Raw genomic sequence first — 144179 nt, 5'->3', positions numbered from 1 at the left:
ATCTTTAGCTAGTGCATTAGAAACATTTTCCTAACATCATCAACCCCCTTTTCAGTCCTCTGCTAGTTTCTCTCCTACGGAGCCTGAAATTTAGCTACTACAGAGCAACACAGAGACTGTCCCGCAAAGCTGCAAACTTTTTTTATTTATACTTAGGCTCTATTGTCAGTAGTCATACAGACAAATAGGTACATTTTCTTTTTCCAGGCCAAGGGAACACTGCTGGGTGTGACACAGGCCAGGTGCGGTCTTTTCAGAGAGACACAGATTCAAATTGAATCAAATGGGGTGAGGGAAAATCACATAAGACACTCCACACCACTCAGGACTTGGTCACTTTTCTTGGATAGAGCAAAGAGGACACCAAGGGGAAGAGAAGTATGTACCTTACCCTTGTTGGCTCAGTTTGGCCTGACTAGTGCCATTTAAAGCAATTGTTCTGTATTAGCCCAGGGAAAGTCCATTAAGGTCATCAGGAACTGGTGATTTCATGGTGTTGTGGATCGGATTTACATTCATTAAGCTTCAGTGGTCACCGCTTACCCTGTCCTCTCCAAGCAGTGTTTGCTCTCACCTTTCCCTTACTTGTTACAAACAAAAGTCAGTAGAAAGGCCCCTGTGGTTACCCATCTTTAAGATGATGTTACATTTCTCTCAGTTCTGCTAACAGAATAAAACATCTGGCATTTTTTTGAACTAATATCACTGTGAATAATGTGAATACATTTTGTCAGCATAATAGGAACAAACTCTGACAATAATTTGGCTTTGATTTGGGGGGGGATGATGATTGTGTCAGTAAAAGTAGATATTTTAATTTTCACATATAGTAAGATTTATCCTGAATAGTTAAAATGTACTCCAACATATACAGACACACCTGCACACAAAACTTGGCCTGCTTAATTTAAACCATATTAAAGCATTTTGCCCTTGAGTCTACGAACAGTTCATCCCTGAGGATAATGGTAAGCATTAAATAGTACAGAAAATTAAATGTAAAAATACCTGTACTGGCATTACACAAGAACAGGCATAACACTGTAAACACCTGAGCTAGAAATTAACTCCCCTTGTGGGAGTAGACAAGGGTGCAATTTTCTCTCAGTGCCATATCTGCCTCTTTTTTAGGATCCTACACATTTAATTTACTTGGAGCTGTTTCATTCCAGCAGTGGGTGTCACACAACTTGCCACACAGCTGTTGTCAATTAATAATAACGGGATATTATGATAAAACAAATAGCCTATTAGTTCACATCCTGGTTTATTTTCATGCCTCACTCTTGAGAAAACCAACAGGCATCTGCTCTGTGACTTTAAACTGGTCCCTATTAATTTCCTATGGGGTATGCAAGGACACTGAAATGTATTATGCATGCACACCAACACAAAGGAGCCTCGTTCTTCCTTCGAGCATGTGAAAATACTACTTTGGATCTGATGGTTGTATAAATAGTAGAAATTATGCAGAAAACAGCCCATGTTCCTTTGATAATGGCACCTCATTAATTTTGCTGAAACCTCCCTACATCACAGCAATGAATTCTGGTTTTGGTTTGGGTTTTTTCTTTGTTTGTTTTTCCTTTTCATGAGAAAACTGCACCATAGAAGAGCAAGAAGGGAAACTTTCTGCTGGGCTACAGTGGACAAATTGCCCATCAGATAGAACAGCAGTGAGAGAGAAGAGCAGCTGTGATGGATAGTATATACCAAAATTGTGCTTATTAACAGTTGTAGAGAAATAATTACTTTGACCAAAAAAAAATCCAAGAAGTAGTTCCAGAAGTGGTGGAACTCAGTTTCCAATGGATTTGTGTCTTGTGGGTAGCTGAAGAGCATGGGGGCTGCAGCATGAACTCACCAAATCAGTAGATATGAAAGAACTCTCTGAGGAAAAAGAAAGAATGCAAATTTTGAGAAAAACTGCAATTAGACATGAGTGGGTTTTTATTAGTAGCAGATTCCATATCATCTCATTAGGAAACAGCCATTGATAGAGGAGAGGACTCTTCACTCATTGCTGACCATGTGCATTGTGTAGCTGAAAGTCAGCCATGAAGCGCAAATCACCGGAGGCCTTGAAGACAGCCAGAGCATCGCTTTGGTCTCCACATGAATCTTCTGGCAACTAGTCTGATTTGAGCGGGAATGTGTTTCCTTCAGTAGGGAAATTATTGGAAATGCAGTGTATTTGAGGCCTTCAGCACTCTGTCAAATCTGGTAGAAACTGAACTGCAAGTTTGAAAGCTATTGAGAAGGGATCTGATGGTGAACATATCTGTGCAGCAATAGAGAATGAGCTTAGTTTTTTTTGGAAGCCGGGCTAATAAAGAGATACACTTTCATTATTGTCACCTTTCTGGTTCCCAGGGCTAGCTGATAATAGTGTCAGCAAGTTGATGGCCTCTGCCTAAAAGTCTACATGTATTCCCCTCTAATTCTCTGTCTTTGGAGGTCCAGGCCTTTAATACATGTATTTCTTTTCAGTGAACAAACACTACAGAAGTAGCCTTGTACTCTCTAAAATGAAGTACCATGTAACTTTTCACATGGAAAACTGCTCAGACTCTATGAGTATAAGGTTTGACCAACATCAGGACAAGACACTGTTGGCAGGTACATTGTTAGAGACTGCTGTTCTTGTGTGTTGACAAAGACAATGAAAATGTAGCTTCATATATGTGGCCAGTGTTAATGTTGCAGCCTGGGAGCAGGAGGTCACAGAAGACTCCTTTCTCCTCATGCACGGAGATGGAGCAAGCAGCTACCGCTCCAGTGATGCTGAACTCAAACAGCCTCAGCACTCTCCAAAAACATAATTATTTCAAAACGTAACTATTTCAATCTTTATTCCCACTTTCAAAAGACTATGAAGAGGATTCTTCAAAGACTGAGAAGAGACTCTGAGCTATTTTGTTTCTATTTACAAAATATTAGATAGATAACTAACTGCTAATAAATACTCCAGAAATCCCAAAGATGTGTGAAATTTTGCCCCTTATTGCTCTTTGTGAAGTTCTAAAAAGGGTTTCCTTCTGTTTGCATTTGGAAGGAGGGGAATGATTATTGTAGAGCCTCCTATATAAACCAGCATTGATTAGTAACTAGAGTGTTTCTAATACATTTCATTGTGTTCTCTGTACTACTGGATGTAGTAATAGAAGAGCTAATCAGGTTAACTCACCATCATTGCCCTGCTGCACCTACTGAAGCTTACAGATTTTACTGCCACTTCTCAAGTTTGCAACTTTAGTTAGTTATTGGTGTGTTTCTGATTATTTTTCACAATCCTTTGTTAATTTTACCTCATCTAACCTTGTAAATCCTGGTGAGGAAACTTCCCAAAGAATTCAAAGAATCAGTTATTTCACAAGTTCCCCTCACTCCTAACTATGTCCCAGATTTTACCCTATCCGGCTCTCACAACTGAAATTATTGATGTATGCTTTAGTATTCATGTATGCCATTCTTTTCTCTCTTTTGTGGTCTGCAAGCTGCAGCTACACAATATCACCATTTTCTTTCATTCTAGCTTATTCATTTTTTTCATAAAATGTATGTGTGTGATATGTTTTCCCAAACACTTCTCAACAAATACAACTGTGCTAAAGAATCTTGATATAGGAAATATTTAGTAAAAGTGTAAAAACAGGTATTAAAACATAATCTGAAAAAAAAAAAAATGAAAACAAAATTTGTGTAGATGATGCAATTGGAATGAGTATGTATGTGGCGTTTCTAAAAATGCCAGTGAGAAGGCTGGAGAACACTAGGCAAATCCCTGCTAGAAGTGTAGTGTTTATTATAGCCAACACACCTGCACAGCCAAGTCATCACTTTCAAACTCAGTTAGTCTGACATTTAGAAATACTGAGTATATACAGACAGTTGACTAGAGGGAGGAGTTCTAAGTGACTGTAAAAAATAGTGTTCTCTAAATCAAATCCCCAAGTGGGAAAAACATCAGTCAATGCCTTTCTTACTAGCTGTTTTAAACTATTCTCCTGTTCATTGTATTGGGTTTACATAGCAAGGTTTTGGTACCAGGCAAGCTGCAGAGGTAGCTCTTTTGAAAAGACACCAAAAGCTGCCCCCATGATGGACAGAGCCAGTTCCATATGGCTCCAAAACTGACCCACCACAAGCCAAAGCTGAGACAATCAGTGATGCTGGTGATGACTTTGTGATAACATATTTAAGAAAAGATAAAAAAATTATGTGCAGCAACCTGGAGAGAGGGGTGAGAATATGTGAGAGAAACAGCTATGCAGACACAGAGGTCAGTGCAGAAGGAGGGCAGGAGGTGCTCCAGGTGATGGAGCAGAGATTGCCCTGCAGCCCATGGTGCAGACCATGGTGAGGCCAGCTGTTCCCCTGCAGCCCATGGAGGTCCATAGTGGAGCAGATCTCCACCTGCAGCCCATGGAGGACCCCACACGGAAAGAGGTGGACGTGCCCTAAAGGAAGCTGCAGCCTGTGGAGAGCTTGCACTAGAGAAGGCTCCCGGCATGAGCTCCAGCCTGTGGAGAGGGGCCCATGCAGGAGCAGGTTTTATGACAGGACCTTAGAGCCTATGGTGGTCACAGGTGACCCACACTGGAGCAGTCCATTCCTAAAGGACTGCACCACATGGAAAGGGCTCATGGTGGAGAAGCTGGTGAAGGCCTTTATCCCATGGGAAGGACCCCACACTGAAGCCAAGGAAGAGCATCAGTTCATCACAGGTTGCCTCTGCTGCAAACCTCATTCCCAGTCTCCCTGCACTGTGCAGGAGGCAGAAGAATGAGGAGTAAAGTTGAGTCGAAGAAGAAGGTGGTGGGAGGGGAAAAGGTGGGTTTAGTTTTATTTTATTTCTCACTATCCTAGTCTGTTACTATTACTTGGCAATAAATTAGATTTCTTTCCCCAAGCTGAATCTGGTTTTGCTCATGACATCAACTGGTAAGTGATCACACACATTCACTTACACAACATTTACTCCTTTTCAAAAGTCCTTCTGTGTTTATTTACTCTGTTAGTCTCCCTATCTGATACACCTTATTTTCTATCTTCTCTTGCAGATTCCTATGCAAGTACATAATCACTCATGTTTTAACTGAGCTCTAGTTACTAAAATAGCTTCATTTTTATTCGCAAGTTGTGCTACTTTATAATTTTATTTCATTTTGCTTGACCTTTCAGTGTCCATATTCAGTCTCTACCAGTGCAACACGTTATTCGTTCAATTCCATAGCACTTTTGACAAATGTAACAATAGTCTGTCCTCTAACAAGCTTACACCTGAAATAATAGATGGAAGAAGAAGCCTGAGCTGGGGGTAATCAGGGAATGATACGATTTACACATTATACACTTGAGAATGAATTGACCACAGGATATATATAGATCATCACATACTTGATGGCATGTAACCATGTAATCAGGGTCTGATAAAGGCCTGAAGACATCAAAGCAATGAGACTTTAGAACAATCTTCTTGTTAGAAATGTGGGGACAAAAAAATAAGTCGTCCTTAAGCTGGAGCCTGGTGTGTTTCTGAAAAGGACTGCATGATGTTGTTGCCTGCAGCAGGAAAGTGGATTTTTTTATATTTTTTTTTACTTCTTTCACAATGTTTTTGTATTTCCTTGTTGTGAACAAGGGAGGGAAAGCGTATTGTTAGAGTGTAGGTGTGCAGAAGGTGAATGTGAAAGCTGTATGCATGAAGGACATCAGTCAAAGGAACAGCACCTTATGAATGGATGAAGAAGTGTAAACATAAGATCTACTGAGAAAGCAGTCTTTTACGAAATGGCTTTCACAGAATCACACAGAATCACAGAATGTCAGGGATTGGAAGGGACCTCAAAAGATCATCTAGTCCAATCCCCCTGCCGGAGCAGGAACACCTAGATGAGGCTACACAGGAATGTGTCCAGGCAGGTTTTGAATGTCTCCAGAGAGGGAGACTCCACAACCTCCCTGGGCAGCCTGTTCCAGTGCTCTGGCACCCTCACTGTGAAGGAGTTTCTTTACAAATTTAAGTGGAAACTCTTGTGTTCCAGTTTGAACCCATTACCTCTTGTCTTACCATTGCTTGTCACCAAGAAGAACCTGGCTCCATCCTCATGACACTCACCCTTTATATATTTACAAACATTAATGAGGTCACCCCTCAGTCTCCTCCAAACTAAGGAGACCCAGCTCCCTCAGCCTTTCCTCATATGGGAGATGCTCCACTCCCTTAACCATCTTTGTTGCCCTACGCTGGACTCTCTCTAGCAGTTCCCTGTCCTTCTTGAGCTGAGGGGCCCGGAACTGGACACAATATTCCAGATGTGGTCTCCAGTGGCTTCCAGTGGTTTCCAGTGGCTTTCCCGTCTACTTATCTGATAGCTCCTGACCATGCTCAAGAGGTGAAAGTATTTGGTTTATCATAGAATCATAGAATAGTCTGGGTTGGAAGGGACCTTCAAAGGTCATCTAGTCCAACCCCCTGCAATAAGCAGGGACATCTTCAACTAGATCAGGTTGCTCAGAGCCCCATCCAGCCTGGCCTTGGATGTCTCCAGGGGTGGGGCATCTACCACCTCTCTGGGCAACCTGGGCCAGTGTTTCACCATCCTCATTGTAAAAAACTTCTTCCTCATGTCTGCCCTGAATCTCCCCTCCTTTAGTTTAAAACCATTGCCCCTTGTCCTACTGAAACAGGTCCTGCTAAAAAGCCTGGCCCCATTTTTCCTATAGGCCACTTTTAAGTACTGAAAGGCCACAATAAGATCTTCCTGGACCGTTCTCTTCTCCAGGCTGAACAACCCCAACTCTCTCAGCCTGTCCTCGTAAGAGAGGTGTTCCATCCTCTCTCTCTTATTTCACAAGAGATAGTCATTGTGCATTAGGTAGTTTTGCTGCTCACCAGCTGATTGCAGACTGCTGCCAATGTGCCCTGCAGAGATGTCAGCATGTGGCATCAACACTGCTAACTTGCCAAACTGCATTAAAGTAAACCATAAACTACTTTCCAAAGAAGTAGTTGTTCCAGCTTTGAGTGAGCTAATAAAGACGGGACAGAAAAGAAAGGTGGTCTGCTGGGTGAGGAAGAGAAGGCGAGGCATGGCCAGAAAACAATCTCACAGTTGCCTGTGATCTGTTTTTCAGAAATAGTTGCTACTCCACCTGTGGAATATTGCATAATAAATGGCACAGCTGGTAGAGTGGCCAGACGTTTTAAGAAAAAATTAAAATATTTATTTGATTATGTGGGGATAAAGCATTTGCACAGGCAAAGCACCATTATATACCAAGTTCTCTACAGCCCTCAGAACATTGTTGAAATCTTAAGGTACTGTCTTTTTCCCTTATGTACAGATTGTTTTTTGCCTACACACACACACACACACACACACACACACACACACACTTATCAACCCAAATCAGTCGGCTTTCTGAACTTGCCATTTTTTTCCTGATTTAACATGGCATTTTTCCTACTGGAGAAAACAGTTTTACACCACTCCTGGTAGTTTCCCAAATACTGGTGTCATTCAGGAAGCAATGACAGGGAATGTTTTGTTCACCCTATGTGTTTCTGTCAGCAATCATATCTAGAAACTGAATTCTGTTTAAAATGCAGATTTATCTGCTAATGTACTGTTTGCCTAGAAAAACAGATGTCTGAATAAGAAAGAGTACCTTAGGGGGAAGCTGGGGTGTGATTGCAGCCTTTAATTTTTTTATTGGATTTCAAGCAGGAAGAATTTTTTTATGATGCTACATGACAGGGAAATCCAAGAGTTCCTGCACAGCACCTGCTTGGTGGCTTCAGAGCCCGAGGTCCAGCAGCCACAGTGGCATGCAGTCAGGCTTCTTTCTCCCCGGTTTCTGACATGCCTTGGCTATCTCCACTGAACGTTTCATCTTCTGTCACTCTGCAGATGCCAAGCAACATTGTTTTCTTAGAATTTTTTCAAGCACCTCTAGGCACTGTGGCACATCATTATTTCTACAAAAACCCTCTTCAGCTCCTTCATTCATTGCCTATTTCACCCTTCACCCCAAGCCCCCTTTTGCTGCATGGCTGCTGAAAACTTGACACGGCAAAGGCACCTGCTGTTTCTGCAATTGCTGTCTACCGCCCTACCCATGGAAGCTCATCAGCTAATTCTATTGTCCAGTGGAGAGCAAGGACGGTCTTTGGCCAGCATCCAGCATGGGGGAATCCTGCCCTGTGCAAGCACTCCTGAGCACAACAGTAACACAAACATATTGACAAAATAGCACTTGAAATAGAAATGGGAGTCTGCCACAAATGCTCTTAAGAGCTCCTTTCCCCTCTCTGTTGTTGTGAGAAGTTTGATGTCTCTCCATGTACCACCTTCACCAGATATCTTTTGCAATACATCCAGAGGGTCAGAGGGCCTGTGTTATTTCAAAGCAAAGCAGCTGCCTTTAAGAGTGTTCCTCTCTGAATGTGTATCATGAATGCAGACACAAAAGTAACATCTTCCCCTTGATTTTCTGGAAGAGTTTTGTTATTGCAGTTCACAATGTTTTGACTTGCTCTCTGCTATTTGTTCTTAAGTCTCCTTCTGGGAATAAAGAACGTATTTTCCCCCATAAAAGAGTAGAGTATTTATTCCTCAGCTCTATAGATCTGCTTCACCTTACTCTGTCTCTTTCGGGATAAGCCACCACTAGCAGGGCTGGGGAAACATAGTACATCGAATTTTCTGAAGTTAGGCAGGAGCAAAAAAATCTTGGGTGCAATGGTTCAAGCATGGGGTGTCACATCATTTGTGCCATGGTCTTGCTGAGGGAAAGGAGAAGAATTCAGCAGTCCTCACTGCTGAGGCCTACAGAGACACTTCTCCCTCAAATCTGGGGGTGGCATCCATAACCTGTTCTCCAGAAGATCACCGATGGTTGCAGACCTGGTGAGCTATGGCATATGGCTCTTGATTCTTGAGGAAAAATACCCAAAAGCCCTTGCATAGAGATGTAACACGCTGAAGTCCCTGAAAGGAGGGAGAATGGGGGTAAAATGCAGGATGGTAGATGATTGAATGTGACTGCCATTCTGCCAGCAAGAGGCATGGTCAGTGAAAGATTCTCCAGAACAAGAAGCTACACCACTGCCCTGGCCATCAAACATCACTTTGGTGTAGACCAGATTTTCTGGCAGTCAATTCTGTGGGGAGGTTTTGTCCTGTAAACAGTTTCCTCATTGCCCCATTCTGAAATAAAAGCTGGGAGAAGTTTCAGGTAATAAAGTGATAACTTCAGAGGACTTCCCAGAAACCACTATCATAGGCATCATCAAAGTTCTTCTTGCCCAATCTTTTCTGGAGATCCAGCTTCCCTCCCAGCACTCCAGTGGATTTCATTTCTGTCACCTAAAACAAGCAATGCATTATGCCTTCATGTTCACATACAAACAATGGCCCAGAAGGTGCAGGTACTGTAATAGCTTAGATTTGTTTCCAGCACAGCTGTGTTTCAAAAATAATTGCAGTTTCAAATTAAGCCAAACTTTGTTTTTGTCCTGAGTTGAGACTTCAGACCAACTGAAGTTACGTGTAAGCTGTTCACAAGGTTGCCTTTGAACTTTCCCATAAGAAAAACCTCTGTTTGTATATAGACATGTGTCACTGTATCTACCTTGATATTAACTGAAATGAAACATGTTTTATGCTTTTTGAATTTAAAAACAATGGAACAAAGAAAGGGTTTACTGACAGCTGCTGTTGGGCAAGAAAAGACCAAAACACATGCTAAAACTAAGGTTTTCTAGTGCTCTCCCGGAGTGTTCAAATCTCTTTTCTCCTAGCAAAAAATTGGAATATTAGGAAAACCTGATTCACCTCATTACTCAAGGCAATTAAAGAAGTACTATCAGGTTTTCACACTTGTAAAATTCCTGGCTTTCAGTTACTGAAGCATCTTAAACCACATGTCATTCCCTGTAGTTCTAACAATATCTGTAGTTTCCTTGGGAATACTTCACTTGTAAGAAATTAAAATTCATTATCACTAATGAGATATTCTGATTTCAGATTGTCATTTCCGATTCTAAATATAACAGTAATTACCAGCACATGCGACCCCCCTAAGGGAACAATTTTATCATCATTCCTGGAAGTAACATCAATACTTTTGTTGTTTCTTGTAAATGAAAAGCTTTTACCATAATGAACCTCCAATAGTCAGGTAGAAGCCATCACATAGATACAAAGGAAAGAAATAATTGCATCAGCAATTTAGCAACATTTTCTACTTACAGGAGCAATAAATAAACACAAAAGAGCAGTTGTTTAAGTATTACATACAGTTATAGAATGCAGCTTTTGGGTTTGTTCCCAAACTCATGGGAAAAAAATACCTAAAATACACAGTTGAGTCTCTGAATACTGCAACAAAACCAGGCAGCAAAGAGAAGTTGGTGCTACTCGTAAATCCCAATAAATAAAATGTCCTTTCCTTTTATTTCATCATGACAATATTTCTCTTTGTAAACTATACAGCTATTCACAGAAGGCCTTGTAAAATATTAGCAGATTCCTTGTAAAATAATAGCAGATTCATAACTGTGCTGGATTTCAGGAATAATTTTGTCAAGTGCAAACCTGACTTCTGTGTCCTGCAACATCTCTCCATTTTCAACATACCTTTTGCAGTAGGCAAATATTTAAGTTAGCATCACCATCCCTCTTACCATTCAGTCCTGTCATCCCTGTGTGCTCCACATGGCATTTCCCATGTTTGATATAGGTATCTAAAATGGGAGTCACAGAAGTAAAAAGACATTTATAGGCTCTTCCTTTACCTATCACTCTTTGTTGAGATTATCTAAATGTGGGAATGGCAGGATGTGCAGTTCCAGTTAAAGGGCCTTGGACAGATTATACAGAAGTATGTTTTTCTGAGTGTAAGAGGTGATAGTCCAGGCCAGTGAGAATGATATCTTGGGTCGGAAAACTGCCCCCATATGTATGATGTGTGAATGTCCTTGGGCCTGAGTGTGTGAATGAGTGGGTCGGAATGCCGCCCACAAACTATACATGGGAACGTGACTGAAAACAGTCACAACATGAGTGTGGTGTGTTTAGAATAACATTTTTTGAAAAAACTGTCAAACTTCTTGGTCCAGCCCTGTATCTGCAAACATATAAATTGAAACCTGTTGATGAAAGAGAGCTCAGCTCTGCCTGGCTCTGCTCTCACTGCTAACAAGAACTCTGTGCCTGTGCATCTCTGTCTGCATCTGTATGAATCTTTCGCGTCGCCACATCTAAATAATTGCTATATTCTTATACAACCTTTTTCTACTCTGTAATTCTGTTGAATATCCCTGTGCATGTTTGTATACTATAACACACCTCTGTATAGCCTCATTTATGGTTTATGAGTTAGATATTTAGACTAGCAATATTGAATATATTAAGAACAGTGAATGATTACATAAGGATATAAAGAACATTTCTTCACTACTTACTATTTGTTACTGAGACACTGTATTCTGTACACACAGTTCTGACAATTTTAATTGGAAAGTTTTTCAGAATAAAGCACCATATTGGATATCCGATTAGATCAATACTTAGACAGAGATTAATTATGTCCCTTTTTCCATTCCCATTTCACACTCGTATGAAAGACATGAGGACTTGGTGTATTATTACCCAAATTCTTCTGCTTCTCCTGAGGAAAAGACCGTGAGACAAGACTGATGAAGAAAATAAGGCTGGAAAGATCTTCTTGGATTGTCAGATCTAGTCTTCTGTCATGTCTATCAGCCATGTCATACATATTTTTTCATAAAGAGACAAGCTCATAGCTTTTTTTTTTTTATTTATTTTTACTCCTACTGAAAAACTACTAGTTAGGAGCATTGGCTTCATTTCCACTTTGAAATTCTTTTTGCCTGTGTTTATTTCCAGTCTTATATCAGTATTTAGGTCAGGTAAATGCAGCAAGCTCCTTTCATTACCTTCCAGAAAATGGGTTTTCCTTTCTTCTGATTCTTTTCTCCCTCTTGCCCCCAGTCTTACTCCCCTTCAGAAAGGATGTATCATTTACAGCTGTGTACAGTGTTTTGGGTGGGAAGATACCAGTGGTTCTCAGCGGGTAAGACGTCTCCAGCCTCTACTGGAAGTACTGGGCCTGACCCAGCCTAAGGCTCCTTCTTGGCCTTCCTGCAGTTGCATCTCAACCTGTTCACCCTGCGGCTGCTCAGCATAACAAGGTCTTTTTCCTTGCTCTTTTGTTTTCAGCTGATGAATTCCAGCTTACAGCAGGAGTTTTTGCTACTTAGCAACCTTGTAATTTTCACTTCTGTAATTTCATTATTCCTCTCTTATGTCAAGATTTAAGGTCACCCTGTTGTTCCTGTACTGTTCCTAACTCCCAGCTGTTATTATTAAGAGTTCATCAGCATGTTCCTATTTTTTCTGCAAAGCTCTAAGACATTTCTGAGTCCTATATCCAAACCTCAAGGAATTCAGGTCTTCTCTTTCTTCCTATTGATAGTTCCCCTCCACTGCAAGCCTCTTGCCATCTGCTTACTGGTCATTTTCTTAGCTATCCTATACTACCTGACACACAAAAGTCCAGACCAATGAATCATTTCCAGTGAGGAAAAGTGTTTTACTGAAGTCCAGGTAGATTGGAGCTATTTCACTTCCCTTGTGTCAAAAATTAATTGACTCATGAGACATATGTATTATGTTAGGCAGGAACAATCTGCTGTCAGGAGATCACAAATCTATGTCATGTTTTATCCCGTTCCCCATCTAGTTCCTTGCTTTAAATTATTCTTTCAGACTTCTGGGATGAATATTACCTAACTTCCTTGTTTCACTGCATTCAGCATCTTGAATTCGAATTTGATAATGGGAATCAGCATGTTTTACCTTCAAGCTCAGAATTATAGGGTTCAGGTGAAGATAAGCTAACAATTATTTGTAAGCTATCTTTTGATTATATACTATGTCAATTTGAGCATCTATACTGCTGAAGAAAGTTTTCTTATTTGTTTTAAACCGCATTAGAAAGTTTAAATGAGTGTCATTTTTCTGCGGTTCTAAGTTCATTCATAAACTTCCTGATTTCCAAATCATCTTTCTTTTTTTTGTTATTCTACTTCTTCTATTGCTCATCAGTCTGACAAGTGCCTGTCTCTCTACACAGATTGTAAAGAGACTCTCAGTCGCTCAAACGCAACAAGACTATGTTGGCATTGCAGATGTCTGAAGTGAGGAAAAACAAAAACCAGCTTGGGAGTCTTTCCATATACATTGTAACTAATTGAAGATTTATGGACTTGACACATAATATAAGCCTCTGAGGCCCATGTCATGAAAATCAAATATAGGATGCTAGTGGTCCCATTGAATTTTTTTTTTTTGGGGGGGTAGGTAATTAATGAGGAAGATTGTTACTAATCACATCCAGGAAAATTGTGAGCCACTGTTATTACCATGGTTCTTCATTCTACACCTGACAAGATAGTTTCCTGATTCATATTGCAATTGGTAACATGTTTTTAACTTGAAGAAATACTCAAATACTAATGCACTGAAATGCATTCACACAATCAAGCGCAGAGATAAACACTGAAAAAAATAAGTCAAAGAGGTGTGTGAAATAATTGTGCAGCAGACACTACAGTAAAACATTTGCTTTAGTAAAACTAGTAGGAAAAGTCCTTCTCATTGCTATCCTTACTAGCATCTCTATAATGCTTCGCACATATTTCTGGTGTAGAATTAGAGAATTTGACCTAGACACTAGGTTGAAGAGAACCAAGACAGACAAAGGAAGAAGCTGGAGGTTTTCAAGCAGGATGTTGCCAGGGTTACAGAAATTTGCTTATGCAATGCTCTCCACCACACTTGAACTATCCCAGGTTGTTTCCTGGACCCACACACTGGAATAAGTGCATATGCACAGGTTTTGAGAGTGTCATGTGTAGATGACAGGAAACACAAAGTGCTGTGGTTAACATTGGTTTCAGCTCATTTTGTTCCTTATTCCATACTAAATCAAATATCCTATGTAAAAAAAAAATAAAAATAAAAATAAAAAAATAAAATTAAAAATTAAATAAAATGAGATTACCTTGGTTTGAGGAAATTAATTGGGTTGTCAAGATGTTTTGGTACTGTTCCCAGAATGGCACAATTTGAGCAGTCTCTTAGTATTCCGTAATAGACTTCATGGTAGTGCTGAAGAGTTTCAGAAGAGCAAACCCACATTTTGAGTCTGTATTGATGCGTATTTCACCTTATTAGCATCTAACAAAAACATTTGTTATAAACCAGTATGTTGTAAAACCTCCTCAGAGAAAGCCAAATATTAAGACTTGAAATGTGTAAACCAGGATCTTCCCTGGCCCCTGGCCCTGCCTGGGCAATGCCACGGGTCCCTGTCCTTTGTGGTATCCCTCACCAGCTGGGCATCCTGGTCATCGTTGTGTTCCCAGTCCTGCCTGGCCCTGCCTCCTGCATGAGCCTCAAACCCATATCACATGTCTCTGCTGCTGCCAGCTGGACTCTGGACCTGACTGACTACCACACTTCATCTGGCACTCTTGGTGGATCCTGCCACTGTCACCAACCTGTCCCTACTGAAACCCTGTGGGACAGTGCCGCTTTGGAGAGGGCAGACTAAACTAGAGCTCCAAAGGCAGCAGAGCTGACAACTCGGTGCAAAGAAAGCACAAACCCTGGGGGAACTGTGATGAGAATGAGCCTTCCCCACTCTTTGGTGGTGCTAGACCGTTCTGACTTTCCAGGCTTAGGATCAGTCCAAGCAGGCACAGACTGGCTGAAACCTGCCTACACTTCTGCTACAGCTCTTCTTTTAGACTATCCTCTGTGCAAGAAGTCTGTGGTAGCATATCCAGTAGTTAGCTTTGCATGCCAGTATAGAATTTTCTTCTTCCTAGGAAGGTTCCCTTGCCAGATTACAGCTACGATACCATAGCAGCTATCAATCACACTGTCCAAGGTCCCCTGGGGATCCAAGGCCCCAGGAGAAGGCAGCAGTATGTGAAGCTCGATTTCATCTCGGAAACATCCAGGTCTCTGAATGCTGATTGCGACAGATTCTTACCACACCACAGGGTGTTAATCTCAGCTTCCATGAGGGCTCTGTAAAGCACTCCTTCCTTGCCATCTCAGATCGTGACGCTTTTTCTAGTCTTTGCTTTATTTCTCACGGCTAGTCACTAATTATCCCATTGATTGATGCAGAAGGCTGTGAGGACAGGTTGCTTTTGATATCAAACAACTTCGTTTAAAAAAAATCTTCATTAAGGAGTGTTGGAGATGTGGTTTGTCTGAGGCCCATGTGGGTAGAGCCAAAAGACCTGTTAGACCAATAAGTTGAGACCAGAATGATCTCATGGGCTACATTTTCATTAATAAAATGCACCCCAGAGAAGGGTTAACATTACGTGAGCATGTCTTACTTGGGTTTTTGTGAGAACACTTAGTGCACTTCCCAGCACACCTTGGGCTTTGAAGTATTCTGCTGTCACACAGAGTGGGGGCAGGAACGGGTTCAGCCTGCTAGTGGGCAGTCTGCCATCACGAGAGTATTAGGTGTTACACAAACATAATACCAACAGTCCTCACGCCGTTCAGGCATGTGTGCATAAATAAAATGCAGAGCCTTCAGAACAGAGGCATTACACACTGCCTTGCATCACAGTGCACAGCACAGCCTGGCTGCCTTTTGCGCAACCTGGCCCCAGAGCATCTTAATTCCTGACTCTGCAAGCAACTCCTAGCATTCTGCTGCAGAGAAGAAGGACAGAAGATCTGTGCTCTCCCCTCCTGTCCCTAAAGGCAGCTCTCCTGGCTCCCAGCCTTGCCTTAGAGAGGAGCAGCATTCCCGTGGGGCTTAAAGGAGAGTCTCTGAATCCCTGGAGGAGGAGATGAGGGAAAAGGTTATGCTGGAGTGAAGAGCTGGGGCAAGAAAATATAACTCAGTTGTATAACCTTGAATAGCAATATTCACTGTGGAGACACATCCCAGGCTCATCACCTCTCCTTTGTTCCTGTTCCAGCCGAGCACTCAATGTACCAATTCTCTCCTAATCAGCATCACCCTTTGTGCACCACACAGAAAGTTTTCCATTTTCTAGATACAGCAAAATAACATCTTGATTGAATTTCCTCCCCAGAGAGAGGCAGAGGGAGAAAGACCTTCTTCCATCTCTGCCCCTACACTAAGAGCCCCTTAGTGCAGCATTACCTACAGTACTCAGAAACAAATTTAGCTCACTGCCTCCAGAACTGAAAAACAGGACAATCAAGAATAGAATTTAATCTGTGCTGTTGCTGCTTTAAAACACCCTTGACTGATATCTCTTAAACCCAGCATTAGAATGGAGGCATGTCCAGGCAGTGAAGGACTTGAGATGCAGTGTGACAAGGTTACAAAACGTAGACTCCCCCATCTCATTTGTTCTAAAGTTTATCTCCATAGTCTTCAACTCAGTAAGTAACTGTAAACATGCACCGCAGCTAGTTCAGCTTTCTAAAGTGAGAGCCTAGAACTGTGTGAGCCTCAGCACTAGTAGTACCATGGCTAAAATACCCTAACTGGATAGGGGTAGTATATACCTGCAAGAAAATAAATATATCTTTGCAAGCTGTTCCCACTGGAAGTCTTGGAAATCATGCAACATGGTTATTTAAACATTTGGCTTAGCTGCTGCAAAGAGGTAGCATTCAGATATAAAAAAGACAATATCAGTTTGTGGGAACTTTATCCCGCAGCTTAATGGTCCTTGGGGCAGCATAAGTGAAGCTGTGCACAAAAAAACAAAAACAAAATCAAAACCAAAAAAAGGCGCGGCAAGTAGGCAGTGATCCTGGCAAACAGCGTAGTCATTTATTCTAATTAACTGAATTAAATTACAGGAGTCAGACAAACTGTCTTTCTACAGCCAGCCAACAAAATCAATACCAAGGATTAGTCATAACAAATTTAGTAGTGTTGCCTGTTATGAAGGTGGCTGGAAATTTCCTATTAGATGATCCATTTTTGAACTAATTATTCCTTGCAAAACTTCACGTCTGGACTGAAATTTTCCATATGCAATATCTAATTTTGACTGATCCTTCTGGAAAATTTTAGCAAGAAGAGTCCAATCATTTCTGAGAATTAAAATAATGAATAGGATACTGCTTGACCTTGTTACTTTCCCAGTCTTTTCTGTTCAACTTCTTGACCTTGGCTTTGGAGGAGGAATTAAAAATGCAGTAGAAAGTGGAAACTGGTGTGTAGAACTGGACTTGTGCCTCCCCATAGGGTCTAGCCAAGCTCAGGTGAGCTGCACAGTCCTCAGACACTCCACAGATGTGCTGGAGAGTTTGATAGCTGTGATGGCCACAGGTCCAGCCCCCCAGGTCCTCCACTGCGCCCATCTCACTCCCTGACACAACCCAGAGGACTAGTCAACATAGAGAGTGGTGGGAAGCTCCCCTGAAGAGCTACTCTCAGCTAGTCTAGTTCCACCTGTGATAAGCAAAGAATTTGTACTTAATTCTACCTTTGGTGGCACCCAAGCCACCAGGGATCAGTCCCACTTTGAATAAGAAAGGGATGCAAATCAAAATAACAGGAAAGGACTGGTCAGGTGCGGCAGAGTCAGACCTAGGCTTGGGACAGGACAAAAAGGATGATGTGGCAAGAGGAGCAAAAGGACCACATTGAGACAAGCACCCAGGTGATGGTCCAGTTCCATACTCTGTGGAGGCCCTGGCACTTATCAGCATCCTCTCCAAGGTGGCTTCCATGGGAAGGAAGATCCCTGGATGCAAGCCAGACAGAAACTTTTTGTAGTTCAAGATGTGTGATGTCTGACTCCGTGTGATGAAAAAGCCAGGACAAGGGGAGGAAGTAGGCCTGGAAGGAAGCAGAGGCCATAACCTCTTCAGAAGGGATAGGCAAGGAAGGAGAGGTGGTGGGGTAACCCTGTATGTTAGGGAGTACTTTGATTGTCTAGAGCTTAATGGTGGTGATGATAGGGTAGAGTGTTTATGGGCAAGAATTAAGTGAAAGCCAAACAAGGAAGATATCATGGTAAGAGTCCCTTACAGACCACCCAACCAGGATGAAGAGGCACACAAAACATTCTTTAAGCAGCTGGAAGAAGTCTCATGATGGCTAGCTCTTGCTCTCGTGGGGGACTTCAACCTATCAGATGTCTTCTGGAAACACAACATAGCAGAGAGGAAACAGTCTAGAAGGCTCCTGGAGTGTATGGAAGACAAATTCCTGACACAGCTGGTGAGTGAGCCAACTAGGGAAGGTGCCCTGATGGACCTGGCTTTGGTGAACAGAGGAGGACTTGTAGGGGATCATAGAGTAGTAGAATACCCTGAGTTGGAAGGGACCCACAAGGATCATTGAATCCAACTCCTGTCCCTGCATAGGACAACCCCACAGTTCACACCATGTGTCTGAGGGCATTGTCCAGTCTCTTCTTGAACACTGCCAGGCTTGGGGCCGTGACACCTCCCTGGGGAGCCTGTTCCAGTGCTCCACCACCCTCTGGGGGAAGAACCTTTTCCTAATGCCAAGCCTAAGCCTCCCCTGGCACATCTTCCTGCCATTCCCTCGGGTTCTGTCATTGGTCACTAAAGAGAAGAGTCTGGCCGCTGTCCCTCCTCCTCCACTTGTGAGGAAGCTGTAGACCACAATGAGGTCTCCTCTTAGTCTCCTCCAAGCTCAACAAACCAAGTGACTTTAGCTGCTCCTCATGTGACTTCCTCTTCAAACCCTTTATGAACTTCATAACCCTCTTCTGGATACTCTCTAGCAGCTTAATATCTTTTTTATCCTGTGGCACCGAGAACTGCACACATTGCACCAGGTGAGGCTGCACCAGTGCAGAGGAGAGTGGGACAATCACCTCCTTGTGAAGGTGGAGGCCACCTTGGGCATAGCAATCACAAAATGATAGAGCTTTTAATTCTTGAAGAAGTAAGGAGGGGGATCAGGAGAACTGCTTTGGACTTTGGCCTGTTTAGGAAACTGGTTGACAGAATCCCTTGGGAGGCAGCTCTGAAGGGCACAGGAGTTCAGCAAGGCTGGACATTCTTTGAGAAGGAAATCTTCGAGGTGCAGGAGCAGGCTTGTCCCCATATGCTGAAGGATGAGATGACGGGTAAGAACATCGGCCTGGATGAACAGAGAGGTTTGCCTGGAACTCAGGAAAAAAAGGAGAACTTATAATCTTTGGAATAAGAGGCAGGCAACTCAGGAGGACTACAAGCATGTTGTGAGGTTATGCAGGGAGAAAATCAGAAGGGCCACTTTCAATTATTTATCAGCAGTCCTGGCTAACCAGGGAGAACCCAGTTGACTGGAAGTTGGAAAACGTGATGCCTACCCACAAGAAGGGCCAGAATGAGGATCCATGGAACTACAGGACTGAGAGTCTGACCTCAGTGCTGGGCAAGGTTATGGAACAGATCATCTTGAATGCCATCACATGGTGCTTACAGGACAACCAGGTGATCAGGCCCAGTCAGAATGGGTTTATGAAAGGCAGGTCCTGCTTGACCATCCTGATCTCCTTCTACAACAGGCAACCTGCTTAGTGGATGAGGGAAAGGCTGTGGATGTTGTCTACCTAGAATTTAGTAAAGCCTGTGACGCTGTACCCCACAGCATTCTCCTGGAGAAACTGGCTGCTCATGGCTTGGAAGGGCATACTCTTTGCTGGGTAAAAAACTGGCTGGATGGCCAGGCTCAATGAGTTGTGGTGAACAGAGTCAAATCCAGTCAAATCAAGTTGGCAGCCAGCCACAAGGGCTCAGTATTGGGGCCAGTTCTGTTCAACATCTTTATTAATGATCTGGATGAGGGGATTGAGTGCAGCCTCAGTAAGTTTGCAGACGACACCAAGTTCAGTGGGAGGGTTGATCTGCTGGAGGGTAGGAAGGCCATACAGGACCAGCTGGATCAATGGGCTGAGGTCAGTTGTATGAGGTTCAACAAGACCAAATGCCAGGTCCTGCACTTGAGTCACAACAACCCCAGGCAGTGCTACAGGCTCCGGGAAGAGTGTCTGGAAAGCTGCCTGGAGGAAAAGGATGTGGGGGTATTGATTGACAGCCGTGTGAACATGAGCCAGCAGTATGCCCAGGTAGCCAAAAAGGCCAACAGCATCCTGGCTTGTGTCAGGAATAGTATGGCCAGCAGGACTAGGGAAGTGATTGTTCCACTGTATTCAGTGCTGGTGAGGCCCCACCTCGAATCACTGTGCTCAGTTTTGGGCCCCTCACTACAGGAAATACATTGAGGTGCTGGAGAGAGTTCAGAGAAGGGCAACGAAGCTGGTGAGGGGTCTGGAGCACAAGTCTGATGAGGAGCAGCTGAGGGAACTGGGGCTGTTCAGCCTGGAGAAAAGGAGGCTGAGGGGAGACCTTATCGCTCTCTACAGCTACCTGCAAAGAGGTTGTAGCATGGAGGAGGTTGGTCTCTTCTCTCCTGAGTAGCAAGTGACAGGACAAGAAGAAATGGCCTCAAGTTGCACAGAGGAGGTTTAGATTGGATCTAGGAAAATTTTCTTCACAGAAAGGGTTGTCAAGCATTAGAACAGGCTGCCCAGGGAAGTAGTTGAGTCACCATCCCTGGAGGTGTTTAAAAGATATGTAGATGTGGTGCTTAGAGACATGGCTTACTAGCACTTGGCAGTGCTAGGTTATCAGTTGGACTCAATGATCTTAAAGGTCTTTTCCAAGCTAACTGATTCTATGATTTTATATGGCATGTCACCAGGCAAGAGAGAATACTTCTGCGAGTGAGAGAAAAAAGATTAATATTTCTTATAAAAAAAAAGTTCTAACGATTAAATATTAAAAATATAGTAAGGCAAAATTAACACATTAATCTTTATTAATGTTCCTGCTCTTCTAGCAGGTGTTCTGTCTATTCCTGGTCCACAAGACAAAAGGTAACCAAGCATTATCCAGCCACACAACAGAACCATCAATAACTCTGTCACCAGGATGCTTAAGGGAATTCTCCCCTAACCAGTTTAAGTCCCTATGAGCTTGGGAGTAGCTGTCAAGGAAGACTTTGAAGATCTTTTTCTAATCATCTTTTCAGGCCACTGAAGAAGTAATAAAACTGAACATTTTATTATCTGACTTGCCGTGGGTTTGGGCTTGGGTTTTCTTCATTTCTTATCTGAGAAATTCAACCTCCAAAAACTTTCTACTCACTTCTTTGGGTTAGGGCTTCAGAGACTAATCTAACTGTGGTCAGATGGGCTCTGCAGAAATGACTGTCAAGCCATACATTATCTTTTCCCTGCTGGAGGTGAACACTACTCCATTCAAATCAGGAGAACCGATTGTTTGAGTTCTTAATTGGTCCTGTGCCAGCTGTTGGCTTGATTTAATATTCACTGAAAGACGGTTTAACTTACCCTGGCTTACTTTGCCCTGAGGTGACTGAAGAGACATCAGGTTTCCTCCACCTGGGGGAGCAATCACCTCTGAAATCATCACAAGTATTCCAGCAAGAATCATCTGCCTTCAACCTAAACTTATGTTGTGCACATGCTTAGCACAAAGTTTATGTCCCAGAGCATCTGTTTGCTGCCACAATTTAGCCCATGTAATGCTGAAAAAAAGAAAAAAAAAAAAAAAAAAAAAAGAGAGAGAGAGAGAAAAGTTAGGACAACCCAGATGCTGCTGTATTTTTAGCAGCTGACAAACATTTGGCTTGGAGATGTTGGCAGGGGGTGGCATATAGACACCTATAGATGAGAAAAGTAATCTCCACTCTTTGTTCACATTAGGGTTTCCTTTAGCGTCTATCTGTCACGGGAGAAGGCTCGCCTGTTCCCTGTATCTCTTCTCCCGTGAATCTGAATTCAGAAAATGCATGAAGAAAGACAAAGCCAATTCAAATATGCATTAGGTCATGCTTTGTAAAAAAATGACATAAATTTGCATGGTTTTGACAAAAAAAAAAAAAAAAAGAAAGAAAAAAAAGACCAGAAATGGGGAAAGCATCTGTATGTGGTACGCAAGTGGGCAAATCTCTCTCTGATTTTCATCACAAAACAATTTGGCTTCAGTATTCTTAACACGCAGGTGTTGTTGCACAATACTGAATCAGACATGTGGAGTTGTAACTGATGAGAAGATAAGCCAGCAGTCCAACCAGGCATTACATTTCTATTATTTTGCTTCATCAGACAGAGCCACCAATGTGACAGGTACCTGTCTATACCACTCATGTGGAGACAGGCAGGGTGGTCATGTAAGTATGACACCATCTGCCTTCAGTTTTCCTATCTGCAGTGGTAGGAAAGGAGCTACGAAGCAACTGGAAACACTCTTAGGATTCCAACTCTTTCTTTATCAAATCGGTCGAAAACCTGAAATCTTGCTTTATTCTATGCTAGCTATCAAGTATCCCGATTTTTTTCAGGGCAGCTTTTGAGCTGATTCATATTTTGTGGGAAAACCGTGGTACAAGGACCATTCCCCAACAACCTTTAGAAAGCTTTCGCTGTGGTTCCAGCCACAGCAAAGGACTAATCCTATTTAAGGCAAGTATAAGGAGAAGGAAACCAGAACAGAAACCCACTTTCTTGTCTTCTTCTCAAGTCACAGCATTTAATGGTGTCAGCAATGTAGTGCTCAAGTCTGGCTGGGAACTCCCACATAAGTTGTTCCATGGAGAAGGAAACTCAGGAGGTAAAAGCCTGAGTAGGCGTCACACCTGGGATCCTGTTTCCTTGGCAGGGACATCTGGCTTCAGAGAATGTGTAGGCCTCTCTAAGGAAACTACAGCAAGAAGTTTCAAGTATTAGTAACTCCTCTTCCCCTAATTTGTTAGATAATCACTGCCAATTTTTATTTGGGACATTGTTATAATACTTTAATAATAGAAAATAATCACTGATAGCAATTACCTATTACAGAGATGACAAGAAGAAAAGAAAGAAATGACAAAATTCTAGCTATGGTGCAGCCTGTTACCTTGATACCTTCTGGTGCTCAAATTCTCCTCAGCCTTCATTTCTTTTTATTTTAGCTGTTGCAACTTATCTCTGTGTGGCCTTCTATGGTTCCTGCTCCCTTGCAACCAAAAGGCATATATTAAAACTCAGAACTGTGGCTTTTTTTCCCCATGAACAATTGCCAAAAAAAGGGAAATACAACAAACAGCCCATTTTTTTCATGTTAGTACATAACCTTACCCTCTGGCCTCTTGTACTTCTAGCCCCAAACTTCCATTCCTATAAGGATCAAATAGACAATATTCTTGCTTACATACAATGTGTCTTCCTGGTTTCATTCCAACATGTATTTATTGTCATCCTTGTGGAAATGAAACATGCAGCTGTTCATAACAACAAGAACATGTCATTTTAGCAGAGAAATAGCTCAGGGGGCTGAAATTTCTTTCTTCCCTCTGGTCCTAGCCTTCTCCTTGCATCCTTGGGATGAGAACACAGACAATTTGACCATTTGAAGGACACTACAACCCTCTCTTTTTGAACCTCAGATTGTTAAACTGCTTCCCATTTGGTGCCTTAAGAAGTCCTTCCTTGCAGCTGTCTTGATGCTGACTCTCTCTGTAGGACAGGTCTGCTGGCAACAAGACAAGCCTGTGCTCTTCACCACCCCCTGGAAGCCAGCAAACCAGTGCGAGTATTTGGATATTTAGGCAGCACATGCTCTCTAATGCTGAACCCTGTGAACGATTAGGAAGTTAAGATGCCAAAGCTCTCATAGCCTCACACCTATGGCATCATGAACTGTGTCACTTTGATAGGCTACTTTAGTGCTTTTGTGTCTCTCACAGCCAAAGCCAGCCTTGATCTAAAGACTCAGCAACTGCTTTGGTGACATCCGTGCCTAGATTTTCACAGCATGCGAAACTCTTTGAAATATCTGGTTCCATTTACATCGAAGTGGAGATTTGGCCTCCTAATGGGTGTATCACAGTGAGACTAGAGAAAGTCTAATGAAGTCCATGCTGGGATATTTCATTATCTTGCAGGCAATAAGGCCATCAAAACAAAGCCATTCATTATCTTTCCTATTAGGGAAGAAAACAAGTGATCTATATCATTTAGATTATCTCATTGTCCTCCCTAGTCAAAAATGATAGCAGCATAACGAACACTAAAGAAAGCTATATGTATATTATTCACTTATTTGTTTCCACAGTAAGAAAGCAATGCCTTCGAAGTAAGAATAAGCTTGAGGGCTCAGCTGCACAAAAATTGTCTATTTTACAGCTCATTGCATTGTTAAGTAATATTACAGTGTAATTTGGGCCTTGGCATATAGTTGTACATAGGGTAGACTGGCACTGGCAGATTTTTTATAATGTCCCGTTCTCCCAAATAAGTTACACATAACCACATTCAATATTTGGATTTTTAAATCTGCACTAAATGGAAATTACTATGAGCATACATGACAGCAGACAGCTTCTGGACTCCAATTCTGAAAACATAATTGTGATATATTAAACACTTCAGAATTGCTTGTCTCTGTTGTCTATCTTGTTAAAACAAATTATAAGGTCTTTATGGTAAGAGCTCTGTCACATCAAGATGCCATAAGGCTATGATGGTAATAAGAGATTTAGGATGTTAAAAAATACAATAATAATAATTTTTTTTCCTGTTTCGTAAGAAAAAGATACTTCTGTAGCTGCAGCACTTTTTCCTCATCTCTTCCTCAATCTGTCACAGTGAGCTTCTCACAACTTTCATGAAATTCTCAGTCAAGTGCAACAAAGAAACAGGGGTGTTGGAAATGTTAAGTTCCTCCAAGCTTTGTGGAAACAGGATAGAAATAACTAGGTAAAAGGCAGTTATTACTGTCAAAAGCACCAGGGAGCTGGGCCAGTGCATCAGCTCGGTGCAGGCTGGGCTGACCTGCGCTGCTGCCAAGGCAAGTCATAGCCAGAGATGATCTGGCCTGGAGTCACAGGCAACTGCTCTGGGGCTTAACCCCTCACTTCTGGTGGTAACGAGAATGCTCTGGCGTGGGCTCACACACGGCACACCCTGCTCCAAAATATAATACATATCTCCCACAGCTGTCTAGAACACTTGTTCTTACTGAAAGAAAAATTATATGTATGTAACTTTTAATCTTGCTTCATTCTTCCATATAAACATCTGATTAGATAACACTGTATTGTGCTAGTAAGCCACACTAGCTTATAGGGACTTGCTTTTTCAGGTGACCCTCTAAAACGGCCTAGTTGTGTCCAAGGGGGTGCCTGTAGCCAGCCATCAGATCCTGACACGCAAAATGTGTTGGGTCTCAGACAGATAGCTCTCAGCTTTCTAAGCTTAAAATGGAGGATACAGGGGGATCTTTAGCATGGCAGAATCCCCAGAGGTTTTATATGGAAGACACTCAGCATAGGCACTGTATCTGATGATGATTACACCAGAAGTAGATCAAGGCAACTTCAGAGTAGGTTTATCCAGTATTTGGATTCAACAAGGCTAGGATTTTACATCTAGGAAACACTTTTTCACAGTTTCCATGGCATTTTTATTTCAATTAAGCCAGAATGAGATTCTAGTCTCCTTGGCTGGAGGAAGTAATCTGAAGCCAAAATACACGGCTTAGAGGCAGCAACTGAAATCAGAGGGAAATTCTGACAAATGTGTCATTGTGATATTGCCCATCTCTAGATGACCAAAGAAAACAGCACCTAAAAGATAAGCAGCATTTATTTTAGTTTCAGACTGGAATCTCCTACAAATAAATGGAAAAGAAAACAAATAACCAAAACCACTGGTAGTAAAGCTAGTCAGACTGTGTGATAGCAAGAATGTCCCAGGTTCCCCCTAATAAGGAATTCCCCCACAAATAATATTACTAGCATGAATAGTTTGTAAAACGATCACTTGTAATAAGATTTTTATTTTTAATTTAGTAGAATAAAGTAAAACTAGGAAGAAAATAGTGACATTTCATTTCATGAGAGAAGGAGAAAGTCTGGATTATGTTCTGGAATTGGATTCTTAATAAACAAACCCATTATTGAATAGCTATTTATTCAGGCAACTAAAATGGTTATCCTGTGGTAGCGCTTCAGTTCTGTATTATTAAATAGATAGAATAAACAGATAGAAGGTCATTCTCCAAAGCTGAACTTTCATTTTCAGATCCACCATAATGCACAAATCTTTAATTGTAGGTCAGCAGTAGAAGATCCTTTGTGGTAATTTAACTTTAAAGCAATTAAGTTCTTAATGCCAATATATTTTCCCTACCATTTTCAGCTTAGCTGAAAGGAGAGGGCCAAATGTTACCTTTGGGCACATTGATGTAAGTTACACAGACAGATGAATGAACTTCATTTGGTATTTGAAGTTATAAATTCTGATTTGAATCCAGAATAGCTATATCTGGCTCTGAAGCTGTTATCTAAAATATATCTAAGCTTAGGTCATTAAGTATGAAAATATAACCCTTCACCAACTATTTTTTCATCTCACCAAATGTGTACCTAGTACTTTTCATCCACAATGCTTTCCTAAGTACATTCATCTAGGTAAACTGAGGCACACACTAACAAACTCATTCACCTAAGGTCATGTTGTGAGGAATAAAATCCCACCTCTCAGTCCTCACTTGTGCACTGTAGTAAGAAGGCACCTTCTCCAGATCGTAAACTAGGTATGATATATATGATCATATATCTATCTGACAAACTACAATACAGGTCAGAGATACTAAAGCTACATTTTAAAAAGATATCTCAGAAACTGCATAGTAATGGCGATAAGGAGCAGGACATAGAGTGATATTGGGAATGAATTACCAGCTTCACAGATACTTTGGTCAAAAAAGCAACATTGTCTTCACGGTAGACTGCGGGTTTAAAGTAATAAAACTAAGAAGAGATGGGATCTGTCTGAGAAACACAGAATAAAGCATACTAGACATCCAGTTGCTGATTCATCAAAGAGGACTTCAAACTCTTTTTAGAGGGAATTACAGATAAAAGGCCCTGGGTAAGAGAAATTAGAAACAGCATATAAATAAGTAAGCCCCCAGACTGAGCTGGTCAAAAATCTTCAATGAGGAGTGAGAGAGCAGAAAAAAAACAGCAAGAATATTTTACCAGAAAGCAATGTTTATTTGTCCAAGCAGAAAGGCTTCTCCCTTTAAAATTCTCCTCAGTACTCTCACACAGTGATGCTGAGAGCTGAGATATGTGAAGTGCATGACATGAGATAAAAGAAGAAGAAGATGGCGTAATAGGCTACATTACAATGTAATCTTTTGGGAAGTAAAGACCCTCTGAGTCAAATATTTGAAAACTCTATGGGGAAGAACAGAAAGGAAAATAATGTTTTCTCTAATACTGGGATATTTTAATGTTCACAAAAGGTAGCGCAGGAGACTATATAGGGTGTCCTTCTTTGTTGGGTTGTGAGTCAAAAGACAAAGAAGAGCACAGCAAGTCTCAGGATGAACAAAGCTCCCGTAGTGTTGGACTTCACGTCACTGGTGCAGTTCTTAAAACCCAACCCAGGCAACAGCAAAAAAACTCAGTTTTATTACCAGACAAAAATCCCAGGACTACTTTAACACACTTCTCAATTTAACAAGCAATCGTGTCTTTGTTCCCAGGGAACTCGGAGCTGCATTACCCCAAGGAAAAAGTAGATCATTACATGTATAATGTCATCCCTAATTCACTCATCTATGCCAGCAGCAAACCTCCCAATTCATGCCTCTCAGGAGCTCTGATTCTCCCCTACTCACAATACTGTGGTGCTTTCTAACTTCACAGAGTGAGGACATCTTTATGCCTTCAGTTTAGAGAGAAACATCTGTCAGTCAAACACCTTTCTTAAAGCTTATGGGAACCTGAAAGGAAATGCTGCCAAGAGCGGTATCCTTGTAAGCCTGTATACACAAGTCTGGCAATAATAATGACGTTACCAGTAAGAGTACACAGAAACAACTCTAAACTAGAAATCTGCTTTATGCTCCACCATAAACTAGCACTGACCAATCTTTGTGAAATATGTCACGTTATGCTTCCAAGACTGAACACAGGGAAAGTCAATTAGACAGCCACAAGCCTTAGAAGTTAATGTTTTGACTGTTCAAAATTTTGGATGCCTATTCAATTTCTCAAACCTCGAGACAACCAAGGCATGTTATTAGGCAGGTATGTTAACAGGAGTTCAAGCTTTTCCAGGTAGTGCTGGCATTGGAACTATGCTGAGAACAGTTTTCTTTTATGTTTACAAGCTTCCTTCCATCCCTTTTGGAATAAACTAAATTAAAATCCTGGGTAGGACAGATGAATGAGTAGCATGTCCAACAGAGGAGAAGACAATGAGCGTTCCCTAGTCTGAGGTTGGCACAAGCAGAAGCAGAACTTGGCACTCTTACGAACTAGCAAGGATAATAACAAAGCAGAAATGCAGCAAGTTCCAGCCATTAAAGAGACAAAAGGAGGTGCTGTCACTTCTTCCTGCTGAATCTGCACCACCCCAGAGAGTAGGGTTCAAGAGTTATTTGGCAAAAAGAAGAAAGCAAGAGGGGCTCTTTAACCTGTGATTTAGCAAATGGGGGTCCTGTGCACTGGCTCCTGTGCCAACTACCGTTTCTGTCTTTTGTTCAGTAACTACTTAAAATACATACACAGTCTAAAGACCTGTGCTCAGGTGCTCCCCCTGCCTCCCTCCCTCCTTCCCTCCCAAGAAACCTCCTGTTGCTTCACCTACAGAATCACGTACTTGCTGTTTCTCCAACACAGGGCTCATGCATTTTTTTGCAGGCTGCCCTAGCGTTGTTAGGACAGCAACGAACATGGGCACTGAGAACTGGTTCAAACCTTGTTGAGTGGGCAACCCCCAAAGAAGAGGGGGCCTGACTGCCTTGGAAACTCAGAAGGAAAATGGCCACATCTCCTACTTGCCAGGGGAGCGCTCTAGGAAGGGGGTAATTATTTGGCAGGGGAAGAAGGCACACTACATGATAACACACAACAGCAGACGCTGATGCCACGTCTTCCATGGAGTTGGGTGCAGCGAGGGCATTCAGAGAACACTTACCTGAGTACCCACACTGGGGAGACACTGGTAGAGGATCATGGCTAGGCTTAGGCAAGAAGGAGTTGCTAAATTCAAGGCCTTGACTAACACGGAGATGGTTTGAGGCCCACAGGAAGAATGAATGTTGCATTCTGGTGAAGCTTAGGCTACCCAGGGTTGAGTCTGCTGACCTAATCCTCCAAAACAAGGGAACCAGTTAAATGTAGTTGATTAGAAATGATGAGCCAATTGTAGTGACTAATCCCCATTTCAGCACCCACACATCAGGTGGAGGATCATCTGATCAAATACAGATATCTGAGCCATTTGGGCCAGGCTCTTCCTTAAGGTTCATGACAAGAATAAAGCAATATCCACAGGTGATTCATCTGATCTGCTATGGATGACTGAAAAGCACCAGGTTTTTTTTCTGTGGATTATAAAAGGTTCTGCAGTGAGTAGCTCACATGTAGGCATCGACATTTAGGTAAACCAATACTGTACAGGTGCTTAGATGAGCATGGTTGACGTATTTTAAAACAAAGACTGTGGTGCTGCATGTTGCATTATGTCCCACCTCTCAAGTAGGACACTTACCTAGCTCAAAGAAGTCCAGATCAGGCCATTCAGGGTGACTCAAGCACTGTGCTACCTGGTTTCTGGTCTCACACGGGAATACAGCCCCAGCAACTCAGAGCAGGAGGTTTGTGTGGAAGTTTGAGGAAGTTTAAAAAATAAGAAAAAAAATATGGCTGAGAGGAAGGTGAACACAAGACTCATATAGAACAGGAGTCCTTTCCAGTGTCGCAGGCACGCTTGATGGTTTGAGAGCCTTCCACTGCCACACGCTCATTAGATGAGCATTGGAGGCACCCACGGCAGTGTGCCTCCCCAGGTGTGTTCAGAACTGAATCACGCCAACGTTTGGAGTGGATCCTCAGTTTTATTTCTTCTGAGAGGAACTGAGGTGCTGTGCACAACAGCTGCGATGGGAAAACAATCACAGGTAATAAATGGAGAGGGTTTGCTTCAAAACTGCATTATTTCTCCAAATTTCTAATTTAGATTTAGACAATGAGGAACTTGTTACAAAGGCAGCAAAAGTGATATTCAAACTAAAAGACACCTGAGGTCGTAGCTTTATTTTTCAGACTGACTCTATGAAATCAGGGATTTATTGAAGCTGTTATTGCGTGACATTATGTTATGCAGAAGCTCAGAGCAGACTACCCTAACTATTCCTTTAAATATATGGAGTTTTGGATTATGCTTTAATCCAAGGCTTGAGTCAGTTCTTAGGTTATCCAAAGTATGCCGCTGTTAACTTGACAGCTTCCAACTGTTGAGTTTCTTAAATTATTAATAGAGAGCCCATAGAGGTTGAAGAGATAGACTTGCCTTTCCAGGAGCACTCCTGAAACACAGAATGTTGCCTATACTTCAGGCAAAGCTGGTTTTCTAGGCTCTGCTCCAAATCTGTGACAGCATGTTACCAGGAGTCCAATAAGACAACCAATTTCCTCAACTGAACTAAGATGTCACGAGTAGAGAAAATATTTCATATACAAACAAAGCATCAAAGTGTAAAGATTAAAGTACACAGTTTTTACAAGATGAAAGACAGTTCAGCAGACATTTTTCTAGGAGCAGGTCAGCTAGGTCAGACCAGGATTAAGACCCTGCAATCCTGGAGGAATTTTAAAGAGTAATGAACCAAACAGTACTGAAGGTGACTCACTTGTATACAAATAACAAACAACAGAACTGGTCCACTTCTGGAATTGCTACTCAGAATGAACTTCCAAGTGAGGCAACACAGACATTTCCTTTGGATATTTAATAGGTGCTTATGTAAATATTCTAAGGCATTTTAGGGGAAATACCCAAATATGAACCTCCTACATAGTAGAAAATACATAGATTCTTTTCATATCGTTATTTTAGGTGAGTCCTTAATTAATTTCACTCTGATGGCATACATGGTTAACAACTCAAATACAGCTGAATACCTGAAAAATCTAGATGGTGCTGAGAACATGATCTGAGACACTAAGTTCATCGCCATTAAAATATAAAGGCTGCTAATTTGGCAAATGAGTCAAATCTTTGAACAAAGCACTGACCATGTCAACAGTGAGGACAGGAAGAACTGGTAAGAAGAGGAGTTGGGAAGTTACCACAAAGCTAACAGCTACCAATTCCCTGTGCTAGCACAGAAAAATTAAGCTCTGTGGGATAAAATGCTGAGGCACAGAAATATGTCACAACTCTCACGCAGATGCCCAAGTGAGGGAGCCTCCTCCTGCTTGTGCACAAGGATGAGGTATTACTCCCAGGTACAGAAAGGATTATAGTCTGTTTGCCTCTCTGTCAAGCTGCAGTGAGTGAGTTTCCCCAGGATGCTGGAGGAGGCCACAAGCTCTCCTGAGGGTGATGTTATTCTGGTTCCCTCCTTGATCCACCTGGCTCCCTTTCTCAGCAGATTTTAGACACCTCACATATGCAAACAGCAAAGCTGAGGGAAATTAGCTTCACACAGTCCCATGTAGGTTTCCACAGTCCCTGTTCACCTCTGTGCTGGTCTGGCTTCCCTGCCAGCTGCAGCCAAGCTGACTCAGCTGTCCTGTATGCTGTAATTACACTCCCTACTGTCACCAAGACACGCACAGAGTTCAGGGAGAACCTTTCATTTGCATTGCTATGGTAACTGTACCATTGCTCCCACAAGGAGGTTAGCTCAGGTTGGTAAGTCATTTGTTGCTCTTATACTTGATCCTCCCTTAACCTCCTTCACACCCTTTTGGGCAGTGGTCATTGGCCCTTGTGGTCATTGCCAATCTGCCTTTTCTTTCCTGGAAACTTCCTTTATTTTAGGGCTGCAATCCCCGCTTACATAGGTTCTTGCAGAGAACTCAGCCTCTACTTCCAAGCTGTTGCTCAAAACCTCCAGTGTCTTCCTGGCAAGCTAGAGCTTAGATGCCTGCAGAGAAATTTAGGAGAATGACACCCAGTTCCCACAAATCCCACGTGGCTGGAAGCTTTTGGTATCACGCTGTAATCAACAAAGTCACACTTTGTGTGATATGAATATGGCACCACTTCAGCGGCTTCGGAAAAACAGCGAGCTAGTGCAGGATCCAGGCCACCCTTCCACAAATGAGGAATAGTCTGGTTGGCCAAGTGGATCCTCCTCAGTGTCTCAGAAAAATTTAGATATATGCTTCTCCATCATATACAACCTATGCAGGTATTACTTGAGGATATGAAGGTTGTCTCTCCAAGCTGCCACATAAACTAGGGAAGAAACCTCAGCTTCAAGGTAGTATATGTTAAAGTATGTTGAGAAGGTGCTAAAGGATTTAATGTGTAAAGGTTACAGTAAAACAGGAACCGATGCTGCTGAGACGCAGTAAGATACAGCTCTGTCCACCATATCAGTCAAGTGCAATACCCACCCCAGAGTTACATTCAAACTTGGATGCTGCTCCCCTTGTTCACAAACAAGCACAGCCTCTTGTCCAATGCAACCAAGCTACCAAACTTTCTGTGAGGAAAAACCTGAGCTTAGCTGGTGTATCAGCACAGGACCACTTTCTGGACGAGGAAGATATGGATTTGAAGTGTCGTGCTCCAACAGATCGTCCCAACACTCAACGGTTCTTAAGTCTGATCTTCCCAGACAGAGCTGTTTAGCTACCAGGCTAGTAAACTACAAAGGCTCACAGAACATGCCCAGGAACAACAGGTACATGATCATCCACTCTGGCAAAACACAGCACAGCTTTGTCCCAGGGTATCTAGTGCTCTCCCCTGGGTACCTTTCTGAGAGTCAGCATGTACTAGGGACCTTACCCAGCAGGCAGACTGAATGCAGCCCTCTTCTTTGGAGGCGAGTTTCACAGAATCGTGGAACAGTTGAGGTTGGCAGAGACCTCTACAGATTGTCCAGTCCAACCCCTGACTCAGAGCAAGGTCAGCTGCACCAAGTTCAGGGCTGTGTTCAGGTGGGTTTGGAGCATCTCCAGTGATGGAGACTATCAGATCTCTGGACAACCTGTCCTAGTGTTCACCTACCTGCATCATAAAGAAGTTCTCTCCTATCATTAGGTAGAATTTTTCATGTTTCAGTTCCTGCCCATTGCCTCTTCTGCCACTGGGTACCACTGAAAAGAGTCTGGTTCAGCCTTCTTCATTTCCATTGCATCAGGACATTGACAGGATCCCCCTTCAGTCACCTCTTCTCCAGACTAAACAATGCCAGCTATCTCAGGCTCCATCATATGATGGATACTCCAGGGTCCTTCACTGGACTCACTCCCAAATGTGGATGCAAGTTTAGCTGTATGGAAGCAATTTCAGCCACTGCTGTTGGACTGAAAAGAGACCACTGTCCCTGCCCTAATTTACTACTACAGATACAGCCCTTGAGCCTAAGAAACAGTCAACTGTTTCCACCCAACACAGCAGGGAAAATACAGATTTCAGATCTTACTGTGCTCTAAGCATATACTAAAGAGTTTTAACCTGTGGTACTGACCTAAACAGTTTAGTACATTAGGTTACCTGTTAAACAGTTCACACTTCCCAAGGAGCAATAACAGATCCAAGTCTATCAAGACGTGATAACACAATGTACAGACGAATGCCCTCAGAATAAACATATTGTTCTTTCTACATAATTTTTATTACATGCCCCATTTTGGAATGAAAACACCAAAGCAAACTGCTTTAATTCATCATTATCCCTTACAGGGATCAAAATCCCATTATTCACATGCAAATGAAAAGCATAAAAGCAATCTCGCTTTGTTAAAATTTGGTGTGTATTTCTGTATTAGCAGGCTGTCTTTCTTGTCCTGCCACAGCACTAAAATACTGCTATCTGCTAGACTGCTGTTTAGGTGGAAACATAAAAATGTAAATGAATTCATTTCCACTGAAGGTCCTTACTGTAACAGGATGAAGGTCTGAAATAATGCAAAAGCACACTTCACAAACATTCTGCTTCAGAAGGGTAAGAGTCAACCTTCAAATGTTGTCCTCTGTCCATGCTTAAGAATTATTTCTTCAGACTTTGGACTGTGTGTGCCAGGTTTAGCTTTTTTGTATCATCCTCTCTTTAGTGAGAGAAGCCTAGCTATAGGTTGCTTGTGACAATCATGCTTCGTTTCACAGACTGGTTGAGGTTGGAAGGGACCTCTGTAGCTCATCTGATCCACTCCCTCTGCTCAAGCAGGGCCACCTAGAGCTAGCTCTCCGCCACCACGTCCAGACAGCTTTTGAATAACTCCAAGGATAGAGACTCCACAACCTTCCTGAGCAACCTGTGCAAGGGCTCAGTCACTGTCACAGTGCAAAAGCGTTTCCTGATGTTCAGAGGGAATCTCCTATGTTTCCGTTCATGCCCATTGCCTTTGGTCCTGTTACTGGGCACCACTGGAAAGAGCCTGGGCCTGTCCTTTTTGCACCCTCCCTTCAGGTATTTATACACATGGATAAGACCTCCCCTCTCCTCCCTTCCCCCTGAGCCTTCTCTTCTCTAGGCTGAACAGCCTGAGCTCTGGCAGGCAGGTGTTCAGCCATCCCTAGGAAATCAGGGTTTCACCAACGTGCAACAGTGATGTCGGAAGACAAATGCCATGACTCCGAACATCCCTCCCCCCCGCCTCCTTCTCCCCTCAGCTTATTATTGCTGAGCATGACATCATATGGTATGGAATATCCCTTAGGTCAGTTCGGGTCAGTTGTCCTGTCTTTGTCCTCTCCCAGTTTCTTGTGCACGCCCAGCTGACGGGGTGGTGTGAGAAGCAGAAAAGGCCTTGATGCTGTGTAAGAACTAAAACATCCCTGTGTTATCAACACTGTTTGCATTATAAATCCAAAACATAGCCCCATACTGGCTGATATGAAGAAAATTAACTCTATCCCAGCTAAAACCAGTACACTCTCAGCCTCTCCTCACAGGAGAGATGCTGCAGTCCTTTACTTACCTTAGTGGCCCTTCACTGGACTCCCTCTAGTGTTTGTCTTGTACTGGGCAGCCCAAAACCAGACCCAGTACTCCAGGTGTGGCCTCACCAGGACTGAATACAGATGGCAAGGACCCCCTCCCTCAACCTGCCGGCAACACTCCTAATGCAGCGCAGGATTTGGCTGGAAAAGGCTCATTTGCCTTCTTGGATTTCGGAAATGGCGCATTGCTGCTTCTGTCAGCTCAAGTAGCTGATGGATCCCTCATGACAGTGATGTGCTTATCTCTAGGACACCACTTTGTATAGCACAGTTGGCAGGAAGAGGATTGGTAAGGGTGCTGGGAGATGAAGGTGCTGTTTCTGGCTTTGCTCCAGGCTGTATGTTTTTTTTTTCCCCTCAGTTTTTTTTGGATAAATCACAGCATCTCACAGACAATACAACTGCAATGGGACTAAATGAGAAAGTTCCCTCCTTAACACCACAGTTTACAATTGGTACCATGATTTTTAACAGAGTAGCTAAATGCTTCTGAATAACACAATTTAATATATTTGAAAATACATTTGCACACAGCATACAACCTTAACAAATGCTTCGCTTTCACAAACCAGTGGCCAGTGCCTCTCATTGGGGAAGACATACAGTGACACCAATTCTGCCAATACCTGCTGTTTCTCAGGCACACATTTGCAAACCGCTCCAGAAAAGCACTGCCTCAGGAACACACTTCGTATTTCATTACTATTAAAGCTTCATTTAGTGAAGAGATAAATCGACTGTGTAACCTGAGATTTTCTAAAGCAATGCAAAGCTCTCAAACTCACTGTTTTACAAAGCTGTAATAAGGGACATGGTGCTTTTTATTTTCATACAGATGTCTACCTTTTGATGAATTTAAAAAGTCTCTTTACTCCAAACCAAAATGAAACATGAAACTCAAAATTCGGAAGTTTTCTTTATAGGAAAGGGTGTCCCTGGCATTTGGAGCCCATCAGTCACACAGCTGAGGTCCCACTTCTATGACAGGTCTAATGATGCCACGCTGCTAATGGGATCAAGCCTTAAACATGGTGCAGCACCTCTTACCTTCCCCTTCTGTCTCAGCAATTCCAGCTGCAGTCCTGGCTTTGCAGGGCTGTCCACAATTGTCATGCAGTGATTTGTCACTTGTGATTTCTAAATTAAAAATAAGCTGTTCTATCCCATTGGGGAATGAGCGCCATGACCATGGAGTGGTCACTGGACGAGGGAAAACAAGGGTGAACCTTAGTTCACATCTATACTCCACGTTTGTGACTGGTTCTTCCAAAACTTTCATACAAGTGTTCAAATTACATTTTAACAAATTAGTGTATTTACTTTCTCTCTTACAAAATACAAATACAAAACTGCCTTCTAATATCACTTCTGTAATTTTGTAGGTCAGAATTATGTTTGGTATTATCAGCCTTTCAGGAGAAATAGCGTAAATAAACTTGAACTATTGTAAAGTTAAATCACTTACAAGAACAAAGTGAAAAGATGTGTAACCAACATCAATAGTTATAATGACAAAGAGCTGAAATACAGCAACAATTTCTCCTTTGTACATATTGAACAGCAAAAGAGTTAAAAAAATACATATATATATATACAACAAGCTTAAAAGGGAAACAAACTTGAAACAGTTCTCCACCACTCGTGGATAAGACAACTTTCCCTTTAAATTTTTTTTAGTGCATTCCCTCTCATTCAAAAGAACCAATGCATTTTATCTTCTAAGGTGAACTGAAAACAATCAAATCTTTCTTCAAATCAAGAACAGTCATGAACTAGTGAATTAGTACATATTCACCTGAGATCATTCTGAAACACAGGATAGGATCAATAATGATTAACAGCTAAGGTGCGCAACCATTTTGACACTTTTAAAGAGAAACAGCATTTATACAGAACAGTTTTTGCTACAGGACAGTACAACTGCCATCTGTAAAGAGAATTTTTGAAAACAGTATAGGAGGAGGAGACTATGAGGACCATAAGGAGCTTACTCTTCTGTATTCAGTAGCATCCTGTTCCCAACTCTCTGGAAGAAAAAAAAAGGAGGGGAGAGGAAATGGAAAGGGAATAAGCAGAAAAAAAATTAATTATTAAAAGTATTTCTTGTATTTCTTCCCTAACTCCGTTTATTTCATGCTTATGTCAGCTTATATCAAATCCATTGACTGACTTTCAAAGAAGTCCTATGGTAAATACTACAAGTAGATTCATTTCACCTAGGTCAAACAGCATAAAGCAAAACCACAAAGCTAAATATAGTCTACAAGTGTACCCAACCGTGATTAATGGGTAGAATTTACTCTAAGATAAAGATAAAAATGCTTCTATCCTTCTTTTATATCTGGAATTAGTTACTTAATCTTTTCTAGAGTAATTCTGTTGAACACAATTAGCATCCACTAGTGACATGTTCAAACAAAATAAGCTTCACTACTGATAACAACTTAAAAGCATCACAAAAGTACATTAATCCAAGAATAAAAAGTCACAACTGGAATGGTAAACAGAGAATTACCATTCATAAGTAACACTGAGGAAAGCAAGATCAAAGCTAATGGGGCTGTCCTGTACCATGTGTCAATCTCAAGAAACAAAGCCACAGTGATGTTTGGAGGTGGAAAGGAGACAGGCAAGAGTAAAAAGGAACATTTCGCTTATTTTTTGGTCATTCTAGACATGCATCAGTACTGTAGCTGCATGCACCAAGTCATGAAATCATTTAATATTCTGTTCTTCACTCTCATGACTTGGGGATGCATTATTATCTGTAACATGAGGTACATGAGAGGGGAAAAGAAAGAAACTAAAAAATACAGAAGATGCCCGTGGTGCAGCTACAGACTAAACTCCAATTTCTAGCATCTCATGGCAGTATTTTAATCATGAGACCATCAGGCTGAAATGCATCATTCATATGCAGCCTTAACCAACTCTTTGGCACAGCTGCTTAGTGACTACAACATGTGAGAGGAATAAAATGAGAGGAGAAAGTTGTGTCCTGCTTACAGAAGAGCTCAGAAGTACTGAAAAGCAAGAATGTACACTAGCATCAGGGTACCATACCAGCCACAACTCTGATGAATATGTGTACGGAAGATTAAGGCTAAGATTCAAGCCCAGACCCTTGGGAGGTCAGGTGGCCCACAGGAAATACGATCACCAAACTTAATGGAAATCTATGGCTACCGTGTTTACAGGTGAAAAATAACCAACTCAACATCACTTTGACACAGCCTGTAGTAGACAAAGCTACGATTTTATAAAAATTGTTTTTATATGCCATTTTGCAGATTAAACCTAAGTATTTTTCTCAGTATGTCTTTGTTGTATCAACACATCAAATTTAATTGCAGGTGAATATTAAGGCAAAACAAAAAGTCATGTCAACATGGTGTACTCAAAGTCATCCAAACTTGCTAACTGAAGTAACAAAAAAAGAAAACTTAACTTTTAAATGTATTTTCATTGTACCTTCAAATACTAACATAATTTGATTTTGTACAGCATCCTACATACAAGCTGTACCCAAAACATTTTGCAGACTTTAATAACTCAATTGCAGAATTAAGCAGCAGAAGAGGAAAACAATTAAGTGCTGCAGGCAAGAAAGAAAACACAAGCTCTCAGACAGGATTTGAAACAAAAGGGAGAATCAAGATAACTTTGTCTCCTGTTTTAAGTCTAGAAGAAAGGATGTCATAAAGCAGTATCAAAATGATCCAGTTTACCTCAACAGCATCATCCATTTCTGTGACCTCATACAATAATTTCAGCTTGTTTCTGAGTTAGGAAACTCTTTCTCTGGAGAGCTGTCATCACTGAGGTCACTGTAGCTGTCACTGTTAAAAGCAATTACATAGTAAGGATTTAAAACAAAAATTTTACTTCAGACCCGCCAACCCAGGTGACACACATGAAAAACACTTTCCTCAAATGCAACCCATTTCCAGAAAACTGCTTTAAGCTCGCACTCAGGTTTGGTTTGGAGTCTGAGAACTGATGAGAAAAAAAGATTCTACCATATAAACAGTATGTTCATTTTCTTTTTGCTTAGATCCTTCACATTAATTCTATAGTTTGCTGGCGCTGTAGGCCTGCAACCAGGATTAACAACAAGGAGAATAACAGGTATTCAGAGCAAGACTAAAAGGAATTTCTCCTTTATGATAAAGAAAATTATTGTTTTGACCAAGAAAAAGATTTAACTTTGTTTGCTCAGAATGCTTCAGTTAATACTTAAATTACAATTCTTTCTCTTCCAGTCAGAACATAAATCATTTTCATTGCACCTGACAGTTTTTTGTGAAGTTTTATTCCCTTCTGCTGGTTCCTGAGAGAAGCAGACTGGTTTTCATAGAACAAACTGCCATGCAAGTGATCATTCTATAAGTGATTAGAACAAGAAGACAGTGAAGGACAGTAATCACCACAGCAACTGAGATAAAGGAGTGCCCACAAACCACATTCTCAGTCACCTGTGATGTCTATCAGTTTCCAGGTTTATCTTAAGTGAACAAACTGCACCTCTTCAGAAGAACCTCCAGCTCAACTCCCACCTACCATGCTTCACTTCTATGGTCTGTTTTCCAGATACTTGAATTTCCCAAGATCAGAAGCCCAAAAATGGGAGGCGAGGGAACCGACAAGCACATTTGAGCAGCAATCATTCTGCTCAGTTCTGTGAGACTTCAGAGAGCAGGTTATGGTTAACACAGCACAGGTAGGGATCTTATGTGCATGGATAGACCAGTGTCAGCCTTGGGTACCAGCTCTACCTCAGCCACTGCACACCTGTCTTGTCACATCTCACTCATCACATACACCTTCGTCCTCCAGCCAACAGGACCTCAGCCACATCATGCTCCCCACCTCTGGGCATGATCTCCTGCTGAGACATCAAGCACATGACCAGCCCATGGCCCACCTAGACAGAGCCTTATCAGCTGAGCCGCAGTGACTGCCGGCTGTGCAATGTTTGAAGGGGAACTATGCAACCCCACAGCTGGAGATCTTTGATCTCAACTGCAGTGTGGAACAGAGAACAAACTGCATTCAGCTAAACTGGTTCTTGTTACTGAGCACTGCTTGGTAGACTGAATTTCACCTTCACTCCTTTGCAAAAAAAAAAATAATAAAAAAAAATTTAAAAAAATCAAAGATTATGTAAAAACACAGCCATTTTAACAGAGTGGGTATGGCAGGAACAGTGACACCAACAGTCATCTCAATTAATTTCTGCCTCTATCTACCTGTTAGGAAAGCCTCCCACAGTTACAGCAAACCACTGTACCAAATTCTGTACAAGACAGCATAGATATCCCAACTGTTCTATGTTCTGACATTAAGACTTTGCCTACAGCATTCTGCCTGTTCTTCATAAAATAGACATGTTGATGTGGTTCCTATAAAGAGTGTATCATATCAGGCTAGTGAGAAATTCTCAATTTGATCATTTCACCAGCTGGCAACACAATTACACAGTTCAAGTGAGGAAAGTGTTGTTAACAGTACGATCAAGCATGCCAGATGCACACAGACAAAGACAACATCACCGACATTGTACTTACTTCTTTCTGAAAGTACCCACGGAAACATGGAATAAAAATTCAGTATTATTAAAACAGTTTTGCATTTTCACATCACAGCAAAATAGTAAAAAATGCCCAAGAACAGAGGGTAAAACTGTGATTGCAGAGAGCTGCGTAATCTCATGAAAGCCCTGGTTAAACCCCAAAGTCTTCAGAGAACATTTTTTTGTTATCAGCAGTCACAGCCTAAAAATATACGTCAGAGTTCTATATACAACATAGTACATGAGACAGATGCTTAAGTCAATGCTCTGAGCCCAACAAGGTGAGTGGAGAACTGCCCAGTTTCATCTCTTGCTGACAGTTCAGTGCTGGTCCCCACCCAGCACCCTCAGCATCTTTCCTCCCCCACCCAGTTACATGGGGTTTACATAGAAGCAGTCGCATGATGCTGGATGTTCCTGCCATGTCACTGACTTACCACTCCAGCTACTCAGGCTGAGGGTCACTTGGCCAGTCACGGGCCCAGACACTAAAACACTTATGAGGCCAATGACCATTTTGTTCCTGCTCCCACATTGCCCAACTTAGTACAAGGTTTGACTCCACATTTCAGAGAAGGGCTCTTGTCATCATATTCTTGACTTTTGCAGTAGCACGTCATGGTCTCCCTTAATTCATAGATGTTCTGCTTGGTGTAAGTCAGTGTTATATCTAACAGGCAGGCCACAGTGGTAAGAAAAGTAGAGGAAAATACCCAGGTAAAGATGAGCCCTTGGGCTTCAGAATCAGGTAACTGTCAGCCTCACAGTTCCAGCTGCTTGAATGTCATCTTTTCTAAGCACCCCCAGAAGCTGTGGTGCCATGTTAATAAGAACAACTTGGGCTCTGAGGAAACCTGAACTTCTTCAAGAGTTAAGCTGCCAGTGGACTTGAAAGCAAACAGGGACTCATGAATCGACTATAGCTTCAAACCAGTTCTGATGTCCAGTTTGTAAGATTTACTGCGATAGGAACTATGTAATCTGAAGAAAAACTCCAGGTGGTATTAACCACAAATGAACCATCACCTGTCTTAAGGAATAAATGTGTATTTACTTACAAATTACACGGAGTTGCTACACAGATATTAAACATGAAAACCAAATGGATATTTTGTGCTCACAGCTGATAATACTATGTAATCTTACGTAAATGTGCTGGGTATGAAAGTGGTGGTGGTAGGAAATCAAATAATCCTGGCTTTTCCTTTATGAAATTCCTTTTCACATTGAGCTCTCAACTGAAAAAATGTGCTTCAGCAATTTTTCTCATTTTGTGTACAAATTAATTAGTAATTTTCTTGGGCAGGAACCCAACAATGACTTCATCTTGTTTGTAACTATTCTCACACAGTGGACTCCAGCAAAAAGGAGCTAGTGAGCAGATCTAAGGCCACCACAGCAGTTCTATTCTGTCTTTTTTTTTCCCACGGGATCTGGAGCATCAAGATGTGGCCAAGAGAAAAACAGAACAAAACTCAGAGTATGCAGCGTTACAGCATCTAGTTGGTCAGTTCAGCTTTCAGGGTGAAGGATTTTGGTCACTTTGATCCTTGCACCTAATCTACCTGTAATTAATGGAAATACATTCACTGCAAAGTGCAATATCAACCAGTACCTAGCTGATATTTCACTTTGCAGTGAACTGCAACATGGTTCCCAGCCGGAGCAAGAAAAACATCCTCTGCTGAGAAATTCCATTAAAGGGTTTTGTTCTGTTTTGAAGTTCACTCATCCTCAGATCCCCACCTTCTCAAGACACAGTAATAAAAAGAGCTTCTCCCTGCATGTGTTCCATTATTACCGAATTCACGCCTGTTTCTGATCTCTCTGTTCTACTGACAGAGGTATCATCACAGCTCTGCTGTGCATCAGCCTAAAGCACAGAAGGAAGCAAGATAAGAAGATTGCCTACCCGTGTGGCATGGAAGACGGCAGATAGCTGGGGCCACACAGCATGAAGTTGGAACACATCAGCTCAGCGAAAAACACCAGCTGCAAACCCACTAAAATTAAGACTCAAAGTCAATTTTAAACATGTATTTCTCAAACAGCTGCTCAAAAGTACCGAACTGCCTGCTTTTTATTAAGAAACACAGGCAACTGGTACTCCTTGAATGGTCTGTCTGTTTCATTTGGAAAATCCAGATCAACATTCTTTAAAAACAAAGTACTTGTCACACTTTGAGAGGGGCTTTTTTTCATCCTTTTTTAATGTATAATTGACAAAAAAAGTCATTTTCCAGAAACGTAAGCAATTTAAACAATTGTTACAGTAACGCGTTTTTCTGCAAAGGTAGGAGCCAAGCTAAGTGTACTACTTGCTCATTGCAAATTGAAGATAAGTTAGTTATTAATTTATTTAGTACAGGCTGTGGCTGTTTAAAACAGACAATTGTTATAACTTTCAAGAACCTAGCAAAAAGAAATCTCTCAATTATTTATTCGCCCCCCCAAAAGTGACACTATCATAGTCATTAAAACAGTATATAAAATAAATGCATATTTGACTGTGCAATGGTTATAGCAGTCACCCATATTTCTCCGTGCATATTTTTATAATCATTGTATGATCATAAATCATTTATTATGATCACCATCACTATAAGATCCTATGCTTCCATGAAACCTGATTTCATTAAAGAATCCCTCATAACTAAGACTCATCAGTTTCAACCTGCCAGACATCTGCAGTCACATAACTGGACCTCGGATAACAGGTTTATTGAGACCCAGCATTAAAAACAAAAAAAAAAATCACAACCAAGATGCCAGAATATATCTGGGCGATATAAAAACTCTTAGCTGAGTATCATGCACTGGATTCAATTCATACAGCTTTAGACATCATCTGAGATACAACAGTTCTTACAGTCATTGGAGAGAAACAGGCACTTGTAGGGTGCTTCTGACCCACTCAACCACTACAACCTCTTTGGCTCCTTTAAAGTGCATATTCACTTAGTAACTACAGAAAAAGACTTAGGCTGACTAGTTCAAAGTGTCTACACTGTAAACACCTAACATTAAAATGACAAAGTAACTAACATAACTAACCATTACTATGTTCATCACTAGGCATCACTATGGTTGAGAAGAGATTTACTTTAAAACTTTTTCTCTTGTTTTTGGTAAGAGATCTGAGGGCACCAACAGGCATTAGCTGCCCTGGCCATCCTCACCTGGGGCCTCCATCCATGGGCCCAGGAACGGTAGCCCCCAGCCCTGGCCTGAGCTATGTCACAGGCGCACCTGTACCTATCTCTGTAGTTCCGTAGTCACTTTTTGACTGGACTGTAGATTCACCTCAGACCTGACTCAACACTTTACACTTCTGCACTGGACTGTCTGTAGGACATGGTGACCGTCACTGGAGCCAGTCCACTTGGCTTCTTTGGTGACTGTGGCACTGATTCCTGCTGGTGAGGACATTTACCCCTACCAGTACAGCCACTACCCCGGCTCCTGGATTGTCTTCTTTTGTGGAACAGCCCCTCTCTAGCTGCTCTCTCGGCAGTCTTCAAGCCACAAGATTTCTTTCACATTCCTCTGAAATGTCTGGATTTGGCCAATGGCAGAAATAGGATGCTGTCCCAGATATATTATTGGCTGGGTATAAGGTCCCATCAGAGATAGCCCTGCCCATACCTCCTTTGTCCCTCATACACCACAACCTGCCACACAGGCTTTTTCCTGATCTGTTTATAGGTGCTTGCCCAAACCTCCCTACACAGCTGGTTTGGGAGGCAGCTGGACATGTTAGTGCAGTAAGCACCATATGGGCAAGTCTTCTGAAGATTTTTGGTTTTGTTTATGCACCACTCCTTCTGTCCTCTGGCCACTTTTACTCTTTGTCTCTGAATGCAACTCATAAGTCATCTTTTATTCATACCCTGCCCAGAATTTAACAGATTACTCTGTGACTAGATGGCATTGCTTTGTTGCCTTCCATTGGCATATTCACTGATGACTTGCAAAAATTTCCTTTGGTGGCAGCCCTAGTTGCCCACACTTTCTCCTCTATGAACATTTCTCACTTCCTACATTTCTTCCCATCTACTGGACATTTGCATTTAAATTATTTATCTTTAGCCTGTAACTCTCTTCCTATATAATAACTCTCTTCCGCATAATTTCAGTATTTCCAGCTCAGGTTTTCAAATACTCTTTATTTTTTTATGTTATTTCTTTGTTCTGAAGAGCGCTTCCTGTTCTTTAAAAGATACTATTCGTAAATATCATTAATACACTGTGGCTGCTCTTGCAGACCATTAATAGCAATGTTGGTTGAGGAGAAAGAAGAAACAAAGCCTGCTGATTCTAAACTTGCTATGGGAAAAGAAAAACAAATGAACAAAACAAAAACAAACAAGCAAACAAAAACTCACAAACCACCAGCAACATGGCTTTATTGTACATCAGTGGTTTTCCAATCCATACGACACTGTCCCCAAAGATAGGCCAGGTTTTAATACTTTTTCCAAGCATAATTCTGTATGACTCATTAAAAGCCAACATTACATCTGAAGTTCCGCTCTTCATCCACTAGTTTTCTATTAAAACCTTTTGGTTTCTCTAAAAAGCAGCATATTTATAGATTTTGTATTCTTTCTGACTACCTCCTGTGGTTCCAGTGCTCTCTGTCCTTTAAAATTAAATGCGTAAACTGGCAGCCTCTCACCTCCCTCAGCTCCTTATGAAATGGTGACTTCAGTACTTCCAGGGGAAAATTTGGAAAAGGTCATGATTTAAAAGCATTCATGCACAACTGAAGTGCATGGCTTTGTTCGATGGTTACGCACTCGTGCCATAAAGCACGAGAGGCTGAAACCACAAATGCAACTTAGGTGCCCAACTACCAGTTCAGGTAACTACATAATGACTTATTACTAACTCCAACCTTTTGCTCAGTTCTTGACTGTCTCTGTACACACCAAAGCTCCTGGGAGCTGAGTTTACCCCAGAGGTTGCAATCCAGTTTCAAACTAGGTATGCTCATGCCTATGTGTAAGCATTGTCAGACTGTCTACCAGACTAGGCCTCACAAAAATTTATGAGAAGGTTTATTCGCTTTTAATTATTTAGAGCACTCTCCTGGGAGGTGTGATGCATCTTTAAATTTACTGTTTGCTTTGCTTAGAAGCTAGGGCTTCTGTCCAGGTGTCAGATGTTCTAAAATTGCATCCTTATTCTGGGGCTGTTAAGTGGTCTGGGGTAATGATTTCTTGTTAGGAATCTGATTCTGGAATACGTATTTACTTTTGTCTCAGGACTTCATCATTAGTTCTCTTTTTAGTCTTTTTAATAGCCTAATTTAGGTAATCTGCTCAACTTGCTGGTCTCCACAAATTCTCTTTCAGGTTGCATCTCTGCTCTAAGTCAACAGTGTGACTACAATTCATGTAGGCAGCGTCGGATGAGGTGTGCAGACAATCAACCTTAGCTTTGCTGTTCAATGAAATCACCAGCATTCTGGGGTTTAAAGGTTTAAATTGGAAATCCTTTCCACTCAGCAGGTGGATATATGAAAATGAGTGGGTGTGCTGTAATTAGCACTGAAATTCCCCCCGAACATTCTTCCCTGCAAAATGTTCCTCTTTTAGGCTCAAAATGTTTTTCTATTCCAATGCTCTTTCTCAAGACAGAGGGGTTTGCTTGATTGCTGTAAATGGTAAAATTTGTATTTTTATATACAAAGCTTTGGGGTAGGAATTTTTGTATTTGCTAACTGTTTAAATGTTGGTTGGAGTTTACTGAATGAAGATGAAGAAAAAGAGTTGGTTATACATTTTATTGATTATATATTAATTCAATTAAGTGTAAGCGCAGCTCATTCACTAATTGCTGAAACAAAGTCAAGGTTAGAAAACATATTTGCTGTAACACTAAGGGATTTAAATTTAAATTAGCAGGACACATGCAGATCGCTCATTTAAAAAAAGTAATTTTTCTTTATCTCAGAGACACTAACAAGTATAGACATGGGAGAAAGCAGAAGGAAGGAAGGATATTTGGGCCTGGAAAACAAGACGAACTGTGAGGCACAGAGCGCTCCCACAAGGAAGAGATTGAAGACCATTGCGCTTGGAGACTCCCCTCCTGCCTAGCATCACAAAATTTGACCTCTGTAATGCACTGCATGAATTTTAAAAGGTAGATAATGTTATGACCACTAGTAACAATGACAGGCTAAGATAACAGGAATATACTAACCAAGCTGTAGTTTGGAGATCAGAAAGAAATTCTCTCTGTATGTATATCACTGCAAAATTGGCCAGGCTGAGCAAAGATAGAGCGCATTTCTGAAAGACAACTGATAACCATAAGGAGCAGGCTACCAAACAGACTGATCTCGTCTGGCTTGGCCATTTTCCTTTGCTACTGAAACCTCAATAAAAATTCTAATTCTCACATAAGAAAAGGAAAAAGGACCTCATTTTAAGAATAGAAAGCAACACTCAAAAAAAAGCACACACACACAAACAAAACAAACAAAGAAACCCAACCAACCAAAAATGTGAAAAAAAAAGCCCAACTAATAAATTTGGCGCCTTCTTTAGAGGAAAAGTGTAAGACAGGAGACAGGGATGAATCTGTTCTGTTATTATTCAGTCATTGCAGGATTTTTTTTTTTGTTTTGTTTGGGTTTGGTTTTGTTTGTTTGTTTGTTGTTATTGGACCCTCAGCTGCCCTCTGATTCTTTTATTATTGTTATTGTAATGAAATTGTAACTCTTATTAATATCGTTCAAATAAAAAAGAATGAGTTAACACTGGCTAAAAACTATTACTACATTCAACAACCCAAAAACTCTGTGTCCAAGGCAACTGGAACAAAGGATTTTTCTTTGGCTGAACCATACAGTTTTGATCTAGATCCAAACCCTTCCATAAGTTTAAAGGTACCCCAACTGTTTTGTTTCAGGCTGTCTCTGTTAGACGGTATTGATTATTTAGTGAATGCAAAATAAAATCAGTATTTTCTTTTTTGTTACTATCATAATTTGAATGCAACTAGGTTAAAATTTCACTCCATTGCTTGATCCTCTAGCAAATCCCTTTCTCTGTGAAATTAGTGTTCATGAAATTAACATGGGAGGCCATTAACTTCACATAAATTTACTACTGGTTTTTTACTTCATTCTGGTTATAACGTATGTATCTGGCTTTAACCCCAAGAGCCTCTGAAAAGGAGGAAACTGTGCTTACTGCTTACAGAAGACACTTTTACACCAGGGTTTATGTTAGGCATGCACAGGAACAAGTAAATCAACACATGAAGGATTCCTTTTCCTCTTCCGGACTTCTGAATGGAAGGATGGGATAGTCCCTCCAAAAATGTGATTCTCAAACTGCAGGCAAGTAAGGAAGAAAGATTACCTTGGAGACAACTTACATCCCCGTTGCAGGTATGCATTGAGTGTTCCAGTTGCTGCTAGCAACAGCCCAAGGTATGGAGGTGAAGGTTTCATAGGTCTTGAGGAAAACTCTGGGTGGAACTGAACTCCCACAAAATATGGGTGATCTACAAAATAGATGTCAAAAAAAAAAAAAATCAGATGTAGGAAGAAAATAGTAGAACAATGGTTATGAAAGAAAGTTTATTGAAGATTTCACACAGGAGTTCAGAAAACAGATTAGCATGTGTGAATTTAAGGGTGAGGCAACAGGAATCTTAACTTTTTCAGCAAAAAGCAACTGACAACAGAGGTAGAAGGTCAGTAAGGCAAATTAAGGAAAAATCATTCTGTGATTCAACCTTAATATGCACAATGATGTAATTGAAAGCTGAATAATAAACCTGTACTGACATGTAAGGGAGAAGGGAGGGGGAAACAACCACTATCATGTTATTTTCATAGCATTTTGGTTCCAAATACATATTTATGCATGTATATTCAGACCATGCACCCACAGATATCTGAGAGAAAAATAAAACAGTTCCTAAAAGACCAAGCATTACCATATAGCAGCTATTTATACACTAAGAGATAGATTGTGAAAGCAACACACAAAAAACAGGGGAAAACAAGCTTCAAGTAATTAGGCCTGGAAGGGATCTCATCAGACATTAGGTCCAGTCTTCTGTTATTAAATGCAGCTACATGGTGCAGCCTCACACACAAAGGGTCAAGGTTCTGTCGTAACACCCCTCAGGTTCTTTTGCTCCCACTAGAAAGCTCTTTAATACTCTGTTGTTTTGCTTAGAAACCTTTTCCTAATTCACAGGCCATCTTTTTACAGCCACCTTATTTCTTATGGTGCTTTACTTTCTGCTGTTTGCACTGTGTGATTAAGGATGGCAATACCACCATCAGCCATGCTGCTTCACTTCCACTTAAATTTCCAGCTCGCTGCTTCCCAATCGAAAAGCCTCTTCACTGCTGCTTCTGCTTCCCTTCTGTCTTCTTCAAAAAGATATGGAAGGAACAATTTTTTCGTACTCTTCCATGCTGTGCACCTGTTACTTCTTTGAATAGTGTTTTAAAGGAGCTAACATTAACCATTTCTAGTGCCAGGACACTGGACAAAACTAACCGCAGATCTCTTCTGGTTCAAAACTTTCCAAAACAATTCCAAACATTCAAGGAATTTTTCTGCAGTACAGGATAAATGATAACAAGAAAGCTGAGGTTTTCTTCTATGAAGATAAACTATATGATCTAGTATACTGCTCTTCTTTCTGCTACTATGTCTTAAAGAGAACCCGGATCCTAATGTTATTCCAGAAGTTCTTTCTCTCTACCATGCAATTTAGTTCTTTAAAGCTGTAAAACAAGACAATGACAAAGCATCAAATATTTCCTATGAGGATATTTTGCTTAAAAGTTTTGCCTAGGCTATTTAGTGTACTATTATTTCTGTGCTTCTGCTCCAACCTGCCCTCCTCCCTGTGATGATTGTTTTTCTTTAGTAATCAGAGTCTCCTTGCAGCCCATTGTAAAGTAATTCCAGGTTTTACTGCTGCTTTTATTCTTTTCACAGTAACATGCAATTTAAAAATCCTGCCAGATTTATTTTGTGGTGCTTTCCATAGGAGTTGTTTCATGCAGGGCAGACGAAATAGCCTCCCAACACCAGTGTGCGTAACAGGGCTAACCTATCAGGAACAAACTAAGTAAAGAACACCATGACAATCAGTAGTTTATGAATTCACAGGTACCTTTTGTTCTCACATTACTCTCTATGGTGTGGTTGCTTGACATTCAATATAGATACCTACTTATAAACACTAGTTCAAATTTACAGCACTGTTCTTCAACATACCACAGAGTATACAATGAATTCTCAGGAGCATCATGTCAAAAATATCACTCTGTAGGATGATAATATAGTCTTACGATATATAAATTTATGTTTCCATGCATGGAGTTTATGTTAACTAATGAAAATTAGGAGCCACATAAGAAAGAAAAAAATCTTGTAAGGTAGCCTGCATCTTCAGGTGCCTGACGCTCATCTAGCCAGCAGTGACTTACTTAACAGCAAGGAGTTAATGAAAGAATCAACCAAAATCAAAGGGATTGTTTCTAAAAGCTGTTCTGCATAGCATTCAAATATATAGCACAGCTCCTTTTTGTTACAGAACCTTTTAGAAAAGACATCAAGTCTTGGTAAAGTAGTCCAAATCTACCAGATTTCCACAGTATCAAACACTTACTTATCTGAATCATTTCTGTGAAAGAAAGGAGCTTGCTTTTTATTTGTTTTTCATACTTTTTTTCTGCGATTCTAAACAGAGGGTAACTGAAGTAGACACAAACTGATTGGACAGCATGTTGGGAGGTCTCTAGTCCCACCTCCCGCTTAAAGCAGGTTCAAGTTCAAAATTAAATTAGGTTGCTGACAGATTCATCTAGTCAAGGTTTGAAGGTCTCTATCTATGAGGATAGAGATTTCACAGCTTCTGTAGGTAATATATTCCAGTGATGTTTTATACTTCGGCTACATTGCATATATACATATTTCATATACTTGAGCAAACTGAACATCTATGCGTTACTGGGACCTGGCTAAGAACATCTGAGGGTGCTTAAGGAGCAGGCCAATGACATTGTGAAACTGGTTGTTATCTTTAAAAGGCCAAAGCGATAATGAGAGGTCCCTGATGACTGGAAAAAGGCAGTCACCGTGTCCTTCTTCAAGAACGACAAAAAGTAGGATCCAAGGAACTACAGTACAGTCAGCCCAACCTCAGTTCATGGTAAGGTCATGAAACAAATCTTCCTTCAAGGCATTTCCAGACACATGAAGGACAGGAAGAAAACTAGGCACAGCAAGCTTGGGAAAAATCAGTCTTTGGATGCAGAAAGAGCAGTAGCCTTCCTTGATACAGACTTTAGCAAGGCTTTTGATATAGTTTCCTAGCATTCAAGTTGGTAGCTATGGACTGTAGATAGACTACAAAGCGTGTAAAAAAAAAAAAGGTTGGACTACCGGGTTCAATGAGCAGTGGTGAGTGGTTTGAAGTCCAACCAATAGCACACTTGGAGACACTCAAAACTGGACTGATATGGCTCTTAACAACCTGATCTATATTTAAAGGTAGCCCTGTGTGGAAGCAGAGGGTTGGACTAGATGACCTCCCAAATCACTCTTTGATACTACATAGGCAAATGCCACTGAGCTTGAATTATGATATTTTCAGAAAAGAAGCATGTCTCTCCCTGATAACCAAATACACAGTCCTTGAGAAGTGTAAGACTTCTCTTAACATCCCCTAAATCTTCACCTATTGTAATACACATGTGGAGTCAGCAATACCATGAACATGATCTTGGCTGTTATGACAGCTAAATATTGTGCCTACACATCATTTAACAACCTATCGTTTACATGGCTTTCATAGATGTAGAAAGTACTACAGGGAAGTAAGACACTCACTCTCCAGTTCAATAATTTCCATTCTGTTCCCTTCCGTATCATGGCCAACAAATTTCAAACCTTTCTCTTCAAAGCAGTGAGTCAATTCTGGGTTCACCTGAAATATTGAAAGTAATAATAATTGTAGTTCTATTTATTTTTTGATATAAGAAACAGTAGCAGCTATTGTAATGTTTTTATTACACACACAAGAATGAAAAAAATTGAGAAAAGAGTTGAGAACTTTTGCTTTCTTGTTTTAACAACTCTCTGGTATAAATTTGTAAAAGTGGACTCATTTAATAGGAGATGAATCAGTAACTTTAAAACTTATGAATCACTAATTTTAAAACTTACAACATAACATTCAAAATATTAAAGCCAGGGTCCCTTCTCCTTGCTGTCCTGATTCTGAGCAGCTTGCATTCTTTGTTCTTTAAACGACCCACTACAGCAGGCATAAAGGCTGACCTCTTTGAACGCTGCATTTCAGTGGTTATGACACAAGTGTGGTTCAGCTTCTCCTTCAAACTGAGAATCTCTGCAGTGAGCTGTTTCATTTCCTTGGCAGTGTTCTAACCACTCAGTTAATATTCAAATTCTGAGCACCTTTACAACCATCACATTCTCCTCCCAGCTTTTTAAGGAAACTTAACATTGCCTGTATCAGTTTTTAGCCAGCACACATCTCAAAGCTCAGGCCTCTCTGGAGATACTGATAGTCAGGTTGCTTCTGAACTATCTCAGAGATAACTCCAGGAGTGCAGCTCTTGCCTGTCTCCTTGAGTGACAGTATTTTGAATGTACACAGGCACCTTTGCATAGATGTCATCAAACAGAGAAGTGGACCTATACAAGGGGCCGACAGAGTTGGATGGTAGGAAGCAAGCGATCTGAATTAACCTCTGTGTGGCAGATGCCTGAAGCCTGCCTACATTTAGATTGTGAAAGAATGTGCAGTACTTGAACATAACCTAAGCCTTTAAATAAGCCAAATCAGCCAAGGAGCAATGCCTTTAGAGATGATAAGCCTTTACCTTTCAAATACTTCACAGGAAGTCAAGTCGGGTAATCTCTGACATCACTGTCCAAGATCATCTTGCTAAGACACTGCACTATCTCTACCACAGGAACAGTACACTACGTTGAACACTTGCAAGAACATATCTGTGGTATTGTATCTAGTTTCAGGCCTTCTGGCAGAAGAAAGAGATTGGCAAAATGTTGCAAGCTCATAGGAGGTGGAACCAGGATGCTTAGGGGAGTGGACCTCTGATGTTGCACGTGGAGAGACCGAATGAGCTGCATTTGTTCAGCCTAGAGAAGGCATAGGGTGGGTCTCATTGCTGACTTTGTCTAACGGGATTGTATAAAGAAGACTGAGCCAGACTCTGCTCAGAGATGCACAGCACAAGACTGGGAGATAAAAGACAAACTGCCCAAGGAAATATCCTACTAGATGTAAGAGAAAAAAGAGTTCACAAATAAGTGATTAAATATTGGAACAAATTGCCAAAAGATGTTGTGGAACTTCTCTCTTCAGAGAGATTCAAAACTAGGTGGGACAAACCCCTGAGTATCCTGATCTAATTTTGAAGTTGGTTCGGCTCCAAAGAGGGAGTTGGATAAGAAGACTTACAGAGGTTTGTTTCAAGCTAAATTATACTATCTAACCACTACTAAATTTTGAGTTATGTTTATGTAAAAAATCTCTCATTGGTTTTGAGGAAAATAGTACCTATCAAGAGAAGCACAATTTGCTTAAGCTTTAACTTTTGAGCACAAAGTACATTAGCAGTTCTTACCTCATATCGATGTCTGTGTCGCTCCTCTACAAACATCTCATCACCATAAAGTTTCCCTGAATATTAAAAAAAAAAAAAGAAATTAATGTTAAAGTGTTGCTGTAATCATTGTTACAACTATTTCCTGTAATTTAAACAAAAAAAAAAAAAAGCATGTAAAACATAACAGGACACTATTCATCTCACTCCAGCTTTCTGTTTTTCTGAGTGATGACTAGTTTATTTTAATTTACTGTTACCTGAGTTTATTCAGGATTCATATTCAACAATCTTTGACCAGAAATAGCTTAGGTAGAGTCTGAATGCCACACTTAAACTAATTTAAATTGTAAAGTCCAAAGTAAAATAAAAAATTGGTTAAGTGAACAAGCAACATAAAACCCCTTCAGAGTTTTACAACAGTTGTAGGCAAAAGGTGCAGTGAAGGAAGCCTTCTAGTAGCATCTGTTCCATTTTAATAGATTATGCATGGCAGCTGACATAATGCCTTCAATGGCAAACACAGAATATTGTTTTTCTCTGTTTTCCTGATCTTATTACCTAAATGACTCTTGCAGTCCTCTGAGCCTAATCTGGAACACTCTACATTCCAGAGCAACAAGGACCAAGTTAGAGGGATGCAGTAAACCAGAACTTGATCATATCTCTCACAGTCGTGCTGTGTCAAGCTTTGCTCTCAATTTTCCCCAGTGTCGTTAGGATTATTGTCTCACTTAGGGGTTGGTACAAGAACTAGACTGTCAAGAAGATCTCAAAAAATTGTAGAGTGATAGTACTGCAATTTTACAAAAAGTGGTATATGTGTCAATTTTAAGGAACCACCTTTTCAAAACCGTTATTTCAATTCAAGTTGTAAAACAACTCATAATACTGGTCAAGAGTTACAACACGTGTCCATTTTTCTTAACTTTTCCAATAAGTGTTTAGGCCACAAAACAACGTGTGCATTCTGATATGCATATCTATGTCACACCTAGGCAAAATATCACCTAGGCCAGTCAGATCACTGGCACGGACATTCTCTAGTAAGGCATATTTTTCATCAAATGTGCATTTGTATTATTATCCTTTGGTCTCCTGTTGAACTGGATGTTATTTTACAAAGCTCAGAAGGATACATTCCATAAGTTCAACATAGCTAAACACAGTAATAACTCAGATAAATGCCAGCAGCAGGGCAACATAAGAAATATGCATATCAATGGACAGGAAAGTACTTTTTATACGTTTTCAGCATCACTTGCATTACTACTATATAATAGGTTGATTAATAGGAGAAAAGTATTACTTCAATTTTAAAATACATATAGATCAAAATGAATCACTTGTTCTATAGTCTGGTTGCTTTTATTTTGCCTTTTGAAGTGTCTTGTTACTGTAAATAATTCTCCTTTCCTATAACAAATAATTTGCTTTCCCAAAACCAGACTCTTTCCAGGGCTGGGCTAGGCTTGGGGCAGTGCTGGATCAGAGACTGGAGTTCAGCAGGTCCTGGCTATAATTAGGATACAAACTAGCAGGCATTGTCAAGAAAAGGTGAGAACTAAGGCAGCGAGGGCAGATGACATTTAAGGCTGAGGTGCACTGGCAGCTTTAAGGAATTACAAGTAATGTTTAGGTCTGGCAAGAGCGTAGAACCATAGAATAGTTTGGGTTGGAAGGGACCTTCAAAGGTCTTCTAGTCCAATAGCATAATGGGTAGGAGTTTGGGTTGGTTCTACCAAAAAGCTTCAGGCGTAGAAGAAGAACCCCTGGTTCACTAGCTCATGAAGAAAATAGAAAGAAAATGCTCTGATCTTCCCAAGAAAATAATGAATTAAACTACCATAAAGTGCATTTCAGTTATCTCAACAGTCTCTCATTATTTGTTTAAAGCACTGGACCCTAACTGACTTTTTCACTGGGACTTCCAGATGTCTCTCGTTTCTTTCTTACATTCTGATCCTGGGTAAATGTATAGAGGAACAGGATCACAGCGAATGAGCTTGGGGAAGCTGTCACCCAATCACTTGCTTGAGGTCATAGTACTTTAACAATACATGCTCTGGCATTTTTGCTTTGCCATGTTACAAAGTTCCTATCCAAAAACCAAATGGTAAGAGCAGAAATGTAACTTACTTAAAACAGAATTTTCTGTTTTGAAAACAGTTCTCCTCCTCCCCAGTCTCATTGTTCCACCCATATCTCCAGGATTGTGTTCTGGCATGTCAATAACCTGTAGAGAAAAATCAACACCGTTTCATCCAACAAAGAAAAAAAAACTTCAACAATTGCATAACAGGCTGCATAAATTTATAAATGGTAACATTTTTTTTAACTCCGTGAATTCCCAATTATGACTTATTTTGGTTTTCCTAATGCTTTGTTCTCAGTATTGGAACTGTAATAGCCTGAGGAAATTAACTAACGGGTGCAAAACATTTTCAGTTAATGGCAAGATCAACAAAAGCAATTTCTCAATTCCCTAATTTAATTTTTGGGTGGGAAAAAAACCTTTCTTTTTTAAAAAAATACCAAAATGTTAGCAATAGGATAATTCTGCCAAATGTTATTCTTAGTGCTATAAGAGTACACAGTCTTCTAAAAATGATAAATTCATAGATAAAAAAATCCACCAAGTGATAAAGGCACCATCTCTGAAAAAGTGAGTCCCCCAGCCACACAGCGATAAGAAGCTGAAAGATTATCCTGGGTAAATATTGCTGAACACTAGGCCTATTCTTAAACTCTTCATTATACACAATGCCCCTTCTTATTCCAAGAGGCAGAAACAGTTGTTTTATCAAGACAGCAGAAATCTTCTCTTTGGGAAGTGGGGAGGAGGGCATAGAGCAGCAGAGTAAAGAGAAAAGTGGGCATTTGTAACAAGACTATAATTTAATGTTGTAAAGACAGAGTACCACAGGAGGTAACTCCAACATGCCTGTGCTGTTTCAGATTATATATGTAACTAATTCATCACAAGGAGAAAATAAAAAACTTCCCCCCAATTCACCTTTACTAATGGGTTTATCTGATTGCCCAAGACTCCATAAAATAATTGGTTGTCTTCTTGGAAGAATATGCTATTTAACATAAGATTTAAAGAAGAGGATATACAAATACTGTTTTTGAGGACTGAAGTGGACAGGTCAAATGGCTCAAATTATATCCAGGACAGTGGGATCCAGGAAATGTGGCTTAGTGGAAGGAGTGCTTCAGTTTTGCTCAGTTTGAAAAATCCTGCTGGGTCTCACAATCATGTTTAGAGGAAATCTGTCTCAGAGAGGCGAAACAGTTCAAAACTGTAGAAACACTTGAGCAGAAACTATGACCTACATACTTGTATTTACACACACAGAGTCAGTGAGGAACATAATTGACACAGAAAGGTTCTAAAAATACAAATATTCACACATATAAGTAATCTGGAATTGGATTTTTATTAACCTAAATTTGCCCTCTGGGAGTAATGAAAACAATTTCTGATGATACACTTCATAAACTGAAGTCATTCAATTTAAAAAGGATGGTGAAAAGTGCTTTGCCTTTGGCCTTGAGCCAATGCATTTCAGCTATGCAATTATCTCTGTATAACCTTATACATTTCAAATGTTATTTATAAGCTATATACTCATTATAAAATGTCACGAGTAGAAGTTGTGAGCAAACCAGTGAGATATTACAAATCCCCTAATTACCTCCCAAATCATGAGGGTGAGGACTATGCAGCATATTCGGCTAAAAATGCCCCACAAAGTAAAACCAACCAAACAAAAAAAACAAAAAAACACGAACACAAACACCGACACATTCACTGAATCCTTGATACTTTAAAAAATATTAGATTGTCTGCTTTTACTTTATTTCCTTCCATTTACTTTCAATTTTTCCTGAAGTAGTGGCCACAAAAAAGACACAGGACATCACAAGCAGTTAGAATGTGCACAGGAAGCTCTGTGTATGCCAAATACTCTGACCCTCTGAAATCAAACACAAGTTTTTCATTAAGTGTTATTTGCTTGTCTACACCCACACTACACATAACCCCTTGAGCTCCAGCCTCTTGTCAAATGGAGATGAAGTGGACACAAGCAGCTATCAAGTACTTTAAGTACAGGCTTCTCTTCCAATTACAAAAACCTCACTTTAATGTCTGTTTAATCAATATTTGCCCTTTACAATAAAAACAAGGAGGGGGTTTTTTGTTTGAGTGTTATTAAGTTTGAAGGCTGAAGTCAGGATTAGACATTCCTTCATTCTCAAAAATGTATCAAGTGCCTAAATACTGTCCCCTAACCTCACCTTTAGATTTTTCTTCCTAAAAATTTGGGGCAGGATGTTTTGGTTTAACTTTGTTAACCAAATTGTAGTAATACACAGGTGTTTGTGGGTTCTCCCCCCCACCTCAGAAAAAAATTAGATTTCACTATTTACACCTTTCAGTATTTGCTGCACTAAGATATTCTGTCCATCAAACATTTTGAGTATAATGCCATAACTAGAAAGAAGCGTGTGGATATGAGTGGGGTGGTAACTTCTTGAAGGACATCACTCAGCTCTTAAACTTCTCCATTAAAACACTGGCTCCAAATGAAGTGAACCAGTCTACGCAGTCCATAGCAGATTTCACTAATTTACTGTGCCTAAATGTCTTCTCCAGGAATACACAAAAACCTCAGTTAGCCAATATATGGTCTCCTGTTCATTAAACAGAGCATATCCATTCAAACAGGTTATAGCCCCACTCTCAGCTCTTCCTTCTTTCAGCAGGCACAAAACACAGGATACTCATGAGTCCCACTAAAGCTCTAGATAACAGCCAGGAAGAAAGACAGACTGGGAAAGCAGAGATTCATCTGCTCTGCTGAGGGCTTCTGCCACCCTTTGAGTCAGAACCCTGACATGGGGCTGCAAGCCCAACAAAAATTCCACTAGAGAAATGGCCTTGTAGGGAAGACTCAGGCATTTTTTCACCAATTAATCTTTGTCTTCTAAGAGGTCTGTTTTCCTTGTCTCAACAGTTACATCAGTGTGGTCAGGGGCACATATTTGGAGGAAGATCCAACCCTTAAAACTTTCACTAATGTCTGCTAAGTCTTAATTAAGGTGTCTTTTGAGAAACACTGTGTGATGCAACTGTTCAATCTCATTTCCATCTGTGGCAGACTTTCTGCCAATATGACAGCTGTATTGAGTTTCAACATCAAGCAGCTTACTCTGTGTGCTCATGTTTTGTTATTGGTATGTGCATTAAAACCAGCTCTCCATCTTCCCCATGATTTTTAGGCTTATGATAGTAAGAAAATAGGCAAGGCTTCAAATATTAATTTTTTGTAGTTAGGTGAGGAAAGGAGCTACTTATGAAGCAATATCTCAGAGATACTTTCACTCTGGATCCTCCTTTTTGATACACTGTGGTTCTGATGAGCTCCAGCAACTATCACGGCACTGCCCTCAATGTTTATCTATTACATGAGTTTCTCTGCAGAAAAGTCTGTGCTAGAAGCTCTCACAAATAAAGTGGCACTGCTACCCAAGGTCTGTAATAACCATCAGAAAAGCAACTCATAGAAAATTTTGCCATATTTTACAGAATTTATTTGATCAAAGACAAACCTTCAAGTGGTAGTTATTTTTAATAATTGTGCCACTGAATAGATTCTTCAAAGAGTTTATGCTTCCTGCCACAGAATAAATCAGCTCTTACTATGCATTAGTTCTTTGAGAACAGCATAGAACAACAGGCACCACAAGCAACAAAAAAGCATCAGTAGGGAGGGTGCAAGAAGAGATAAGGCATTAATTAGGTCTTTCTTACCCACATCTCTGAAAATTGCCAACACAACAGGGATTTTACAGATATCATGTATCACACACCAGACAGCTAACACAAAATAAATAATCACTCTGATATAGCACAAAGCACTTTCTAGATACAAACCAGTCTGATTAGTATTAAATCATGCTGTTGATGAATGACTTTAACTACCCGTGAACTGCAATCTTCTTTCAGAAATCTACTGCTTGGGTCGTTTTGCTGTTGTTAGGAAACATATAAAACCTAATGAGAAAACCTCTCAAGCCCGGACACTCAACACAGAGCAACCAAGGCCCCGAAAACCCAACACCTATCATTTTAGTAATCACCTCAGGACCATTAAGTTTTGTCTTTGTTTTGCTTCACGTCCTGCAATGCCATTTTAAGAAATACATCTAACCTTGATTATCTGGGGGGTAGGGATTCTGTTTGGGTTTTGTTTGGTGTTTTGGGATCTTAGGGTAGGGGATGAGGGGAGGGAAGAGGGCATTACTTGATTGATCGAACAATTCATTGGCAAGTCAGCTTTGGAAGCAGTTTTTTAGGTTTTTTTCCTTTTTACTCTGCCCTTGTCTGGTGAGCAAATGATTTGTCACTGCTGAAAGAAATTGGTATACATGCAAGTGCTGATCAAAGCATTAGGAGAAGCCCCAACCCTAAATATTAATTGAACACCGAAAAGAGGCTCTGAGACACTCAGCACTCAAGAGATGTGCAGAGGGAAAGCTGACAGAAGCCGGGAACACAGTGACAGGTACTGATGAATATGAATCCCTGATGAACACAGCTATGAAAAAAACCCTATCAATAGAAACTGACAAGAACCTAGGCCAAATGAGAGGAACCATTTATTTTATTGACCCTTGCATCATTCCTCTACAGGACTAGTCAGTACTTGCTAGATACAATCTGATCTGTTTAAACCACAAGTTTATCAGTAAACAGACCCAGCCACCTGCAAATGGGATATTTATACTACAATTTTAGAAACAGTACAAACATTGTAAAGAAAAAATTAACAGATACAACACTAACTGTGGTACAGACAGTTTCCAGCTTGGCAAGTAAACCAAAAAGACACTCTTTTCCCATTATTAAAAATCAGGGGTTTTAAATTCTCAATTACTGAAAGAAGGTGGAGTAATCACACATCTGCCAGAATCCCTTACTCCACTGGCCCCCACAGATAACCTAGTTCCAAGCAAATCCCATCACTGCCCACCTACCTAAAGCACTCAGCCTTCTAGGATGGAACTAGTTTTCATAAAGCCACTTGCAGATTTCAGACTTCTCAGCTCTCCCTTATTCTGACTGAAGTAATGTTTGTTTTCAAAAAAGATGACCACCATCACGTATAACATCAAAGCAGAAATCATCAATAGCTGATACATGCAGCTACATAGTGATATGAGTAACCAGCTAGAAAAATCTTGTCCTCTACTTCCCTCACTAAACTACACCACAGTATCCAAATATATGAGGAAAAAATTTCTTATAATGAGAGTGGTGAGACACTGGCCCAGGTTGCCCACAGAGGTGATAGATGCCCCATCCCTGGAGACATTCCAGGCCAGGCTGGATGGGGCTCCGAGCAACCTGATCTAGTTGAAGATGTCCCTGCTCATTGCAGGGGGTTGGACCAGATGACCTTTGAAGGTCCCTTCCAACCCAAACTATTCCATGATTCTATTCTATGATTCCAACAAATAAGAACTTAAATTTCTTAAACTCTTAAAATCCCATAGCATGTTATTGTTAACCATTTTCCAGTGTGGGTAATCCTCTTTTCCAGAGATCTGTTGTTTCGTATTTTAGAGTTAAGTAATTGCCCTAGAGCATTTATTTAATTAAAGCGCAAAAACGCTCTAAGAAGGATTCTGGCTGAATAAGCAGAAATCCTGGTACAGAATGTTTTGTAACATTTTCTTCAGGAAAAAGTCATAAAGGGTGTAACTTCTTTTTCAAACAGTGCTTAATCACTCATAAGTATAGTGCAATGAACTGAGAAAGTTAATGAAGATGTTGATATGCAAAATCCATATAGATATTGCTTAACAGCATTTTAGAACTCATTCTAGTTATTCCAACCACATGTCCCAGAAATCAGCTTAAAGGCTTAATCAAGTGGAAATTTTCAGACAGTTAGTGCTGGCAAAAGGAATAGTTGTGGCTATAGAAATACACTGGAATTGCCAGTCACGCTATGCCAGGAAGGGCAGGATTTGCCACAGACTTGAATAACTAAAAGAAAGTGAAAGAGTGTTCTCAGGGTATGGACTGGTCCAGCTTGCGTTACAATTAATTACCAAATACTCATTAATTTAATTTCAGAAAGATCAGCACATCTGTAGCGAGGAGAAAACCTTCCCTTCCTACAATATATGTCTATTAAGAAAATCACAACTCTGTCACTGCCTTTGAGGGGGATTTCTCCAACTAAAATTTCTAGTAGGTGAAATTTTGCCCTTACCAAATTCACTTTAATCTACATGAGATATATCAGAAGGAGGAAGGCATGAATCCAGTCTATGTGTCTGAGCATTCTAAAGCAGAGAGAAGAACCTAGAGAGGGAGATAGAGCCTTGCACTCTCTTCATCAAACAGCCCAGATGAGATAGGGATAATCAAACACCTACAGCTTGAGATTGCTTAATCAGTAGTATGCCTGATGGTGTCTGACTCAGAGAATTTTTATATCTTACAGGCAACTGCCATGGAAGACTCGGCCGCAGACCAGCCCTACTAGCTAAACTACGCAAAGCAGCCAAGGAGATGCGAGGTTGACCTTAGTAAAGACAAAGGACAGCACATGTTTTACCCTCAAAACTGTCCACCATGTTCTGTACCTCCTCTACCCTGAGTTACCACACACGAGCAAACATTCATTCCATTTATTTCTCATTCATTAACAAGATAGCGTTAGTTAAGATCACTTCATTATCAGTTATCTCGGCCTTCAGCAATCAAACCATAGGAGAATTGCTTACTTCAATGAAAGTAAGCAGGAAAATTGCTTACTTCAAAGTGCTCACTAATTCCAGACCTTCACTGAGGAGAATTTTTGGTATCAGCTTCCAGGCAATGCTCAGTACCATGGTACTGCACTGTCCCAGTATTTATTGAAGAAACTCTGTTCATCTGCCATAAAAATCAATACCCTCATAGGGAACATGAGGGGAATTAGCAACTGTTTGCCATCCCATTTCCTAACATAATGAGACCACTTCCAGACTTGCAATTAAGTAAGACTGCCTGGATTCCACCCACTGATTGGTGTCACCAATCATCCTGATACCCTGTCCATGTTCCAGATCTGCCCAGTAGTGATTTGGTACTTGATGATCAGGGATGCAGAAACTGAGTCATTTCTTTTAGAAAGGAAGTGAGTGGGCAGCAAGTAGAAAATTATAGATTGCCCTAGTTTAATTTTTATTCTAGTTGGAAGGTACTTCTGTTGTGATATCAAACTTCCCAGCTAACTTCGGAGCTGAGAAACACCTGGAAAGGTCCTTGGATGAGTTGAAAGATTTCTTTTCACTACAAATGCTAATCAGAACAGCAAGCCAGAGTCATTTGTTTCTACTTATTTTTTGGAAGCCCTCCTCCTTTTTCAGGCCTGCCAAGACAGGTGCAAAAGCACGTTTGCCACAAACTTATTGAAATGGTATGTTCACATAACAGTTGTTGCAATGGAAATACAATACATCTGTGTACTATTTCTTTTATATGTTGGAGATGGTAAAGCATCCTTTGAAAAGCATAGCTATTTGAATAGAAAAACAATTAAGGTAACAGTAAATACTGTACTTTGATATTGAAAAAGAGACGTGTAATTTTCAAGAGATCTACACCCAGAAGAAAGGAAGAAGTGCAAATGCTATCTAGAGCTTGAAATCTATGTCAGTTATAATAATACAAACCTAAACATAACTGGATTTTTGTCATTTAACTTCTGTTTTAAGAGAAAGACCTTTATTCTGTGATTCAGCCTCATAGATCATCTTTACATAACCTGAGAACACATGCTTGACTGATATTAACAACTTCATGCAATTTAAGATGATTTCACCAACTACCTTCCGTTACTGTACGTTTGATTAATATAACATTAAACTGAAGTTTTACACCAAAGCAGAAAAATATACTATCACATTGTTTGATACTGCCACAAGAAAATGCCATATTTTGAATATGGAATAAATGAATGAAACAGAAATAAAGGATTCTAGCTCCATAAGGATTTCTGTGCTACAGATACGTAGGAGGCAGCCCAGTACCACTCCTACCAGTTGGGATATGATGCTTCATATTATGCCCAAAGATCAGTAGAAAACCACGAGCTTTAATGATTTCAAAACGGACACCAGAATTTAAAACCTGACATTTCTGCATCAAGAAGAGAATTCTCTACTAGCTGAGCTAAATTAAGATCTCTGATAGGTGAGCATTTTATGAAAATCAGCTGAAGAGAAGAAAAAAAATCCCTAATTTTTAACTCTTAATTTCTAAGAACAAAAAAAAAAACATTGTATGATCCAAGACCTGAAGTAAAGGCAAAGCAGTGAAAAAGTATCTTGAAATGTTTTAAAAGCACTGCTGTGCAAACATGTTATGCTTCTACAAGGTATTTTGCAGGTTGCATATCTATGCAAAAAAATCCCACTAAAGTTGTAAACAATTGCAGACAGTTGTGAAAGTAAATGTTGCTCTACTCCCAGTGCCAAAATCCTGTGCCAATCTAATTCATTTAACGAGCAGCTCAGCTGAGTCCACTTTGCAAAACCATACAAAACAACCAGCTCATGCCAATCACTGTAACTTTTAATTGAAGCAATTTGTCTGATGAGCAAGTCTATTTTGTTTTGAATTCTTATTTTACATTTAAGCTGTAACTTTGTAGAAATGAAGACAGATGTAGATAGTAAAGAAATGTAGATAATGATGGTTAGAGTAGTAATCATACTAATTTACAGTATAGACATGCTTCTTGCTTCCTCTTCTTTTTGTTTTTGTATTTTGAAATGGCATCTCACAAAGGATCACAACCAGGAACAACACTGTGCAAGGTAAAGTAACTGTTTTTGGAAGGGAAGCAGAATCGCTTTTACTGTTTAAATAGAGATACATATCTACAATGTAGATATCTTGGAATATTTTATATACATTTTTATATTGTACTCCTTCTCTCTTCCTCTTTGGAAGATCCTGGTTTGGTTCAACTCCTGTTTAAATGTCATGCCGGTTCACTCACCTCTGCTACCCAGTAACACTTGGTTCCCCATAACAAAAGCATCCAAAGTGAAAGTATGTGTAGAACTAAAGTTGGCCACCCCATAACTTAGTGGTCCTCCTACTTAATTTACTCATTTGAGACATTCAAGTAACAATAATGTTATGGACTAAAAGCAGAACAGACACGCAGTAAGAGGGAATTTCTAGGCAGAAAGCCTATGGCACAGTCACTATAATTTTAGCTACTACTACTTGTCCTCCATGGCATGCTCAAGACCATAAAAGTACCTTGGTCTATCTCATATTTCATGTCTGTAATTTTTCCTAAATGACAGAGAACAATCGGAATGCTGGATACCTCATTAGTCAGTTTGAATGGACACCTAGTCCCTGGAAAGCTCTCCAGCAACAGGTAATGAGATTTTTGTTCCCATGAAGTGAAGAGCAGTAGCGGAAATTACTCCTATGAGTCGTTATCCTCCCTTCCACACACACATCACAATATTTCTCATACCAGCTGGGGAACTGGAAGAACTAAAACAACTGCTGAATATCACACAACAGTAATCAAAGCACTGACTTTTAATTCTAGGATTTCCTAAGAATACTCTAAACTGTAATAAAGAAGAAGAAAAAAAAAAAAAGAAGAGAGCATAGGGAGATAGTTACAATGATATGACTTAACCACTTTAACCAGTCAGATTATCTTGCAAAAAAGTATCTTGGCATCTTCAATACTGTCTATTCAACAGCAGTACACATCTCATCAGCTTCAGAAAATCAAAAGCAATTATATGTATTAATATCACAGCAGAGATTAATTACCTCTGCCAGCCATTTCAGGGATGCTTTGAGTCACATGCTGTACATTAAATTTAATAATTTCCTGATATTTCCCTTCAAGAAAGCTTCAGCTGGCCAACGATCATCTTGCTTGGAGAATCTTAATTTTGGTAGAAGATTTATGACCTACAATCCAAATCTTTTTTTATTTCAAGCAGAAAATACGTCTTCCTTCAAGCAGGATCCTTCCTGTCTTGCTTTGTCCATTCTGCCTCCTTCAAAAACCTGATAAATGTCACTATCCAGATCTTAATTTAATTCATCACTCCTTGTGATCCTCCCCTTAGCACATCAACTCTATCCCCTTCAACATAAACAACAAAAATTCTTTGTAATTTGCTTTCCTTAATTGTGTTTATACAAGTATCTGGGGTCAAGTACAGACTGTGTTTAAAAGGACAAGTGGCTTGACCAGTTGCACCTACATCAACAGGACTCAAATGTCAACCACCTTCTCCCCCAACACGGCATCAGTGAGCACCACTAGGATGCCTGGATTCAACGACAAGTTCTAGAGTTAACATGACAGTGCAGACATACCTGTGCAGTTCTTGCTTGTCAACGGGTCATAAAACCAGAAATGCAAATCTACATATTCATTTTTAGAAATTAATATGGTACACACTTTTAAAATGTAATCAGATAGAAGGAGACAGGTGTGAGGAAGTAAGAAGAGAGAAGCAGCGGGAATGTGTGCATGCATTTGGAGAACCACTAGCAGGATGGCTGGAGAGGATGAGAAATGGATCTTCAGATCATTTCTCATTTAGCAACAAGATGGTGAAATCCTACAGGAAATATTTTGCAAATAATGTTTCTAAGAAAGTAACATCTATAGAATAATGTCACCTTTATAATACCACAAATCAAGTAGGCATTCAAGTATGACATCAGATGAACACACCCAGTATAATTCAGACATCCTCTGTGAAAAGTGTGGGTGGCCAGGTACAGATCAATTCGACAGATAATGCAGTGATCCACTCAAATGCTACAAATGTTTACCAAGCAACCAGCAAAAGATATTGCCACACAGTAAAAGTTCTAATCTGTCATCAACCAGCACAGTGTCACATCACATGCAACTACCACAGCAACTAGCTCTTGTACAAAGCAACGCGAAACAGCTACAACCTCACCAAGTAATCGGTTATTTAATGGCACTCCCACAAAAATCATTTTTATCCTTCACCTGCACCTCTAACAGTTCATGGCTCCAATGGCAGAATGAAGAGTCACAGAGTGTGAGAAACAATTTATAGTTTAAAAGGACAGGCCTATAGGGAATCACTGTCAAATCCACTGCAAAAGCAGTTCTGTTGCTCAGTGCCTACCTGCACAGTATGAACTACCTTATCACCACAGGCAAGTCAAGGATGGGAGGCAAATAAATAAAGAATTAAGAAAACAGGAAAGCTCATTTAATAAAAAAGTCTTCCTATTGGGGGAACCTTTGTGTTATTCTTCTACCTTGCCTCCAACAGGTAATTTGATGGAGGGGGAGAGTATTTATTAAAAATAAAACTTTGGCTGATAGTTTTTCTTTATTCTTAATTAAAATTACATAGTTCAGAATATAATGAACAGATCACTCACATCTCATTAGATCCACCCTCCAGTACAACTATGCAACCAATCTAAATTCCTTGGTGGTTTTCTTTTTTCCCCATGTTCTCTTAGGCACAGATTCAATTCCAGTTCTCACTCCTGGATATCTGCAAGGCTGTTCAGGAAATGGTGGAAATCCTCAGCTGCTGCACAGACCTTTCCTTTGCAGGTATCAAGCCACTATACAAAGGTGTGTTTCATTAACTCCATTCAGTATGACAAAAACAAGGCAGATGAAGTGATTTGTTTAACCTAACAGAACCAAGATTTCTGTGACACCTCATCTCATTCCTACACTTCAGAAACAAGGCAGCCAAGCATACAGAAACTCACGTGTTCCCAGGTGAGCTTTCAACAAGGCCAGTGTCTTAATGTAACTTGAGTGTTCATCTAGGTAGGAGAAACTTCTATGGAAACGGCATTCACAATGCTGAAGGTGACTTCATGTAGTTTTCCACATATGAACTGCAATATCCAGGTAATCTATTTCATGTTTCCTAGTTTATTTATTTTTAATACGCAATTTCTACAAGCTTCTTTGTGTAGGTGTTTTTTTGGGGCTAGAGGAGTGGGAGGAGGTGTTTTGGAGGCGTTATATTCAGCAATATAATCGTGGTATTAAGGGATATGGACAACCCCCTTCCACATCTACTTTACTTCGTTGATCACTATTATGTTTTTAACTTGCCAAACAGGATAACTGTGAGGAACTAGTTTACCACAGTGCTTCGAAGTTAGTCCATGTGCGTGGGAATCACGTCATGTAACTCTGGCTGCGTAGTTTTCAGATGGAAAATTTCAGTGAGCCACTTGAGTGCTTATCTTCATAGGGAATGGAGCACATCCAGAGGCTGATACATTCCAGCCAGAGAATCATGCCAAAATACATGGCAGCCATAAATCCCTGTCTAAGCCAGGAGCAGACATTGCTGTTCTGCCCTAACACATACACCTGCTTGCACAAGATGGTTTTGTGAATGGCCCTTCCACATCCAGACTTTGTCAACACTACATATACCACTCCTGGAGCACTCATCATTCATACTGACGTGACACACTATGCAAATATATTATAGCAGTACCAAGACAGACTTGGGCATATACCCCTCCATAAAATAAATATTCTCTGCTTGTTAAATAAGACACTGAAAGATACGCACCTACATCCACTTCATCCAGAAAATTGTTTTGTACATAGCATAAATTTTCCTATTTGATTTCGAATTAGTTACACATAATTCATTATGTAAGTACCGTAAAGGTCAAAGACTTTCTGAAAATGCAACATGCAATTCTATCTAGAAAAAAATCCTCCTTACGAAGAATATCTTAAGAAATAAAAAAGTGGGAGATTATTAACAGCAAGAAGGTATCCTTCACAAAAATTATGTCTAAATGAAGATAAAGACACACAAATACTTTCAAGTTGAATATATAAATACCAAATCATTATTCCCCATCAAAATGTTAGAGAAGCAACTTGTAAAAGGCATCAACAACTAAGAGTAAGTTATCTTTCATTCATTTTCATTTAAGGAGAAAAATCTGCCATTGTAAATCTAATCAATTATCAGGATTAAAAAAATAAAACTCATACTCAAAGAAGCTATGGCCATGGCACTAAAAAAATAGCATTTTGCTTCTGTGCACTGTCAAGGAGTTTGCAAGACATTCCCAAGCTAAAAACCTTCTTCATGGGAGACTCTGATGTGCCCATCTCAAATTGAAGTGTTAAAAGAAGTGGTTACAAAACAAATAGACAAAACAGTAAGAAATCACTGGAAACTGAAGGTACTAAATTTTGAAGCAACTGGAGGATGCAATAGCTGATTTAGTAACTGTGGTGAACAACCTCTCACCAGCCTTGTCACCCAAATACTCCAAGTGGCAAATGCTTCAGAAGAGACATAGAAATCTCTAGTCTGAAACACCTGATGTCTGCGCCAGGCAACCTGGCAGAACCTTTAACAAAATGCAGTAGTAGGAGGCACCTACGTAGCTATAACAGGTTGGGACACTGCCAACGAAGACTTGGTAAAGGGAGTTCTTCAGAGGAAATGTACATGGATAAGGGAGATCTGGTTGATAATCAATGTCCACTTTGATTTCTAACAGATGTTAGAAAGGCATCTAAGTCATCAAAGACTCGTAAAAACTAAGCAGCTATGGGCTTAACACACACAAAATACAGCTAAAACAAAGTACAAGGGTAAAAGACAATGCAATTTTTCACAGCGGAGGAAAGTGACGAGTTGAACAAGGCTCGAGGAATAGTACATTCAACTTATTTGATAAAAAGTAAAAAAAAGAATTAACAGTAGGTGACAGTCTGCTGATCACACCTAATTTAGTGATGGTAATAGAGATGAGACCCTACTATAAAGGATCACAAATGGACCTTCTGAAAATTAGCGATCAAAGATTAAAATGTCAGGTGAAATTCAGCAAAATCAAACATAAAGACATGCACAGAGGATAAAACAAGCTTAATTTCGCACCACAGTTACAGGCTTTGAGCTGATCACAGCCCCTTAAGAACAGGACCTTGAGACTACAATAGACAGTTCTATGAAGATGTCAGTTCAACATGCAGTAACAGTCAAAAACTATTCAACATTAGCCATTACAAAAGGAAGAAAAAGCACAAGAGAGGAGATTATTCTAATGCTTCTTACATCTGTGCTGGCCACAGTTTTTACTGTGCAGTTTAGGTCTTCAGCTCTTCTCTGTCTTGAAAACATCTAAGCTATAAGTTGTAGGATATGAGAAATACACTGGGGAAGCATCACTGTACACCTGCTCTGCAATATTTTTTCCACAGATAATTACTCATAGATGCCAATGGAAACAAGTGATGGGTCAAAATAGGCCTTTGGTCTAGATGGAGCTGTGGTCTGACCCAGTGTGCTTTTCTTAAGTAAAAGTGATACCGTAATATGCACTGGAGAACACCAAACACACTGCCGACCTGTGAGACAACCATAGGTGTGCTCAGTTCACAAATACATTTCATCAGTTCAATCTGGGTTCTAAGAGGAAAACAGAGTTCTTTCCTTTTAATTCATTATCCCGAATAAAAGTCCTCCCAGTGCTACTTGTCACGCAAGCTTCAGGTATTGCTGAGTTTGCAAGGACATGGTAGAATGAAGTAGAAATTAAATAAATTCACTGATGAAATAATTTTTAGGAACATTTCCAGTTGTTTGCTTAAGTACTGGCTCTCAAATCCCCCCAAGAGACAAAGACAATTAAATGTGTTTTGTCACTTAAGTTCCAGTTCAGAAAACACAGATGAAAAGCTGTTAAGTTGGGTGAGGAGGTGCTAATGCAAATATATTCACCACATAATGTTGCCATTGACAGTGAATTTCAAAAACAGTAATTTATTTGGTGTTACAGAATTCATATAGTTTCTGCATACCATCACTTAAAATTCCACATTCACAGTGAGAGAAACAGCAAGACAACACAAACCTTGAAAGAACTCTAATTATCCCTACTTAAAATGGATTATTTTAAGAATGTTTAGAATATTTTTCTGACACAAGACAAAAAAAGTTTTGCACAAAGTCAAGCTGTGCAAGAAAACAATGGCTGCCGATCTGTTGTTTGCAGACACAGCATGCCTGCTGTGATTTGTCAAAACTTATTTTTCAGTTTAAAGATTGAGCAATACGGAGGCTTTGGTACTTTTGCCAGGCTCTTGGGCAACTGTTGAGCTTCCTCCTCATCAGTGAAGACCAATGTTAGCAGTTTCATGGCAAGTTATGTCTCTGATCCCTATGTAGGCTCTCTGTAATTAGCCAAGACAAATGATAACCCCAATGGAAGCCATCACTAATTAAATCTACATTACCTTTTAGCTGCAATGCAATAATCACCAAATGTTTTAATACATATATTTTCTTTATTTTCAATGCATAATTCCAGATTCTTCATAGCTAGGTACTAGTGCTTTTTAATCCTAGGATGTGATGGACAATAGAAGATGAGTGTGCAGAGGTGATGGGAAAAATCAACTTTAGTCATGTCTTGGAGGAAAACCAATGTTTCTCCTTTTTTTGATGCTTTGGCAGTTCTGACACGCAAAGGCCACATAGCAGGCACAGCTGTCTTGGGGTTACACAGGTCTACACCAAACTGATGCTAGGCTTAAGGTCGAGCTCCACATGGCACCTGGTACACACCCTTATGAGCTAAAGACATTTAAAACTTTCTTATAAAATCCTCTCCACTCTTGGTTCCAAATCATAAGAAACTTGTTAAAGCTGTAATTTGCTACAGCTTAGCTGTGAACCTCTGTGTATTACAGCAAAGAAAAAAAAGCAAAAAGCAAAGCTTTTCTGTGTTAAAGGTAAGACTAGTCACTAAAATAAATGAAACTGGCTCTAAGGTCAAATCTTAAATTTAACTTAATTCATAGTTGGGTTCCTCACTAGCAAAAGTGAGAAATGAGTTGTGACTGACGTGGATAATTTGTTAATTTTGGTTTGTAAGAAAATGCAAATCTACTTCTTTGAAGTTCTGTTTTACAGTTGTTTAGAAACTGCTCATTTGATGCATTGTGTAAACTGAGAATTTCCAAACTACTACCGCTGTTACTCATTGACTTTCTTATAATTTGGCTTTGATTTAGTAATCACACTAGGCAATTAGAAAATCTAAAATTAAGGTAGGTACACAAGCACTATCCTTTCATTACTACAGTTTTTGTTAAGTAGCAATAGGTTCCTTAGTTTCAATAGGCCACAATCCCATATAAAATATACAGACAACTGACTGCTCTATACTGTTAGTTAGACAACAGCTCCTCTTCTCAAAAGCTTGATTAGTTCCCTCTGATTTAATATTTGGTTTTCCCTCATGTCCCAGAGTAACTCCTGATTTGTTCAAAAAAGGGGGTGGGGGGTTGGGAGAGACTTCTCCAGCAGCTTTTTCTTGCCATTGTTGCAAATTCACACACCAGAGAGAAGTGAAATAGTAATGCGTGGTGACGTACTTAAGGAACATTTTGACAGTATTACTTTGGAAATAATTTAGTAAATATCTATTATATCTACAAATCAACACAAAGTGCTAACGGATAAGAGATTTATATGCCAAAGGTAGAGCCGTTACTTCATAACATCATTTTTGTTACATTTAACATTGATAATAAAACGTATCCCAGAATACCACTAATAATCTGGTCTTACATGGCACAGCACACTTGCAGACTTCTGAGAATTAGCAACCAGTGCATACAAGTGCTTCTTTGAATCAAACAGAGCTCCAAGGTTCTTAGCACTACCCTATTCATTTATTTCTCTGCCTCCACATTTTGTGCTGCTAAGTCCAACCAGGCCAGCAAGGCTGATTGGGTTCTTACAAGAGTGCTGAAGGCAGAGAAGTTGAACAGAGAGATTCAGATGACGCTACCAAAGAAGCCTTGCAAAATGACCTCCATTTCTTTCTCTCTGAGAGCACGTCTCATGGTTGCTGCTGTTTTCCCCAAACTTACCCATTCCTGGAGGAAAGCAGATTGTTATTTCCTAGCACAAGCACCTTTACTCAGTGTTGTGGCACTGTATCAATAATTCCATTCTACTTCAGCAGTGAGGCCAGCACAGCTGCAGCAGGTTCACAGTGACCTGGAGTGTCATTGCAGCACAATTCTGACAAAAAGACCTCTGTGCCCCATTTCTAGAGCCTTGAGAATTGTAACTGTGCTGACGGCCCACTGTCCCTACCCAGTATACAAAGACATCCACACAAGAGCACACAGTGGCACAAGCGGTCAAAAATTCAGAATACTCGTCCTCCCAGCGACTACTATTTAACGTAAAAGGCAAAATTGTTTTAGACATAGAAGCCAGAACTCAGGATTCCCTATTTTCCCCACATGCACACAAAGAAAACCAAGAGTATCCTATCACATCACTATACCATCTCAAGCTGTAGGCTTTATTTAAAAAAACATTATATCAGGCCCCTTATCTATCAAATCATGTTAAATAAATTGTAAGAATACATCAGTGATCAGATCCTTCCAGGACTGAGACAATCAGATATGACATTTCTGACTCATTAGTAGGACTGTGCTGGATTAAGACATTGACAGAGAGTAGTCCTGGACTTGCATGAAAACAGATTATAGGTTTTTCTAAGCAAGCAGAAAGCTGGGGAAAGGAATTTCTTACTAGTATTTTCACACTTTGGGAATTAGGCATCTCAGCGCCAAGTAATTCCTACACTATGTGGTTTATTAGGTGCACTTCTAGACCTCTTTTGAACAGTCCATCAGGTTTGCATTGCTGAGCAACAATGCTTTGAAAATAAAGCACAAATCTTGGCATCATTTTCAGGATGAAAAAGGGTTCCTAGATACAGCTGAGACATAGAGAGAGTCCAGGCATCTCCAGGGTCAGAGGACAGCTAAGACTTAATCTCACTGGTGAAATAACAAACTTGCTACTGCCCCTTGTACAGCATTACTTTACTTATACTTACTTACTTTGCCCTTTTTTCAGCTGTGGCAGTAACAACCTTATTGCACTGCTGCATGAGCCAAAGTTCAGAAAGTGGGAGGACAAAACCTCTTCTTGAAACACATTGTCCACCAAAACTGTCTCATGTAACATAGAATATCTACATAACAGGGAGTTTCAGTGATATAATAGTTTGCCTGCCAGATGTGTACATATGACAGCCAAAGCTGACACATATAGCTACAATGAATAACACATCACCAATTTAAACCTGCCTACAAACAATGCATCATATTAAATCATTCATCCATGTAGCAGTCACACCCAGTCCTGTTTAGGGAGACACCTTCAATGTCTCATTAGGTATATGTCATATTATAACAAGGGAGGGCCTGGAAGAAACTGTTGTCAGGATAACCCATATAGTTGAGGTTTATTTTGTGAGATGAGACAACCCTTTTAAATGTCACCATTGGATGTTTAGAAACAATGGCAATTTTTACACAAGAAGTGCATCACCTGTGACACATAAAGGATTTTACAACACATCCTCAACTTCCATCTAACAGTTACGTACCTCAAAGCAAGGCCAGGTTCCCCACAACGGCTCTAGTGCAGTTTGCTGAACCTCTTCGCCATAATAATTTTCTCTTCTTCAGAAAATTTAACTGCTCCTTCTGTCTCAACCTGTCCTCTGCCTCCTCCTAGCCTGACAGCAAGAACCCATGGTAATGGCAACATTGAGAAGCTCTATCACAATTCCCTATTTGCGCTACAGTTAGTTCCCATATCTGCCAACATACACCTTGACAAAGGTCCTGTGTAGTAGACTGACTATCAGTATCCCAACTTTAAAGCCTTTTCCTTTTTGCAGATGGTGTAAAAATGTCTGAAGATGACTGCAGCTGCAGGCCTCATCTGCAACTCGCCAAGCCACGACAAAGCCCTTGTAGCCAAAACGTACACACGTCATGGTAGAGATCGACATCTGTATCTCCACAGCTTTCATTACTTGTAAAGATGTAGAGTACAATTATTTCAAAAAAAGGTATTCCTACAGATCTATTATTGTATATGTCCCACATTTAAGTCCATATGCAGTATGGGGATTGGTATTTTACAACAGGCATAGATATATGTACATTCCTTACACTAGCACTGGTCCTACACAAATACTGCTCTGCTGTTTTACTCAATAAGAAACCAAACTTAATTGACACCTGTGCAAGATTTCTTTGCAAATCAGACATGGAATCATATGTTCCAGAGAGTCCCTAATCCAGTCCAATTTATTTAAATTGTCCCATCATCTTTCTCTGTTTCCACTCCAGAAAGTAACCAAAGTTAAGAAAGGGCTTTGATCTAGTGACTGATGTCTGGAAGCGAGAGATGATGCACAAGCAGTATACAAGTAGAAATAAGTGAATACTAAACACAAAACCACCTCCTGTTATTTCTTTCCAAATGCACAACATCCACAAATATATGTTCTCAATTATAGCAAACTTCACCTTGACAGTAGACATTTCTGGTTTGCGGTCAGGCTGTAACATAAGTCTCACAGAGATTCCTCAACTAGCTTTAAAGTAGTTGGGCTGACACTCAAGTAACAGTGGTGCTGCTACAATAAAATATACTGAAGAAGGTGGAAAAATACTGGAGGGTTAGGGTGTTAACCCATCAGCAGAGGATTAAACAGGATGATTGAGATAGCTGCTGCCCTCAGGTGACAGCCCCACCCCTCTGGAAGGTGCCTTGTCCCTTCCAACAGTGCTAGTGAATGGCATAAAAATCCACTAGTAGACCAACCCAATTTATAATCCAGCATGCTAAGGTAAACAAGGAGCACAGATTCATATACCATTCAGCCATCAGTGGTGGCAGGAAGGATGCAACAAGGACAAAAGCCATAGCACCTGAGTTACCATCCCACTTAACCCATTATTAAATGTGCATGAAGACCGTGTGACTATGATGCCATAAGCTTCACCACTCCTACCACTGACAGTGGTGCCCACACTTCAGTCATCCCTGCAGCTTGTATTCTCTTATTCTCCAATGTGATTGGAACTGCTTGCTCCAAATATACCAGCAAACCAGTTTACTAGTATAATACTTAGCAACTGCCAATTTTGAGTGAATATTGAATCTGCAGACACCATTATTGAAAGAAAATGGCACACCACCATCACAGGGACACGTGTGTGATGTGCACCCCTAAACAGACTTAAAACACGTTATCAACTTAGTTCTTTTTTTACTAATAGCTTTGTATCTAAGGTACAATTAAAATGTCAATTCCAAAAGGATATGGTGCTTATTAACATGATTTCTCTAGCCCGGGGCAAACCCAATTGAATTGTGTTACAAACTGCAAGAATAATATATAGTCATACCTTCAACAAAAAGCAGCAAAACACTGTAAACAAACCTGGACTGCTGCCTCTACACTGGGAGTCAACTTGCACACACATCAAATCTTGATGCCAAGTGCTGTTCTTTAGTATAGATAAATGCTGTTATCTGCTAGTCACACATCATCTAGTAGTGGCAATATTAATATATTATCTTCCCATCCTTCTGTTCAAATTCTTGGTCACCAATCAGAGTTCCTTACCCCTGGATATCATTCTTCCATCACTGGATCGTGCTGTATGAACTGTACCTATTTCAGAATAGCACTTGTCTTACAAAGGGGTTTTCTGGCAAGGACAGTGTACTGGGGCCTGTCAAACGGAGTTCTTCTGCTGATTCTGACAGAGTTCAGAGATGCCACATAAAATTATTGGAGGAGGGCACTGCAGTCTAAATGACAGAGAAGAGAGCAAAGAGTTGGGTGATCAAACTACACATCCCAACTCTGTCACTCTCTCATTCTGATAGCCTCTAACAGTTTACAGTACCTTCTGAAAAAAGCTGATCTGAGGAGATTGGATTCACCCCCAGATTTGGCACACAACTCTTCTGCAACTCTTGATCAGGTTGCTTAAATTTACAGACATTGATCTCTCACTTCCATGGGAAGATGTTTCAGTAAAACTGGTTACGCTATTTGGTAATTAGGTGGTGTTCTTTAATGAACCCTTAACAAATTAACAAGGCTGATGTGCTGAATTCCTTGAGCTGTGATCCCTCGAAATGCTATTCTTCTTCCATACTACTAAGCTTCTTACTGCTACATCTTCAAGACAGGGAGATGCTTTGGTACAAGTAAAGACAAGTAATTTGAATACTTAAAAAAAAAAAGTTTGCAAATACTGTAATGTCAACAATACACATCAGGGACACCAGCTTCCTGACACTGCTTCCAAAAGGGATAAAGCAGAACACATGGTGTGGCTACCACTGGCATGAGCTGTAGGCAAGGACAGTTAGCAGATAGAGAGCAGAAGCCTTAGCAGATCACCTGCTCATGCATTACTAGCAAAATTCCATCATCTAGCAAAGGTGGAACACAGGATGGAAAGAGACAGATGTTTGGATTTCATTTTGTTTGCAGAAAGAAGACAAGGAGAACAGGATTTAGGATTATCTTATTGTCATGAGTGACCACAGAATTCATGCCACAGTTTGGTGTATGAGACTCACCCTAACCCATCCAATGCATTCTAGATCAGGACTCTCAGTCTTGTTTACAGTGCTACCATCATCTACCATAGCAGCAAGAGGTTCTGCAAGTGATGGCAGCAGCAGCTCCTGACTTCCTGTTGAGCCAAAAAACAAACATAGGAGAAAGTGCATTTCCAGCTTCACCCCTCAGTTGGATTGGACAGACTGGGGGATGGCTGGCCCCAGATCTCTGACCCTCAAGCTATTGCCAAGCTTTTGTGCTGAATTTGAAATAAGTGTATTTGTCGTCCCTACAACAAGCTTGAAATACAGTCAAGAAATTTTACATGGTCTTCCACTGTCAAAGACCTGTAGCCTACCACCTCCCTGCAAAATGACATACGGGCTCTCCTCATCAATCAAGTGCTTCGGGTACTATTTAAATCTGCAACACCATGAGTACTGAGTGGTGAAAAGGCTGTACAGATTTGGACATAACATCTCAAGCAGGATGGGAACCAACTGGCAAAAGTCAAGAAAGGATGAGCTGATCCAAGAAGCAGGACTCCCAAAGGAAGACAAAACTAGTAAGGATTTTTGAACCGAAAAAGGAGGACAGGGGATTTCTCTGATATGTTAAAGGCCGTTTTAAAAAGGAAGACAATAGGTCTGTTCTCCCTATCTGTGGAGACAGGAGAAGAAAAGGGTATAAGTGCAGCAGGGCATGTGGACATTAGTAATACTGACTAATAGTAAGATAATGAACCACAAGGAATGGACCAGATAAGTAGGTTGTGATGTCCCCATTATTTAAAGCACTTAAGAATACATTAAGCAGACATCCAACATAAATACCAGTGGTCCCATTCTAGGGCAAAAGGAAGAACAAATTATATGATCTCTGGAGCACTCTTCTAATATTCTTGGACACTTTGGGAAATTAGTATAAACACATGCAAGCAGGCTGCTAATGCAAGGTGTATATCTACATGATTTATCTAGCAAAGCTTGCCTAGTCTTCTCAGGAAACCTTCTAAATACAAGTCAGGGAACCCTAGACCCAAACATCTGCAGCTCCAAAAACACCCCTTCCAACCCATCCATCCCCTTCTAACCCATCCAGCTCCTACACACCCACAAAGCTCTTGGCTCACAGTTACAAGTGATGCAATGATGATTGATTCTCAATAAGTGATACACAGGGTGAAAGATCTAGTAAGTGAGCCTGGAGATAAGCTCCAAAAACTGATAGCAGTAGACATGAGACAGATTAGAAACCACATGTAGGAACCACAGCCAGAGCCAGCAGCTCAGCAGTTGCAAAGCCAGAAGTGCTGGATTACAAAGCATCAACCACGGACTGAATATCACTCAAAAATACACCATAGACTATCAATGGAACATGAGTTCAGAACTGTCAGAACATTATACTCCCAAGAAAGAACGATTGTTTAGAACCTTAAATTCATCCCATTTAGAATTCATCAGTATTTTTCTATTTACATCATGGAGTCTTTTGATTCCTAATAGTAGTACTAAACTTTTATCCCAGAGGAAATTTATCATTCCGTATGCTAAGAAAAAGCACAAAATTTGAAGAACTGGCTTTGGCGTTGGTGACTGTCAACTCACACAAAGGGCAAGTAGCTTCATCATATTTTATTTATTGGTATCTTTTTAATACAAATTTATATTTACATTTTCCAAAAGTCCATTAAAATAACAAAGATTATACATATTTCCATAAGAGCCTGCTTCAGGCTTCTGTGGTTGTGGTACACCTTGAAAGGTGACATACAAAAATTCAGAAGAGAAAACCTCTCCAGGATGGCCTATAAAGACGACCAAGTAAACCTACATCACCTGCAGTGGTGGATGCTGATGCATTTCAGAGACTAAAAAAAAAAAAGTATTACTCATTTCTATGGCCAAAGTATCCTATTTCTTGGACAACTGAAAACACAGTAAAATTAGTGCTGTGACTCAATGACAAATGCTGGTTTCATAATTAGGGTGGGGCACACAAGCAACTATAAAGGTTGCCCCAGTCCAAGACTGACACTTCTGCTGGATACATCTGAAAGCTCTGGATTTTGAGTCAGGTAAGCATAACCTTAACATATTGGGGGTTTCAAATCTTTCGGCCAGGGAGAGCTGATCCAGGTTTACAGGAGAAAAAAACAAAAAAAGAAAACTCTTTTCTTCTAGGTTAAGTATTAGGCATTTCACATGGTCAGTAAAAGAATGAACAAGGTGTCAGATGTATTTCAAAATACTCATGCACAGGATTCTTACTCTCTGCTTTGTTTGCAGTTCTTCTTCAAGAAAACATCTGAGAAACATGGAACATTTACTGAATGACAACCTTCTGAAGTACTTTACCGAGTATGCCCTAAAGGAGGGTAATACCACTGCACTGTCCATTGCTGGGCTGAAAAGTCTCCTTCAGAACCAATTTGCACAGTACCTGAAGGTGAGTTTTCTTTGCTTATATTCCTTGTGCTTCCTCGGAAATGGACAGGAAAAGGCAATAAGCCACTGGTGCTGCAAGGCAGGTTATTGTGCCCAAATGGCTTCACTGACTCCATAAGTAATCCTTAGATAAGGGTCAGCTTATAAAACTGCATTCGCATTAATTAACAGTAGCTCCAAACAGATATCTGAGTAGGGAGTGGGTAACAAAGTCCAATGAAACAAAATGCAAGAATCTAAGAAGCTGTCCAGTATTTTGAGAACAACAGTAATTCATTTTTGTAATTTCATTAACGTGAGGTGTCTAATCAAAAACAACAAAAAAAAAAAAATTATAAACCAAAACTGCTTTTGTATTATTTAACTAGCCCGATCAGGGATGTTACCAGAATACTCACTGCATCAGGATGTTACATGCACTCTTACCAGACTTGACAATTAAAAGCAGCTAATAACCTCAACTATGTTTAATTCATTAGCAAGAACTTTTCAACAGCAAACGCAGTATTCCTAGTAAAGAGAGGAAAAGGAGAGGGGAAAGAGACTCTCAGGTCTTGGTTCAAAGCCTAAAGAAAGTAGCAACCCATTTCCCAGCAGCGTGTGCAGGGCCCAAATGAGTATCTAGTAAAGTAGAAGGTGGTATGCATATTAATTTTTATTGGTGATTATGTACGCGCTGTAGCTGTTGCACCTGCTCCGTTTCCTAAATTCTAAATTTATGCACAAGACCAAAGTAACCTGTCTGTGTAAGATGTGATACTTCTTAAATTGCTGTTGTACCTTTTTTAACATTTTTGGCAGGTGAGGCAAGGCATTGTATTTCTAGTTTAACCAGTAAAACTGGTGAACACAACACTCCCATAACACCTTCAAGTAACAGCAGCTGTTACTGACTGCATCACTCCTTGGCAATATTTCTTGTAGGAAAAGAGTTGTGGAAATCTAGTTATTTCATTCTTCTCTTTTTCTGTTTTAAATACAGGATTCATTCTCACTTGATAATGTAGTTAAATTGTTGGACAAAGATAAGGACGGAAAAGTCAGCTTTGATGAGTTTGTGACAATTATCAAAAAGATAACCGGTACAGAAGCATAAGGCATCTGCAAGAATCAGTATCACTGCTTTGAAGAAGAGGAGCCCGGAGTTTGCAAATATCATACATTCACCTAAACCCACAGATTTGTTTTGATTTTAAAATGTACAGAATAAAGATCTGACATATAACTAAGTATGTCTCGTACTGTGTTTCCTGCACATTCACTGGCTGCACTTTCCAGCTAAGCTGCCTCACAGTTAGTTCGGAACTACCTTTTCTGTTTCACACTACATTTGAGAACGTGTCACTTAACAAACCCTGCTTTACCTGAGCTCTCCTTTTGACCTGTAGCACAATTCAAATCAAATGGTTTCTGAAACACACAAAAGGAAAGACATATCTTTCCATTTAAGGACTGTTCCCTTGCATATCCTATCCAGTTCTCCTCTAACTTCCGATTTGTCATTCACATAAGGTGACATTTACATGGTATAAAGAGTTCCAATTTTTAAAACCAAATTATGTATTTTCAGTAACGATGCTGTGTGATGACTGTAACATTACATGTTCATTTTAGATTATATTTACATAACTATGTACTTTTCTTGTTATTACTTGTAAATGGGAATACATAAGCATATATAGGAACTGAGAGGTTGGTGTTGCAATTAAAACATCCATTACATCTATTTGGTGCCGTTTTGACCTTTTTATTGCATGATTCCCTGTGACATACCTATTTTCACACACATAATTCATGCGCATTATTATTTATTTCAAGAGGAAATTAGTGGAAAATAAGAGAAATTAGAAGGATGGAAATTTTGGCGACAAGAAATTCAGGGGATTGGGCACTAATCCAACTAGATAACTCAAAATTTTGTACTGAATTTTAACACCAACATTACCCATTATGCTCATAAATCAGTTAGATCTCAGGGTTTATTAAGGACTTAAAGATTCAACTGCAAAAGCTACCAAGTGCTTTCAAGATCCCATACTACACTGGTTCCTATCCCTGAATTTCCTCTCCATGTAATGAGGAATAAAGTACTCAACACCAATGACACATGAATAGAAGCCTCAAAAATTATGAAGTTTAAACAGAATATGAATATTCCTACAGGTTCCTAGGACATTCTTTTATACAAACCCTTCAACTGTTAAAATGTGTTATGTTTCTTGGAAGAAAAGAAAATCTTAATATTTGTTTTTTTTCTGGTTTAGAGGAAAAAATAAATAAATAAATAAATAAACATGCTTTGATGTCAAAACTAAATATCCACAACATGTATTTCCTTACTAAGCTACATTAGCTACTTTACACGCATAAATAAAATCACATAATTTTAAGAGGTGCTTTTGCATGAGTGGGACATACATTCCTTTTCAGCTTCTTAGAAAACCTTAGAAATTTTTTAATCCATTCAAGTTGCTGACAGCCTGTATAGGAAAAGTGGGCATCAAGAAATAATCATGTTATAAGAGTGCCACCTATCGGCAAAATCTATTTCTGCACAATTTCTTCATAGAAAATGCACTTTTAATTTTACTCAGCGCAAAATCTGAAGCTTCACAATCCTACACAAGATGCAATAGGTAATGAAAAACAAGAGACACAATTAAAATTATTTTTGAATTTAAAAAACACCACATTAGAATTATTCTGAATTTTTTTTTCTTCCAGGGTAGTATTAAATGTAGTTGCAATAAATTGACAAACAACATTATTAAAAGGCTCATCCAAAAAATCAAAGTTTAACAGTAAAGGAATATGAGGGATATGGAAAAAAAAACAAATAACTTCTGCCATCCATTGAATCCAGTTCATTAGCAGTTCACAGACTATACAGTTTCCCCTTAAATGAGTTAATTTTAAAACTGTCATTTGCAACAGAAAACTCATACTAAGCACCACTCCCAAGCAAAGGCATTACTGTTCTGAACAGCTGCCTTCCTACAAAGAACAATAACAATTTACCTATCATTATTACCCAAAAGGCTAGAAAGTGAGGCAGAAAGTTTAGGAATATATAATAAGAACATGACCTACCAATAATTTACAGAGAGGAGATCAAGAACTTGATGGACTGTGATCACTGCTCATGTACCTCCCTCATTTTCCCTACTCAAATCAAACCTGTGTTAAAGGGGAATTTGAGCCAAAATCTTAAATTGGTATTTTGATAGTGTAAATGGTATGGTCTGGTGAATATAAATAACTGCCATATCAGAGGGCTTTTTTTTTGCTCTTCAGAGTACACATTTTTAATTTAAACCTAAATGAAAATATTTAATAGCAACTTCAAATCTCTCAAACACAGCTTATAAATCACAACTTGTTAATATTTCCAAATTCTAGGTCTCATTTCCTTTAAGTTTTCAGCACATACATATTCAGCTTTAGGAATTATTTTTTCCCTATAGAATTTTAAAAACATAATTTTGCCTGTGTTACATTATTAAGCCATTAACTTCCATTTTTTGTATGCAGAGACTATTATTTTTTCCAAGGTATTTGAAATCTTAACTCTACAATACTTGCAGTCATTTACACGCCAATATGATTGATATAAATATTCCCCAAAACAAGTAATACAGGGCTGTACAGGGCTTCCCTCCTACGTAAAGTTACTCGTGAGTGCTTTTGCAGAACCAAGGTGGAGCAACGCTGTTGTAATGATACTCAGTAGAAACAGATTAACAGCTAAAATGAAACAGATACTGAGTCTGGCAGGCAACTCTCTACATCCACACGTTCAGTTGTGCATCATTATTGTTCAAAACAGAACAAGTCACAATTGCCTTATTACGTAAAAACCTTTTATGATGCTTAAAACTTTTTACTAATGCAGACAATGCTCTTCTATAGTACAATAACGTGTTATTTTAATTGAGAGACAGTCTCCAGTAGTATCATTTCTCATTATTTCAGCCACCTGCTTCTCTTTTGGAAGTCTGAGTTAAATCATTACTTGACAATCTCAGCTTTTATTTCTAATAACAAGGTTCAAATTTACATAGATGCAGATCAAAGGAAAACAAAGTAGACCAAGATATTTTATACGTACTTCAGAAGAAATTATCAGCTTTGATGAGTATAGTTTGAGTATTTGAATGCTTAGCAAAATAAGAAGGGATATAAGTAGCTGCATATTTTATGGTTGCTTCACAGTTTCCCAGCCAAACTACATATTTGAACTTCTGAACTTTTGTCTTTTTTCCTTTTTCTTAAAAAAATAAAAGGAAACAGAACTACTGCCTGACTGCCTTTCTTCCCCCTCTTCAGTTTTCAAAGCAGCAGGAATCCAAAGAAGAGTACACTGATTTTGTCTTAAGAGCACTCAGTTGAACCACACAGTGGCATCACAAGATCCTATCAGTGCTGACACAGTTTTTCCAATTAACATTGTGGAACAATGCAACATCTACATCAGTTCAGTAGTTCACAGGCCTCACTAATCTGCTTCTCTTCCAATTGTTTTTATTGATTAGCTACATTTGTTACTATATAAAATGTGTAAGCAGTATTTAGCACAAGAGGGACTCTGCTAAAACAGATTATTTAGCAGTTCTGATTACTGATGGGTTTCCCCCTTAGAATGATTTGTATCTGTTTCTTGTGCATTACAATAACATACACTATGCATATCGCCATAGGAGCCTGCTTCAGGCTTCTGTCAGTCTGGTAGATCTTGAAGTGTAAAATACAGACTGAATTTTACAGAAGTGTAAAATTCAGGAGAGAAAACCTCTCCAGGATGGCCTATAAAGATGACCAAGTAAGCCTACATCACCTGCAGCGGCAGATGCTGAAGCATTTCAGAGATTTATAAAACAAAAAAAAAGAAATATTACTCATTTCTATATCTCAAGTATCCTATTTATTTGACTATTGAAAACACAATAAAACTAGTGCAGTGACTCACTAATAAATACTGGTTTCATAATTAGGGTGGGGCACACAAGCAACTATAAAGGTTGCCCCAATCTGAGACCGTCACTTCTGCTGGATACATCTGAAAGCTCTGGATTTTGAGTCAGGTAAGCACAACCTTAACATATTGGGTGTTTCAAATCTTTCAACCTAACTTAAATGATTTTATTGTTCACGGGGAAAAAAACCTCTCTTTTCATCTAGGTTAAGTATTAGGCATTTCACATGGTCAGTAAAAGAACGAACAAGGTGTCAGATGTATTTAAAAATACTCGTGCACAGGATTCTTACTCTCTGCTTTGTTTGCAGTTCTTCTCCAAGAAAACATCTGAGAAACATGGAAAACTTACAGAAAGACAACCTTCTGAAGTATTTTACTGAGTACGCTTCAAAGGAGGGTAGCACCACCGAACTGTCCGTTGCTGGGCTGAAAAGTCTCCTTCAGAACCAATTTGCACAGTACCTGAAGGTGAGTTTTCTTTGCTTATATTCCCTGTGCTTCCTCGGAAATGGACAGGAAAAGGCAATAAGCCACTGGTGCTGCAAGGCAGGTTATTGTGCCCAAATGGCTTCACTGACTCCATAAGTAATCCTTAGATAAGGGTCAGCTTATAAAATTGCATTCACATTAATGAACAGTAGCTCCAAACAGATATCTGAGTTGGGAGTGGGTAACAAAGCCCTACAAAACAAAATGCAAAAATCTAAGAAGCTGTTCTGTGTGGGGTTTTTTACGTAAGCCACATTTCATCTGGAATATTGCATGTGTCTTACTACATATTTTTTGTTTCAGTCTACATAATAAATCCTGAATCTAGAAAATATATGTAGGAAAAAAAATCTATAAACCAAGTAAAACAACAGGATTAATTGAAAAGTAAGAAACATGAGACAATTTCTATCTAGATTAAATTGTCACGATCACAAAATAAAAGTCTGCCATACCAGAAAGACGCCAAGCAAAGAAAGGTGATGCCACCACGCTAGAGAGAGAAATAACCGTTTCCTGTAGCTGGAAATACCTAGGTTCTGATTTTATATATATTCTCTGACAGACCTCTCCTGAACTGGACTAGGACTCCATTTAGATTCTTCTGCTAGATAAAGCCTTAAATTCTGTGTTTTAGATAGCTGACAAAAGCAATTTTTGTTAAAGGTTTAAAAGAAGTTGCACCTCCACAGAAAAACACAGTACTTTGAGAATGACAGTAATACATTTCAGTAATTTCATTAACATGAAGTGCCTAATTAAAAAACAAACAAACAAACCACTAATAAAACAGAAAGGCTTTTAAGGCTTTTTTCCTGTTAAAAAAAAAAAAAGTAAAAAATTAATTGCCAAAAATGAATAGGAAATGTTACTGCAAATTCAGAAATACAATGCTTTTTATTAGCTGTAGAGTTTTTAGCACCATTTTCACAGAATCACAGAATATTAGGGATTGGTAGAAATTGAAGTGTTCAGAAAAAGCAATACAGTTGTTTTCTGTCTGGATTTCACACATCTGCAATCATCTACTGTGTTTGCAGAATCATATCGCACCACAATAAATCAACATAAAAGCAGGACAGAACATTACAAAACATACATAGACAAAGCAGAAAAAAAAGAAAAATTTTTTAAAAATTTAAATTAAATATTTTAACTCGTTCTATATTGTTTAACTAGCCTGATCAGGGATGTTACCAGAATACTCACTGCATCAGGATGTTACACGCACTCTTACCAGACTCGACAATTAAAAGGAGCTAATAACCTCAGCTACATTTAATTCATTAGCAAGAAGTTTTCAACAGCAAACATAGTATTTCTAGTAAAAAGAGGAAAAGGAGAGGGGAAAGAGACTCTCAGGTCTTGGTTCAAAGCCTAAAGAAAGTAGCAACCCATGTTCCAGCAGCATGTGCAGGGCCTAAACGAGTATCTAGTAAAGTAGAAGGTGGTATGCATATTAATTTTTATTGGTGATTATGTACATGCTGCAGCTATTACACCTGCTCCGTTTTCTAAACTCCAAATTTACATACAAGACCAAAGCAACCTGTCTGTGGAATATTTGATACTTCTCAAACAGTTATCGTATCTTTGTTAACATTTTTGGCAGGCAACAGCAGACACTGTATCAGTTTAACCAGTAAAACTGGTGAACACAACACTCCCATAACACCTTCAAGTAACAGCAACAGTTACTGACTACATCACTTCTTGGCAATATTCCTCATAGGAAAACAGTCGTAGAAATCTAGTTATTTCATTCTTTTTCTTTTCTTTTTTTTTTTTTTTTTTTTTCCCCATAAAAACAGGATTCATCCTCAGTTGATACTGTAATTAAATCATTGGACAAAGATAAGGATGGAAACATCAGTTTTGATGAGTTTGTGACAGTTGTCAAAAAGATAACCGGTACAGAAGCATAAGGCATCTGCAAGAATCAGTATCACTGCTTTGAAGAAGAGGAGCCTGGAGTTTGCAAATATCATACATTCACCTAAACCCACAGATTTGCTATGATTTCAAAACATGCAGAATAAAGATCTGACATATAACTAAGTATGTCTCGTACTGTGTTTCCTGCACATTCACTGGCTGCACTTTCCAGCTAAGCTGCCTCACAGTTAGTTCGGAACTACCTTTTCTGTTTCACACTACATTTGACAAAGTGTCACTTAACAAACCCTGCTTTACCTGAGCTCTCCTTTTGACCTGTAGCACAATTCAAATCAAACGGTTTCTGAAACACACAAAAGGAAAGACGTATCTTTCCATTTAAGGACTGTTCCCTTGCATATCCTATCCAATTCTCCTCTAACTTCCGATTTGTCATTCACATAAGGTGACATTTACATGGTATAAAGAGTTCCAGTTTTTAAAACCAAATTATGTATTTTCAGTAACGATGCTGTGTGATGACTGTAACATTACATGTTCATTTTAGATTATATTTACATAACTATGTACTTTCTTTTGTTATTCCTTGCAAATGGGAATACATAAGCATATGTAGGAATAGAACAGTTGCTGTTGCAATTAATACATCTATTACATTTATTTGGTGCATTTTTAACATTTTTCTTGCATGATTCCTTGTGACACATGTATTTTTGCACATGTAGTTCATGTGTATTATTATTTACTTCAAGATGAAACTGATTTACATCTGTTTCTTGACCGGAACTGAGATTTCCAAGATCAGATTAAGATGCTGAAATACGTTTGATAATATCCAATTTCAGAACCTTAATATAGCTCAGAACAAAAGAACATCCATTATATGCATACTGCTTCAATTGTAAACACTGTATTAATCTTCTGTGACACATACATTCCCTTCATTATTTTCTTAATTTTATCTCCACATAATTTTCTCTTTAATACGTATTTCTTACTTGCCCTTGAATGCAAACTACAACTCACTCAGTTAATTACTTGTGTAATAAAATTTTGTCCTAGATATATTGTACTAATACACACTACAATTTCTACAACAGAAGACACTGCTGGTAGAGCTATAGCAGACAAGCATCCATGTTCATGATTTCAGCGAAGTGTGGAGCCCTATCCTGGAGCCAGCTACTGCGAACAACCTTTAGAATAATGGAGAGAAACCCTCAGTTCCAAAGGGTGACTCACCCCCTCCTGATGATCTGACTGCATCCTGAAAAGGTACCTGAGGTGACTCGCTGAAATGCAGTCATGAGAAGATAAATAAAACTGGAACTAAAAAGCCCTAAAAACAAAGATGCCCCAGAATCAGTCTCCTGTACTATCCCTCTTGCTTCCCAAGAAATTTACAGTAAGCTTTCAACATCATCCACATTTTACAACAGATTGCTGTTATGAAACTGACCCCTCCAGAGAAGCAGTACGTCTTCACATACATTCAAGAAGGGTGAAGGAGGAGACCTCTTATGATGGCAAACCCAGAAATTGGATGCCAAATGCAAAGTTCACCTGAGGACACTTCCAAATTCCACCAAGTTTTAGCAGCAAGTCTCACACTGCAACTCTAATTTACCTTCAAAAGTTCAAACTAGATTAGCTCTCTGATGCATATCAACAACCTTTACAAACAGATCGAATGCTTTAAAAACCTCCTATTTGCATGTTTCAGACTAAAGCAGATGTGGAAAAAATATATTTTACTTATGAATCCCAACAAAACTCTTTTGAAGGAAATTGATACAGAAACAGTAGGTTACTATGAACAACCCACTTCTTCCTTTTTTGTTTGCTTAAAAGCCCTCTCTTACAGATAGTTTTTAAGTTTTACTATTACGACAATGTGATATACTCTCCTGAACTAGGAGATACCTGGAAGAACTCCACTCCAAAATTTGACCATTGGCATGTGATACAGAGAACCCTGTCACATCTACAGCTTTTAAATTTTTCTCAAAAGGAGGGCTGTGAGATGCATGGGAGAGGAACAGCGGAGTGGTTATTTACACTGTTTATATAAAGGAAAGACAAGAATTTTTTGACAGCTTTCCATATAATCCTTGTCCTTTTATATATATTTGTGTTTTGACAATAGCTTTGTGCTACACTTTCCAGCTTCCCTCTATATTTTATCCTCTATTAAAGCCAACCTAATTATTATTGTCTACTTCCAGCATCAGTCTACAGCCAAGGAAATTATTAGAAAAATTACCAAAATAAAGCTAAGACCAACCACAGAGGCAAGCAGGTGAAGGCAAGGGTCTATTAAAAGAAAATCCTTTTTTAAACAATACCAACACCTCTTCATGTCATGCCATGTAAAAACATATAGACCTTAACCGACACAGAGGTAACTCCCTTTTTAACAAAAAATGCATGTTCACAAAACATTCAGGGAAAAAAAAAAATCAGTACTTACAACAGGGTTTTTCGTATCTGGGTCAAATTCTGTAGAATTTGCATCTGTAACAGAAGTTCAAAACAAACATGGTACATTTCCATTATTCTACATGCACTACAAATTCATGATAACAGTTCTGCGGCTTTTTAGAGCTTGCCTGCATTTAAGCTACAATCTTGTATGCTGAAACAAATACTGCACCACTTCTGAAGCAACCACAGGAAGCACATGACCTCAATCACACACACTCCATCTCCTACTTCCCAAAACCTTTTCCTCTCTGCTCTTAGTGGTAGAAGAGCTAAATTTCTTCATACTATAACTGCAATGGCTATGGTTCAGCTACTTCAGCTAATGAAAGCAAGTGAGAAAAGCACTTCTCACTTTTTTCTCCTCACCACCTGCACACTCCAGAAAGAAACTGCAGAGGTGAACTGTAAGAACGTTTTCTCCTACGCTCCCTAGATCAAGAGGCAGCTTTCAAGCAATCTGCATAATAGGAGTTCCTACTCCCTTGTACAGGCAGGAAGCACAGAGTGCCTAGCTGAAAATGATCCTGTTGCAAGAGCAAAGTACCTAATGATCACAGGATCTATATAATAGTTACAAAAATAGATATACATTTCACATATAGAATAAAATTTCTTCTAAGCAAATCATATCGACACCAGCATATTGAGCTTACCTTTCCAATTCAAACAGTTTCTTGCAAATTCCACAACTGCTAATTGCATTCCCAGGCAAACTCCTAGAAGGGAAGACAAAAGTCCCAGAATTTAACAGCACAAAAAGCAGGAATGACAAAGTATTTGCTTCTCTGTCTTAAACTTGACTGCTTAGAAATCTTGGTACCCAGTGTATATACACAGACTTATCAAAAGCTAAAACAAAAATGGCTGCTCAGTGTAAAGCTCACTCTTCAAACCTGGCACCATGTAGGTACATGTGACATTATGTGCTTTAAGGCCTTTCATTTTTTTTTCCCTCCCATCTATTTTACCAGTAAAAAAATAAAGACAAACAGAAACTGAAAGCCTGTGTATATTCAGATTCAAATTTTGCTTTGGCAACTAGTCAATGTCATCACTTATAAAATTGTAAGAATTGTGAAGCAGAAACTAAAGCTTCAGAGGCACTTAAACAGCACTTAACTTACAGACCAGATGCCATCTTTAGACTTTAACATCATAAAATACACCAGTAAATCAACAAAAAAAGTCTAATACAGCAAATGTGTCCAAAGACATCTATGTTTTCTTCACTCTGATTCATATCTATAATGATGCTGATTTAATTACACTGAGAAGCAAAGACTCTCCATGTAAAATGTGAATTTAGTGAATAAAACCTTAAGAGTAGGGATAGCCTTTTTCTTCCTTCCTTACACAACAGAGGTAGTACATGACTGATGTAATACAAGACTACAACCCTTGGCACTTTTTACAAGGCAAATAATCACAATAGCACATGTACGTCCCCAGGACAGGATCCTTCCCTAGTGCGAGTTTGTTGTTTTGGGGTTTTTTTTTTTTATCAAATCAATTGGCTTGCTATACACCTCCAAAACACAATAATTTCCGATTTTAATGACCTTACCAAGAAAAGGTTTTTTCTTTGTTCTCGCCCAGGAGATAGCTTGGAGTTTGCCTTCTGTTCCCCGAATTCCAAACCCTCCTGGGACCAGAATGCCACTGTAATGACAGCCATATATAAAGCAACTAACATGTAGAATCAAGCCAGCAAAGGAAGTCCGTACAAACTGAAGAATGACTTTTGAGGTTACAACAAAGCAAGCACAATGCATGACTGGCATGTTTTGTAGGACCATTCAAAATACACAGAATTTAACTCTACATTTGGAGATTTGTCTCATTTACCCACCCCAGTTCTCATCTGACCAATTTCATCCTTCAGAGTGAAATTCCTACTATTTAAATGCATATTGCTGAAATAAACTAGCTACATATTCACTATTCTAGGATCTTAGCACCAAAATTTATGTCTGCTAAGCAATACTGAAGAAATGAAGGCATTTTGACAACAAACAACATCCTTTTACAAATACAAATTGAAATCCCAGCAATGATTCCTAACAGAGACATTTGCAGAGTGTCACCAGCATTTACTAAGCTTTTATCTAACTACTTTTCACTATGATGCATGTTGACAAAGAAAAATATGACAACTGAAGTCTAGTTATCAAAAAAAAAACACCACCAGCAGCAACAAAACACAACATCCACCCCAACCAAACAAATGTAACTTGTCTAAAGAGATTAAAGCAAGTTAGAGGATATAGGTTGATACTATAATTTGCTGTGTCTGAAGTTTGTCATTAACCATGCACATCTATACCCTTATGTAAGTAATGCAAGTTTGGATGCACTGAGAAATCATTTACTGAAGCATTTTTCATCACATGAAACAGACACCATGGTCTGCATTTGGGATACAGAACATCCCACATCACTCACTCTGCTTTGCATAGTTTGTGCCATGCCTGGTGATATTTCACTGAGTTCTCCGCTTCTGTAGAACGTTCAAGCTCTGTTGAGTCTATGTACTAATAAAGAAAAATATGCAATAAAACAGTAATTTATTCCACAGAAAGAGCAGCATACACTATACAACCAACTTTTTAATAGCATTAAGACAAATTTCTTAGAGTTTCAAGTGAATTTCCCAACAAACCCATAACAACTTCACTGAAGACTCAATATTTGCTGGAGTTGCGGTAATCCATACCCCCTTCTTTGCACAGAGCTCCAAAGCTCTGCCTGACCCCAGTCCTCATTTTGCAGCTCTCCAGGTAAGCAGACTTGGTAGAATGCACCTATCTACATAGCCAGGTTTTCTTCCTATGGAAATCAGGGCACCAGTCAAGGAGTGGTGCTGACCTTACCCTGACATCCAAACAAGATGTGGCCAAGGTGTTCACTTTCTTAGATTTTGGGTGCCATAGTTTATCTAATCGTATCACGTACTGGATAAACCTATGTTGTCTAGCTTGTGCGAAAGGCATTCCTGGGGATTGATGTGAAATCATCAACTGTACAGAGGGAGGCAGATTCAGTATCTATGTTCTAGCAGAAATATTGCATTATAATAGAATCTCTACTGCCATCAATAAACATCGCTCCTGAGGTACCACTAGAGCAAATCAGTGGGGCAGCTGTGTACTGCACTAGGGAAGCAAAAGATCAGAGTTTGATTCTTGGTTTTGTCAGTCTTTTTCTCAGAATAACATAATTAATAGCATCCTCCTGTAGAGTCCATTCCCCATAAAAACAAGATTGTCTGAAATGACAGAACACATTTGTGTGCAGAGAAATGCAAGCAACCAGAAGACCGCTGAAAGTTTTCCAGATAAGATTGCCTCCCGGCAAACATTTCCTGTTTTTTCCTCACTCTAGACAGCATCAAAAATACAACAGAACAATAACTATCTATGAATATTGTTATTCTATACTAGTAGGATACTATAGGGTAAACTAAAAGGACACTTTATCATGCTGAGAGGTTGGGAAGAGAAACTAATTACAGTTGAAGTTAATTGTGGTTTCCTTGCCAAACATACTGAGCCAGCATATTTATCACTTCGAGTAGCATCAACACTTCACCGTTCAGATACGTAGACACTAGGTTATGAGCTGGATGCCACATACAGTGCTAAGCAGTTCCTTCAGAACACAGGATTATACAGAGAGCCTTTGGACAGAAACACTAAAATGGAGGTTAGCATAGGCAAGTAAGTACAGGAGAAGCCCTTGCCTGTTAACATCTCAGCACCACACCAGAGATCCAGCAATCATCAATTCACAAGCTTGTTAATGCCAAATTTAAGGCTAGCTGCACACAAAGCTAACCATGCACTTGCAGACTGGGCACCTTTTACTTTTTTTTGCTAAAAAGCAAAGTTATTTTACACTCCATAAAAATTTCGCACTATGTAGCCACCAGTATAATACACTCTTTAGAGTAATAGAATCATATAGGTCAGAAAGGGCCTTGGAAGGTTCCTAGCCCAACATCTGTCTCAAAGCAGGTTAAACTAGAGCAGGGTGCTCAGGGCCATTTCCAGTCAGGATCTGAAAATATCCAGGGATTCAATCTGGCTGTTTCCACTTACTTGTTTTTCATGCACACAGGAAAAACTTTTTGGAGTATTTGTTCCATACTCTCCCCAGGGAATGAGGTGAGGCTGAACCTCTTTCTTTGCCTTTTTTAAAGATTAGTGCATCATTTGCCCTTTTGTAGTCATCAAAAACTTCCCCCAATTGCCATGATCCTTCAAAACCGATGGAAAAGTGGCCTCACGATGACACCAGATGGCTGCCTCAGCACTCTGAGATGCATTTTGTCTGGTCCCATGGACCTGTGTATGTCTAACTGGTTCAAGTACTTCCCAACTATATGTCTACGTGTATCGTGGAAGAAAACCTATTGTGGAGGAAAGCTTATCTATTTTCTACAAGCAGATTTTTTTTCTTCCATTATACCACCTTCCCTTTCCCTTCAAATGAAAGGAGACAGCTTAAGCCTTAAAACATAAGCAATTTCTTCCCTAAGCTGAGTTTCTGGCAGTTTTGTTTTATATTTTCTATTATGCCTACCAATTGGCTTCTTAGTCACATAAACACATAAAGTTTACTTGAATTTTGCTCGGTCCTTATATTTTCAGAGATACTTTTTAGCAGTGAACACTATGCATAAGTTCCTTAGTATGTAGAAAAATATTTCCTCTTACAAGTTATTTTGTTTTCTTGAATATTTTCCTAGATGTTTTACATGATAGGTAGCAAACAGTTCTTTGTCTCTATACTATTCAACATCCAGCATACCTTACCTAGAAGGACACTCAGATACACAGTTTCTGTTTTGTTTTTTTTTTTCCTTTTCTCTGATTAGGAAGGGCCTCTTGGCACTTCCCAGAGAATAAATCAACGCACTTCACTACATTCTCAAGCAAACTGAAATTTGCTACCAGGTTTCTGATATGAGAAACTCCTTTAGTACTCAGTGTTCATGGTTTAGGGAACTTAACTGTCTTCTCCCAAAAGACACTGGAAATATCACTGACTATTTGGTCTGGCTGAGATGAAGTTAATTTTGCCCACAGCAGTCCCCATAGTGCTGTGCTTTGTGTTGGTAGCTTGCAAGGTGTTGTTAACACACCAGTGTTTTGGCTCCTGCTGGGCAGTGCTCTCACAGCACCAAACCTGTCTCTCCAACATTTCCCCCTCACACCCAATAGGCTGGGGGTGGGCATCACCTTGGGAGGGGACAAAGCCAGGACAGCTGACCCAAACTGACTAAAGGGATATTCCACACCGTATGCCATCTAATTAGCAATAAAAGCTAATAAAAAAAGGGGGGGGAAGGAACGGGGCATTCGTTATTACGACATTTGTCTTCTGGAGCAACTGGTACCCATACTGAAGCCCTGCTTCCTGGGAAGTGGCTGGACCTCACATGCTGATAGGAAGTAGAAAATTAATATTTTGTTTTCCTTTGCTTCCACACAGAGTCTTTCGTTTTGCTTTATTAAACTGCCTTTATCTTGATCCATGAGTTCTTTTCCATCTTATTTTTTCCCTGCCCTGTCCTGCTGACAAGGGAAGTAATAGGGATGCTTGAGGGGCATCTAGCATCCAACCAAGGACAACCTACTACAGTCTTCTTTGGCACCCAACCTAGGGCATGAGGAATTCAATATAAAGATAGCAATTTGGAGAGCTAATGGGTAAAACATGGACTGAGCATTGCTAGAAAGCAAAGAGCATTTTGATCGTGGGGAATTTCTGTTGTTGAAATTGTGATGAAGGGACAAGGAGTGGATTGCATGTAAATTGTCCACTTTCTACTCTAATATCTTCTATTTTTTTTATATCAGCAGTTACCCAAGTGCATAAACATACAAATTTGCTTTGATCAGAGAGAGGTAGAGACCAAAACCTACTGAGTGCAGTATAGCCTGCAAATGCCCACTTTGGTCAATTTATCTTATGTCATTTAATTAATCACTCTAAAGCAGCGTGTTGTGCTGATACTTTGCAACCATTTATTTCTCTTTCGCTACTGCAAGTTGACAAAATGTCCCCTGTACCCACTAAGTGAAAATAATACACACTTCCACATTGCTTCTCTGCCTTAGGCTTGCCATTCCTGGCAACAAAACCCAGCAATGGAAACTGATAGTTCCACCTGTGAGAAAGCTGGTAACAGTTTTTCCCTGTGCAGATCAACTTTCTATTCTCATCAACATGAGACAAATCAGGTCCCTAGATAGTCCTATATTTGAGGAACTACTGCCTTGGAGAAACTAAGCTTATGGGCCAATTTTGATATCATTAGAATCCTGCTGAAAATAAATCAGATGGCTCTCAGAATATTAACTGAAATGAAGAGCAACAGCTTCTGGCAGTGGATTTTAAAGACAAACTCTTTCCAATTTACCTGTTTTCTCCTCTCTTTAAGCTAATCTTATTAATATGATAAGCAGTCTCATGAGAACAAGTGAAACCTACCTTTGACAGTAAATATAAATTTGCAGGTAAAGTATGCTTTTTCATCAGATCCAGTTTTAGGTAATTTTGCAGCATTCCTTTCAAAAAAGTTTCACTGCAAATTAATTAATTAAATCCATAAACACTTATTTAAAAACATGAAGTGCTAGGCCAGTCTGTATTTATCTGCACGATTCATTTTCTAATTTACACATAAATTAAAACTGCCTTACATGATGGGAACTAGAAAAGTATATTCAAAGTATTCCTGAAAGCAAAATCCAGATATTTCCTCACCATTAAATCCAGTTTGTGATTAATTGCCAGCGCAGAGTGTTCCAGAGCCTTGAAAACAGATGCATAGCAATCACTTAGTTTTGTGTACTTGCCAACGAGAGCTATGGAACACACCTTCAGCAACCTTTCGTATCTGACAAAAACAAGTTTCTCAGTTATTACACCAGTTTTCATAAAGAAAACATTTTAACAGTGTTTGCTTTTTCCTTAACTTTACAAAACATCTTCTAAAACTCAAAACTGACAATGTTTTTAAACCCAGACTATTCGCAGGTGTTAATCAGCAGTATGTTACTGAGCCCAGTCCAGTTTGGTGATTTCACAGCAGCTGAAAACCCAACTTGAATTAAAACACTTCTAGAAAAAGCAGCAGAAGATAGAATACCTGTCAGCCATTTTCTTCCATTTCATCAGAAGATCACTTGGTTGGTCATCAATAGGTAAATTTAACCTCTGTTTAAAGTACTTAATGATGCCTTGCTCTTCCAACAGGATTGGTACTCGGTAAGTGGAAGAAACATCATGGATAAATATTACCTAACAAGAAAAAAGCATAACATAAAAGGCTTATCTAAATAATTTTCATAGGAAACATACATTCTATTTTTTTGTACACAAGAAATAAGTTACCCAAAAGGTAAAAGCATGTTTCATCACACGAAAATAGCTTGTCAAGCCTATCAACACATCAGTTTTAATGGAAACTTCTGGCCCCAATGTCTGGCAGTAATGTTTGCTAATATTTTTTTCTGCCTCTCTTATACACTTGAAGAATATTAACTGGGAAAGAAAGAACACAAATGGGACCTAACAAAACAGACCCGATTAGGTTGCGATAAAGTCTCATAAAAGAACTGTGTTAGTGAATTAGGTTATGTAGTTAACTAATGAGTATAGACAATTCAAGGACCATTTAGTTAAGGACACATGTATAAACCATGTCCAAGCTGCTGGCAGTTAAGTTCATTGCACTTGGCTTACACGAGACTGCAGAGTTCAGACTCCTGAGCAGAAGTGTTCTCTTCCCTGATACACAGGAGAAGTAAAGGATACTCAGTTATCCTTGAGTTACTTCTGTTCATCACATAAGTATGTACACAGGCATTCAGCGCCATGTCTCTTTATGTACTCATTCAACGGCAAAAAGCATAGGATAAGCACAGCCCTCCAACAGCAGGAATATGGCTTTTCCAACTGTTATTCCAAACTTGGCAGCTACCAACCTAAGGATATTGACATTAAGAATCACTAGCCGCTCTAGGTTACAGCCATGCTGACTATGGAGACTGTTATAATCCTAAAACAAGCTGAAGACACTGCTTTTGTTTTGCTGATATGTACATTGAAGCAAGGAGAGGGGACTTGATAAAAGCAAACTAAAAAAAAAAATCCACTTAGAAGAAGTCTGTGGACAAAATAGCATGTGGTCTTTATGGACTAGTTATGGCAGTCCTCGAAACCATTTCCAGGCACGCAAAAGACAAGAAAATCATCAGGAGTAGTCAATATGGATTTACAACCAGGAGGTATACTTGAACAACGTGATAAACTACTACAATGAAGTGACTGGCCTGGTAGACGAGAGAAGAGCAGTGGATATTGTCTACCTGGACTTCAGGAAAGCTTTTAACACTGTCTCCTTTAAGATCTTTATAGACGACCTGTTCATGTATGGGCAGGATGAGCAGACAGTGAAGAAAACTGGCAGAATGGCCAGGGCCAGAGGGTGGTCATCAGCAGCACTAAGTCTAGTTGAAAGCCATTAACCAGCAGTGTACCCCAGGTGTCAGTACTGGGTCCAGTCCTGTTCAACATCTTCATTAATAATCTGGATGATGAAGCAGAGCATACCTTAAGCAAATTTTCAGATGACACCAACATGGCGGGAGCAGCTGATACACCAGAGGGTTGTGCTGCCATCCTGCCAACAGACAGGAAAAATGGGCTGACAGAAACCTCATGAAGTTTAGCAAGGGGAAGTGCAAAGTCCTGCACATAGGTAGGAGCAACCCCAGGCACCAGTAGATGCTGGGGACCACCCAGCAGGAAAGCAGCTTGGCAGAAAAGGACCTGTGCGTCCTGGTGGACACCAAGTTGAACATAAGCCAATCAACAGTATCCTGGACTGCATTAGGAGGATGTTGCCAGCAGGCCGAGAGATGTGATTTTTCCCCTCTATCCAGAACTGATGAGGCCACACGTAGAGCCCTCAGTCCAGTTCTGTGCTCGCCAGTACAAGAGAGACATAGACATACTGGGAAGAGTCCATGGACTACAGAGATCCACAAAGGTGCTTAACCAACTGGAACATTTCTCCTATGAGGAATGACTGAGAGAGCAGCGCCTGTTCAGCTTGGAAAAGAAAAGGATTTGGGGGTGGAGGTGGAAAAATCTCATCTATGTATAGAAATACCTGAGAGAAACATGCAAAGATGGTGCCAGGCCCTCTTCAGTGGTGCCCAGTAATAGGACAAGATCAATGAGCACAAACTGAAACACAGGAGGTTCCCTCTAAGCACCAGGAAGCACTTTTTCACTGTGTGGGTGACCAGGCACTGACACATGCTGCCCAAGAAGGTTGTGGAGTCACCATCCTTGGAGATATTCAAAAGCTGCCTAAATAATGGTCCATGGCAACTGGCTCTAAGTGGTCCTGCTTCAGCAGGGGAGTTGGCCCAGATAACCTCCCTTCCAACCTCCATTATTCTGTGATTCTACAACAGAAAATAAATGGGAAATGTGCACTGAAAAGATTGATCCCCCTGAGACAATTGTAAAACATTGTTTTAGACACAAATTAAACTGTAGCTTCCTCTCTACTGGCATTGCATATAGTTCCAGGAACAAGACTGATAATGCATCTAATCCTTCATTCACAAGAAATCTAGGATTGTTCTAGGGAATATATAGACAAGTGGCCAGTGTCTTCTGAAATTCAGAAGTGGTTCATTAATTTTAAGACACACAGAAGACTTCAGAATGGCTCTGCAGAATTCTGATGAATATAGTCATGAAAAGGGGAAAGAAAAAAAAAAAAATAAGGCTGCAAGACAGTATGGCACCCAGCAGCATCCCAGTTTAGTCCACTGGGTCTAACTGGCAAGGATTCATATTTATTAAATGATGCAGTGCTCTGGACAGACATTTGAGCTAGCCAGAACAGCACAGAAAGAGTGCAGCACTCCGCCCAGGATCATATACTCAACTTCTCATGAAACCTGTGACTGAGCTGCTATCCTGAAAGACTGAACTTTGGAAAAAGTGCCATGAAGACAGTTCCCTCCCTGCCAGGATGCTCTTAGGAAGGTTTAGTTCCACACGGGACTCTTGGTCCAGTTAGACTGGCGTAATAACTGCAGATGGGGTCTGGATATGTAGATGCTTATGTGCCAGAAAAGCACACACATCACTTTCATTTGATTGAACTTTCATTTGTCTCTCTCTGGCTGGAGAGGAACCACAAAGGCATTTCTGAAGGATTTTCCACAAGCTCACTCAAGAGTGTTGTCTTCCACAGACACTAAGATGGAAACGAGAGGGAGATAATGGCCACACTGCCCTCTATGTCCTCATCTGGAATCTTCCTATAAAAAGATTTTTCTTACACACCTGCAGAAAGGTCAGTCAACACTGATAAATATCTGAAACACGACGTAACTGTTGGTATTTATTATCCCTTTAATACCATCCATTACACTGAAGAATAAAATGCTTTCATTTGCAAAAATATTAAAGAGCATTTCATTTATCAAAATTAGTATTTGAATAGCAATTAATCACAGAAACTATTAAGGTCAAAATCACACGTGGATTATAATACATCCGTAACTACACAGTAAATGTTCTAAGCATATTAAATGGCATGAAAAGTCTATTACATATTATCACAATAAGAGTGTTCACATGGCTTTGATGATCTATGAGCATAAGCAAAACCCCTGGCTTTAACCACACTTTGTTCACCCATCATTATAAGCACCTGAGATGATTTATGGACAATAACCAACCATAAATTTAAACTGCACACTTTTCAAAACTATCTATAGCAATTAATGATGCACTCAAAATCTATTTCTTTTATTAACTTGTTGCATAACATGCACTTAAATTGTTAATGGCTGTTTGACATAAAATTTGACATATAAACTCCCGATAATTTTCAAGTGTTATAGTGTACATGATAGCAAGATAAAAAATGTAAAAAAAAATACATATTAATGAAACAGCCTCAAGGTGAAAACAGAAATGAACAGAAATATTTGGAAGCTTTTACACATTTAAATAATAACAAATAAAATATTAAAGTACTGACCTGCTCAGGCTCCACATGGCAAAACATGGAAATCTTCTCCTTTACTGCCATTTCTATAGGTTTTGCACTTCTGCAGACAATCTGTCATAACAGAAGGAAAAATCTTAAATATTTACTGGATAAACCAATAGAAGATCCTCAATACTGTTCATGAAGAAATCAGTCTCCTTTAGAAGCACAGCACAAACAAATGCACTTTTTTTTCTACTCACCTTTTTTGGAGTTGTACAATATATCATAGTTCACAAATACCTGCTAGCATGGCAGAAGTAAATCGGTCACCTGCCTATACGGACCCCCTTTTATTAATCTTTCTTTAGCATTCTCTGTAATACTGCCTCCTTATGTTCTCCTTTCTTACAGCTACTATTGTAATAATCTTTACCTAACATCTAGGAGTTCTATAAATGTGAATAATATGATGAATCAAAAGAAATAATATGACTTTACCAGCTAAATTTGACCAAAAATACTTAGCTTATACGCATGTTTTCTACTATTTCAGTACTTCACAGTATCACAGTATGTTTGGGATTGGAAGGGACCTCAAAAGATCATCTAGTCCAATCCACCTGCTGGAGCAGGAACGCCTAAGTGAGGTCGCACAGGAACATGTCCAGGCGGGTTTTGAATGTCTCCAGAGAAGGAGACTCCACAACCCCCCTGGGCAGCCTGTTCCAGTGCTCTGTCACCCTCACTGAGAAGAAGTTTTTTCTCAAATTTAAGCGGAACCTCTTGTGTTCCAGCTTGATCCCACTACCCCTTGTCCTATCATTGTTTACCACCAAGAAGAGCCTGGCTCCATCCTCATGGCACTCACCCTTTATATATTTATAAACATTAATAAGGTCACCCCTTAGTCTCCTCTTCTCCAAACTAAAGAGCCCCAGCTCCCTCAGCCTTTCTTCATAAGGGAGGTGCTCCACTCCCTTAATCATCTTTGTTGCCCTACGCTTGACCCTCTCCAGCACTTCCCTGTCCTTATTGAACTGAGGGGCCCAGAACTGGACACAATATTCCAGATGTGGTCTCACCAGGGCGGAGTAGAGGGGAAGGAGAACCTCTCTCGATCTACTAGCCACTCCCCTTCTAATACACCCCAGGATGCCATTGGCCTTCCTGGCCACAAGGGCACAGTGCTGGCTCATGGTCATCCTGTTGTCCACCAGGACCCCCAGGTCCCTTTCCCCTACACTGCTCTCTAATATGTAATTTCCCAACCTACACTGGAACCTGGGGTTGTTCCTGCCCAGATGCAGGACTCTACACTTTCCCTTGTTAAATTTCATCAGGTTATTCCCCGCCCAACTCTCCAGCCTGTCCAGGTCCCGCTGGATGGCAGCACAGCCTTCTGGCATGTCAGCCACTCCTCCCAGCTTAGTGTCATCAGCAAACTTGCTGATAGTACACTCTATTCCCTCATCTAAATCGTTAATGAATATATTGAATAATATTGGCCCCAGCACTGACCCCTGAGGCACTCCACTAGATACTGGCCTCCAACTAGACTCCGCACCATTGACTACCACTCTCTGGCTTCTCTCCTTAAGCCAGTTTGCAACCCACCTCACTAGTCTATTGTCTAGACCTCACCTCCTCAACTTAGCTGTGAGGATGCTGTGGGAGACTGTGTCAAAGGCTTTACTGATGTCAAGGTAGACCACATCCACCGCTCTGCCATCATCCATCCACCTTGTTACATTCTCATAAAAGGCTATGAGGTTGGTCAAGCATGACTTACCCTTGGTAAAGCCATGCTGACTGCCCCAAATAACCCTCTTATCCTTGATATGCCTTGAGATGGCACCAAGGATAAGCTGTTCCATTACTTTCCCAGGGACAGAGGTGAGGCTGACTGGTCTATAATTACCTGGGTCCTCCTTCTTGCCCTTTTTGAAGACTGGAGTGACATTTGCTTTCCTCCAATCCTCGGGCACCTCCCCCATTTCCCAAGACTTGGCAAAGATGATGGAGAGCAATCCAGCAATTACTTCAGCCAGCTCCCTCAGCACCCGCGGATGCATCCCATCTGGACCCATGGACTTATGGATGTCCAGACTACTTAATTGCTCCCTAACCCAGTCCTCATCAACTAAAGCAAACTCCTCCATTGACCTGGCTTCATCTGGGGTCTCAGGGGTACAGGGCTCCCCAGGACAGCCTCCAGCAGAGTAGACAGAGACAAAGAAGGCATTCAGTAATTCTGCCTTCTCTGTATCTTCTGCCCTTCTGCCACCAGGGCACCCACCCCATTCATCAGTGGGCCTACATTGCCTCTGGTACTAGTTTTACCTACTATGTATTTGAAAAAGTTTTTTCTGCTGTCCTTGACCCCTCTCACCAGCTGTAATTCTAAGGAGGCCTTGGCTATCCTAGCTGCCTTCCTACACCCTCTAACAGCAGCCTTATATTCTTCCCAAGTGGCCAGCCCCTGCTTCCATGACCTGTAAACTCTCCTCTTCTGCTTGAGCATACCCAACAGATCCCTATTCAACCACGCAGGCCTCCTGGCTCCCTTCCTTGACTTCCTTCGTGTGGGGATGCTCTGATCCTGAGCATGGAAGAAGCAATCTCTGAATGCAATCCAGCTATCTTGGGCCCCTTTTCCTTCAAGCAGCCTTGCCCATGGGATTTCCCCCAGCAATTGCTTGAAAAGGCCAAAGTTAGCCCTGCTAAAGTCCAGGGTTGCAATTCTACTTGCTATTCTGTTCCTGCCACCCAAGATGCTGAACTCCACCATCTCGTGGTCACTGCAACCCAGGCAGCCCTCAACCTTTACTGCTTCGACCAGACCCTCCTTGTTAGTGAGGATGAGATCCAGCAGTGCACCTCTCCTAGTCGGCTCCTCCACCATCTGCATGAGGAAGTTATCATCAGTGCACTGGAGGAACCTCCTGGACTGTGTCTGGCTGGCTGAATGGTCCTTCCAGCAAACATCAGGGAAGTTAAAATCCCCCACAACAACCAGGGCCTGTGACTGTGAGGCCACTCTCAGCTGCCCACAGAAGGCCTCATCAACTTCCTCAGCCTGATCTGGTGGCCTGTAACAGACACCCACAACAGTGTCACCCCTGCCAGCCTGCCCCTTGATCCTGACCCATACACTCTCAACTCGCTCGTCATCCACACCTGGGCAGAATTTAGCACATTGTAGTTGCTCTCTCACATAGAGAGCAACTCCACCACCACACCTGGCTGGCCTGTCTTTCCTGAAAAGGGCATAACCATCCATGACCACATTCCAGTCATGTGAACTGTCCCACCATGTTTCTGTAATTGCCACCAGATCATAATCTCCCGACCGAACACAGGATTCTAACTCCTCCTGCTTATTCCCCATGCTGCGCGCATTGGTGTACAGGCATTTCAGGGAGCGAGCAGAGTACATCAATTTCTTCCTAGGGGCATAGGAGGCCACCCGGTCCTCATCAGTTTTAGAATACTGCCCCACTGGGACAAGCCCAGCTACAACCCCATCCCCCTTCAAGCCTAGTTTAAAGCTCTCCAAATGAGCCCAGCTAATTCCTGCCCCAGCATCCTTTTGCCCCTGCGAGATAAACCTTTCCCGCTTGACACTGTCCAGACTGGTGTCTTATAAAACCAGCCATTATCAAAAAATCCAAAGCCCTGCCTGTAGCACCAGTCTTGGAGCCAACCATTAAGAGACTGAATTTTCCTATTCCATCCCAAATCGTCACTTGAAGATGGAAGGAGTGAAGAGAAGATCACTTGAGCCCCTGAGTCTTTCACCATCCTTCCCAAGACCTTGAAATCGTTCTTTATTCCCCTCAGACTACGGGAAGCAGCTTCCTCCCCATCTGTGTGGAAGACCAGCAGCGGGTAGTAGTCTGTCGGGTGCACCAGTTTGGGGAGCTCTCTAGCGATATCCTTGATCTGGGCTCCAGGTAGACTACAAACTTCCCTAAGATGAGGGTCAACTCTGCATATTGGGCCCTCTGTTCCTTTCAGAAGGGAATTTCCTATTACAATCACCCTTCTTTCTTTCTTATCAGAGGCAGTCTTAAGTTGTGAAGTCAACCGCCTCTTCCTATGTGATCTTGTAGGCAGGCTTGGCACCACCTCCTCACCTACCTCTTCTTCAAGATCCAGGGCCTCAAACCTATTACGGAGGGGCACCTGGGGAGACAAAGCAGGCAGGGACGGGGGCTGCCCGTGACGCCGAACCGGAATACACTTCCGATCCCCGTCGTCTTTTAGGTCCCCTACCTCTGCCCGACAGCAACAAGGGTGGGGCCATCTCAGGACTTCCGCCTCTGTCCGAGAGGGCAGAAGGTCCATCTCCTTTTGGGGGGTACCTCCCTCGGACCTTTCCGACTGGCACGTCAGGGTGTTACTCCACCAGTCGATCTCCCTTTCACATTCCCTGATGGTCCTCAGCATCTCAACCTCCTCCTTAAGTTCAGCACCTTTTATTAATTCTTGATTTTCACACCATGATAAAAAGGAAGCTGAAGATGAGGAAACCGTTTCATAATCTCATGAGTTTTTTCCTGGTGCAATTATTCTATTATTTTGCTGATATGTGTACAACTCAAGAAGTTTAGAAAACATTGATAATTTTTACCAACAACGAAAATAAGCATGTGCTTTGGTGTTTGCTGTAAGAAACTTTTTTGCATTACATAACTTCAGGCTACTAGCCCAAAATGCAGAGCTGCTTTAGCAATGTGTCTGTTGATTATTATGTCTGCTACCTTAATTTATTTTGAATCCTGAAAGTATAACAGAAAGTAGAATGATCTTGTTAATTAATTCATTATTTTCCCCATCTTTCTAGCAAATGCAACTACTTAATGCATTAAGCCCTTTTTTCTTCAGGAACTTGTAGCTGACCTTTGCTCACCTTGCTAGAACGCAGCTTAGATACACCGATTTTGATGAATATTAATTAACTTCCCCTATCCTTGCAAGAAATTCTAGAAACGGAAAAACAATGCCAAGTATAAGGGGGAAATTAAGTGTTCTTTCTAATAAACAAAAAAGAATTATGAAACAATTTGTACATTCTGTTTGATTAAGCAAAACATACTTAAAAACTAGGTACTGTTTGAAGGCATAATTTATAAACCTTAACAGTATGAGCACGTGACTAAATCTACTTTGAAACCTATCATCGATCTTGCTGAGACAAATTTAAAGTTGATGGAGTCACAGAAATCAAAAGTGTCAGAATCAGCATGAAAATACGAAACTACAATAAAAGTGGGAGAGGTACATCTCAAAGAAACATAATACAAAGATGAGGAACAACTTAGTTGAATAGGGCAGCACTCATGAAAATATAAGCAGTTTTCAAAATGCTGTAAGAGAGTCCATTACAACTGCAGATATAGCATATTCATTAAGTGTTTGCAACACCTCATGGGGAACAGAAAGGCTCCTGTACATGCACAGCGGAGAATGGCCCAGCACACCACCTTGGGGAAGTCTGTGAGCAGACAGTGAGGCAGCAGGTATTAACAAGTACAGCCAAGCTTAGCTCAGGCAGCCTGGCAGCTCAGCTTATGAAGGAACCCATCCTGACTGCTGTTTAGGAGCTTCCCCATGCACTCTTGGCCTTGGGCCCCTGCCCAGGAAAGCAACCACACAGTTTACAGATTTTCTTGATGCAGAGCCCAAGTAAATTTATAACAGCGCCAAGAAGCTTTGCTCAAAGTGTAATCTCTCTATGCTTTAGTGGTCAACAGCAGTGGCTAAAAAAAAAAAAAAATATATATATATATAAAAATAAAAAGTACTGCACTTCTGGCAGTTCCAGAGCTGCCCCAGGCAAGAACTCAAAATGCGAGAAAGTGACTAGTCTGTTTTCCTTTTATTCCACACACACTTACCAGGCTTTAAAAAATTAATTTGGAGAAAAAACAAAACAATAAAAAAAAAGTCAGGCACCAGCAATTATCTTACGGGCCTTCAAAAATCATGCAACTTTCCATATGCAATTAGTACCTCAAGAGGGATTTTGACATTTAGGCCCTGAAGCTTGGAATATAGAACGGCATTGCATTAATGGAAGTCTTTCCCTCCACAAGCTGATTACAGTTTCCAGGTCACAAGAATGTGAAGCTACCTAACACATCCTTCACATATCCTATTTATAAAGCCATTTGTTTTGTAGTTCTAAACATGCTTTTTATAAATGTAAAATGCAAGAGTTAAAAAAAAAAAAAAAAAAAAAAAAAAAGACAGAAGCACAACACAAGATTTAGTTGCGTGAGTATCCTTTTAAGAATAATCTTTTCCTTTTTGAGGATACAAATATTACACAGAAGCAGTGACTATTCTGACTACTCTTTCATTTCTGAGAAGGGCTAGGAAGTTTTTTCTCCCAGTGGACTTCATGGGAGTGGAAATTGCTCAACAGCTTCCAGAACCAACTATGGAAAATATTCTTTGACTTAACAAGCAGCTTCATGCAAAAGGGCGAAATTGTCTTTTTCTGCTTCTGAAGCAGACCTAGAAACAGAGCATGTCTTCAGCTCAGGAAAATATGAAGCATAAATTTGAACTGAGGTTGTACTGGCATTTGAAGTTGTGCTGCCCTGGCTTCAGTGCTATCAACACTAGACTAAGCAGGTTAACATCTCCAATGGCAGACAGGTATCACGACAGGGAGCTACAACAATCTATTTATTTCTCCTCTCTGGTCCCAAGGAGAAGTGCCAGGGAGACAAACACTGCATCCACGTAATACGCACATACTCATTAGTGGAGCACTGGGGAGAAAGAACGGAAGGAGTTGAACATTTGTCATCATTTACCAACTGGCATGAGGTGAAACTTGCTGTCTTTAGGTTCAATGTACTATGCAATGCAAGTCCAACACAAGAAAGAAATTGAGGAACCTTACTTTGAAGATTCATCCATATGTTTTATATTTCCAAACAGGAATATTTTTAAAGGCTGTACTTCAATGGGAGGATTGTTTCTTCTTAATCATGCATAAAAAGAAACTTGTGAGAGAATGTTAGAAGTCAGAAGCATTCTTCCCACGAAGTGAACTGAGACTTGAGATTATTTTTAGAAGTGCAGAAGGATTTTTCTGCTAAGATCCCTTTAGAAGAAGAACACAGCTACAGTCCCAAGATATTGCAAGGAGTTAGCTGAATTAACTAAACTTAAGAGTAAATTTCAGTAACTTGATTTCCTGTGGCTTTAGTGAAGTAGTGCAGCGTACATGCTGCATATCTCAGAGGTGGACTTGGCAGTGTTAGGTTAACAACTGGACTCTATGACCTTAATGGTCTTTTCCAACCAAAATGATTCTATGATCCTCAAAAATTCTTGTCTCTCATGAGACAACTAAGGCTTATACTTCAAACACAGATTATGCAAGGACACTGCCAAATGATCAGTAAATAAAAAGCTGTATTTATTGACTCACCAAATCTGGAGACAAGCCTAGACCCCTCAGTGCTCGAACACTGTTCTGTGTTGGTTTTGTCTTCTGTTCGCCAGTGGCATTAGGCTGGAAAGACGTATTTTGAAAGCTCAAATAGCAACAAAAATCTACTAACAGAGCGGTTACAGGTTAAAAGAGAAAAGTCATTGCAGGTAATAATACTTGCAGGAAGTAAGCATATCCAGTCACAATATGCCAGAAACAGAAATGTCACCATAGTATTACCGATATAAGAAATTATGTGAAGAAACCACATGACCCTAACTCAGGCCAGGTTTATTCTGAGATTTTGTTGGTTGGTTGGTTTATTTTGTTTTCTTTTCTTACCAAGGAAAAGTTTCAATGTAATTGATTCAGGTAGGAGAAGAATAATATTCCAAAAGTTGGATTTTCCTAATAAATGGAGAGTCCAACATAGCACAAAGCCTTCAGTGATGTTCTTGGAAATAATCAGCTGTAATAAATAATTCTGTTCTCACCTACAGAGAATCAATCTCACTGATTGCTGATCAATAGCTCTAATCCATAGCTGCAGTGCTTTAAAATTCTCTTTTTATCTATACAAGGTGCACAAGGTGCAACCATACCACCATTACCAACCTTTGCTTCCCAAAATCCTCCTCAATTAATAATTACTTCTTAAAATAATAAGAAAATCTATTTGTAGAGTAAAATATAGAGTCTGAATGGAAAAATACATTTAGCCCTGTACAAAATGTTGTTATTGACTGGAGGCCCATTGTATCTCGAGCAGTCAGTGATCCACACCAGAGTTCCCTTGAGGAGGCCCAGGCCTGTGCTGCACAACCCCCTTGGCAGCAGGACAAGCTCGGCCACAGGCAGCTTCCTTTCAGCACCCACCATTACACACCCTGCACGGCCCTGCATGTAATCTAAACATACAGTAAGATGTTCTTACATAAACATCCTTTCTGTTTGATAGTGAAAACAATACAGTTGCTTCCTTCTAAGGAAATTATCTATTAGCTCAAGTGATCGGAAGGGGGGACTCTTCTATGGATGCAGTCTGCCCATCATGTTGCATGGCAGGGCTGTTCAACGCTACATCACATGGGCTTCCCACCACCTAAAGGGACGTAAGATGATTTATACTGTTCTTATAGTGTTAGCTCTAATAGAACTTTAACAATACCTTAGAGAGTCTGAGTGCCTTTCTTACTGGTTTCATAAGGTACCAGCACCTTCCAGAGCAAAAACACAAGTATATTTAGCCTTCTTGCTAAATTGGTGTTGATTTTTTTTTTTTGTTAACTTACAACATTAAAACAGATTCTCACATCAGTAATTATCAAAGCCTTTATTTACCCCAATGTGGCTGGGTTTCATACCTCTGCCTATAAAACACTCCAGCATGAAAGAGTTAATTAGGGAAGTAAACAAATATGGAGCCAAACACAGAGTAAAATATATTTTATTAATTTTAATAACTTACCTGTGGCACTAGACTAACATGGATATTACAGAAATTCTCTCTTCTTGCTTTGAACTGAAACTGTCTAAATGCTTCAACAAATGGCATTCCTTCAATGTCTCCAATGGTTCCACCCAGCTGAAAAAGAAAGTTTGGGTCTGTCAGGATGGCAGAAAACAAAAGAAAAAAAAATGTCTACCTCCTACATATTCAACAATTTTTCTGAAATTAGAGTCTTAAAAAAATTTACAATGTAAATTTGCAGGCATACTCTGCAAAGAATCCTTATCTGTTCTGCACATTTTCCTGTGGAAAGCATATGACAATTTTCAGTTTTGTTATACTCAGTTTACACCATAGACATAAGCTTCTTATGGGAAGATGTGTGGTACTACTGAATAATACACACTTTCACACGATGTTCACTGCTTTCAAAGTAGTGAGCAAGTAATCAATAGTTAAGCTGATGTGAAGGTTTTTGTACAGAAAACTTTGTCTGATTAACGAACAGTTGCAATCAACAAGATACAGACATTTAGAAATACTATTATAGCTTTCCAATGTCAATAAATGTCATATGGACAATACGAAATAGCAATTCACATTATAAAACTTTATAACCAAACCAAAACCCAAGAATAAGTCTATGACAAAACTTATTCATAAAGACAGAAATCAGTTATCTTTCAAAGACACAAAGACCTGTAGTAGACTAAGCAATGAATCAAGCAGTGTTTAGCACACAAGTCTTGTGAAATAGTGGTATTTCAGAATGATCTTTCTATGCCACCAAGTGGTTTCTGACAGAACTGCGTATTTTTGTTTACCCAGTACCAAAATACTTCTGACGACTACATTTGTATGGGACAACCATTTTCAGCTTAACTCCTATGTAACATTACAATTACCCTTAAAAACATTTTTATCAGGCTGGAGCTATAACAAAAAAATAAAACAAACACACACAAAAAAAAAAACATACCCTCACATGGAAGAAAGAGAAAATTAAGCTTAAAGTTTAAAGACTGACAAGTTCACCACTTATTAATGTTCTCATGCAGCATCTGTATTTATTGTTTTTACATTTGTTTTAAATGAAATGTTTCACTCTCACCATGCACATCATAAAAAAGATACCTAGCTATACAAATAAGTATATTTTAATGAAGGCAGATTTTTCTGCATGAGAAATACTGAGCAATTCTTTGGCCTGGATCACAAAGCTTTTCACACTGTTGATTATAGTGGTCACTTCTGGTATTAAATCTATGACATATTTTTCTGCCAAATTCTCAGGTATAACCTTTTCCTGTATTTTCCACTGTAATAGTAACACAGGCAATTACTGACTGCCTTTCTTCCAGCTGCCTCTATACCCTACTAAGGATGGGTAAAATTAATTATTTTCATTTCACAGACATCAGCAGGTTAAGTGATTAACAAAGTTCCCTCCAGAGATTTTAAAAATAACACCAGAAAATGGGAAACTAACTTATACAGTGTTTAAATACATTCCTGCAAACAGTACCACAAGCAACAAGATGGACATTTGAAGCCATATGGAAAGCTAGAACGTTATATGCTCCCCTACTGACCATAGAAGATATCAGATATTACACAAGTTTTCTCAATAAAATTAACAATGCATTGCTTCAGTCAAATGTCTGTATCTTGAAATAGGTACCTTATATTAAAATATTGGCTGCTTTAATTTTATAAATAAATAAACTAATTTTATAAATTAATAAACTCTTAAGCAATTTGGTTTCAGCAGTGTTCTAGAAGGGATTTAGTAAAGTAAACAGAAGCTGTAGGGATAAGACCATTCCTATCATTTTCAGAACAAATCAAAGAATATAAAACATGTCATTGCATTGCTGCTCTCCATAAAACTTCAGCCTGACCTTTTTACAGTAAGTGGCAAAGAGATAGCAAGCTAATTCTTTGTGTTCACTGTGGATATGTATCCTAAAAGGTTCCATACTTGCCTCGATTACACAAATTTGTGGCTCTTTTCTGTCATCATCCACCGGAACTTTTGCCTGATTCATTACCCATTCCTGAACTGCATCAGTGATGTGCGGAACAACTACAAGACAAAGCAAAAGAAGCAAGGCAGGCATATCTTACTTCAGGCCCATATACCAGGTTTTGCAGGCAAAAGGGGGGAAATTAACACAAAAATCAAAAGGAAACTATTAGCTCTTTTTTCTGTTCCTCCTTCCTTGAACCCAGAAGCCCAAGATTACAGGAACCTGTCCATATGTCTTGAGAAGGAGAAAGGAATAAGAAGATGCAGTAAAAAGCAGCTGCTTCTTGATCATTCTTTTGTGAAGACTGAACAGACTAGTATGCCACAGAATTAAAAATATCACCTTGAACAGTTTTTCCCAGGTAATCACCATGTCTTTCCTTATTAATGACATGCTGATATATCTTCCCAGTGGTGATGTTGTTATCTTTATAGAGATTGATGTCCAAAAATCTCTCATAATTTCCCAAATCTAAGTCAACTTCTCCACCATCATTCAATACAAAAACTTCACCTAAAAAGAAAAGGAAATTTTTTAAAAATAACATAGGATAGTTTAGAAGGATAATCTTAATAGACAGGAAAGCAACCAAATAATCAGAAATTAAGCACAGAGGAAGAATACCACAATCATCCTAAAATTGAAGATTTTTTTTTACGTGACATACCACAATGATATATACCACGATGATCAATAAAGCACATGATGCAAATCAATCTGCATTGTCATTCTGTGTGACTTAATATTCAGAGTTATTACTTTTACATTGAATTCCTGCCCCTCAGTCCCAAATAGTTTTGCAAATGAATTATATTGCCAAAATATTTAAGTGACTTAAAATATTTGGCCAGTATTTTAACAGTATGGTACAATCCTTGATTGGAAGAAAGCAATCTCTAGGAATCGTGAATCAACAACAAATAAAATATTAATTTACACACAGCAGACAAAAACCGTGCTTTTATAAGCATGAACCATTATGCATGTTCAAAGTGCTTCACTATAAATTTTTGTTGGTTGTATCTATATTAACAATTAAGGCTTGAGTCAGGGTTAAAGTCATGATGAACATAAATGCTTCTTCAAATGTGGTCACTATTTCTCACTCAGTTCTTTCATCTTCTATATATTTGGTTCATTATGTCCACAGCAAGGTTTATTTCTGACTCTGAAAAATCTGATGAAGATATCCTTCCAGCTCAGACTTTTCTTAGACCTCTAGAGAGTCTCTAGACTCTGAAACTAGTGAACTTCTGAAGGAACTGAAGTTCCTAGATCCTAAGACAAGGCTCTTTCAAAAAACCATAAAACACTTTGCCATGACCCAATGATTCAATGGCTAAACAAACTATGGGAGCAGTGCAGAAGGAGTCAGAAAAAAAAAAAAAAAAAAAAGAAAAAAAGCAACCCCCCTGAAGGCATAGAATGGACTACAGAAATATATATCTCACCAATATACAACATTCTCCTCCAGTGAACAGTTTCAAGAACACCACATTGTGTACAACAGAGTGGAAGATCCTGTGAGGCACCAAGTACCTTATCCGCACTACTAAATTATCATTTAAGCCAACAGACACAGAGTGGAACCAACACTTCTCACAAGCAGGTCTTTGAAGAATGAAAAATTATATTATTAAAAATACTCTTCAGCTAACTGGAAATCACCAAATTAAAATCCTTTGACTCAATCACATTTCTGCCAAAATGTTAACAAGAGGCTTGGCATTCCGGGTTGTATGTATTTCTGTTTACTACCCAGCAAGTCATTGTTTTTTCACAAGCAGTAAGAAAATCAAAAGCAGAGGGGAAAAAAAAAAAAAAAAAATCACATTGGAATTACATGCCATAGTGTCCCCTCTGCCGTGTACCTGGATCCAGGGGAGGAGTACATCCTCCCAATCTCAAGTGATTGCAGGAGTCTTACTGCCAAAGATAAAGGCAGAACTTCCTCAGTCAACTGCCTAAGTAGCACTAGATGCACTTCTGAACGTGCAGGACTACTGGATTAGTCAAATTTGGCTTTTTGAGGGAGGCCTGGTGTGCTGTGTTCTTCTTCCACTTCAAAAGTGGTCTTTTTTCAGTTCAGGAGACTAAGACACATATTTTCAGTTCCAAAAATTTCAGCCTAGACTAAAACAAACAGACAAAATCCAACAAATAAAAATAATTAGAAATGTCTAGTGGCTGACTGTACTTTGGAACATTGAAAACCACTATTTTCAGTAAATGTACGAGTAGCAAGACAGACAGCTGAAGGAACATTCAAAATTATAAATGCACATCAGACTATCTTGTAGCTCATCAGCAATGTAGTCAATACAACCAACATAGCCTAAAGACCTAACCAAAGTAAGAATCTACTTACCCAGGTAACAGCATTCACAAATAACCCTTGAAGACTTAAGTTTTAAAACAGTTTTATAGTACTGTTCTTTTTTTCTTTTTTTTTTAATAAAGTTTAACTGAAGATACCATTGACTGAGCAAGGCCTACAGCTAGGATTTTCCCAAAGTGGTACTTTATAGGAACGAAGCATCTGCTCACAGAAGTATCTTCACCAAACAGGCTTCTCTCTTTACTTGGAGCAGACAATGCCTTTGAGAACACTAAGGAACAAATTTGCATTGCGAAATAGATTATAAAATTACTAATAACTACCATACTGTTGTTTTATTGTTAAAAAAAAACCACCACATTACTGTGAATACAAATACTTATGCAAAAGTGAACAGCAACGCCCTTCATACCATGTTCATATGGTGAAAAGGTTCCAGCATCTATGTTTATGTAAGGATCAATTTTGATTGCAGTGACACGTAGACCACATGATTTCAGTATGGTGCCAATGCTGCTTGCAATGATCCCTTTGCCAATGCCTGAGATGACACCACCAGTTACCAGGATGTACTTCATCGGAAAATCAGCACAAGCACACTGATCTTGAGCTGGGAATCTAAAATCACAAAGACATACATCTGATTAACGCAAATTTATACCAGGAAAGAACACAGCCTCAGTATGCAAAGAATGTAAGATGAAATTAGCTTCAGAAACGGACAACAAAATCCCTATTTTGGAATCTGGGAGTACATTTCATCTCTCCCAGCTTACACACTGATAAGTAAGCTGAGTGCCTAAGTCTGCTCCACAGCCAGTTGCAAAACAGATACTGTTTTAACACACTGCCCTGTGGAGTGGCCAAAGAGGCACAGATCATCCGACCTATTACTCTCCTGTGATGGGAAAAGTCAGCTAACTTTCAGAATCACAAGGCAGGCAAGATGAATCTCACTATGGATTCTTTCTAAATTGAAGAAGTTAACCATTTCACATGTGTTTTGACAAGTTAGCTCAAATATTGTTTATTGCTACATCAGCCACAACAATTACATTCTCCAGCTAGTAGCTTTACCTTCAAAAATAGTGACTGTGGCTTCAAACATTTATTAAAATCAGAATGCTATACCATCCACTCCATTTTTTAGCAGCTTTTGTTTCTCCAACTCAGACTATATCAAGTATTCCACAGAGTCTTACAATAACCGACAGATCAATATGAGACCAGGAAAGAAAAACTAAACCAAGATGTCCGTATTCATACTACAGTACATTACTGATCGAGAGCCTGGAGTCCTTTCTTTACATGCTTACCTAATCTCCCCCTCCAGATAATTCCGGGGGGGGGAACAACAAAACAAAAACAAAAACAACAAACAAACAAACTAACCAACCACCGAACATCTCCGGACTATGATGCAGATTGAGAGTTGATGTTGTTCTATAAAGCAACATTGTATCTGTTTAAAGTTTCAGATTTAGAGAAACATCTGATGTTCTGACACATTTTAGCATCATGAATTGAGAACAGCAACCCTGGATAGTGCAGCTCTGAGAACTACTGCACGTGGCCTTCAACATGGCTAGCTTCTCAGGGTCTCTGCTTCCTTGTCTAGAACACAAAATAAGTGGCTCTTCACAAGAAGGAACTGCAACTATGAGTACTCACAAACACTGTATCCTGAAGACATAAACATGAAAATGAAACGCATATTATGGTGCTGAAGCCTTTATCAGATACAGAATCATAGTTCACAGTGCTCTACAATACTACTACCATAATCAACAATGGCTATTCAGATACAGAAACTTCCTCTCTTTAAAATGTCATTGTTTATAGGAAGACTAGATAATCAAAACTGAATAGATGCTAATGTATTGAAGCTACCTTGCACCATGCAAGAGTACGAATGGTAGGGGATCCAGAATTACTAAAACAGATGATAAGGAGATGCTCTCACCTCCTACATTTTCTGACAACTACTACCCTAATTAAAAATTCTTCATTGCCCTTCTTGTTGATATAAGCTGCTGTTCTCACTGACTGCTGTTGACGCTGTCCCTGCAATTCTCCCACTTCACCTGGCTTTCACACAAGCCTAGATTTTTGCCACCATTTCTCCAGCCCATCTGAAACACGATGATGTTGTGCATATCTCACCCATTACTGCATTCACATTACATTCAGGCAGCTGTGGAGGCTAATCACTGCAATAATTTTTGAACAATGACAGAGTGGCTCACCACATAGCAAAAATTCTAGGATCAAGAAAATCTTTCCTTACTTAGGTGTACCTAATTTACTCAAAACAATGTGTAACATCACATGATCTAACAGCGCTCAGAATAAATCAAAGCAGTATGGTTCTTCACCTGCTGGTAATAAACAGCCAGTGGACTAACACTGTAGCTCTTCCTCTTCCTATACTGAAGTAATATAAATAAAGCCTGGATTTATTCAGGAAGCAGAGCTAAAGAATGTAAAAATACTTGTTATCAATGCTCTTATGATTGATAACAGGAATTAATAAACAATATTTTCCTTGTCAATATAAACAAAAGGAAGATCACAACCATCAAAAGTATATCAGGAGAAAAGGATCATAAGGAACTAACTTTCCCCTAGTACTTCCTTTTCAACATGTAACTATTTTAATAGCATAAATATTAAGATTTGGAGCCTATCTCCGCTGTTTCAGACTCTCCCTCCATAAATCAGCTAATGGAGTTGTAAACATTAACATTTCAGAATCATGTAAGCCATTTTCAAAGCCACTTGCAGGAAAAATAAACGGGGATAGGGAGAAATTAATTCAACAGGTATAAACCTTGAACATGTGTCACTTCAAAACTCTTAAACCCTGTCACCTTGCTTACAGGAACAAAAATGAAAAGTTCGCTGTGATTTTAGCAAGAGCAGCAACTTCCCAGCAGCTTAAAGAAACAGAATGTTTACTTGCAACAGCAACAAAGAACTCCAGGTGTTTTGGGGAGTCTCTTGTAAAAGGAGAAGGAACTAGAGTTAAGGGAGGAGAAGCAAAAAGAGCATACTGGAAGCAAACGATTTGCTGGGAACTGGAAATCAGCACAAGCAGGGGGGGAAGACGAATTACTCTGTTTAGTCTTATCAGCAGGACCTTGCTTCCTTTAGCAGGGATTTGGGAGCGCTCCGCGCCAGAATAGCTGCACTACAGTAAGTCAGCGGTAGCCGAGCCGGGCTCTCCCTGTCCTGTCCTGTCCTGTCCTGTCCCGTCCCAGCGGCCGTTACCTCAGCGGGGCAACGGGCGGCTCCGCCGCGGCCCAGGTGCGGGGCGGGAAGGGCCGTCAGCGGGCGGCCGCTCCGCGGAGGCCGGGCGGGACGGCGGGGCAGGGAAGGAGCGCGGAGGCGAGGGTGTGGAAGGAAGGGGGGCTGCCCCCTCCCGAGGGACGGCCAAGCCGCCGGACTGCGACTTACCGCCCCGCGCCGCCTTTTTGTCTGGAAAGGCTGATACTACAACCAGCAACCCGACGTGATGCGCCCGGTAACGGCCGCAGGGACACCGCCGGGGGCTGCCAAAGTGAAGCGGACCCTCGCGGAGGCGGGGAGAAAGAGGAGGAGGCGGCAGGGGCGGCACTTCCCCGAGGAAGGCGAAGCCCCGCGGCAGCGCCCCTCAGCGCCGGTAAGAACTCCGCGCTACAAGCCCAACCCGCTGCTTCCCCGTCACGGTGACCGCTCCGCGCTGGCGGCTGCGGGGCGGGGGGGGAGGAAGAGGAGGAGCCGCCCGCCCGCCGGGCGCCCCCGCGCAGGCAACGAGGCTGAGTGGAGCGCGCGCCCGGCAGCGGCCCCTCGCGACAGGTGCCCCGCGGCGGCCCCACGCCCCCCTCTGCCCACCTCACGTGCCGCCTGCGCGGCCCCACCTACTCTCCACACCCCCGGCGGCGGCGGCGCCAGAGGGAGGCTAGAGCACCGCCCTTTCCCGCAACGGGCGGAAGTGGCGTATGCGGAAGAAGCGGGCAGCCGGGATTTCCGCATACACAGCTGCTCGGCCCTCGGTGTTGTCTGTGCCCGTTAACGGCCAGGTGGGGCCGCCGCTGCTCCAGCGCCATGTTGCGCGGCCTGGGCAGCTGGCTGGGGCTGGAGCGGGCAGGCGAGGAGAAGCTGCTGTCAGCTGAGGAGAGGAGCAGCTCCGCGGAGGAGGAGGAGGCGGCGGCGGGCGCGGAGCCGGCCGTGCCGAGCTCGGAGCAGGTGGAGGTGCAGGCGGACTCGGAGGCGCTCCTCAGCCAGGCTAAGGGACTCGGCAGTGAGTGTCTTGTCCTCGCACGCCGGTGCTGGCGGGGAGAGCGGGGCGGAGGGCGCCCGGCACCGGCAGCCCCGGGGCACACCCGCACCCCCCGGAAAGTGCCCCTTGAGCTGCCTCTGCGGCTGCTTACCGCGGCCGAGGTGCCGCAGCGGGGAGGTGTGAGGCTCCTATCCCGCCCACACACATCGCTGTTTGGGGGCTTTACGTAAATAGAAAACAAAAATAAAAGGATACCTTCCCTTGTTCGAGGGGTGTGTCGTGCCCAGGCGTCTTCAGGCAGGGAGTGCTTCTATGGGTCCGTCTAAAAAAAAATCTTAGCAGGAACATTCTCTTTGTGTGGTGAGAGCATGGTAGCAAGTGGAGAACTGAATATAGACCAGTTTAATGCGTTCTTAGGGGCCGGAGAACTTAGCAGTGCTTATCATTGGTACATAAAATAAAGTTCTAGTTGAAGTAAACAGTTATAGCTTTTATGGTGAGTTAAGTGTATTTATTTTCAGGTCAACAAATATAAAGGAAAAATAACCTTTCATCTAGATAGCTACAACACTAACATAGCTTGCACAGTGATGCAAACAGGGAACACACATTTGAGGTGACCAGAGTATTCTTTTCAAGAAAGAAAACAGCTCTGAGGTATATCTTTCCAGATAAAAATGGTAATTCAGCTCAGTTAAACTAGTATGGAAAATTATCTCAGTGAAGAAGAGTTAAAATAAAAAAGGGTGGGGAAGAATGACTTTTATGTTTTCATGTATCTTTGATTTTAATTTCTTTTAACTGTTGTTTGTTAACTGCAGTCCATGGTATGCATCACTACTTACTCTGGAGTTTTTTTGATGCAGCTTGTCCAGTCTCTTCCACAGTTCTGAAACAATCCTATACAGTTGCTAAAGCTGAAAATTTGGAAATGACCTAACTCTCTAATTCCATCTTCATTTTTCTGCATTTCTGAGGTTCTTTTTACGTACCTGTTACTGACAATGAGAAATATTTTATTAAATTCTGTGCACTATTAAAAGTATGATGCCTCACTGGAGATTAAAAGAATATTAAAACTTGGATATTTAAAATATGAACCAAGTAAATTATGGCAGATGTTCCTTTCAGTTATCATCTTTTTCAGAATTGTTACTAAATGAGCAGTATTTCTTTTTCTGTTCTGTTGACACTGGGGGAGAAGTGATATATGCATACAGAATAATGAACTTCATTAACTGGTGTGGGGTTTCTGTGATTTTTTTTTTTTATAGGAAAGTAGGGGGTTTTAGTTATTTTGTTGAACTAATCTGTAATGAGACAAGACTGTAATTTGCTATAGATAAGACTTCTGTTTTATTATAGTAGATTCTTAGATAAAATTAATCCAAAGTAAAGCTCCATACACATTACCGAAGTGTTTACTTACTGGTGCTCTGAAACACTAGATCAATATCATCTGAAAGTTTAGCCTGAGATGGTTCTTGACTGTGCTTTGCCTTGAGCTATCTGAGCTGCAGCAGATTTCTGTGTAGTTTGGTCAAATACTTGTCTGGCTGTTGTAAATTGATCCTAATTTAGTAGTCACTCTGATTGTTCAGGAAGGAAAGAAGTCTGAATTTTCAGGGGAATAATAAGTACTGACTGTTAGAGATATGATTGGCTGTGGAAGTGATAATTTGGTGTAGTGATTCATTGTTTGTGGTGGAAAGGCTTTTTTTGTAAAGTCTGGTTGTCACTGTTTTAACGTGCGATTCTTCTAGAAACATCTGTATGACTAACAACCAAGGTAGCCGTGTGGAAAGACTCCCCTGGCACATAAAGAATTTTGCTGGTTAAACTGAAGCCTTGCCTACATTATTTTTTGCTCATTATCTCATCATTACGAAGATTGGGAGAGTTTGTCAATGTGAACTAATAATAGAAATATTGCTAGATATGTATTCTTAGTACAGGCATAGAATTTATAAGAGGGAGGAAAAGTTTCTTGGCCATTTTAAAGTGTAAGTATTGCTTTTCCACCACTGGTTCTATTTTTCTAGGGCTAAGTACCACCTCTTACTGAGGTTTTAGGAGTACCTTTGTTCAGAAGAATATTTGCGCTTGATGGAAACAAAAAGCATTTTGTTCTTCGGACTGGTTTCAGGACTGGTCAAAACCACTTTGCTCAACAATACCTGAACAGGAAAAATTTGGCACCTTTTGCACTTTAAACAATTGTATATGAGAAGGTTTCCAGGGATACGTAAAATGACCAATAAAAGCTGGCAGAGAGGAAACAATACAGTAGGCTGCGACTTCCTCTACTGTCATAAAGGGGTCAGTATATATGTCTATATAAAAAAATGTAGAAGATAGGCATTTTTTTGTACAATGTGAAGCAAGTGATGGGTTGAGAAGGCTGATAACAGATAGGAAAAATGCTAGCAAGGACTTGAGGTTTGGGTGCCACCATTCTGTGGCTCATGAATGGAAGTGACATATAAAAACTGGCTTGAGGGTAGGCTAGACCTCTGCATTTGTTAGTATTAACTTGGTGACATTATTAAAAGAGAATATTTTATACACCACAAAGAACAGTCAGCTTTCTGAAAGGTGACATAAATATTCTAAAGTAACTAATTCTACAGGTGGCTAACAACTTTGTTAAAACAACTCAATTTGTTTTGCACAGTAAGGTTATCTTATATTTCGAACCTGTAAGGAAACTGGAATTTTTGTGGCGTCTTGAGAAGGAGGTCATGTTTTTTCTTTGAAACAAAAGCACTGTTATTTTGTTCTGTTTTGTTTTCAAATCCCCTGTATAAAAGTCAAAGCTGATTTTTCTGGAATAACTAAAATATTCTTACCATTCCATGTGCTTTGCATTCTTACTAGTGCCTCAAATATATCTTTGGTAGGTACTATGCAGTTTAGATTCACCATTATTACTTCTAACCCTAGAATTAGAATAAGAGTTGGAATAGTTTAGCATAGCCTAGTTGGAAGGGACTTACAATGACCATCTAAGCCCAACTGCCTGACCACTTTGGGGCTGTTGAAGAGCCTGTTGTTAAGGGCCTTGTCCAAGATCCCTGGATCCCTCTGCAATTACGATATTATTGTATTTACTATGGCACTTATTGACATTTTATCATTGTACATACTGTAACTGTGCTATTGCAGTCATAATACAGTTGTTCAAATGTAATATAGTGCTTGTGACATGTCATTATCTGAGAAATAAGCAATACCAATGTTGTTTTAAGATCCTTTGTCAATAAACTGATATTTAATATTGCTTGATATTTCAGAAGGTTAGTGATCTTACTGCTTGCAAGTTTGTTCTCCTTAACTAAAAACAAACAATACAAAGCAACTGTCCATGCTACATATTATAGTTCTTTCCTTGCCACATTTATTCACTTCACTTCTAATATAAAAAAATGCTAGTTAGTCTTTGAAAATATTTGGTACTGCTGTTCTGACTCTGAATGTGTTCAGAAAAATAAGCAAACAGGGCCACACTGTTCCTCATGGAGCTAAAAAGAGAATGGTAATGCAAAACAGAAAAGGGCGAACATCAAGTGCAAACTTCTATCTTAAGACTTTTGAAGAAATCTCAAGTGCTGCTAGCCTAAAGTTTTTCATGCATTTGCTGCCTTCATGAGACTTTATTATGCGTGTTGATTTTCTTTAAAAAATAAAATAGAATTATGTTTTAATACTGTTGCTAAAGTTATTTTCTTGCTTAATGTCTTTGAAATAATCAAATTAGGAAAGACACATTGCTTCAAAGAATTAATTGGAAAGCAGTGTTTCAAGGACCACTAGGAATATTTGATTTAGTAAACAGTGTTCATGTATAAAAGTTTGATTTACAGAAAGTTATGATCAAACATATAGTTTGGTCACTAAAGAACATGAACTACAAAAGAATAAATAGGATTTTAGGAGTTATTTGTAGGACAGAAAGCTGGGTTAAATGAATTTGAAAGAAGATTTCAAGTAGGTATCCAAATGTCTAAAGAGAATGAAAATCTAGTTAGAAAACTGGATGTAGAGATGGCTTTTTCAACACTTTCTCTTCTCTTCTGTGAAAGGTTACCTCTTCAATTTTGCCACTGCTGCTACAAAAAAGATATCTGAATCCGTTGCTGAAACAGCACATACGATAAAGAAGTCTGTAGAAGAAGGAAAAATCGACAGCATCATTGATAAGGTATTTTGTTTCTAGGTACCCGATCTGGAAGATTTGGTTGTTTACTGGTGTTCTAAAGTGTAGCAAATCTGGCGTGTGATTCCTTTAAGCTGGCTTTAGGAATTGCATATTTCAAGAGCAGATATCTCCTGTCATGATAAGTGATGAGACTGAAATGTTTTTTCATTGATAGGTGTACCAAAAAATGGTCACTTTGCTTTACTCAGTACTGCACCTGTGTTCCGTTCCTTCAGGATGTAGATACACTGGAGAAAGACCAGGAGAAAATAAGAAAAATGCTGATATAGAAGGAAAGGCTGGAAGAGTTAGTAGAGACAGGCAGTTAGGGGATGTCAGAGGGATTTGTGGGTTGTGGGGGTGTTTTCCCCAGTTTATTTAGTTGGAAAGATAAATGCCATAGTCTGCATCTTAAATGCATGTCTGAAGTAAGATTCAGAATTAGGATATTGTATATGAAGACCCTAGACCTATACAGGTATGGTTCCATAAAACCCAGTGAGTTAATGAAACATTTTACTATGGTCCTGTTCTTTCCCCAACCATGCCACTTTTCTCTTGCCCTCCCTGGCTGCCAGCTCCAGTTGCTTAACTTCTGCCAGCAAGTGTTCTTTCAGTGTTTTAAGTCATTAACTTGGTAGAAAGAGAGAAGAGAAAAATGGTTTTTAAAAGCAGCAATAAGTGCTATGTAGTGGTCTTGAGTTTTTAGCAAGGGTAGTTTGGAAGAGAAGGGAAACTGGCCAAACCTAACCCAACTGTAGTGGGACTGTGCATCCAGGAGTGTCAGAGTTGGGAGATTCAGCCAGAGCTGCCCTCCTCCTCCTGTCTCTCAAACACCCCTTCAGGTTGAACTAGATAATTTCTTTTTTGTTGTTGTTTTGTTAAATACAGTGAAATTCAACTTCTTAATATAATTAGTTTTCATGTTGTCTTTCAGATTAATCATCAAATGACACTTCTAAATTCCTGTTATCACATTTTTGTCTCCAGTTTTCATGGACTTTTTAGTGACAATCGTCTATATATGATGACAGTTATTTCCTGCTACAGTATACTAGAGTAATGTAGTTATGAACCACATCAAAATTACGTAACAATGTTGTTTGGTAGTTTAATACACAAATAATAATGCTCATAAGAAACTGTAGCTAAGTACCTACAGCATATTTTATGCCTAAAATACAAATTTCTTTTTTTCTGTGGATGCCTTAGAGTAAAATGAATTCCTTGTTTTGACTAATAAGTTTACATAGGGGAGAAAGAGAATATAGCTGTATCATCATCATAAAGCTTTTGTCTTACACTATATCAATTATTCCATGAATACCAAAAATTCATGTAACTTACAACTAGGAGGAACCACAATGATTGATTTGTATAACAGGCACTACAGTAGTTCTCTCACTGATTTTAATCTTAAACTGAAATGTGGGGTTGTTGAAGGGAAAAAATTAGAGGAATTTATCTGGATTTAGCTTGAAGACTTGCATGCTTTTTGGCAACTTGTTAAACCATAGACCTCACTGCTTAAAATTTGTACTTAGCAAGTAGTTTAATTTTTCATTTCTAGGTTCATGTTTTTTTGCCACTGCTTTCAACTACAGAACAACATTTGCATTGTTACTTCTGGATTATGCCATCCTGACTTCTGAGACCATTCTCCTTTTTTTAATTCCAAATTAGATATGGGATATTTCTGAACATTTTTTAATGAAAATTTGTCAACAACAAATGGAGAAATGATTTTATTTCAGCTAAGCAGACATTCTGAAAATCATACTTTGCAATATGTCAGACTTGTAAAATTGTTAAGGATATATTTCTTAGACAACTCTTGAAACTTATTGTATCATTTTGAAGTGTTTAATGCTTTAAAAATATGTTAAAATAGGTCTAAGCAGTTAGTCTATGTTATCTGTATTTGATATGGTAAGGCAGTAAGTGTATATGCATAGTATGCTGATGTTCAAATTACCAGCTAGGATTTTCCTTCTTTTATTTTGTCCCATGAACTTGATAAAACTGTAAATATAAACTTGAAAGTGTACACAATAGTTTAAACTATTTAAACTTTTTGAAGGCAAAATCAAATGTTTTAGTAAGGGGGAATGTATGATTTACATGAAACACCTTTAATTTAATTCACTTACAAAAAGGGCCACCAGGGATATAAGAATATGATACTACAGTGTATATGAAAGCAATTTTAGGGTGAATGTGAAACAAGAGAAGTGATTTTTTTTTTTTTTTCTTTTATTGTTGTTTCCTATTTTTTTTTAGACCATTATTGGAGATTTTCAGAAAGAACAGAAAAAATTTGTCCAAGAGCAGCAAACAAAAAAATCAGGTAATGTATGCTTTTTTGATAATGCATAACATCACATAAGCTAAAACTTATTGGAAGCTGCATAGTTGAGCTATATCTAAACCCAATCTTTCAAAACTCTGTTTAATGAAATACTCTGTGGTGGAACTTAACATATGTTGTGGAACAGAAAGATGACGTTTTTAAATGAGGTTAGTGTCACATTATCTAGTTAGTTTAGATTTGCTTTTTTAACCATATTCAGCTTTATGAAATTAACTCAAATATCACTGTGCTAGCAAAGCTGATTTCTTATTGTTTTGAATCTTAAGCTTTTATTGAAGACACGTGTGCTGATGACCTTTCTTTTGAGTTTCAGCAATAATGTCACATTTTCGTAATGAAATGAAATGAAAAACATGGGTGTTCGCACTGTAGTATTAACTAGTTTTGCTGTAGGAGTTTCTCTGTTTACATCAAAGGCATAATTGCTCTTTTGCCTTTCCGTAAGTCACTTGCTTTATAGTTATCTGTGATCTAAATCCTTTGATTTATCCACCTATGAGCTGTTGACATCCATGGATCTATTTGAGACTTAAAATAAGCACAGTTTTTTTCTGTGTTGCCTTTCATCATTGGCTTTTATCTCTTTTAATGTGTTACCTGAATGCAGTAATTTCTGATGCTTTGAATAATTAGGGCTCTATTGTTAATCTTGAAAATTAGCTGGTCTTAAATGGATAGTGATAAAATTTTTCATACTGTCTGTAGTTAGTGTGTTAGTCTGTTTTTTTTTTTTTTTTCTTGCAAGACTGCTTATCTGATCCTGTTGTCTGTATTTCAATATTTTTGTCTCTGTTAGTAAACTTTGTCATCTGTTAATATATTTCTACAAGTTTCATGAAAATAGATAGCTAGATTGCCAAAATGAGCAGTAACAGATGGCCTAACTGCAAGAAGCATTAGCATCAGATGTGAATCCATGTGGGTGAAAGATCTTGCTGATATCAGGTGCATAGGCAAATAAGCATTGTTAGTTTTAGGTGCACAAGAATTGTTAACTGTTACAGATGCATCATAATGTCTCTGTAGGCTGAATTTGGATTGACAGTGAACAGATTAGTAGATTTCTATACATCTGCAATAGTTTATCTTGCTATACATACAGCCTACAGAACTGTTGTACAAGTATCTGTGTAAATACAAATAGTCTGAACTCGAGTATGCTTATTGATTGTTTAACATGCTGTAATTTAGAACAAATTTATAACTTGTTTTTCTCCATTGTTATAGAATTGATGTCTTCTGGGCATTATAAAATTAATACAATAGTAAATTATTTTTAAAACTTAAACATGTAAACTTTATCTAAATTAAGGTGAATATAGAAATTTCTGTTCACGGGCAGCTTAACCTGTTATACAGCACTACTTCAATAACTAAACTAAGAGTCACCAAGTTCTGACTTGATAAACTTCAAAGAAATTACCACAGTTTTAGTTTTACAATAATCAGCAACTATTTAATTTCATATTTTTGACCTCTGATAAGCAAAGATCCGTTCCTAGAGTTTCTCTCTCATGCCGTGTGTGTGTGTGTGTGTGTGTGTGTGTGTGTGTGTGTGTGTGTGTTTGTGTGTGTGTGTTTGTGTGTGTGTGTGTGTTTGTGTGTGTGTGTTTGTGTGTGTGTGTTTGTGTGTGTGTGTTTGTGTGTGTGTGTTTGTGTGTGTGTGTTTGTGTGTGTGTGTTTGTGTGTGTGTGTTTGTGTGTGTGTGTTTGTGTGTGTGTGTTTGTGTGTGTGTGTTTGTGTGTGTGTGTTTGTGTGTGTGTGTTTGTGTGTGTGTGTTTGTGTGTGTGTGTTTGTGTGTGTGTGTTTGTGTGTGTGTGTTTGTGTGTGTGTGTTTGTGTGTGTGTGTTTGTGTGTGTGTGTTTGTGTGTGTGTGTTTGTGTGTGTGTGTTTGTGTGTGTGTGTTTGTGTGTGTGTGTTTGTGTGTGTGTGTTTGTGTGTGTGTGTTTGTGTGTGTGTGTTTGTGTGTGTGTGTTTGTGTGTGTGTGTTTGTGTGTGTGTGTTTGTGTGTGTGTGTTTGTGTGTGTGTGTTTGTGTGTGTGTGTTTGTGTGTGTGTGTTTGTGTGTGTGTGTTTGTGTGTGTGTGTTTGTGTGTGTGTGTTTGTGTGTGTGTGTTTGTGTGTGTGTGTTTGTGTGTGTGTGTTTGTGTGTGTGTGTTTGTGTGTGTGTGTTTGTGTGTGTGTGTTTGTGTGTGTGTGTTTGTGTGTGTGTGTTTGTGTGTGTGTGTTTGTGTGTGTGTGTTTGTGTGTGTGTGTTTGTGTGTGTGTGTTTGTGTGTGTGTGTTTGTGTGTGTGTGTTTGTGTGTGTGTGTTTGTGTGTGTGTGTTTGTGTGTGTGTGTTTGTGTGTGTGTGTTTGTGTGTGTGTGTTTGTGTGTGTGTGTTTGTGTGTGTGTGTTTGTGTGTGTGTGTTTGTGTGTGTGTGTTTGTGTGTGTGTGTTTGTGTGTGTGTGTGTGTGTGTGTGTGTGTGTGTGTTGGATTTAAAAAAAAAAATAGTAATACACATACAATTCTTTTCCTCCTTTCCAAAACAGAAGCAGCAGTGCCTCCCTGGGTAGACAGCAATGAAGAAGAGACCATTCAACAACAAATACTGGCCTTATCAGCAGTGAGTGTTTAAAATCCTGTAAGATTTGAAGTTTTTCTGTTGGAGAGGTTAAAACTTTTTTTTTTTTTCAAAATAAGTTTGGCTGGCATTATTAAATTATATATTTTCTATATACTTTTAATGTGTCTGTTCCTACACTGATCATGTGCAAGAGTAGATAGTTTTTGTATCAATTTGAATCAAAGTAGATCCTCATTTTAATTTTTGATCTGAAATCTGATATCCTTTTTCTGATATCAGTTAATGACCATAAATATGTTCTTCAAAGGATAAACGAAATTTTCTGCGGGATCCTCCAGCAGGTGTGCAGTTTAATTTTGACTTTGATCAAATGTACCCTGTTGCAATGGTGATGTTACAAGAAGATGAACTCCTCAATAGGATGAGGTTTGATCTTGTTCCCAAACAGTAAGTAATTTCTGCTGGTAACTGGATGGTTGTACTTTTAATGTGTCTCTAAATATTTGTAAATGACTCCTTTTTCTTTTATCTTCCTTCAGTTTTTATGTGCTTCCTCTGTATGTATTTTATCTCTGCTGGTTTCAAATGCATGGAATATTGCATGTGCATTGCAGTTTAGCAATTGGAGGAAAGAACATAAGTAAAACTCTTAGAAATTCAGAGCTAATAAGGAGCTATTTACTTAAGTATGGGAGCAGCCTTAAATTTTTCTATGTCCAGTGTGCTAAATTAATTGAAAGTCTTTTTTCCGAACAAACATAAATGCAGCAACAAACATGTTCAGATCTATTGGTGTAACTGACACCCCGAAAAGTTATTAGAGATAATCAGAGGCTCCATGGAGAAATGGTAAAAGCGTCCACAAAGCAGCAGCAATGCAAGCAGGAAAACCCGGTTTGAATAGGCAATAGCAAAAGCTCTGTGTTGTGACTGCCTTCCTTCTAGTGGACCTAACTAGAAGATCTGTAAGGTCTTTGTCCCAGAAGTTATGGCCCATTCCAGTACAGCTTCTTGATCCCAGCTTTATTCCAGTGCTGTTTTTCTTCCTTGCCCAGTCCCAGACTGTTCTTTAAGCTTATTTCCTAGGTCAACGTTCTTGTTAAGTAGGAGTTCCCAACATTAGTTTCCTGTCTGAGGATAGAAACAGGAGAGAAAACCTCTTTCTTTGTGCACTTCCGTATTTTAAATCTCCTCCTTTTATAAGCCTTCCCAGCTCCTTATTTTATTTACCCTCTTCCCTGCTGTTCTTTGCTGTCAGTACTAAAGCTCTGCCCATATTTTCATCTGATACTCTGTCTTCAGCCTCTGGCCATGCTGTGCTTGCCTATCCCACTCCATTGCTTAGTAGTATTTTTTTTTTCTGTTCCTAGTCGCAGTAGTCACTGTTTGCCTGAATGGGCAGGAAGGCAACTTCCCTCCCTCTCTTGTTATTTCTTGACCTACACACATTCCTTCCCATGGGCCTTGCCATTTCTGGCTTCTCTTCCCTCCGGATTAAAGTTGGGTCTTCTCTTGCTCACTGGAGGATTATCAGAGGAAAATGTTACTTAAGACATGGGATGGTCTCCTGCATAAGAGAAATGGTCATTTCTGAGATGGCAGTTTCTGGTTACTGAAGGTTTTGCAGACATGCTGAAAGATGTGAAGATAGCAAAGTAGGACTGCTGCAAACTAGGAGTGGCTTCTGCCTGTATCACAGAATGTTAGAGATTGGAAGGGACCTCAAAAGATTATCTAGTCCAATCCCCCTGCTGGAGCAGGGGGGATGAGGTAACCTAGATGAGGTTACACAAGAATGTGTCCAGGTGGGTTTTGAACGTCTCCAGACTAGGAGATGAAGTTCAAATATGTAGATCAAATATGTTCCAGTTCCACCTGAGGTCTACAGAAGATGTAGATTGATACAGTTTGATAATAACAGAATGTTGGTTTTAGGGGGTAGGTGAAGAGAACAGTTATTTGGCTTGTTGGTTTTGTTTACATAATTTGGCAAGAGAGATGGATATGCATAATATTGTTCCAAAATACGTATTGCTGCATGCTGTTAAGCTTTTTCTAAAGAAATAACATTGCTGTTGGTATTACTATTACATGTTCAAGTCCATTGTAACTATCTTGTAAGAGATCAAGAACTTCTACAATGATGGACTGTTTTAAACTGTGTTATTATCACAAATTTCTGAGTTTTTACTTAGAGGACAGCTATGTTTACTCCATCCCTCTGCATATTTAATTTTATTTCATTGCTAGATGGCAAAAGGAGCCATATTTCTAAATGTAGTAACAAAAATCTGTTTGTTCATTCTAGCATAAAGGAGGAGGTATTCTGGAGAAATTATTTCTACAGAGTATCCCTAATTAAACAGTCTGCACAACTCACTGCACTTGCAGCTCAACAGCAAGCAGTAGGAAAAGAAGAGAACAAAGGCAGAGAAGAGGATAGTCAACTGAAAGGTATGGAAAGGCTTTGTTTTAGCACAGCTCATTAAGTTAGTATCATCCATACTGACTGTAGACATCAGGTGACATTGAATTTTTATCCTGGATTTCCTATGAATTTAGAGTTTCTCTCATCGTACTTGGTCTGTTTGTCCATGTGGGGGAAGAGGGGACTCCTGGTGCTTTTAAGCAGTTTTCCAATTCCAGCCAACCTTGTCAGAAGAGTTTTCCGAAGTAACAAAAAGCTTTTGTCTTTACCTTTCAATGCAGACTATATTCAGGCTCATTTCCTACTGTCATGTCACTTATGCACTTGCACCATATCCAGCACCTATTTTGTCATTTTCTATGAGGAAATAGTGTTTACTGTTACCCTGTGCAGGTGCCATCAAGTCAGGAAATCACTGAGATTGTCATGATTTCATAAGCCTTTGCATCTAACTGGCATTTACATGCATTTATCTAATTTTTTTACTTCCTTGTGGTTTTTTATGGCTGTGATTTTGGTTTTTGTTTTGTTTTTTAATTTCTGTTCCTCTGGGTTTTATATTACATCAACTGATGGGATTATATTATAGACTGTTAAGCATAGTGGCTGTCTTCTCCTCTGGTTTCTGTAGCGTCTCAAAATCGATTTTTGAGTACTAAATCCTTTCATTTGCTACTGCATTTAGTCCTTTGTACAGAAGAAGAGGTTGCGTTTGGAAATACTAGAAACATAAATTCTGCCTAAAGATATTTCTTTCACTCTTGTTTATAAGCATATTCTCTGTGAAGTCTGTTTACTGTCAGCATGCTTCCCCTTTCCCCTGAGCTTTTTACTTGATTTCTGTTTCTGCATATCTTGGCTTCAGTAAACCAATTTCAGAAAAAAAGAAAGCTGACACTGTTGTGGCTGATTGGCAAGTCAAATAGAAGTTATTCTATCATTAATTACAGTGCTGAAGGTTTCCTTTATGCAACCTAAATGGGAAGTTAGATGGGCAGTCTTAAACTGTAAGGTCCTAGGGCAGCATAACCTTCTTTCATTTTTTTTTTTAACAGTACAATACTCGTATTTGCCAAGCTATGGCTGTTTTAATTGAAGTGTCTCAGCTCTACAGAGAGGGATGGCAACTGACCCTATTGAACAACAAAACTCTTGTCTTTGAGTCATCCAAACCCTTGGAAATTGCCAGTCAAAAAGGAAGTTGCTGGATAATACTGAAGAGTTATTCTAGTAAAGTTACCATTGTGACTGAGAACAAAACATAGCTCCTTTAACAAAAAATCAGAAAAATTCAGCGGTCCAATATAGGATAAGCAGATAGACTTATTTTTTTTTTTTACTGTCCTAATGACCAAATATTCTATAATGGCAAAGATATATTTACCAAACTGTAGTAAATACAAGTTTTGTTTGATTTGAAAATCACATAGGTTTTGGAAACTCTGAATCGTCCGTGTTATTTTTTTATTTAAATAACCTTTTGAAGGTTGGATTTCCTAATTTGAGGTTAAGCTGGAAGTAATTGCCTGTTGGTAACTCTTTGTAATGTTCAGAGTTTCTTCTTCAAGTTGACTGGTGTCTATAAAATAGAATTAATTGCCTTCCATTTTCATCTCTGTCTCCTCCTTACTTGCTGTTTTCACAAAGTTAAATTAGTGCAGTTCATGTGAAGGAAAAAAAGGAAGACATTCCATGTTCTAGAGAGACTATATAAGATCTATAACAAAATGCCAAGTTCTAGTCCTTCTCCAGGCATTAGTAACTATTTCCTTGGGAAAGAAGTTACCTCAATGGCAGAGCGCACATCAGCAACAGAGGAGACAGTGCCAGGCCAATAGATCTAGAAGGCAGGAGGATGTGCCAGGGGAGGTTTAGGTTGGACATGAGGAAAAGGTTCTTCCCCCAGAGGGTGTTGGAGCACTGGAACAGGCTCCCCAGGGAGGTGTCACAGCCCCAAGCCTGACAGTGTTCAAGAAGAGACTGGACAACGCCCTCAGACACATGGTGTGAACTGTGGGGTTGTCATATGCAGGGACAGGAGTTGGACTCAATGATCATTGTGGGTCCCTTCCAACTCAGGACATTCTAAGATAATGTGGGTGTCAAGAGGATGGACATCTTGTCATCGGTGCCCAACAACAGGATAAGGGGCAACAGGCACAAACTGAAGCACAAGACATTACGTCTGAATAAGAGGAGAAAATTCTTTACTTTGAGGGTGCCAGAGCCCTGGAACAGGCTGCCCAGAGAGGCTGTGGAGTCTCCTTCTCTGGAGACATTCAAGACCTGCCTGGACACATTCCTGTGCCATCTGCTCTAGGTGAACCTGCTTTAGCAGACAGGTTGGACTGGATGATCTCCAGAGGTCCCTTCCAACCCCAACCAGTCTGTTGATTCTGTGATAACCTCAGCCCCGATGGAGAGAGAGAGGAAAGAAAAAAAAAAAAAAAAAAAAAAAAAACCAAAACCTGCAATTATGCTGGACACCAGGTTAAATATGAGCTAGTAATGTGCTCTCGTTGCAAATAAAGCAAACTCTGTCCTGGACTGCATTACAGAGAGTGTGGACAGAAGAGTGCTAGTGGTGTGTTAATCACCTCAGACTGGTGCATGGCCCAGTGCTGAGCTGCTGTGCTGCTTCTGCATGAGAGCAGCAGATGGAGCTGGAGGCACCTCTCCTGCGTGGTACTTGGGGCACTCAGTGCTGAGCAGGGCAAAGGTAGCGCCACGTTCTACAGCTGCGCTGAGCATGGAGGGCTGGAGCCTTTTTGGCTGTGGTGTTGGGAGCAGTACCAGATCGTCTGAAGACTGGGAAGGGGAAGGAAGAGAGAGGATGGAACAGAGCAGTGGGCATTGACTAGGGGAGCTGTATAAGCGGTGACAGCTACCAATTAGGCAATAATTTTAATTAGAACTGATCTTAATATTTTAAATTAAACCTGAAAAGATTCCCCCTTCAGAAATTGCCGAGTAAGCAGGAAGGGTCCACCTGGGTGCACTGCAGTAAGCTGAGCTGCAGGCTCAGAGCTGCTTTGCATGTTTACACAAAGGGAACTGCTAAGCAAGCACTCCATCACTACCACAACCTGCCCAGTGTGGTAATTATTCTTGCAGCCATCTGCTCTTTATTCTGACTGCTCTACCCTGCTAGTTGCATGAGGAGGAGGAGGAAAGCTGGGGTGTTCCTTTGCCTGCCAAGTAAAAAAAAAAAAAATCTGTCCTTGCTTGTAAGCAATCATTGTCTCCTAGTACCATGCTGCTAAATAGAGAGTGCACAGTGAGTTTTCTTAGGAAACTGGGAACAGCTTCTAGGGTTATGTTTTTCAGGTACTTTCTTTAGCTGCGTGAAAGGAGGTAAGGCTGCGGAGCGCTCTTCTTGTGCGTGTTTAGGGCTGTGCATATAGGTGTAGTCTGGTATACCTAAGAGCTGACTGGTGCCCGTGTCAGTAGTAGTACCCAACTGGGGAGTCTGGGAGCTTCCATGATAGGCAGTAACTGGATTTCATGAACGAGTCTATACCTTTGTAACTTCAAAGATCTTGTGACGTGGTACAATCTGTAAGTGTTTTATAGAAGACATTATTTCAAAATCTCAAGTGTTCCTATTTATGTAGTTCTTTGGATGGTTTTGAGGGCAGAGGCGTCCCTGCGATTTAACTTTGGAGTCATAATGAGGAAATGGTTTGCTAAATTTGCCTTAATTAAGCACAGAAAATTGCTTCTCCTCTGTTTCATTGTTGCAAATGGTTCACCTGTGGCTGAATTCAGCCTTTAACCACTAGGATTCCTTAAAACTTCAAATATAGTATTCCTTTGTACATTTAGTAGCTATGCAGATTAAATTAAATCTTTATATTTTAAATGTAACCTACCTTTTTTTTTTTTTCTCTCGATAGAAACAGTACGGCCAAAAACACCACCTGTTACAATAAAGCCTCAAATAAAATCTCAAGAGGTAAAAATGCTGTTATGTTTTATCTGGTATTTAGGATGTGAAACTGTTACTTAATAGGTAATTATGCACATTTTTGAGTCAGTTGTGCTATGAAACCGTGATAATATCTGACAGTCCTAACCTGCTGCTGTTCTGCTGTGATGCTAATTTTTAGTGCATTCACTTTAAACTCATTTTCAGTAGAAAACAACAACAGTTTACCTGAAGAATATTTTCATTAGTATCCTGCACATTATAATAAAACGTTTTTACTCTGAATTGTGACATTTCCAAAATGTTCGGAGTAGGTTTGCATTGTATTGGGACACAAGGAATACCTTCACAAAAATATATTCATGTGCCATGTTCTGTCCAACTCTTCAGCAGTTGTCAGGCTTAAGTATAGGAAATCTAAATGATGTGTTTCAATAGCAACATTATTTTATTGCAGTGGCAAGAAGAGTTTTGCTTGATACTGCAAAAACTTTTAACCTAGACACATAATGACCCTTTAATGACCCTTGTTCATTTCTGGATTGTAATATCAGTGCCAGAGAACACTCTTGGCAGAAGCAGAGCTGTGCATTCATTTGCCAGTAGTATGCAGTGGACTAAATTAAGCTGGAAAGATTTCCAAAGCACAGTCCTCTCTTATTTGTGTGTGGAAAACAGTTACTGAGTTGTGGTCAAAATTTAATATTAGTCTTATGCACTGTTCTAAACTATTAATGAGTTTATTATTGTTTCTGAAGAAAACAAAAACAGAATTAAAGTTGTTAAGAGAACATAAAAAAGGAGCCTAGGATGAAAAGCAAATAATTTTCAGTATAACTATCTAATTTTTTTGTTTGTACAAAAATAGTCTTAAAGAAAAATAGTTGTCAGAGTAATGCCTTTTTTCTTTTTGCTGACTCTGTCTTAAAGGCAGGCAGTCATGGGAGTGGAAGTATGTATTGGTGACTATTTTTTCCTCTCTTTGGATAACCTTATACAAAACTATCTTACTGCAGGATGAAGAAGAGATTTCCACAAGTCCAGGTGTATCAGAATTTGTGAGTGATGCTTTTGATGCCTGTAATCTGAATCAGGAAGACCTAAGAAAAGAAATGGAACAACTGGTGCTAGATAAGAAGAGAGAAGAGAGTGCAGTAGTAGAAGGTGAAGCTGTTGTTACTGTCTGCATCTTAAATACAGTAATTCTAAAATAAGTTGATTTAAAGGAAAAAAAATCCTAATTCAATTTAGGAAAGTAGATTCATGACTATTTTTTGAAGGGTATGAAATGACCTGCAATGAAATATTGTGGAAATTAATGATAATTCTTACCACAGTTGAACCACACCTGATAGAGAATGTTAGCTGTGAGGAGCTTAAATCTGAAGAAGCTAACAATTTTTAGGTGTTTCTTTTATGAAAGTGACAGTGGTGTACTTTTTTCTGTCTACCTCCTCCTTTCCCTTCTCTTTCACAGGTCCTTATGTGAGTGAATTTTTCTTTCTTTAATTGACATCCTTGTAGGTAAAGTACAATATTTGGAAGTCAGGCTATGTTTTCTCTTTGTGCCACCAGCTAAAAAGGCAAAATTTGCTCCAGACTCTGAGCTTGCAGACGCCTCTGCTGTAAAAGATTTACATGTGTTTGGAACAGTTAAAATTCAATAAATAGCTTTGAGAATGATGGGAAGAAATAAAGTGAGGCTTAAAATAATTCAGAAGAACTAATATCAGTGTAAAAAGCATAAAAACAGTCCATAGTGATTTGAATCTGGCCACATGCAGTTAACTGTTTAATATGAAGACACTTGTATATGTAGATAGTTATTATAATACAATTTTCAGAATTCATCTTACAGTGTGTTTTGGATATTCCTGAATCCTTGTTTTCTGAAATTGTGATTTTTTTTTTATTTTTATTTTTTTTTATTTTTTATTTTTTTTCCTCCCAATACATAGCCAAGCTTGAGAAATTCTTAAAAGCAATACAAGTTCCTTTCATCTAGCTTTTTGGTGGAAGTGTTTCAATAAGTCATTAATATGTAATTCGTTCAGCAAAATTTCAGCTGGCCTTACTGACTTGGACTCTGGAATTACGTACCTTTGTATCTAGGCTGAAGTACTAAGCAACATGTAACACATCAAACACCCATCTCCTCCCTTGTACTCTTGCGTAGGATAGGCAGAGCTAATTAAAACAGATTAACACAGGTATGCCTTCTGACTCATTTTTTGCCCTGAAGTATGAAATATTATTACCTTTAACCCTGATTAAGTGAGCATGCCTAGCTACAAATGTCAGTGAGGAAAATACCTGCTTCTTTTTTTTAATTATCCATAGTATTTAATCCTGATTTTTGTTTGTTTGTATGTTCAACAAACGTATGACCTTAATTCATTTTTTTCCAGAGATTTATAAGTGCAAAGGGAGATTCAGTTGATGGTAGACTGAAAGACTGTAGGAAATGAACTTGCAAAGGGATGCTTGTTACGACTAAGCTTTATATTTGCTTTTTATATCTTTATTATAGTATGCACAGAGGAATATAGATGTGTATATTAATTAATTTCTATCTGTGGTAAATAAGAAGATGGAATTTCTGATCTTGAAGTTCCCTTAGTTTTCAAGGAGGATTGGCCATAAAGTTCAGGGAATATGAGAGAGATTCAGTGCAAATTCATCTAGTTTTATATAAATAAGCAACATTCTGTATTATCAATTTAATTCTTACATGTCATTTATCTGTTGTAGAAGAAACTGCCGACTGGGAAAAGGAATTGCAACAAGAGCTTCAAGAGTATGAGGTGGTGACGGAATCAGAAAAACGTGATGAAAACTGGGATAAAGAAATAGAAGAAATGCTGCAAGAAGAAAATTAAGCATTTTAACAAAATAGCTATAACCCTAAGCTTGTTCAGAGAACTGACATGGATTTCTACTTTCATATTTTGCTTACAAAAGATCTTCAAAAGACATAAATGAATTGAAATTTTTTATAATTCCATATCGGGATAAAACCAGTATTTCTGTTCTTTATATGAGCAGTTTCTGAACTTCTACATTCTTCAAAAGAAAAAAAAAAGAGGAAGAAAAAAAAAGCAAGCACTGCAGATTATATGTCATGATGAGAAGTGATAATATTATTACATGAAGCAACAGTTTAGTTTGAGGCATTTTTAGTTGGTTAAGAAGAGATTTGTTTATCTACAGCCTTCTGTTTGGAATGTAAAAATGGATGTTGCAGGTAACTTAGTCCTTGAAAGTAACTCTCTCATCACATTTGCACTCTGATCCCTGTATAATCTGTAAATGTGTACTATTTTTAAGGTACTTGTAGCTAGTAGCTTTCGTGTGTATTTAACTTCCTTAATGTACGTAGCCAAAGAATTTATAGAAAACCTTATCAAATAACTTCTGATACTTTGTTAAAAAAATACTAATTCAGACTCCAAAAGAAGTACTGATTAATTATTGATCAGATAGGATTAACTGACAAACATGTAAGTATTTAAATAAGAACTGTTATTAACTGCTTGAATTAAACTGTTGTTTTTTGTTAAATGATCATATTAAGATATTGCCTTTTCCCACAGAGAGAAATGGCTTAATGTATTCTTTCTTCAGAAGACTATTATGTTTCCATTTAATTTTGCTGAGTGAGAGCAAATTAAATGTTTCTTTTCGTTTTAAGTGCTGAAACATTTATGTAAGAACTTTGGCTGGTTTGGACATCTTTATTAAATACTGTAAATATGTGTAAAATTGGCTCATTTATTTAGGAGGAGGGCAGAATAAGTGGCAAACATATTTCAGACTTATACAGATTTCAAAAATATACTTTGTCACTGCGCTTAAGACATAGAATTTAAATAAAAAATAGTTTTCTTTAAGAGATTGTTTTATTCTTAGGCATCTGGATGTTTCCTGTAGTTTTGCTATTAAGTCAGTATCTTTATATAAATGAAAATTTGATGTTCTATTTGTCATGTATTTCATAAACTTCTGTGACAAAACATTCTTCAAATTCCAAATATGAGGGAAAATGAGTAAAATGAAGTAGGTAGGAGCCATTAAGCACAATTGAATTATAGGCATGTTATATACAGTAAGCTCTGTCTAAATGACATAATTTTGCAGAAAACTTGTAAAGAGACTGTAATTATTCAGCCAATACTCATCCCGTGGGAACTGAAAAGAGCTAAGTAGTTTTTAACTGCTGTTAACAATAAGAAAGGACTATTTAAAATTGTCTCTATTAGCAACTTGGACAGAAAGCCCTCCTGTATTTCTCGTCATGGAAAATGAATTGTTTTAAGCCTGCATACAGTTGACTTCTCAAATTAGTTTCTTCATTACCATACACTTTTTCAACTACAAGTCATCTTAAGCACAATTGGTATTTTTATAGTGTTTTTCACTTTTAGTTAACAGATGCAAGTCATGTCATGTTAAATAAGAGGTACTTTAGGAGCTTTTTAGATCTAGAATTAATTAAAGGCCACAAAAGTTAAATCTGTTACATTCATAAAACTCAGACTGTTCAAAGTTTAGTGTTTACTCTTGACAAAAGCAACTGCTCACAGATTTAAGCTGGAGAAATTAGGGTCTGTCTGCTGTACAGTTTGACATGACACCTTCTAAAAAGATGGGTGGCTCTTTCTGATAGTGGCAAATCTTCCCTGGATGACTTGGAGCTCGAAGTCACTGGTCCAGATATCTGCTTTATTAAAAAACATTCCTCATGTTTTCAGGTGAATGACAGGTTTATTTGCATGGGGCTTGTGCCATGTAAGCATAGCCTATATAGTGGCTATGGACATGAAACTACATCCTTCATAGAAGATGGTTCCTACATATAAAACCTTAATTTTCCAAGTCTCATGAAAAACCTGCTATTTAAATTTGCATTTTAAAAGGCACTAATGTAGCAAGGCTTAATCTGACTGAGCTCTGATCTTTAAAGCCTCTTATCAAAAATCATCTTAGTATTTCCAAAGCTGCATATCTGGTTTTAATGTGGAAAGCTGAAATAAGTGATGTGTAATCTTGCACAGTTTTCAGGACTGGCCTATGGCTTTCATTTAGGTGCTACAAGTGTCTAGCAATTCTTATTGTGTGTGGTAAGAGGGAAAGTGTCTATGTTCCACTTGTCACACAAGACAAACATACATAGACCTCTTCATGTCCATTATGAATTTTGAAGGTCTTTATAGCCCAAATGCCTCTTAATATACTTCATAAGCAAGTATGCTGACATTTTCTTAACATCATTCCAAGCAGTGGCATGGTGCAGATGCTAAAATCCAGCAATACAACAACAGCACAAAATCAAGGACAAAATTAAAAGAAATCAAGAATGGATCTAAAAATACCTACCTGTGGAGGCAATGTAACAGAAGATGTCATTGTTTAAAACATCAAGAAAAAGCAAACAAACAAACTAACAAAATTGCCAATGAATTTCATTAGAAGAAACTAAACTTGCGGATTTTAAAACTAACCTTTGAGAAACAGGGAAAAGATTGCCCAGGATCCATTTAGGTTAACTGAGAACAGTGATATTGCTTTTTTCTGAGTTATCTTCTCTTGTTATCCTGTCCACTGAAGTATCCTGTTCAACTGCTGGTTTACTAGTCCAGTTGCTATTAATATGCAGATGGAATTTTTTGACTCAGTAATTTGATTGGATGATGTAGAGGCAAGGTTGAAAAATCCCGGAATAAAACAAATGTAGTAAAATGTTCCCCTACATTTTTATTCAATCATTTAGAGCTGTTCTTAACATGAAGTTAAACAAAGCTTTCGTTTTCCTGAATTTTTTCAGAAAATTTTTAATTTCTTCAGTTGGGTCATAAAACTGTGGGTTTTTTCCTTGCTGTTTGGTTGTCTTGCTGTTTGTTTAGTGGGGTTATATATGTGATGCCGAAACACGGGATATCAATTTTAACCTCATGCGTTAAAAGGATCACCCTATGTACAGGAGCGTATCACCTGACCATGAGATGCATCCTTGAACTCTTGGCCACTCAAATATTGCTGACTTTTACTTTGCAAGAGCTATTGCACAAAAGGGAACAAAATGTGTCTGGTTGCAAACGGGTGCACTGCGGAGCAGCAGCAGCTGCATGGGGCCCTTGGTCCTTGTGCTGTCTCCAGAGTCCAGTTGTACAATTACAGTGTCAAGAGTGACACTGATGCTGATCTGGGTTTCAACTTAGCAGAGTCTTAGAAGTCAGATGTATTGTCTGGCCTGATACTACATGTCTCAGTCAGTGCTGAATGATGCATCTATAGCAACAACAGTACAGTAGCTTAGCCCTAAATAATGTTATGCATGAGTAGATTTTTGTTCCAAACTACCCATTTTCAATTATTTTTTTTCCTTTGTTTTAAACATTAGAGGGGCTGGTGTTTTTTTTAGATCAGTGTTCCAAATTTTTTAAATGAAATGGCGAGTAACAGTGAGTGAATTTCTTGCTATATTTTCTTTGTATTATTTTGAAGTTAATTATTTAAGAAAACAACAATCCCCACTAAAACAACAGAAGACATGCATAACTTCATTTGCTTCTCAGTATAGCCCAGTACTGGCTCTATATATATACATATGAAGACCATGCGTATATCTATAAATGCAAACCCACATCTATTCGTGTGTCTAAATATATTCAAAAAATCACAATGTACTTTTCAGCTGTTATTTTAACAAGATACCATTGAGAGAGGAGGAGCAACCAAAATCATTATCATTACTTTGTCACTCCATCATTTCTAATGAGACAGCGCTCTGCAGAAATTATCTTGAAGAATGAATCACTTGCTTCATTTCATGAAAGCCTGGTTTTCATTATGGCACAGATTGGGAACATTTGCTAATTCAGGGATTCATGAAGCTATGAAAAACCTCTCCAGATACACTTGGGAGGTATCCTTAACCCAAAACTACATGTGCAGAAAGGTTATTTTACCTCAGTGTGATCCTGACAACGTAGGGAAAGATAGAAAAAAAATGCAGTTAGTTAAGGGTTATATATAAAATTAGAAGAACAAAGATTTGATGCCTGCTTTGATACATTATGCTCTAGAGAAAACCATGGTTATTGGGGGGTTATTATGGGATATTTTGAATTGTATGCATGCACAAAAGCTTAATTCTGCAGTTGCTTTAATTTATTTGTTCTCTTAAGATACAGTCTCCATACTCAAATGTGAAGGTTTCAGGGCCAGATTAAGCTCCTGTTTCTCTGCATTTCCTGTCTTTCCTGAGGAGAAATGAGCCAAATTTACCTCACAGTCAAATAATGGCCTATGAATAGATTGATTACACCCAGCTTCTTGTCCCACTTACTTCAGAAATGTTTTAATGCTGACCATGTGCCCTTTGGTGACTTTGATGTCTGCGATTTAGACATCAAACACATTTGCTTTTGCTGTATCATCACCACATTGCATCCTGTGTCATGTATAACAAGACTTTCAAGCCCATCATGTGTTGGGTGGATGAAAAGTGCTGCTGTAAGAGCATTACTGGGGTGGAGAGGAGCCTCCACAGACATTTAGTGTGGACGCAAAAACAAAAATCTCTCTCAGTGGGATGTGGTGTCAAAGAATTAGTGGGCATGTGAATGAAAGAGCTGAAACCACTGCCTAAGCACACAAAAATACTGGCACATGGGACCTTTCAGGTGGAGGAACTGGCTATGGATATATCAGTCAACTGATGTGTCTGAGCATGTGTTGAAAACTGAATGCCTATAAACAGTTAGAAAGACCCCTAAAAATGTTTGCCCTGAGCCAACTAGCAATGTCTCCATCCACTTCTGGCCACTGAGTTGTTCCCCATGGAGCTGGCAAACCTAGCTTCAGAGGCCAAACACCGAGGGGTATGATAGGGAATGGTCTCCAGCCCCTCGGTCTGGGTGCTGAAGGACAATCACAGAATTACAGAATCACAGAATGGTTAGGACTGGGAGGGACCTCTGGAGATCATCCAGTCCAACCCACCGGCTGAAGCAGGTTCACCAGAGCAGATTGCACAGGAATGTGTCCAGGTGGGTCTTGAATGTCTCCAGAGAAGGAGACCCCACAACCTCTCTGGGCAGCCTGTTCCAGTGCTTTGCTCCAAGTAAAGAAGTTTCTCCTCATATTTAGATGGAACCTCCTGTGCTTTAGTCTGTGCCCATTGCTCCTCATCCTATCACTGGGCACCACTAAAAAGAGTCTGGTCCCATCCTCTTGACATCCTTGAGATATTTATAAGCATTGATGAGATCCCCTCTCAGCCTTCTCTTCTCCAGGCTGAACAGACCCTCTCTTCATAGGAAAGGTGCTCCAAGCCCTTAATCATGTTCATAGCCCGCTGCTAGACTCCCTCCAGCAATTCTTTGTCCTTCTTGAACTGTGGAGCTCAGAACTGGACACAGGACTCCAGATGCAGCCTCACCAGGGCAGAGTAGAGGGGGAGGAGAACCTCCCTCGACCTGATGGTCACTCTCTTCTTAATGCAACCCAGCAGATATACCTCATGACCACAAGCATAGCTTCTGGCTGGGGTGTCCTGCCTCCATTCCTGGCTGGTGTCTACAAGGACACAACCAGTGTCAGTGTAAGCAGTGCCAGGTTCATGGCACCATCTGCCTCATCATGGTGGCCTTCAGACCCTGGTGGCTGGCATCCGAATTCTCTTTCAAAGTATGTTTGCACAAACCTGAAACTGGCTATCGTTCTTATTGATAAAAATGTCCAATTCCTTTTTTAATCTAATTCATTATTTAATTTGTATTGTGGGGTAAGTAATTTCTTAATGTGTGAGAGGGAAAAAGCTTTTAGTTGTCTTTAAATGTGCCACTTTGTAATTTAACTTTGTGTGACACAGGGGAATGGAAGATCCTGACTTCAACTTCTTTTCATCATGTCTCACACTTTCCTGAGCCAAACGAGCAATATCAGACTTTTCACCCTTGTCATACAAGAGTTTCTTCATAAGCCCAGTGATTTTTGACAGCTTTCTTTAAAGCTCATTCATCTTCAGAGTTCATCTTCAGTGAGGGAGTTGTGACATGTGCAACAAGCACACAGGAGTACATACTACCCAGTAGACACATGCTGGTTTCATTTTTCTGTATTACTACTCATCCCATTCCTTGTGTACTCTGACTTCTTGGAGTTTTTTTATTTTCAGTTGTATGTTCAGCCAGTACATGTTTGCAATATTGTTCGCATTGGGCCCCAGGCAATTTCCCTAGTAGACATCATTTAATTTTAGGATCTTGTGAAGCAGAAGAATGGTGATTTGGCTTGTTTCATTTGGTTGGTTTGTATTTTTCCATTTCCCTCCTGCCTTCACTTTTGGTTTTGAGTGGTCGTCCTGTGAAAACTAACACTGGAAGAATTACAGTTCCTACTCAGCTTAGTGGTATGGTTGATATGCCTGAGGGATGGGATGCCATCCAGAGAGACATAGGAAAGCTTGAGAAGTGCGCCCATGTGAACCTCATGAGGTTCAACAAGGTCAACTGCAAGGTCCTGCACCTGGGGCAGGGAACTCCTGGTATCCATACAGGCTGGGGGATGAAGGGATTGAGAGCAGCCCTGCGGAGAAGGACTTGGGGGTGCTGGTGGATGAAAAGCTGGACATGAGAAGCAATGTGCACTTGCAGCCCAGAAGGCCAGTCGTATCTTAGGCAGCATCAAAAGGAGTGTGACCAGCAGGTTGAGGGAGGTGATTCTGTCCCTCTACTCTGCTCTGGCAAGACCCCACCTGGAGTCCTGCATCCAGCTCTGGAGCCCTCAGCACAGGAAAGACATGGACCTGTTGGAGAGGGGCCAGAGGAGGCCACAAAGATGATCAGAGGGCTGGAACAGCTCTGCTGTGAGGACAGGCTGAGAGAGTTGGGGTTGTTCAGTCTGGAGAAGAGAAGGCTCCAGGGAGACCTCATTGTGGCTTTTCAAGTATTTAAAAGGGGCCTATAAGAAAGATGAGGACAGACTTTTTAGCAGGGCCCATTGTGATAGGAGAAGGGGTAATGGTTTTAAATTAAAGGAGGGGAGATTCAGGCTAAACATGAGAAAGAATTTTTTTACAATGAGGGTGGTAAAGGTGGTAAAGGGCTCTGAGCAACCTGATCTAGTTGAAGATGTCCCTGCTCATTGCAGGGGGTTGGCCTAGATGACCTTTGGAGGGCCCTTCCAACCCAGACTATTCTATGATTCTATGGGTACCACAGGGAAAGAGTTCCAATAAAAATTCTGGTATTCCAGACCTTCTTGAAAATTTAGTTGAAAGCAATCGTGGTAGTAATCATGATGAAAAGAACAAAATTAAATTTGGTGCTGAATTCCAATAGTCCTGTCTTGCATCTTGTAACAATGCTGTAAGAAAGAAAATACTATTGTTATTTCATAGTTTCTCAATTGCCATTGTTTAGAGTTTTAAAAATCCCGTTCTAGCTGTCACCCTACTGATGTGTTTAAAAAAATGAAGCAACTAATTTTTCACCAAGTTGCCTGGGAGTCCCCACGCCCATGGAGGCACTGAAGTACTTGAGAGAGGTGTCAAACTGACTGCTTATATGTGCAAGGTTCATGAAGTTAGACTACTCTTAAGTCTCGTAATAACTAAGTAATTTGGATGTAGTCCATAAAAATCAATTACCCTGAAAATTTATAAAAAGATGATGACCAAAGATTTTTACCAATGGGTGCTTGGTTATATCCTTAATAACAATAACAATAATAATAATAAACTAATTTTCCTAAAATTTCAGCTTCCTGCCTGTCAAAATATGATACCACTATTTCTGGTGCCCAATAACTGAGCGGCTTCTTGGAAACGATCATTTTTGGTCATTTGTCTGCTGCTAGTATATAGTCCGTGACTGTTCCTCACTGACACGAGCAGTCTCTGGCAAGGTCATTAAGACGGGACGATGCAGATATGTCCTCATCCTCCTGCCAGTACCTGTAGTTACTTGCAGGAGTGGAATACGAATTTCCAGT

General features: G+C 39.6%; 2 protein-coding genes and 2 long non-coding RNA genes across 14 annotated transcripts; 3 read left to right on the top strand and 1 right to left on the bottom strand.

Moving 5' to 3' along the window:
* Positions 1-35558: 35558 nt before the first annotated feature.
* Positions 35559-138765, bottom strand: CTPS2 (CTP synthase 2). Of its 11 annotated transcripts, none has more exons than XM_065072424.1 (19): positions 138683-138765; positions 113841-114046; positions 111433-111603; positions 111046-111146; positions 109079-109195; positions 107608-107691; positions 100206-100286; positions 96279-96430; positions 95894-96026; positions 91565-91653; positions 90687-90781; positions 89776-89838; positions 89109-89152; positions 55426-55522; positions 53308-53363; positions 51524-51620; positions 48020-48164; positions 38800-38910; positions 35559-37097 (listed from the first exon to the last, which is right to left on the bottom strand). In XM_065072424.1, exons 2-18 carry the CDS (start codon positions 114004-114006, stop codon positions 38841-38843), a joined length of 1761 nt encoding a protein of 586 aa, XP_064928496.1. In that variant the 5' UTR covers positions 114007-114046; positions 138683-138765; the 3' UTR covers positions 35559-37097; positions 38800-38840. The 11 variants fall into 11 exon arrangements, 8 of the variants coding, with proteins under 8 accessions (XP_064928496.1, XP_064928511.1, XP_064928489.1 ...); XM_065072439.1 differs by lacking the exon at positions 138683-138765 and adding an exon at positions 117945-117963; XM_065072417.1 differs by lacking the exon at positions 138683-138765 and adding an exon at positions 117302-117406.
* On the top strand, positions 78754-80507 carry LOC110364237 (uncharacterized). The gene is made up of 3 exons (XR_002422870.2): positions 78754-78908; positions 79120-79279; positions 80261-80507. It is a non-coding gene; the product is annotated as an uncharacterized LOC110364237 (long non-coding RNA).
* LOC135580125 (uncharacterized) lies at positions 84218-86800 on the top strand. The gene is made up of 3 exons (XR_010474353.1): positions 84218-84359; positions 84562-84721; positions 86554-86800. It is a non-coding gene; the product is annotated as an uncharacterized LOC135580125 (long non-coding RNA).
* Positions 117481-137071, top strand: SYAP1 (synapse associated protein 1). The gene is made up of 9 exons (XM_065072481.1): positions 117481-117710; positions 121772-121890; positions 124168-124234; positions 126791-126864; positions 127133-127272; positions 129134-129279; positions 133150-133208; positions 134198-134345; positions 135933-137071. The coding sequence occupies exons 1-9, from the start codon at positions 117515-117517 to the stop codon at positions 136058-136060; spliced, it is 1077 nt and encodes a 358-aa protein (XP_064928553.1). The 5' UTR covers positions 117481-117514; the 3' UTR covers positions 136061-137071.
* Positions 138766-144179: the final 5414 nt, after the last annotated feature.

The sequence above is a fragment of the Columba livia genome, chromosome 1 (assembly GCF_036013475.1).
Source record: "Columba livia isolate bColLiv1 breed racing homer chromosome 1, bColLiv1.pat.W.v2, whole genome shotgun sequence".
Lineage (NCBI taxonomy): Eukaryota > Metazoa > Chordata > Aves > Columbiformes > Columbidae > Columba > Columba livia.
This window is presented reverse-complemented; position numbering and strand designations above follow the sequence as displayed.

Bases quoted from the DNA above. Each gene is read 5' to 3' on its own strand.
- CTPS2 (XM_065072424.1), bottom strand. From the start codon at position 114,006: ATGAAGTACATCCTGGTAACTGGTGGTGTCATCTCAGGCATTGGCAAA. The intron at 109,196-111,045 runs GCAAGTATGGAA...TTTCTTTTTCAG, and splicing joins CACAAATTTGTGTAATCGAG to CTGGGTGGAACCATTGGAGA. The intron at 90,782-91,564 runs GTGAGTGATGTG...CTGTCATTACAG, and splicing joins CACAAACTATGCAAAGCAGA to TGGCATTCTGGTCCCAGGAG.
- SYAP1 (XM_065072481.1), top strand. From the start codon at position 117,515: ATGTTGCGCGGCCTGGGCAGCTGGCTGGGGCTGGAGCGGGCAGGCGAG. The intron at 121,891-124,167 runs GTATTTTGTTTC...ATTTTTTTTTAG, and splicing joins TCGACAGCATCATTGATAAG to ACCATTATTGGAGATTTTCA. The intron at 129,280-133,149 runs GTATGGAAAGGC...TTCTCTCGATAG, and splicing joins AGAGGATAGTCAACTGAAAG to AAACAGTACGGCCAAAAACA.